Below are 144,179 nucleotides of genomic sequence, written 5' to 3' on the forward strand. Positions count from 1 at the left end.
CAAGAATGATTTGAATAGATAGCCACAATTCTGTAATATTTGCATTAATATTGTGCCAAGTGTTGTGCTTGGATTCTACAAACATATGAGTTGTAAGAGATTTATCTTCATAATTTTGAGTTTGTTGAATTAATCTATAGTTATTTTTCACCTCTACTAGGCATGCATTGTATTGTTTTATTTCTTTCTTCCATATTTGTGAGTGTTGTTGTTAACTTTTCATTTTCCTTATTTGTTAGTGGTAATTCTCCTAAAGCTTCGACTAGCTTCTTAGAAGAATCTGGAGTTGAAGCATGTGTTGCTTGTTGTGTTGATGTACCTACTGCTTCCATCTGTTCCTTTTCGTTCAATAATTCTTCCATGTCCTATTCCATCTTCTGGATATGAACATTATGTTCAACTACTATCTTGAACAATTCTTCTCTTTCCATCTCTAGATTGGTTACTTCTTTTGCTTGAGGGTGCTCTATTATTGGAAGCTTAAGCTATTTCCTAAGGGCTTGAATATCTATATTTTTGTTTTTATTAATATTCTCAGCTGCCTTGACATCACTAGGATCATATCCTAGTTTGATAATTAATATTCTAAAGTTTTAATTCTGGTGTCTTTAGCTAGAGAAGACATTCTTTCAATTTTTAACTGAGTGAATATTATTCGAAGTGGTCTGCAACTTCGAGGCAGCCATGGTTGAACTGGTCAATGCTGAGTATATCATTTCACCTACTTTCTTATGAAAATTGATTTGATTGATTGCATGGAACTTCTTGGTATCAACATAAAATATGGAAACCTTGTAGTCTTCTACACTTCTGGTAGCTGGTATGTAGGTTCCAAAAATCCATTTGGATGTCCCCTAAATGAAGATAGAAATCTGTGTTGGGTGGTGGAAATTTTCTTCCAAATATCTTAATATGTTAAAGTCTTCAAAGATTCATTCTTCAACTTGATTTCCATGTATCTTGAAAAAATACTATGTTGTGCTAGAGTTTGTGATGTAGAAGAGATACGAGACTTAGTTGTCTCCCTTATATATGGAAAAGAAGTGGTAGGAGTACCTATCAAAACCATTGTACTTTGATCCTATGAATCCTTTTCTTCTGAGGATTCTTCTTGAATATTTATTACTTGAGGATTGGTCTTAGTAGTGTTTTTTGGATCCTTCTTCCTCCTCTTAAAGATATGCAAATTTGTAGCATGATTTCCTGAATATGTAGAGAACATACTCTCCCTCTTTTGGAATAGGAGTTTACAGAGAAGATTGACCGACTATATTCTCTTCAGCCTCATGTAATGTGTTCTCTATCCGCTTCTCCTAGTTAGCAAATTTATCTATCAATGGCCTAGGTGTATGTGAATATGGAGTAGATTTCTAGTCAACTCCCAACTTTGAAATTATCCCTAACGGATCATAATACCAAGTGAAACTTTGTTTAAATTTCATATGTTTTAGTACTTTCTTCACTTCCTTTGTTGCTTCTCTACTATTTACAATATATGGCCCAACATTTGCCTTCAATTTAATTTGTGTTTTCTTTCTATTTGACATAAAGTGCAATTCATCCATATTTAACACCTATTTACCAGATTCAAGGGAATAAATTATTACTGGAACAAAAACTAGTAATCTATAGGGAGGAAGCTCACATGCATAGATTCTAATTTCTATATAATTCTAGTATAAATACCAGTCTACAACTTTTGATTGCGCTGAGATATGTAAAACCTTCTTGATCTCTATTGCAATCCTTGGTACAACATCACTGATGAGTAGACACAAGGATATATGTGGAAACGTATCCACGAAATCAGTGAATGAATAATCCTCTGATTTTCTTTTGACTAACGAAATCCATTGAATGACTGATAACGTGTTACCTTGATCATCCATCTTCTATAATTGGAACTTAAACATGTCTTCCTGGTAAAATAGCATGAGATATACTAAAAATGATTGGTGTTTGAACACACATTGAACTATAAACTTAAGAAATTGCTCATGTATGCCATCTGATAAGAACTGACTATAATTGAAAAGCATTGAAGGCTTCTAACCAACTGCAAATACTGATAGAAACCCTAATACTACCTCATCTACCCATTGGACTGAGTGAAAACATAATAAACAATTAACCATAAAAAGACTTGTCTAGACATCTCTGGGAAGATAGAAGTAGGGTATGGGGGATTTGTTCTCGCCAACTCGGAATTCTCAGGTAGAAAACATTCAAAACTGTGGGTTTGCTGGGAGAAGGTAAGCTGCTTGTATAAATTGATAAGTGCATCTGTAGAAAATGGATGTAAAGAGGCCTGAGGATTTATCTGAAGGGCTTCACAAAATTATTTTTGGGTTAATTAAAAATATGACTTCATTTTTCTAAGCAATTACTACTTTCTAGCTAGGGAGGTACCTGAGATGACATCAGGTAGCGAATTGAGGGAGAATGTGAGTTTGAGGAAAGGTAAATTGGGGGAGAAATGATTCCTAGATACTTAAATCATCACTTTAGCCTAAATATTTCTGTTTTTCCCAATTATGGATCTCATACCAATCAAATTCACATTTGGAATTTTTTCTTTCTCTCTATAAGACGACATTTTGAATCTCAAAGGATAATTGAAGAAGCCATGTTACCATATTGTTGTTTGACTAAAAATTATGAAGAGAATGGCTCGCATAGAGTGCTGGTAAAATTCAAAATAATTCAAGCTAAAACTACATAATTCAATTAGCTATCAAATGGGAAATTTGCAGGTTAATGGGAGAGTTTAAAACATGATGTTGGGGAAGGTAGGTGATATGGGCAAAAGGGAATGTGGGATAGGGGTTTTCTTGGGGGGTATGAGTGCCAGACGGTATCAGAAAGGAACCCCCTGAAAAGTATGTGAAGTGGACAGGTAGCTTTGGTGGTGTATTTGGAAACCACTGCCCCCCTTGTTAAGTCCTCAATGCTCAGGGGGAGGATTTGAACATCATCCCCCACCATTGATCTTGGTGGGGATGATCGTAACCGTCAAAAAGTGAAATTATTTTGTGAAAAATGACAACTCGTCGAGTGAGCTTTATTCTGAATATTTAAAACAAAGTTTAATAAAACATTTCATTCGGTAGCGTTAACTAGCACACCCTTCAAGGTTTTATTTATATTTTTGTATTTATTTATTATTTTTATATTTACCTTTCCCCTTTGATTATTTTTTTAATTTATTTTCTTTTTCTATTTTTCTATTTTTTTATTTTTTTTTAATTTTTCTTTTTATAGACTAAAAAATTTAAAATGAAAAATAATTTTTAAAATATCCTTGTGGGATAAATTGCTAAATAACCATACTATACTACTATATTTATGGGACCCTAATAGTAGGTGTAGCAATTTGAGTACCAGTGCAGAGCAGAGGCAATGCTTCAACTCAACAAATGCCTTGCATTGGGACTCAGACTAGGAAAAATTTTATTTCGCTCCACCCTTGGTAATCTGACTTAAAGGCCAAGTGATATGGGAGAATCCCAACATGAACCTTCAATAAAAATTTGCAAAGCCCAAAAATCTTCAAATATCTATTAGAGTGGTTAGGGCTAGCCAATCACGAATGAATTGGATCTTAGTCAAATCCACATGAATGCCTTGCTCATCCATGATGTAACCAGATATTGGACCTAGCTCATGATAAAGGTGAATTTCTCCAAGTTGGCACACAGTTTGTGCTACCGTAGGGTCTGAAGGACCTCACAAATGTGTTGCAAGCGTTATTCTCAACTCTCGCTGAAGATGTGGATGGAATCCAGATAAACAACCAAAAATGAGTTGGTGAAGGGTTGCAAGATGTCATCCATTGGCCTCATAGAAGTAGGTGGGGAATTTTTCAACCTGAAGGGCATAACCAACCATTCAAAGAGGCCTTCCTTACATTTGAAGGTGGTATTACATACATCTATGGACTCTATTTGAACATGGTAATATTAATACTCTAGATCGATCTTGTTGAAACACTTGGCCACCTTGAGTTAGGCTAGAAGGTCATCAATCCATGGGATTGGATACCTATTCATGACAGTGATTATGTTTAGTGCCTGATAATCAATGCAAAGCCCCCAAGTCCCATCCTTCTTCTATACAATTACAATCAAGCTCCCACAAGGTGAGGAATTTTGTCGAATGTGCCCTTTTTGAAAGAACTCCTAGATTTTATGCTTGATCTCTTCATTTTCCTAAATGGAGCAACGACATATTAGCCCATTTAGTAGACGTGCTCCAAGAGTCAGATTGATCAAATGATTAAACTAACAGTGCAAGGGTACTCCTGCGAGTGAGGAGAATATGTCCCTGTATTATTCCATGACCTTATCCTCATGGTTTTTCTACATCGAGGAACCCTTCTCGAGGGCCATGGATGCAACCATGAAATTCCCCTTACTTTGAGAGAAAATTAGAAAGAAAATAATTTTTCTAGTCTGGGAGATGATCTTACTGCATTTCTTGGTAGAGATCAAAGAGATGGCGGTAGGCAGTACTACCTCCAGTATCTTGTATAACTTATTACCCAAATAAATAATAACAGTGTGAGGCCTCGACTCATTTATAGCTTAATGTTTCCGCAAGTATGTGTAGTTTTTAACCCTATACAAAAAGTACATGCATACAAATTCTAAAACACTGAAAATAAACAATAGTGAGGGCGTAACACATAAAACAAATATATACATAGATTTTCCCTTGGATCCCAAAACCGTGACTGTTAGATTGAAATTTTATTATTTCCTTTCAATGTTACAATACATATATATACATGTCAAAGCATTCAATACCATGGATTGAAAACCATCACGCCCAAAACCCTGTGCAAAAACCATGCAAAAAACCATAGGTAGGTCCACCCACCTAATATTGGGTCCAAAAAAAAATTCCCTGGGGCACTACCCCGGACCCCATAGAGGTGGGAAAATGGCCCCCCTCAAACCCCTTGTGACCCTCCCATTGTGCAACGAAGGGGCGGCTCACCCCCCCTCTAACCCCCTGGTTATATAGGTTGGCTAGTCGTGGAAAGAATATAAAACAACCCAACAATATGATCAGACTAATAATACACTGCAAACTTCAAGAGGAGAAACATCACACAATATCTCATCCATGAAGGGATTGATGTTATAGGGAAGGTGACACTGTTGTCTAATGTAGAGATCTCGTCCTTGGTGAAGCCACCTCATGGTGTAGGGCTGCGGATGTGGTATGGTTGGTAGGCCTGACCGTTACACTGCTTCAGCTGAAATGAGTTTCTTTTGGCTCCCGCTATTCACAATGAATTGCAGTGGTGAACATTTTACCCACATTTGTGAGTGGAAGAGACACTTCCCTTCCTCTATATCATCGGGCTCAATCTTCTATATCTTAGTGGTGTCAACATGGACTTTGGGCTCCATATCAATAATTTTCTTTCCTTTATCATTTCCCTTGTCTAGTTTTGAGTTAGAATCAAAACATGCATATGATTTTGAAGCCTTGATCTCGTCCACCAATGACTTCTTTGATCGACACTCACTTGTGTTGTGAGTGGGGCTCTTATGGAACTCACACCACTTTCCTATGTCCTTTTTTGTCTTCGTGGTGTTGTTCTTTTCTTGTAACTTTGACAAGTTATCCTGGGTAAATCCACCTTCGATTTGTCCCTTATTTTGCGGTTTGAGGGTGCCTTACCCTTACTTCATATTTACAAATCCAAAGTCTTGCTTCTTCTATTAAACTTCTACTCGATGTTGACAGTGTATTGGTAGGTGGTGCCAAGCGAGGAGATGTCTAGGAACTCCATCTCATATTGGATGTATTTTTGTAGAAAATCATGGCACTTGAGTACGATATGCCACTCAGAATATTTGATACCCAACTTCATGTGAAATGTATGAAAAATATTTGTGAACTCCAACACATCTTAGTCCCTTCCCTGCCATAGTGTGGTCCACTTTATGTACTTTTTGTCATAGATTCTGACAGGGTAATATTGCTCCTCAATGGCATCTTGGAAAGAGTTCCAAGTGGGTGTGGCTAAAAACATGTTTCCCACTAATCCTTGATGTGGGGGGCTAAAAAAATAAAGCTTCATTTCATTAATATCAAAGAACTAAAATATGTTTACATACAAAATGGAAATAAACTAGATAGGGCGATGGTAGCTTATCTCAAAGAAGAGATGTGGTGGCTACATGCCTCTGGATTGTGTTACAATTAGGATTGAAGGTTTATTCATTGTTGAGAAATAATGGAAAACCCTAAACATCCAAAAACCTAACCCTATGAGATGAAGCTCTAGCTCGTTGGGGTAAATTGTTACATCAACCTCTCGAGATCGTAACTTTGGCATACGATCTTTATTTGACATGCATGATACCTCATTACAAATATCTATCTGAGGACTATAAATTTCCACTACAATGATTAGGAATTGTCTAATGTGTTCCATTTTTTTGAAAAACGTTGCTTAGGACCTCAAAACTACTCCAAAAGTTCAAGACCCAAAAAATGCCAAAAATAGTAAACCATGGTACAATTAAGGAAACTAAAAAACTGAAAGAAACAATGTTGGGGGTCGAAAGTGCAATAGGGGTGGCCACCAATATCCACCTAGATCAACTAGAGATTTTAATTTCAGAATATTTTGTAGTGATATTGATGGGCTTCCTTTTGTCTTCAGTTCTTGGAGTGGATACTGCAGTCAATTTTGTTCTTATTTGAACAATTGGGACATATTAAGTACATGTGTTGTTTATATTGGTTGTGTTAATGACAAGAATTTCATTTTTTTCCTCTTGCTAGTGCTTAGTTGGAGTTCTAGTAGACTTCTAATTGTAACTTTTGATGATTCTTTAGGACTGTGTCCTCTTAGAAAATTTATCTTTGGATTTAGTCTCTGAATTATTTACAACATCATTTGATTCAATCCTCACTGGTTATCCTCCGATTGGGTGTGCTACAACTAGTTTTGTTTTGACTGGTCTCCCTCGACCTATTTCAATTACTCTTTGTCCAACTTCTCTTTTTCTAACTATTCTTTTTCCTACTATTTGTCGGACTACTCTTTGTCTCACTACTCTTTATTTGAATACTCTTTATCATTGTTTTCTTTGTCAAATCGTTCTTCTCCAGATTTATCCTTTCCAGACTATTGGTGGCCTCATTGGTTTCATTCTTCTAGGACTTGTGTTGGAGAGTGGATGGGTGAATTAGTTGTTAAGTTGATCTTCATGACTATCACAAAACATCCTATTTTACTTTGCTATTGGTCTATCATATCATTCAGTAGCTGTGTTTTATAAGAAGAACCATTATCATGCTTATGATTTTGCCATACCTCATCCCTTTTGTGTTAGATCCCTTCAGAGAGAACACTTTTTCCATTCTCGAAGGCATCATGGATTTTTGTTTGGATATATGGATTGCTTGGCTTTCGAGGCTTCTTTGTTGAGTTCTCTTTAGGATGAAATTTCTTGATCGCTTCTTTTAACTACTTCCGCGGCTTAGGGTTTTTCAATTTGATGGATTTAAGCACCTTTTACCACTAGGATGACTTAGATTTTTAGCTAGTGGATTATTTGCGGTAAGACTTATGGGACAACCTAGGAAAGGGTGCAGATATATCAACTTTGAATGGTTACAGGTATAAGGTGGCTTGGACTTCTTCTTTGACTTCACAATTGTATAAATGAGTGATATTTTCATGGGAGGGTTAAAATACTATAGTTGGGATAATGAATTTTTTATTCAATTGATGTCGTAATTCATCAAATATTTGGTCGATAGTGGGCTAAGAGGGAATTTTCTATGGATCGAACTAAGATGAATGGTTGTACCAAACTTTGGTATAATCAAGACAAAGTTGAATGTGAAAATGGAGGAAGCGATTGAGAAAAGTGTTGGGGAACTCTCGACTTATTTGAAATATTTTTAGTGTTCAATAGCCATTTCCTAAAAATTTCATAGGGTCATAGGTATCATAGTTTCCCCGACTAGTTGTTGGAAAAGATTCTAAAATTGTTCATCAGAAGTGTTTCTTTCCTAGTGAGGTCTACTTCCCTGACTGGTGGGTTCGCCTTCACAGAAATGCATATAAACAGAGAGGGAAAATGAATAACGTTGCTAGAATTGTAGCAATCATGATAGTTGGATTTGATGATATTAGCTACATGGTCAACCCACTTGTATTAAATTCTAGATTTTTCAATTTCACCAATAGCTTCAAGCATGGTAATATTGACATTTGAGGCTTGACTTGTCAAAGTAAGAAATAGAGAAACAATTGTGCGTACCCACCTAGTCAATGGCTCTTGGACTTGGCCAATGACCAAACCACAAGAATTCTTTCCTAAAGCACCTAGAACGAGCTTCGTAAGCTAGTCGTTTACATATGCAGTGGTCAACACCTTGGTTCCTTTATAAGGAATCTCGATTATCGAATGGATGGTAGTGGAAGAAATAGAATGTGGTTGGTGTAGCCAAATATTTCCATTGTGGTTCCTACTGATGAGGTACTTGGTTACTTCCCCTTTCAACCCCTAAATATCTACAACTAGATGTGTGCGAAGAATGTCGTGAATTCCAACCTTCTCTACCTAGTATGTGTGAGCATTCCATTGGTGTCCGATTTTGGCCCACTTGAGGTAGTCATTGAAGTACTTCTCCCATGCAGGTTCATAAAATTTCACCTGGCTGATATTGTGCATGCATATCTTAAGCTCCATTTTACGAAAAAGATAAAAACGGACTTTGGTTTGGGGCTCTACGGTAATTTCTTCTTCATTTGTTCTAGTCTTCCTCTCTCCATGGAGAAGTTGTTTACAAATTATTCTATATCGAGGAAATCTAAGAGCTCTGAGTTTGAAATTAGGGGACAGGGGATATCTAGGATGTCCTAAGGGTCATAGGGGATATCACTATGAATTTTAGGCAAGATGGTTAACAAAATCGATCGCTTCTTGAGTTTTATAGATGTGGCATTAAATGAACCATCATTTTTTATTGATTGTTCCCTACAGAATGTCTCTTCAGCTTTTGATGGATTTTCTTAATGTCATCTCACTCTTGTATGTCATCGTTTTGCCACATTTCCCTCAGAGTGGGTAGTAAATGAGGATTAACTTCAAATGACTTTTGGTAATTATCAGACAATGATGGAATGTGTGAAGCATGCAATATATCAGGAGAGGGTGGTAGTACTTGATTACACTGGCTTGTAGTACCCTCTTTTTGTTTTTTATGCAGAGGTCTATTAGGTTCACACACATGATAAGTTTGTGCAAGTTGATATTCTGAACTGCTTGCCGTTAAATAGACGTTGGTTTTTTCTGGCTCCACTGTTATATCTAATCATACTCTATGTGAAGATTCTATCTAATGTTTTTTTTCTAAATTTACTTATCCCTAAGTATTTTGTACCTTCATCATTTATGTGTTGTCATTTCTTAGAACCTTGTGTTTCTCAAAGAAGGTTTTGTAAGTCAACTCCCCACTCTATAACAATACTTGGTTTTGGTAGTCCTGCAATTGGTTTTTATTGATGCACCAACTATTACATTGGTTATATTTATAACTATTTTTTGTTTATTTTATTAATTTTAATTTGAAATAGAAAAAGAGAAAAGTTCTTAATATATTAATAAAATTTCTTTTTATTTATTATTTTTATTATTAAGGAATTAATATTTTACATGCTAGTTAGTTAGCTTTTCTATTAAAGGACTTACAACTAACCTATAGTAATTATTTTTATGGAATGTTTTTCTTTAAATGTGCACCAATAACAAGAGACTTGAAAAGGTGACCCTGTAGTGTCTTTAGCTCGACTGCTCTTGATGATTGGATGTGTTCAACAAAAAAAGGACCAAGCTATGAGATGTCAAGTTTCTTTCATTTTCCTTTGACTTGACAATCATACAATAACAATAAGTTTCTAACTTGAAGGTGTTTAGCTTGAATATTAAGTTTCTGCCACGATTTTTGTTGGCCTTTGTTAATTTGTTGATGATACGATTTGAACATTCGATCTTCCTCTAATTCATGTAGCTATGTGATGCATTGTGCTTTTAACTTTGTGTTATACTTCAGTATAGTTGACACAACCAGTGCATTTTTTGAGTAATGGAATGGCACTATTACTTCGTGTCCATAGAGAATATTTAATGGGGCCGATCTCATTGAATATCTGTATCTTGTACATATGCCAATAGGATTGCTGGAATTTTGGTTTCCCAATCATTTTTGTCTACATTATAAATTTTTAGTAGTCCTTTATGCATAGTCTTATTGAAGGATTCAACTACACCATTTTCTTGAGGGTGGTATGTTGTATTATTTCTTTGTTCTATCATAAAATTCTTTCTTAATTCTTCAATTGTGATATTAACAAAATGTGTGACCCTATCACTGATGAGGACCAGGGGGCATCCAAAACATGTCACCATGTTTTCGTATATGAATCTAGTTGCTAATTCTTTGGTACATGATGCTACAGGTTCTACTTCTACCAATTTTGTTACATACTCTACTACAATTATGATGTATTCTGCACATGTCCTGTTACATACTCTACTACAATTATGATGTATTCTGCACATGTCCTTTTATCTCTTTTAGGGAACATATCAATGAATTCAATAACCGATATTTCAAATGTCAATAATGGAACTATGGAATGTAGTGGCATTATGTTATTTGGTATAGGTCGACCCATTCTTAGAAATATATCACATCTTTCCAACCGTTGTTGACAATCACATAATATTGTCAGCCACTAGAGACTAGCTTGCACTATTTTCTGAGCAGTCGTTTCTCTTTGATAATGGCCTCTAGCTCCCCCTTTGTGGGCTTCATCAATAATCACTTATTTTTCATGTTCCAGGATGCATATTCAAAGAACTTTGTCCATTTCTACTTTATACAGTTGGTAATTTATCAATGTATATTGTGCTACTTTGATTCCTAATATCTTTTTCTTTTCTTAATAGTCCTTCTAGTGCTTTTCCTATATGTAAAAATTCTGTTATTCCAATAAGTTTAGTTGGGACCGCTTCAATCCTAAATAAATGTGCATCGATTAGATCTACATTAATGTCAGTCGGCTCCTCTTGTGATTCAAGTTGGGATAGATGATCATGGCTGGCATTTCTTTTATCGGTTCAGAAGAAAACTTCAAATTCAAACCCCTAAAATAAGAGTTTCCATGGATAAGTTATTCCCTGTTGAACTGGTTTATTTACAAGGTATTTTAGTGCTTGATGGTCCGTGTAAAATATGAATGGGTTTGCAAAAGGGTAGTTCTAAAATTTCTGCAGGCCAAATATCATTGTTAAAGCTTCACGTTATGTCATTGAGTAGTTTTTTTCTAATGTATTAAGCTTATCACTAGCATAAGAATTTGGATGGGCTATTAATTAATTGTCAATTTAACCTAGGAATTCTCATACTACAACATTGCGTGCATCGACATGAACATGAATTTATTTAGACCATTCTGTAAATTTAAGGATTGGTGCCTCAACCAATTTCTTTTTCAATAGTTTCAATTGCTCATCACATTCATCAGAATAGAGAAGAGAAACATCTTTCTTTAAAATTTCATCAATTGGAATGTTATGTCGAAGTAATGCCTGATAAATCTTCTCTCGTATCATGTATGTAATAAGGATATTTTAATTTTCTTTTGATTTACTAGAGGTTTTAAATCTAAAATTACCTTGATTTTTTCCATATTGATTGTAATTCCGTCGAATGAAACAACATGGCCTAACAATATTCTAAATGGCATTACGAGGATACATTTTTTAATATTAGAAGATAGTCATATCCATTTGCATATTTTTAAAATTATTCTTAGCCATTGAATATAATATTTTAATAACATGTATAATGTCCAGTCATCAAAGTATACAACCATGGTTTTATAGATATACTCCTGAAATGTTTTAACAACAATTCTTGAGTATACCGCATGTGAATTTTTTATTTTGAATGGCATTACTCAGTATGTGAAGAATCCAAAATAAATAACGAAAGTCATTTTTTCTCGATCCTCTTCCCCTATGGGTACTTGGTTCTATCCTGAGAACCCATCTTTAAAGAAGTAACATCCATGTCCTATAACTTCAATGATAATACCATCGATGAAAGGGGTTGGGAATGGATCAAAAACTATTAATTTATTCAATCCTTTCTAATTGACACGATTATGTAGCCTTGTTGGATCATACCTATTTAGTTGACAAACCATACTATTCACCCATTCTAATGTTTCAATGGGGCATATAATACAAGCGGAAAGCATCCCCTCTATTTCGTTCTTTACCATGGGTTTGTATTTATGGTCTAATTTGTACAGTCTCTTCTCTATTGGTTTATCTCCAAGAATGAGGTTTATCCACATTTCTCTCATTTCCTTGACTAACACTTTTAATTATTTATAATATATAACAAATACATCTTGATACTCCCTGAGTAAGTTGGCAAATTCAATGATTTCTTTCTCCCACCAATAGTCACCAAATCGGGTGATTTTGATTCATCAAGCGGGTGTTCCCTGACTTCAACTTCTGGGTAGGCTGGCAAAAAGACTAACTTATCTAATTTTTCTATATCTTGTTTAGCGACTTTGTATATTGATTGGATTTTCTTGTGATTTTTAGGATGATGTTTATTTAAGGAAAAGATCTAACCCTGAATTGGTGTTTCTTCCATTTCTAAGCTACTAGAAAAAAAATTATTTGAAGTGTGGATTACATAGTTACAGGTTACTGAATCATTAAGTAAAGCCTGATGATACATTGGTTTATCTTTGATAGATTCTTTAATTTTTTGAAATGCGTCTTTCAAATCTACCTCCTCTGGTTTGAATTCAAAGTCTTTAATCAAGCTTTCTTTTAGTTCTTTCCATTAAAGTGATTGGCCAATTTCTTCCTCTAACTTATACCATTTATTTGGTAAATAAACTAAGGTATTTGGGAACATATGTGGCCAAACCCATTCATCTTTATATCTAATTCTTCACCATTTTGATTTACAATTCTTGATACGTTCGACAAGCTCTTGACCAACACTAAAAGTTTGTATATTTACCTATGTAGATAACATTTTTCCTCCAAACCTTTAATAGGTTGTTACAATCATCCATGTTTAGAGGCAGGATGAATGGGTGTCTCACCTGTTAGAAATTAATGGAGAATAGGATACGTAGTTATGATTTTCTCTTTATTTGACATTCAGTTCCTATTAATGAATCTGTTTTTGCTTATGTATCTATTTAATTCCTGATGATTAATAAATAATGTGAGCGAGTGTGGGAGCTCGTGGTGATCTACACCTGTGAGCTCCCTTGTGTTTGGTCCAAACTTCTGTCTTCTGCATTTCTTATCTTCTGTCTTCTGCATTTCTTATCATCACCATCTTGCTACTTGATAAGTAAAAGTTTGAACTAAGATTTGCATTTGTGCTTTTTCAACAATACATTTCATTACTTTTTCTGTGGGATTGATAGGGGAGGCTCCTTCTTTAAAAAAATTATTTTTACTAGAGTTGTTTTTTAGATCTGTCAAAAGTAAAGATGGCGTCTCTTGACAATTCATTTCATGTATAATTGGAAAAACTTTAATAGAATAACATGGTCATATATTTAATGTTAGAATGGGTTGGATTATCCAACACTCTTTTTCTTTTCATTCATAGTTTTTGATATGCCATTTGTTGAGCCGATAGGCTCATTCTATAGCCCAATATGGGGGGATGTGTACATTTTTCCGTCCATCCATTTGTTGACTTGACACTTGCCTCTTTAACATAAAATAAAAATTATCCTCTAAGTAGAAAAATAATGTCCGCTAGAGAAAAAATGAATATGCTATAAAGTAATTAGAAGTAAACAAATATTTGAGTAAAATGTTTAAATCTTATGTGGTTTAAACGTATTTCAATAGTATATTTTAATAAACTATTTCAATATCTATGTTAGTTAATGTATGTCGATATCAACTTCATATATATCTATATATAGGAAAAAATTGTTAAAATAAAATGTTTGAATGTTGTATATCAAAACAAAAAATCAATATGGGCTTCAAATAAAATATTTTAATACGAATTAATATTGACATATACGTAAAAATATATTAATAATAAAAAACTATTTTAATTTGCACTATAAAATGCCTTGATGTAAATGTCGTGTAAAATATTTTAATGTCAATTATGTATATATTGTATATCATTTAAAAAATATTATTTGTTAAAACATATATTTGGTGCTATATATACTATTTATAGCAATCAAAAATACTATTTAAACAATGAAAAATAACACATTGTATTTTACACTCTAAAGAAGTGTGTACATGGAGAAATTTGATCCCTCCCATTAAGCCGAGAGGCTCATTCTAAATCCCAATATGAGGGGGATGTGTAAGTTTGTATGTGTGTCCATCCATTGACTTGACACACACTTCTTTAAAATAAAAATAAAAACTATGCTCTAAGTAGAAAAACAATGTTGGCTAGAATAAAAAAATTGAATATGCTATAAAGTAATTAGAAATAAAAAAATATTTGAGTAAAATATTTAAATCTGATATTATTTCAAAAGTAGATTTAAATAAAATATTTGAAGATCTATATTAACTAATTTATATTGATATCAACTTCATATACATCCATATATAGAAGATAAATTGTTAAAATAAAATATTTGAATGTTGTATATAAAAAAATCAATGTGGGTTTCCAATTAAATATTTTAATACCAATTAATATTGATATATACATAAAAATATATTAATAATAAAAAAATATTTTAATTTGCACTATAAAATGGCTTGATATAAATGTATTTTAAAATATTTTAATGTCAATTATGTATATATTATATATCATTTAAAAAAAAATTATTTGCTAAAACATATATCTGGTCCTATATATATACTCTATATAGCATTAAAAAAAAAAGAAATAATGAAAATAACACATTGTATTTTACACTCTAAAGAGTTTTGTACATGGAGAAATTTGATCCCTCTCAACCCATATTAGATCCGTACTTAAGATGGATCTATCCTGGTATAATTCGACGTCAAAATTTTGTCTAATTAATAGAGGCGACCCAGTTAGAATTTCACTAGAAGAACTTGGTTCAACATTATCACATTCATAATGTAACACTCAATAGAATTTTCTTCTTTCAACTTATTCATCTGAGGCTTCTAACCATGGCTTACCTTCTTGGAGATCTAATGGAATGATGGTATTTTAATTGTTGCCATTTAATTTGGTTCTATCTTTTTTTAATGATATCATCTCCTTCATTCTTCATCCCCAAGTTCGATCGACTAACGCTATATATATAGAGGAATTCTGTTGACTAGTTCGATGACTTTGAAAACAACTGTAGTTGGAATGCCCATTATAGATGTCTAAACATGTCATTATATACAATTTGATTCGATAAATCTTTGGTCATCTAGTTTAAGGTAGTTATATATATTGTGCAAGTTTGGTCATCCCATATTAATTGAAGTTTCCCTAGGAAGAATATTTACTTACGATTAGAAATAAAAAATGACTTATTTGACCATAAACCCATGTATTTCTAGGTCCACCTACAGGTAATGATCTTCTATTTGATTCCCTTGCGATAGTTTTCTAAAGTGCCTTTCTCTTTCTCTTTTTTCGTTGTAGTTTTTCAACATAATTAACAAGTCAAAATATGTCCCTCTTTCCAACTGGTATAACAATAAAATCTTCCACGTCCTTGGCCACGATCACGACCTCTACCATTATAACTTTCTCGATGTCCTCCATAGCCTGCATGGCCTCATCCTCTTCCATTATATGAGGATGATTATGCAATTTCATTAGTATCTTGACTGTGCTAAACAACGTGGTAGTAAGGTTTAGCTTTCCCATTCAGTGGACATTTCTAGGTGGAATGTACATAGTCTTCATAGAATTCACACCATTTTGGTTTGGAAAATTGTAAATTATATTGAAATTATTTAGTTGAATGACTAGAAGCAATTTGAAAATTATCACAATATACTTTAGTTTGTATTCTTCTCACATCTTGATCAAAATAGTCTAAAAACTTAGAGGTGTCTTTTGTGTGACCTTCCATGTGACAATTGGTACACCATAGGTGATTCTTCTAAAGTCCTATATGCATCAAAGAGTTTCATAATTATTCTAATTTATCTTCATCTTACTCTAGGTTGGGCCAATAATGGATTGAACTTCTTCATCTTGCTTAATTGACTAAGCTAATTTAAGGGCTTCCTCACATGTTTTAACTTCATGCATTCATAGTGGCCCACATATTTTATATAGCAGGCCTGCCACATACCATTGTACTAGAATATTCTCATCGATAGTATACGGGATATGACTTAATAAGTCTTTGAACCATTTATCATATTCTTGAACATATTCATTTCGCCTCTACTTGATTTCCTTAGTTTCTATGTTTCTAAGTGTTTAACGTCTTTTGCTTTGAAAAATGTGACGAAGCTAGAATTGATCTCATATTTTGTTTTATTTTTTTTTCTAGTTAGGTTCATGAACAATGTTAAAGCTTGTTTCCTTAGAGTTGTAGCAAACATTTCCATTTTCTTATCTTCATCATTGATGTCGTTCATGGTAAAAAAAAATAAAAATTCAGAGACAAACGAATGCCTTTTTGGGTCTTCATCCTCCTCATAGATGGGTATATGATTCAGGCCCATGTTTCACATATAGGGTAACATCGAATGAAATTGATCAATTTGATTATTTTCATCATCATCGCGTGTGTCTTCTTATACACTATTCATGATGTTTTGGTATAGTATATCATCGGTCCAACAAGCACTATGTATAGATAGATTGTCAACCGACTTACTTGTGGTAGTGTCTCTTTGTTGGCTGATTCCAAACTTTTGGTTTCTTCAATGGATATAGGCTGCAATAGTACGATCATGATATTAGTCATTTGGAGAAGTATTTTTTATAATCCATTGTTATTATTTTATTTCTATTGGTTAACATTTTAATTTTCTTGAAGGTTTCTTTGTTGTTCTTCACTTTGGCATACTGCAGGTATTTTGGAATAATTTTGCGAATCAAGGAATTCTCGAATGATGAAACTTGACATAGATCTAATCAGAGTGTTTCTTATTTTTGGACCAGAGTCGTCAAATTCCATATCATTTACTTGTTCTCTTAGGGTTATCAGTAAACATACATTCTTCGCTGGTGCGGGCCATGCTAGCCTCTCAACTCGTCTCAGGAATTCCATGCATCTACACTCTCATGCTCTCAATTCTTCATACTTTTATTCTCGTATTCTTGTTCTCTAAATTTTTCCCTTATTTTCTGTCTTGTATCCCTTGTTATTTTTTTGTATGTAATTCAATTATTTGTATGTTTTCAGTCATTACTTGGTTTATTGTTTTCTTATTTTTTTTCCTGATAGATGACTTCCCTCCTTCCATCTTTGTCAGTTATACATACTTCACTTTATATTTTTATTTCATTATCTTTCTTCATTTATCACAATCTATTATGCCCCCCATTTCGACCATACTTATTTGCTTAAAAGTAATCCCATGCTTCTTTCTTATCTTTGGACCGATTACCGATTCTCAAGTCAGTATTGGAAAATCACCCTAATGGTGGTCATCACTCGACGATAGGGCTTGGGCATTTTTAAAGAAGAAACTTGTCTAGTAGGGTTGGAAATGTGTAGAAACAATTGTCATGCAAATCTTCGTAAAATCTAGTTTTTATATGTTCAACTGAAGTCTGGTCTTTTATGGCCTATTCTTCACAGTAGTCTTCTAGAATCGACTCAAGCCACTCATATAGGTTTTTTAGGTTTTCATTTGACAATTTAGTAATATTCATGCATCTGTTTCATTATGATTTTTTCTCATGGGTGAAGTTGTTGATAATTTTTTTTATTTCTATTAGAGCACCTTCTATAAAGTGCTCATGTGCTTCTATAAAGAAATTACTTCTAGCTTCTGTAAGTGACAAGAGATTCCTTCGTTCTTAGTTCTTCAAATAATTATTAATATTTTCTTCCCACCATATTTGTATCTTTTCTATGGTTGACATTTATCATTGCATCATATATGACTCGAGTTCTAGCTACCGACAACGGAACCAATGTTGTAATCTAGCGAATAGTGAATTTTTTTTACCAGCAAACAGATTTCAAGAAATTATACAGTAAGCATATGAATACACAAGAACAGAATAATGGAGATATAGCCATGTCAAATGCATATATATTCTTATTATATATGAAATACGGTCATTACATTGTTATATAGACACATATATATAGACTAGTAGAACAATTACGCAAGCCTAAGTTTACAACTAATTATGTTGCTTCAATTTCCATTAGTTAATCTTATATTACAATGTACACTGTTGACTTGATTGGGCTAGTTGGTAAGGATGACTAGCCCTTTTTATATCCGACTAGTCGGTTAAGTCGAATGGCTCCTCTAGCAAGAACCATAAGTTGAGATCGCTATGTGACTATGTAGACTGTGATAGCATCAGAGATTTGACTATCGAATTCCATGAGAGTAAAGTCAGCCTAGGGCACTTATCCTTAATGATACATAGACTCATCTTGGGATTAATTTCCCCTAAGAGATATGGAGTAGCGTATTCTATTGTTGGGTGAAACATTTAACATATACAACTAATTGGCAAAGTCATATGACAAAGAAAAGTGTTTTTTTATATATTTTTTTCCTATTGTGCTTATTGTATACTTGTTCATTGATTAATTATGTGAAAAAATAGTAATTCTATGCGCAATATGATGAATATTGTTTTTTTTTAATTAATACATATATTTTTAATGGTTTAAATGAGTCCTTTTCTATTTCATGTTTCCTGATTCATGTAAAACATATTGATTCTCATACAATTCTTTAAGAACATTAGATTTGGTGGTGACCTGTGTTTTGGGTAGATTTATTATGAGTGCTATACTCGAATTTTTTCATGAAATTACTTAGCTTGAATTTAGGTATCTTATGTTGTGGTATTAGAGTCAATGGTTTTAGAATTGGGTCTTTATGGGAAGATATGGCTGAAAATTCATTTGAGTTCGCTTTATAGAGTCGAATATTTGTCAGAATTTGATAATGATTATTTGAAGTGTATAAAAATCCCAAATTTATGGATAAGTGTGGAATGGTTGTAATGTTGATTGGATAAATATTGTGTTAGATTTAACAATGCAAATATTAATGTAGAGATTTCATGGTGGTCCTATGTAAATTTTCTTAGAAAATATATGTGTGCTCATTAATTGCCTATATTAGATTTAAGATTGAAGTGGACAATGTAGATTAAGCATACATATGGTTAAGATAATTCAAGGATTCCCAAGGTCATCGAAAAGCATATATTTTTCGTAAATAAGTAAAATAGTTCTCCAATATTGTTGACAAAATGAATCCCAAACCATCGAAACTATGAATATTTTGAGATCATTAAAAGAAGAAATTAATTTTGATTGTTGGTGAAGAAAATTTACTGAATTTTTGATATCTCTTTTAATTTTTGTTAGTGACAAATTCTTTTGTTAGAATGTAACTTTAGGATATGTTAATATTCACTCCAAAAAGCACTAGAATAAATTTACTTTATAAATTTAGGTTATGATCATATCCACTTATTGTGTAACTTAATATATCTATCATTCATAAATGCAAATGATTTTCTTAATAAACGATGAAATATAAGGAGGTAACTCCATTTTAAAAAATTAAATAGTTATTCATCATATTGTGTCATTTTGGCTATCTTCGTTTCAGTTTAGTCAGTTGACTTAGCCTTATTTAGGCTTTTCTTTATTTACTGATGTAGCTTTATTCTAATACTTTAATTGAGGGAAGATTCTAAGAGTTTGAAGTTATATAAACAAACATGCGCTTTTGAAAGATAAGTTTTAAACTTTTGTGACTCAAATTTCCTAAGATCCGTCGAGATTTCTATCAAGAGTCTCAGGGGTTTGAAAGATGTGGTTTCAACCTTTTTTATTTTTGTAATTTCAGTTCATTAGTGTATATTCAATAATGAATGTTTAGGGAGTATTTTTGAGATATATGGATGGAAATATTGTTGTAATGACACATGAAATATCCAAAGGAGTTTTGTTTCATTCTGAGATAGGATTAGTTTAAATGATTTTACAAAAGATTTAGTGTTATCTTCATGTCAATGTCCTTTGCAATACTCATAAATGGGTTTGCCTCAACCTTTTTCAATGTTGAAAGAGAACTTCATCAGGGATGTTCACTATCACCTTTAATATTTCTCTTAGTGGATGAAGTATTATGCATATTTTTAACAAAATCTGAAAGGCGAGGAGATCTTAAGGGAGCTACTGTAATAAATGATTTAACCATTACTCATCTTATGTTTGTAGATGCCATCCTAATTTTTTGTGATCATTCCAAAAGATATACAACTTTTATCAAGTCAATGCTAGCCCTCTTTGAAAAGGCTACTGGGATAATGATTAAGATTAAAAAATATATGCTATCTAAGGTTAGTTTATCTAGGCATAAGATAGTAAATTCTCAAAACCTATTCCTAATTAGGTGATCAAATTTTAGCTTAAAAATGAAAGTTCCCAAAAGGCCTTGAAACTGGCATCAAATCAAAGTGCTCTTCATTTTGGAATCCAACAACACTCCTTTGACCTCAATCTAAAATCATACTCTCAAGCTATTTTGTTCTCGTCATTTGGACCAAGAGCTAAAAAATGAGCGGGTCTAATAACTAGGCTCTTGACTCGGAAACCATATAATTGAGTTATTAGGGTGACTATGCAGGTAGGGACCAACTGGGTCCTAATACTTGGCATGTTTTGGCTCATTAGTTTTGGATCTTTTATTTTCATGAATGATTGAGTGGACGAATAGGAAGGTGCCACATGGAACAATAATGAGCCGACGCACGGCACACCCAAGGTGCATCAAAATTTTGGTATGGTTGGCTAGAGTCCCGGTCGGACTCGAACCCCCGACCATCAGGGTAGCATTCTAGCGATCTACTGACTTCTCTATGAGTGGTTAGTATAATACATAATACAAAACCCATATATAAAGTTTGCAATGGCACTCATTTGCGAAAAGGGGTCGGGCTGCATATGACCATAATGCAAAAGGTATGGGTCCTCGAAACCAGCCCCAACCCCTAGTCACCATACTTGCAATAAGACCTTGATGGAAGGCATAACATAGTTGGGGCTAGGGAATAGCCCAAAACATGGTCACGTTTCTCCCACAACACCACAAGCGGACACTAGAGTGGTGTTCAGCAGAGAAGTGCTTAGGCTGGCCCTAGCCCATGACCATATGAGCCAGCATAGAATTGTGGCCAAGTGCTCGACGGAGGGTGCTTATGAAGGGGACCAGCCCCTGGTTCCATCATAACCATATGATTTGACACATAAAGATGAGAGGCTTGGTGGGAAGGGTTGGCTATTGGCCCAACCCTTGGCCCTATGGGTGCTACATGACCACGAACCCGACAGTTAAGGTACTAAGCTGACAGGGGTGGATGTTAAGGTCCAACCTGTGGCCACATGGCTCATCTGGCCTAGTTTTTAGTGCATCAGGGTTACTGAGAAATTTAATTGTTGAACAAATTACACCATTAAAGGTCGAAATTATCGCCTCTCCCAAAAAAAACATGGTGAATTTGTAGGATAGTTAGACTGTTAGCCCAATTTGTAGGACAGATAACAACAAAAACTATATGGAGATCTTGGAGAGCATATATTTGGGATCTTTTGTCCTTTTTAAGCTCAATAAGAGTCTACATAGGGGTGTTTGGACATTTTGGATCCAATGGTCACCTCTTTCTGCTGATTTAAGCACATCTAAAGGAACTTTTTGTAGGTTCAAGTTCATGCATGTATGGATCAATCAGTATTTTGGAGCATTTCTTGAAGGTGTTTGAGCATTGAGAAGGATTTCTAGGATTTTTCCTACCTTCAAAGGTTTACTACAATAACTACTACTTGCAGGGTTCAACTCTTCTATACTTTTATCACTCTATCTTTTTGAGTAATTTTTTTGATTTGTCCTTCAGTGTGGAATTGAATTTTTTATATGCTCATATATTCTCATTTTCAGGTGGAGTATAGGGTCCTTGTAGGAGATGCCATATGTTGCTAATGTTTTCATGATGACTGTAGGTTTTCATGTTGTTGTATGTAAGATTTATTTGTGGGAGAACATTTCCCTGAAGGGAAAATAGCCACATGTTTATCAGCAAACTTTTATGTACACCTTTTTTCCGCTAAATATATGGAGTGGTCTATCTATGTTAGCAAGCCTGGAGATGTAGCCCAAGAGGGGTGAATTCTGTCACCAAATCCTCTGTTGTGCTCTTCATGTATGCCTGTATGGGTTATGTGATATTATGACTCTTATGCTCAAGTTTACATGTGAAAACTAACACATAACTTGAAGAGACCTTTTGGAAAACTTGTTTTGTGGTAAGACCCATTTTTTGTTTCAAGGAATCAGAGAACGGTCCTTGTTTTTTAATTAGAGGAAATTGATAACCTCCTCCATTTTAAGATCAATTGGTATTAGAGCCTCATCTGACAAAGTTTCAAGAATGGGAAAAAAGAGTCTCCAAGAGGTAGAGGAGATGAATTTGGCTCTTTTTAATGAGAACATTGAGTTGAGAAGAATGCTATAAATTGATGAAGATCAGAAGAGGCATATGCACATTCAGTTGCAACACGTGCTTGTGGAACAAGTTGTTGAAAGCTCCACTCCTATGACAAAAAAATACACCTCCAAAATGAAACCAATATGTGGGCATGGTTCACACAGTACTTATGGACCATATGAGGAAGATGATGCAGTTGCAATTTGCAAGCATGTCCAAGATTCTCACCATATGCTAGTTGGTAAATGTGGGTGGTTAGTGTCATATAAAAAGTTGTTATCATCATGAGAAGCTAAAAATATGAATGGCAAGTTTAAGAAGGTAATGAGAATTTCAAGTACAATTCCTTCTATTTACATTCATAAAACCTCCTTTAAAACATTTGAGAAACATACCAAAGGCAATGGTATGAAGTTGCTTTCTAAAATCAGTTATGAAGGAGGAGGCCTCAAAATCAATTCCCAAGGGATCAAAAATCCAATCATGGTTGAAGGGAGACCAAAGTATCAAGGATTGGGATATGGTCCAAGGGGGTTCAGAGAATTCTCTAAATGATTTGAGGCACAAAAAATATCTAAGGATGAGATTTCACACCAAGATGGTGGTGACAATGTTCATTTGTCTCCAAAGTGATATGAATTCTTCAAGGGACATTATATGTCATTTTCCACCCCACATCGTCAAATATGCAGCCCAAGAGACATGTATAAATCTCATGTGTGTTTTCCAAATGATGGTAATTTTGAGTACTTGTGGAAAATTTACCCTTGTAGTTTTTTTTATGCATTTGACCATTGTGTGGATGTTTGTGAACAATGCATGGTAATGGTTAAAAGAATGGATTATATTCTAGGTATCAAGCATGATAAATCTCCTACGCATGAGAGGATTTCTTTGTTGGCAAGTAAGAGAAAGTTCATTTGTACCTAATGCATGATGCATGGGCATGGAAATGAACGATGTTGGAAATTAAATCCAGAGCTTCGTTCCAATAATGGAAATGAGATTTTACATCCTAATGCAAGAGAGTAAATAGGTGGAAAAAAGGACTCCCAGCAATCCTAAAGAAACCTTCAAGGAAAAGTTGATGCAAAATAGAACCCATACGCTTAGGAGAGGCAAATATTGGGTAGATGATTTGTAAAGTGGTTTTGTAAATTTGTAATTACTTATTGTGGTTTTCCTATTTGGGGACTTTTGTAAAGTGAACAATAATAGTCACTATGTGCAACAAGTATGTGTTTTTCATTGATGTTAAGTATTGTCTTATCATAAGTCCATTTGTTCAAGGGCTTTTGGAATGTACAAGTTGTCATCCAAGTTTATCATGTACTCATTAATGCAAGTATTCAAGATGAAATTTGTTGTGAATAGAACCTTTCTTTAATATTGTACAAGATGACTATGTTTTTGTATGCACATCCAATTATGTCATTGAAAATTTTGCAACAATGTACTTTTGTGTAGAAGCTCAGTTTAAGGACAGTAAAGCAAGTTCTATGTTGCTTCTAATTTCCAACATGGAGTCATGTTTATTGTCAATAGTTGAACTTCAGGATGAAGTTGTTTTGAACTATGCAAAGAAGAGATTAAAGAGAATGTTCAGATTCTGCTCATCAGTGCTTTTGTGTTTGCGTCAATGATAAGAATTTTTGTCTTGATTCCTAACAGGATAGTAGGTATTCACGAAGAAGATAGGTGAAGTGCCTTGATTAAGGCTTGAAGGGAACCAATTGAAAAGTGAGCATTTTGGATTGAATTTTGGGAAATTTTGACTTTTAGCCTCATTTTTTTTATTAGGGAAGTAAAATTTTAGAGTCTAAAAGTTCCTAGTGGGGATATGTGATTAGGTGATCAAATTTTAGCTTAAAAATGAAAGCGCCTAGAAAGTATTGAGACCAACGTCAAGTTGAATTGCTCATGTTTCCGAATCCAATGACATTCGTTTCACCTCAATCCAATAATGTATGATCAAGTTATTATGTTCTGATAGTTTGGCACAACAACTAAAAAATGAGCAGGTCTGACTAATCCACAGTTAATCATATTGTTAGATATTTCTAGAATTTCACTTTATAATATGGTTTACTGGGTAGATGACTGGGTGACCATAAGTTCAATTAGTAGGGTGACTATGTAGGTAGGGACCAACTGGGTGTTAACACATGGCATGTTATGGTTTGTTAATTTTGGGTGATTTTTATTGGTTCATGAATGATTGATTGGACCAATAGGAAGGTGACACATGGCCTAATCATGGGATGTAACATGACACCCCCAGGGTGTATAATTTTTTTTTTGGTCAGTCAAAGGCCCAACGAGACATGAACCTGCAACCTTTGGGGTAGCATTGTAGCATTCTCCTGACTCCTCTATGGGTGGTTCTTATAATACATAGCACAAAACCCATATATAAATTTGACAATTACACTCATTTGGGAAAAATATTCGGGATTCCAGCCCTGACCCTTGGCCATGGTGAAAACAAATGACTATAGTATAGAAGTTATGGGGCCTTGGAACTAGCCCCAACCCCTTATAACCTACTTTCCATAAGACCTCGGTGCAAGGCATAGTGAGAGGGGGCTAGGTATAACTCATCCCATGGTCACGTTGCTCCCACAAGACCACACGCACACACCATAGTGACATTTAGCAGAGAAGGACTTAGGGTGGCCCTAGACAATGACCATATGATCTTGTATGGAACTGTGGCTGGTGCTTGGTGGAGGGTGCTTACGGAGGGGGTCATCCCTTGGTTTTGTCATAACCATATCACCCAACGTACAAAGACAAGGAGCCTAGCGGGAAAGGCGAGTTGTTGTCCTAACCCTTAGCCCTATGGGCACTTCATGATCATAACCCTAGTAGTTAAGGTGTTAAGCTGGTGGGGGCAGGATTTAATACCCATCCCATGGCCACATGGCCCGTGTGACCTGGTTACTCACGCATAGGGGTTATTGGAAAATTTAACTGTATAACTAATTGCATCGTCATAGGGAGAAATTGTCACCTCTTGAGCAAAAAGTAGGGTGAATTTGTAGGAAATTAAACTGTTAGTCTAATTTGTAGGACGATGTTGAGGCCTCAAAAATTGCTTCTTCAACATGGGGGGAAAGCCACCCGTTCGGACCTTAACACAACTCCTTTTCCGTTTAAGTAGTGGCTTCGACTAGGGATAATGGGACCAATTTCCAAATGAAAGATGATTGAATGAATGCGTAATTCTTATAGTGGAGTGAAATAGATGGATTTGCAGCAATGAATCAAATGGAAAAATAATTTCATTAATCTTTTCTATAAAATAAGATTGTTTAACTTTTATCTAGATGTATTCTATAAAACAAGATGGTTTAACTTTTATCTAGATGTGATCTATAATGATTTTTGTTATTAAATGAAAATATATATTGATCAAACACTAATGGAAATGAAACTTATTTCAATATGATTAATTTGATTAAGTAGTTAATCAAAATAATGTGTAAACTCATATCACATTTAGAATATCACAGCAAATTGCTTAACATGTAGAAAAATATGAATGACAACATGATGGATACCAAATACATGTAACATTGTTCTTTAAATATCAAGTAATAAGCATTTAAAAAGATAAATTCACTATTACCTATGAACAAAATAGAGGTACAATGATAAAAATAACATATATACTTCACTTGTCTCATAAAAGAAATAGCAGCAATTTATTCATTCTCACAAAGATGATTCCAAGAGTATAGTAGTGCAACTTCTCAAAATTCTTTATGAAAATTGAAAAAGCAATGTTCCAGTGATTCTATGAGAAAAGTATGAAAGTACAATATTGCAAGCTTTCGTAAGCCTTTCTTCATCAAATTCAAGGCCTTTATTTACTATGATAGATAAGCTTAAATAACAGAAAACAACTTTAATCTATTGTGCAAAGATTTGTAGGTATTAAAAAAATACCTTCAACAACGCTTAAAGAAAAACAATATTTTGGTATAAGTTCCTAAAAATGCTCTATTGTCATCATTAGCTTCATTCGGTCCATCAAATTCTTTGGATATCTTTCTATCTATTTGAACTGATCTGCCACTGATCAACACAACTGTCTTTCTCTATCATGAACCTGAACATGGAAAACAAGAATCGATAAGATGGAAATAAATGAGACTGATAAGTGAGTTTTATTTGAAACCAATCACTTTTGTAAGAAATCAGGGTAATGTAGAGCACAATAAATCCGACACAATGTGGTGAAGTAAAATCATAAGTGTGGACACAAACAAATTCCTCTAGCCTAATAATGGATCTACCCACAACAGATACATTCTACGGAATATTTCCTTATGTTAGAATCAATTAAGAGGGCCTACATCTTGGTTGCTTATCCTACTTGATGATTTCCTCGCTTTCTCACTCCAGCAATCTCTCGCTTCCTTCTTCAAGTTCCTAAAACAAGTAAACAACAACAACATACAAACATAATAATACACAAATTGCAATTCAACCAACTTAATAAGTCAAGAAGAATGAAGACACGAATGTGTAATATTACAAAACATGTAGGAAATCAATTGATAGTTGCGCATATTAATATTCAAAGAGAGATTACAACCATTCGTCTTAACGTCGCAGTATTCCTCTGATAAGATGAGGTTCCCACACACTTATACTAACACTTCATGATGGCTTCAAACAACAATGGTTTGAAGACTCTTTCCTTTAGGCTTCACTCCAAACCAAACACACTTCTCCCTTACACGACTAGATGGCCACAACTAGTAATAGCTTGCTTGTCTAAAATAGTATACTCACACTTAGACAAAACTCTAACTGTGACTTTCACACTATACCACTAGTTTGTGCTTGGGGAGAAGGGAGGTTTATATAGAAAAGATGGATGGGAGATGGATCCTCTTATCATGGGAGAAAGGCTTATCCCTAGAGGTAGTTCCATCATTATAGGGGAAAGGAGACCAAACTATAATCCTTGACCCCATCCGACCAAACCATTTACCAGACTTCTGTTACGAAGCTTATAGATATGGAAGCTTCGGCTCTAATTTAAAAACTTTCCATAACACGACCACCGCGACTAGAACATAGCTCAGTCACACCGATCAGTGAAAGGAATAGTTGTATTCTCTGCACATCGGCGCGGGGGAGACAAAGGTCATTAGCGTTGGTCTTGTAAATTGGAAAAAATAGAAGTTTCAGGGGAAATGGTGCAAAAGGGAAATGATCTGATCATGGAGAGGGACATAATGGGAGTTTCTCCATAAGCCAAAGCGTGTGGGGTTTATTATAGAGGTCCTCCAGGATCAAGGGATGGGGAGTACATGAACAGAGAAAAAATGTTGTGTAACAGATACCCCCTAAAGTGTGAAGGCCGAGCCGAAGTGAGGAATGAAATGCTTTATAAATCAGTGCGGGAAACTACTCTGTCGTCGGAAAACCTGTAAGCAAGTACATATACATATACATAAACTGACATATCTCTCAAATGATACATGAACTGTGGCATGGGCATAGCCATCCAGAGAATGAGGATGTAAATGGATCCAGGTATGGGTGCAACCATCTGTCAAAGAGGATCATAATGAAACCAAGGTATGGTCGTAGCCATCCGATAATGAGAAGGATCACATATGATAACTAATGGTCTGGTCAGCCAGCCATCTAAAAGAGACGTGCATATCATCATAACCATGTCATGCCACTTCGCAACATGGACTTTTTGTAATCCGAGTCCAGGGTCTTGCCCTCCAATACAACCTGATCAAAGTACAGATTCTAACATGTGAATAGATGTGTTGACGTCGAGCATTCTAGAAAGTCACTTGATTAGTAGTCAATGATGTAAATTATTAACAAGCGCGAGAGAAACCACCAATAATGACAACGGCCCTCAAGGCACTATCAACACAATTCACGAAATGTGAATACAGGAACTGAAGTCGAACACCTGTGAAATCACTCGATTGAAAGCTAATGATGTAAACTTGTCATCGAGTGTGAATAACCTGCCATTAGGGTATGCAGGCTCTAAGGTACTGGAAGGGAGTCTGTTAGTCAACTTCTTGGATAATGAGTTGAAGTCAATGGAAAGGGACAGTGTCGAAGGAGGGCAATAATGAATCCCACATCTTCAACGTGAGACGAGAGGATGTAAAATAATTTTGGATGATACAGAGAATTGGAGGTAAGTGTAACTGCATAAGGACAACTCTTGAACATGTCAGCGACACACATGGAAGTTTGGCAGCTTTTCAATCCATGGGATCGGTGGTCATGATAACGTGACAAAGATAAAATGGAAGGCAAAAATGAATGGCCTAAACCCAGGAAAGTCAACAATGCAGAGGAGGATGTCCCAACCTGACGCGAAGCAAAGAGTGTCATGTTCAAGATTGAGTTGCCTACACGACTGATAGATTTTCAAATTCCCCCCCACCATTTCTGGCGAGTACCCCAATTATTTTTTAATCGCAAGCTTGAAGGGGATAGCATATGCTTACACTGTAAGTTCATCCTTTGGATGAATCCGACCTAGTAAGTTTAACGAGTCCGAAAAAGGGTTAACTCAATATATTTTTCATGTTTAGAGAGTTTTAGACAGACATGTAAAAGAAAACTCCACATGGTCCCTTTTCATATGTTTGTGTCTCTCGAGCCTGAAAAGGTAGAAGAAAATACTTGAGAGAACTACTTCACCATTTCAATTCAGTACATTTTTCGTAAATAGTGCCTCCCAACCTGAAAAAGGGGTAAACTTGTACCCAACACACAACATTTCACATCCACTAACGAGTTCAAAATGACAAGGGCTCAACTACCTTTTCTCTTTTAAAGGGCCAGAAAAGAGCTGAAAGTGGACCCCCCATTTTTATTCACTTTAACAAGTCAAAAGGGAAAAATACTCAGCAATCTTTTCATCTTTTACCATTCAGAAAAGATCTTAAAGGTGATTCGTCGTGGAGGAACGAGTGGTATAAAGGGTAGCGACTGGTTCTGACAATGGTGGAACTACTCAAAACATGTAATGGTCAAGAGGCTAGCTAACAAAACCACTCATCATTGCAGTCCATTAGGAAAGGAAAAACAACCAAGTGAAAGAATATGATTATCCAAAGAGATGGTGGCGATGGAATGAAACAACCAAGGCTCATCTAGCAGAAATTAATTGATAAAAACAGAAATCATGAGATGTAAATCAGACATAGGTTCATTTTTAGACAAGCTTGAACCATGGAGAACTCTGCTTGGATTTGGTTTCATGTTTACACAAGCTTGAAACAAAAAACTATGCTTGCTATAGGTTTGCATGCCCCATGCATAATGGCTCAAATCGAGGTACATGCCCTCAAAGCTTCATTTAAATCAACTAGGTGGATGGAATGAAGGTTCGTTTTCGAGATCCAGGAGATACTCGACTAGGATTTTATGAGATCTTAGTTCAAGAATCAATTTGGAAAAGGGAGTTGATTCATTTTTTGAACGAGGTTGACACAACGAAAGAAATATCCTTAGACCCTTGTTTCATTTTTTAACTAGCTTGACATAAGACAAAGAACTATACTCACCCCCTTTATTTCATTTTTCAATGAGCTTGACACAAGAATATGAACTATCCTCATACATTTATTCATGGACGATACGAGAACATTGCTCCCAAGAGAGAAGAACCACACTCTGGGAGGAATACATTTCATTTGGTACCCAAGATAGATCGGGTTCCAATGCCCCTAGTACATAATGCACTATACCATTTGCATGATCATCAGTAGGTGCAGAGAGGGAATGGGTAGCCACATAATTGACCTATGGCGGGGATGGTACTGCTTGTAAACAAGATCTAATAGGGAATGATGGTTGTAAACGAGGCACCCGGTGACCAATGAATGACAATTGATCAATAGTCACAATTCTCCCTTCGTGCGGAAAACAAACCATACGAAAAAGTGAGGAAACAAGAGCTCCCAAGACATAAGTATAGTCATATCCAAGGAGAATATTGAAATCTAAAGGGCCTTGAACTACCATCATGTCTATATAGATGGTATTTCCTCCCAAATTAATAAGGAACTTCGGAAGCATCCCTAAAGGTTGACTAGTTCCTCCGTTCAAAGCCAACAGATTCAAGGTGACAGGCACAAGATGTGGGGAACCCAAACCTTGCCATGTCATAGAAGACATGATGTTATCAGATGCACCTTCATCTAATATAGTGCCAAGGAATACCATATTATAGGCTTGTACTTTGATCTAGAAAGGTGCATAAGATGGGAGTCAAAAAGCAGTCAATGGACCCCAATCGAAAGAGACGACAAAACTACTTGGTTGGGATATCATATAATTGCCCCCATGCTATATAGGAATAGGAGAAGGAATCTCTTGAAAAACTAGGACGGGAGGGTAACTCTTTGATTCATGAGAATCTGAGGAGACAATAAGAACATGAGCAACATGATCACCACTCTCTTCTAGAACAGAGTGAGCAACTAGTGGCGGAACCGAGTCAACACTCTTTCCAGGCAATGGTTTTTCGAGAACAGGCATAAGAGAGTCTCGCTCAGGAAGAGTAGGATGGGTAATATATGAATTCAATTCAATCACATGACCAACTAGGAGAGGGATAGAAGAAATCTTCTAATAACCAATAGGAAGTTGGGGTTGAGGAGCTGCAATGTTTTCCAAAACCTTGGAAGCTTTATCCATCAGAGGAAAAAGGTGAAGAAGATGCTCTCCTTCACATAACCTACAAGGGAATCTAATATTCCCTTTCATCTTACCATCATTAGCTAAAGGCATAACATTGACATTATCTCCAGAGGTCGGCAAGGATGGTTGATTTAGGTTTTTAGACCATACCTCTAAGACTTTAGGAATCTCATGATAGTCTCGAAGGAGATGTTCACCCTTACACAGCTTGTAAGGGAATTTTACCTTCTGTGAAGGATCATAAGGTTTGTCAACGGGGGGTGCATTTGGAGTAATAGTTGCACGGTTGGTATCTCACTTATTTGACTTCTTCCACTTAATCTTCTTCATCTTCTTCTTAGCCTCCTGGTTACTAGATTTGAAACTTTCACGAGGCAAAGTGGAAGAAGAGGGTGAAGAAATGGGGGAAGAAGGCGAGGGGCCAACCTTAGAATCATCATGACTTGATTTAAATGAAGGAGATGTATGGACAAGAGTCGAGACGCTCTGGACCACCGAGGTCAAAAATAACCAGAGGTAAACCAATGGTTAACTCAGTGAGGGACAACATCACCATATAAGGAGCACTAGTATCTCCAAAAGAAAGGAAAGGACTGGGATTCCCATCTTAGGGGAACCCTTGACTGGTGGACTCTAGAAATGTTTCCATTGGAATCGACCCTAAAGAATTACTAAGGAAGCTAACTTTTACCAGGAATATTTCATGGGAAGTTAATTTTAGGACACTCAAACAAAACTTTTCCTTTTCATATTTTAAGAGTTGAGAAAAGGACGAAATGTGACTCTATCAATTTCAATTGGAAATGAGCTCGAAAGGACAAGTGTTTGAATGATATTTTAAGTTTAATGAGTCAAAAAGATCAAATGATTGCTTAAGATACTCTAGGCATAAAGGATTACCAGGTAACGATGAACTATATAATACCTCTCGGCGAACCAAGAAGTACGAGTAGGCAACCTCCCCAAATGATGTGTTCAATGTATCATGTTTGCTAGGTTGATTACTTGGCTTCCTATGGATAAATTATTGTAGCCTAGAGGAGTCTCCCTTTATATACTCGATGGTACAGGGAGCACAAATCCATACTAGCACTATCTAATGCCAAAGCTAATGACAGCTACTAGGTTTAAAGACATCGGAACACATCTCTAGCCTAGACCACTAAATGTGAGAATTAAGCTTCAATGCTTCCTTAGGTTAATTCAATAAATTTTAATGGTTGATCTTTAATTAGGTTTCAATTACAAGGCCCTACCGCTATCATCTGACAAAAACTCCTACATGCAGCTATATGAGAAAAGAGATCTTTGTCTTTGATGAAAGTTATCAGTAATTGAGAGATAGAGAACACAAAATTAATGCAACAATCGAAAAATGAAATCTTTCACTAATAAATCTCCTAAATGCACTTAATCTTCCTATAACAGCATAAGAAGTTTCATTTCATTTCCAATTCTTATGATGATGCAATTCTAGCTTCTCAATAACGCTACTAATGCAATATTTTTCGCTTAAGTAAACTAGAATGATGTTCTCCTTTTCATAAAATGCAAAATGAATATTTCACATAAAGCTCTTTAAATGATAATTTTCACAATTCCGAGCAAACAAGCATCAATCAAATCCAAAGCATTATAAATGACACTAAAACAAATTCTTCCCTAAATCGAACAAACCAAACACATAAATGCTTCAATCAAGAAACCATGCAATGTAATTTATGCTTGGAAAGAGAAAAGAGACACTCAAAATGAGACAACAAATGAGAATCTTTCACTCATTCAATTGAAAACAAAGCATCCTAGTCACCTCTAGCAGAAGAAGAGAGTTTGACAGTCAAGACACACTCACAGTGGAATGGGAAAATTTCTGATTTTTTCTTAACTCAAAGACCGGTGCGACTGAACAGCACTACAACTAGCACCGATTGGCACGACCGGCATGACTAACCAGTACTACAACTAGCACAGATGGCTGATCAGCACAACTGCCTAATTGACAACTAGCGCTGATTAAGGGATTCAAAGAAAAAATAAAAAGAACTTCACACAGGGCCAGACTTAACACATCAAAGGGTGGGCTAAACCAAGCAAGCACACAAAGGAAGCTAAATGAAGCTTTCTAGTCAAGATGATATGGTCCAAAAATCTTATGGGATAAAAAACGCAAGAGCAGAACACATTGGCCAAGATTGGGGTCAAGCCTTGATCTTCACTTACAAGCATCAGCACGATTGCCTAACTGGAAACAAGCGCCAGAGGCTGGTTGGCATGACTCTTCCTCTGTAATTCGTGCTGATCAGCGTGATTGTCAGCTAATTAAATGTGCTATCTAAGGGAACTAAGGAAAAAAAAATTCAAAACAGGGACCAAATCTGCTACTATGGATTTTAGACTTAGGCCAGTAAGCAAGAGAAAAACAACAGAAGCAAAAGGAAAATTTGAAACTAGAAAAGTTCTCACAAAATCATGAAATCCAAAACAAACAAAAGGATGAGATCTCCCCAGTGGAGTTGCCAATTTGTGGTGAAGTAAAATTATAAGTGTAGACACAACGAATTCCTCTAGCCCAATAATGGGTCTAGCCACAATAGATACATTCTATGGAATATTTCATTAGGTTAGAATTAATCAAGAGGGCCTACCTCTTGGTCACTTATCCTGCTTGATGATGTCCTCGCTTTCTCACTCTAGCAATCTCTCGCTTCCTTCTCCAAGTTCCTAAAACAAGTAAAAAACAACAGCACATAAACATAATAATAGAAAAAATTCAATTCAACCTACTTAGTAACTCAATAAGCATTAATACGCGAATGTGTAATATTACAAAACATGTAGGAAATCAATCGATAGTTTCATATATTAATATTCAAAGAGAGATTACAACCATTCGTCTTGACGTCGCAATATTCCTTTGACAAGACCAGGTTCCCACACACTTCTTCTAACACTTCATGATGGCTTCAAACAACAATAGTTTAAAGACTCTTCCATTTAGGATTCACTCCATAGACAATACACTTCTCCCTGACACAACTAGTGACAACAACTAGTAATAGCTTGATTATCTAAAATAGTATACTCACACTTAGCCAAAACTTTAACTATGACTTTCACACTATAGCACTAGTTTGTGCTTGGGGAGAAGGGAGGTTTATATAGAAAATATGGATGGGAGATGGATCCTCTTCTCATGGGAGAAGGGCTTATCCCTTGAGGTAGTTCCACCATTATAGGGGAAAGAAGCCCAAACTGTCATCCTCGACCCCATCCGACGAAACCTTTTACCACAATTCCAATACGGAGCTTCTAGATATGGAAACTTCGGCTCTAATTTAAGAACTTTCCATAATAGGATCAATGTGAATGGAACATAGCTCAGTCACACCAATCGATGTGGGGAATAGTGCTAATCTCTACACATCGGTGCAGGGGAGACAAAGGCCATTAGCATTGGTCTTGTAAATTGGGAAAAGCAAAAGTTTTAGGGGAAATGGTGCAAAAGGGAAAGGATCTGCTCATGGAGAGGGACATAATGGGAGTTTCTCCATGAAGGCAAAGCATGTGGGGTTCACTGTAGAGGTCCTACAAGATCAAGGGATGGGGAGTATAGGGACAGTGAAAAAATTTTGTGTAACAGATGCCCCCTAAAGTGTGACGACCGAGCCAGAGTGAGGAATTAAATGCTTTATAAATCAGTGTGGGGAACCAGTCTTTTGTTGGAAAACCTACAAGCAAGTAAAGATACATATAGATAAATTGAGATCTCTGTCAAATGATACATGAATCGTGGCATTGGCATAGCCATATAGAGAATGACCATGTAAATGGATCTAGTTATGGGTGCAACCATTTGTCAAAGAGGATCATAATGAAGCCAAGCTATGGTCGTATCCATCTGATAATGAGAAGGATCATATATGATAACTCATGGTCTGGTCGCAGCCAACCATCTGAAAGAGACATGCATATCATTATAACCATGTAACGCCACTTCCCAACATGGACTTTTTGTAATCCAAGTCCAGGGTCTTGCCCTCCAATACGACCCAATCAAAGTACAGATTCTAACACACGAATATATGTGTTGACGTCGAGCATGCTAGAAAGTCGCTTGATTAGCAGTCAATGATGTAAACTATTAACAAGCATGAGAGAAACCACCAATAATTACAATGGCCCTCAAGGCACTATTAGCATAATTCACGAAATGTGAATACAGGAACTGAAGTCGAACATCTGTGAAATCACTCGATTGAAAGCCAATGACTTCAACTTGTCATCAAGTGCGAAGAACCTGCCATTAGGATATGAAAGCTCTAAGGTACTGGAAGGGAGTCTCTCGGTCAACTTCCTAGATAACGAGTTGAAGTCGACGCAAAACGACCATGTCGAAGGAGGGCCATAATGAATCCCACATCATTGAAGCAAGATGAGAGGATGAAAAATGATTTTGGATGATACAGAGAATCAGAGGTAAGTGTAACTGCATAAGGAAAGCTCTTGAACATGTCGACGACACAACTAGAAGTTTAACAACTTTTCGATCCATGGGATCGTTGGTCATGATGATGTGACAGAGATGAAATGGAAGGCAAAAACATATGACATAAACCCAGGAAAGTCAACAATACAGAGTAGGATGTCCCAACCTAACAAGAAGCAAAGAGTGTCATGTTCAAGAGTGAGTTGCCTACACGACTGATAGATTTTCAATTTTTCCGCTACCATTTCTGGCGAGCACCCCAATTATTTTTTAATCACAAGCCTGAAGGGGATAGCATATGCTTGCATTGTAAGTTCATCCTTCAAATGAATCTGACCTAGTAAGTTTAATGAGCCATAGGAAGGAGAATCTCGTGTTCGTCATGGTGACAAATCCGATGTCGTTTAATATTTTAGCAAGTCCTATAAAGGGGTAACTCGGTATCTTTTCCATGTTTAGAGAGTTTGAGAAAGACACGTAAAAGAAAACTTGACATGGTCCCTTTTCATACGTTTGTGTCTCTTGAGTCCAGAAAGGCAGAAAACAATACTTGAGAGAACCACTTAACCATTTCAATCGAGTAGCTTTGTTGTAAATAGTGCCTCCCACCCCGAAAAAGGGGTAAACTTATACTGGGCACACGATGTTTTGCACCTGTTAATGAGTTCGAAACAATAAGGGATCGACTATATTTTCACTTTTAAATGGTCATAAAAGAGCTAAAAGAGGACCCCCCATTTTTATTCTCTTTAACGAGTCAAAAGGGAAAAATACTCAAAAATCTTTTCATCTTTTATGAGTAAAAAAATAACTTAAAGGTGACTTGTCCTGAAGGAACGAGTGGTATAAAGGGTAACAACTAGTTCCTACAATGGTGGAACTACTCAAAACATGTAATGGTCGAGAGGCTGGCTAATAAAACCTCTCATCATTGCGGTCCTTCAACAAAGGAAAAACAACCAAGTGAAAGCATATGATCAGCCAAAGAGATGGTGACGAGGGAATGAAACAAACAAGGCTCATCTAGCATAAATTAATTGATAAAAACAGAAATCACGAGATGTAAATTAGACATGGGTTCATTTTTACACAAGCTTGAACCATGGAGAACTCTACTTGGATTTGGTTTCACTTTTACATAAGCTTGAAATGAAAAACTATGCTTGCTATAGGTTTGTATGCCCCCCGCATAATGATGCAAATCGAGGTACATTCCTCCCAAGCTTCATTTCAATCAACTAAGTGGATGAAATGAAGGTTCTCTTTCAAGATCCGGGAAATACTCGACTAGGATTTTATGAGATATTAATCAAAGACTCGATTTGGAAAAGGGAGGTGCTTCATTTTTTGAACGAGGTTGACACAACAAAATAACTATCCTCAGACCATTGTTTCATTTTTTAACTAGCTTGACACAAGACAAAGAACTATGCTCAAACCCTTTGTTTCATTTTTAATGAGGTTGACACAATAACAGGGACTATCCTCATACATCTATTCATGAACCATATACGGAAGAACCACACTCCAGGAGAGATACATGTCATTTGGTACCCAAGACAAATCGGGTTCAATTGCCCCCAGTACATAATGCACTATGCCATCTGGCTGATCATCAACAAGTGCAAAGACAGAATGGGTAGCCACATAATTGACCTGTGGCCGGGAAGGTACTGCTTGCAAACAAGAGTTGATAGGGGATAATGGTTGTAAAGGAGGTGCCTGGTGACCAATGAATGACAGTTGATTAATAGTCACAAATCTCCCTTTGTGTGAAAAGAAAACCACATGAAAGAGTGAAAAAACAAGAGCTCCCATGACATAAACATAGTCGTGTCCAAGGATAATATTGAAATCTAAAGGGCCTTGAACTACCATTGCATCTATATAGATGGTATTTCCTCCTAAAGTAATAGGGAACTTCAGAACGATCCCTAAAGGTTGACTGGTTCTCCATTTAAAGCCAACAGAGTCAGAGTGACAGGCACAAGCTATGGGGAACCCAAATCTTGCCATGTAGTAAAAGACATGATGCTAAGAGACACACCTTCATCTAATATAGTGCCGAGTACTACCATATTATAGGCTTGTACTACGATCTGGAAAGGCACATAAGATGGGAGGTAGAAAGCATTCAATGGACCCTAATCGAAAGAGATGACAAAACTACTTGGTGGGGGTATCATATGATTGTCCCATGCTATATAGGAATAGGAGAAGGAATCTCCTGAACAACCAGGAAAGGAGGGTAACTCTTCGATTCATGAGAATCTGAGGAGACAATAAGAACTTGAGTAGTACAATCACCACTCTCTTCTAGAACAGAGTGAGCAACTGGTGGCGGAACCATGTCAACACTCTTCTCGAGCAATGGTTTGTTGGGAACAGGCACAAGAGAGTCTCACTCAGGAAGAGCAGGATGGGTAAGAGATGAATCCAAGTCAATCTCATGACCAAATGGGAGAGGGTCAGAAGAAAGCCTTTAATAACCAACAGGAAGTTGGGGTTGAGTAGCTACAATGTTTTCCAAAACTTTGGAAGCTTTATCCATCAAAGGACAAAGGTGAAGAAGATTCTCTCCTTCACATAACCCACAAGGTAATCTAATCTTCCCTTTTGTCTTACCATCATTAGCTAAAGGCATAACATCGACATGATCTCTAGAGGTCAATGAGGATGGTCGATTGAGGATTTTAGACCATACCTCTAAGACTTTGGTAATGTAAGGACAGTCTTGAAGGATATAGTCGCCCTTACACAGCTTGGAAGGGAATTTTACCTTTCGTGAAGGATCATAAGGTTTGTCGACGGTGGGTACATTTTCTTATTTGACTTCTTCTTCATCATCTTCTTCGTCTTTTTCTTAGCCTCCTAGTTACTAGATTTGAAACTTTCATGAGGCAAAGTGGAAGAGGAAGGTGAGGGGCCAACCTTAGAATCATTGTGATGTGATTCAAATAAGGGAGACGCTTGGACAGGAATTAGGACACTTGGGACCACTAAGGTCGAAAATAACTAGACAGGTAAACCAATAGTTAACCCAAGGAGGGACAACGTCACCATATAAGGAGCACCAATATTTCCAAAAGAAAGATAAGGACTAGGATTCCCATTTGAGGGGAACCCTTGACTGGTGGACTTTGGAAATGTTGCCATTAGAATCGACCCTAAAGTATTATTGAGGAAGCTAACTTTTACTAGGAATATTTTGTGGGAAATTAATTTTAGGACACTAAAACAAAATTTTGCCTTTTCATATTTTAAGAGTCGAGAAAAGACAAGCACTCGAATGATCTTTTAAGATTAATGATTCAAAAATATCAAATGATTGCTCAGTGTAATCTAGGCATAAAGGATTACCAGGTAACCATGAACTGCAAAATACCTCCTAGCGAACCGATAAGTACGAGTAGGCAATCTCCCCGAATGATGTGTTCAATGTATCATGTTTGTTAGGTGGATTACTCGGCTTGCTATGGATAAATGATTGCAACCTAGAGGGGTCTTCCTTTATATACTCGATGGTAGGGGGAGGACAAATCTGTACTAGCATTGTCTAATGCCAAAGCTAACGAGAGTTGCGAGATTTAAAGACGTTGGAACACGTCTCTAGCCTAGACCACCAAATTTGAGCGTTAAGCTCCAATGCTTCCTTCGGTTAATTCAATAAATTTTAACGGTTGATCTTGAATTAGGTTTAAATTACAAGGCCCTACTGTTGTCATCTAACAAAAATTCCTACATGCAGCTATATGAGAAAAGAGATCTTTATCTTTGATGAAAGTTATCAGTAATTGAGAGATAGAGAACACAAAATTAATGCAACAATTGAAGAATGAAAAATTTTACTAATAAATCTCCTAAATGCACTTAATCTTCCTATAACAAAATAAGAAGTTTCATTTCATTTTCAATGCTTATGATGATGCAATTTTAGCTTCTCAATAATGTTACTAATGTAATATTTTCACTTAAGTAAACTAGAATTATGTTCTCCTTTTCATAAAATGCAAAATGAATCTTTCACATAAAGCTCTTTAAATGAAAATTTTCATAATTCTAAACAAACAAGCATAAATCAAATCCAAAGCATTATAAATGAAACTAAAAAAAATTCTTCCCTGAATTGAACAAACCAAACACATAAATGCTTCAATCGAGAAACCAAGCAATGTAATCTATGCTTGGAAAGAGAAAAGAGACACTCAAAATAAGAGAACAAACGAGGCTCTTTCACTCATTCAATTGAAAACAAAGCATCTTAGTCACCTCTGGCAGAAGGAGAGAGTTTCAGGGTCAAGACACACTGGCACTAGAATGGGAGAAATTCTGATTTTTTCTTAACTCAGAGACCGGCATGACTGAACAATAGTACAACTAGCATCGATTGGCATGACTGGCACGACTGACCAACACTACAACTAGCACTGATGGTTGATCAACGTAATTGCCTAACTAACAACTAGCGTTCATCGAGGAATTCAAAGAAAAAATAAAAAGAACTTCACACAGGGCTAGACTTAACACATCAGAGGGTGGGCTAAACCAAGCAAGCACACAAAGCAAGCTAAATGAGGTTTTATAGTTAGAGAGAAGACGGTCCAAGAAGTTTATGGGATAAAAAGCACAAAAGAAGACCACACTAGCCAAGATTGGGTTCAAGCCCTAATCTTAACTTACATGCATCGGTGCTACTGCGTAATTGACAACAAGCACTGGAGGTTGGTTGGCGCGATTGTTCCTCCATAATTCACATTGGTCAGTGTGATTGTCCGCCGATTAAACATGTTTTCTAAGGAAACTAGGGAAAAAAAAAATCAAAATAGGAACCAGATCTGCGATTATGAATTTTAGACTTAGGCCAGTAAGCACGAGAAAAGCAATAGAAGCAAAAGGAAAACATGAAACTAGCAAAGTTCTCATGAAATCATGAAATCCAAAACAAACAAAAGGACGAGATCACCCCAGTGGAGTCACCAATTTGTGGTGAAGTAAAATTATAAGTGCGAACACGAACGAATTCCTCTAGCCCAATAATGGGTCTAGCCACAATAGATACATTCTATGGAATATTTACTTAGGTTAGAATCAATCAAGAGGACCTACCTCTTGGTCACTTATCCTGATTGATGATGTCCTCACTTGCTCGCTCCAGCAATCTATCGCTTCCTTCTTCATTTTCTTGAAACAAGTAAAAAAAAAAAGCACACAAATGTAATAATAGAAAAATTTAAATTCAACCTACTTAATAAGTCAATAAGAATTAAGAAACGAATGTGTAATATTACAAAACATGTAGGAAATCAATCGATAGTTGCATATATCACTATTCAAAGAGAGATTAAAACCATTCATCTTGATGCTGCAATATTCCTCTGACAAGACCAGGTTCCCACACACTTCTACTAACACTTCGTGATGGCTTCAAACGACAATAATTTAAAGACTCTTCCCTTTAGGATTCACTCCAAACCAAACACACTTCTCCCTGACATGACTAGATGGCCACAACTAGTAATATCTTGCATATCTAAAATAGTATACTCACTCTCAGCCAAAACTCTAACTGTGACTTTCACACTATAACACTAGTTTTTGCTTGCGGAGAAGTGAGGTTTATATAGAAAATATGGATAGGGGATGGATCCTCTTCTCATGGAAGAAGGGCTTATCGCTTGAGGTAGTTCCATTATTATAGGGCAAATGAGCCCAAACTGTCATCCTTGACCGCATCTAGCAAAACTATTTACCATACTTCCATTACCGAGCTTCTAGATATGGAAACTTCAGCTCTAATTTAAAAAATTTCCATAACAAGACTAACGTGACTGGAACACAACTCAGTCGCATTGATTGATGTGAGGAATAGTGCTAATCTCTGCACATCGACATTGGGGAGACAAAGGTCATTAGCGTCAGTCTTATAAATTGCACAAAAAAGAAGTTTCACGGGAAAGGGTGCAAAAGGGAAATGGTTTTCTCATGGAGAGAGACATAATGGGAGTTTCTCCATGAAGGCAAAGCATGCAAGGTTAACTGTAGATGCCCTCCAGGATCATGAGATGTGGAGTATAGGGATAGTGGAAAATTTTTGTGTAACAGACATACATCATGGACATGAATGTTTAGTGAGGAGGTGGTGCTTTATGACTTATCGGAAATCAAATTTTTAGCACAAGACTTCAGAAAAATCGCAATCGGTATAGCCCAGGAGTATTTCATATAAAATCCAAAAAGGGTCCTTCTGAAATAAAATCACAATCACAATCAGAATGGGCAGGAGACAGAGAAACCATGTTCTTTTGTTATTCATTATAGCCATGGACATGGGGTATGTATGAATTGGAGTGAATAATCATGTCGGGTTCAGTCTAATCACAAATCACAAATCGGTTGGGGTGAAAGGTTTATCATAAGTCATGTCTCCTTAAATTTTGCGATTGTGGGATCTCGGGGTGATGTCAGGGATGATGTCATAGTGACATCACTATGATGTGGCAGATGATGTGGAATGGTGACGTGGAAAATGATGTGGCAACTAACAAGTGACATGTTGATTATGTGGATCTGACGTCATTGCTAAAAAAATATTGCAATCGATGTTAGGATGAGGAATGACTTTTTTAGAATTTTGCGATTTCAGTATAGGCACCCGATGCAATATAAATATAAATTGCAATGTATAATCCCGACAAGTGTAGGCCTTATTGCATATCACAATAGGAAAAGAAAATGGTTCTTGCGATAGCTCTGGAAACAATATTTAAATGAAATGAAGTTGATAATCCCTCGGGTTCCAGTTATATCTCATATGGAAATCGGCAGTGTGTAACAAGTATAACCTTTAGACTCTTGGATACTCTGATAGCTTCAGACATGGGATTTAAATGAAATTAATTTTATAATCCTGCGGGTCCGAGATTAATCGCATATCACAATCGACAAGGTGTAGCAGACTTAAGATTTTTTAAAACCTACGGTAATCACAGATGTGGGGTTTTATGGTTTGTATTGGATAATCTCCACGGGTCCAATTTATATCGCAATCACAATGGAGTTTGGTGGAGTGGTCTTGTGCCTTATGAAACTTGAGATGTGGGGTATGGATGTTATATTTTAACTTGGTGGATTTAAATCTGTGTCCAGATCTAGAGTGATATCGCATATTGCAATCGATTAAGGCTTAGACTTAAGTTCTTTGGAACCTTTTGCGATTGTTATGGATGGGGGCACTTATGATTTGGGATGTACCAATCGAGTCTGGTTTAATCGCAATCATAATGGAGTTTGGTGGATGGGTCTGAAGCCTTTGTAACTTTGTTTATTTGTGATGTGGGGAAGCGAGATGAGTTGGAGGTTGTTAAAATTTCAACCTTAGGGGATTAAAACTACGATTTATTTTGTTTAAATAGCCCATATTTTTTAATACTAAAGGTTTTTAAGCCTAACTATAGTTTTGATCTTGGGGGCTATTAAAATTTGGTTTTTTACGATAATCAAGGTTTAATAATTGGGTTTTAATTAAAAATCCTAAGTATTAAACTTTGATTATAAGATTTTTTCTAAAATAAAGGGTCCCTATTTTAATATAATATTTTTCATAGGAAATTTATAATATATTAAAATGGGGGTTGTTGGACAGTACAACAATTGGCAATTCATTGGAAGAACTAGTTATCTCTGATAAATGAAATTTTCCCAAAATTCAGTAAAAGTAATATAAGAAGTGAAAGCTACTTTTCAAAACATTTAGATAAATCAAATTACTCTGATTATAAAAGTCATTAACCTGCAATCCATTTTAAAAAGATTTCATGAATGAAAAAGACCTATTTACCTGTATCAATCATTAATCAATTTATAAAAAATAAATTAAGGGGCCTTCTATGACTTACCTCTAAAATGTACTTGTTCATCATAGGTAGAGCCACTGCCTCAACAAGGTTACCTTTTAACCAACAACAATCTAGTGTCCCATCCATTTAATAGTGCAATAGCTAGAGGTAAATTTTATTTTTTCTTATATTATTATATATATATATATATATATATATATATATATATATATATATATATATATATATATATATATATATATATATATATATATATATATGCTAAAAATCCATTGTCCTGGTTTGGTGGTGAGCTAATGACAATGAAATTCACTGGTAACAATTAAACTGAACAAGATGGCTCGTGATGAGGCCCCTTGTCTTACAATTAAAAATCATAAGTCATTACCCTAATTTGGTGTTCAGAGTGGTAATGCCATTTTAATTGGTTCCCTACGAACATGGTAAGAAGTCTCGTGATGAGACCTCTTATCTTTTTAGATTTATTATATTTTAGAATTACACTCTAAAAATTCCCTTTGTAATGGATAGGGAGGTTCGTTGACTCCTTAAGAGTTTTGGATGGTAAATTTGAGTTGAAAGTTTTAAGTCATCATATGGTCTTTACTTTTTAAGGATAACCTTTTTGGCTGAAACTAGAGTAAAAGGATATAATTTTTCTAGGTTTTTTAAATATTTTACAACTTAAAGGGAAAGATTTTCAGAGTTATATAATTTTATCTCATTTTTAAAATTGGTAACCACTTTTTAGAAATTCCTACCTTCAAAATGAAAAATAAAAGTAACTTCAACAGATGTTTGAAAAGTCAATAGAGTACTATTTAACATTTATCTAACAACATCTGTAAAAGGAAAATAAATTGCAGTAAGATGTACAATGGGAGTGTTTTTCTACAGATTTTATTCTTTATTCTATTTATTTTTTTAAGAAATTGAGAAAATAATTTCTTTAAGATGAGCCCATTGACAGGAACATAATCTCTCTTTCCTGATGAATCTTGAATTATAAATGTAGATGGGCTTATTTTTTCAACAATTTGAAATGGACAAAGCCATAATTTCTGAAATTTGGTATGTTTCCATTTTTCTTCGTGTGATTTTTCTCGCTTGAGAACTAGATCTCCAACCTGGAAGGATATTGGTGTGACTGAACTTGCATCAAAAGAATTTTTCACCATCTGTTGATGTTTGGTGTGTGTGAGTTTGGGTTTTTCCCTTTCCTCTTTTAGTTTTAAGATTTGTGAATTTCTTCATTGCAATAAAGAAGGTGGTGCTTCTTTAATAAATTGAACTAGGACTAATGAAGGAAGAGCTAAATGTGATGGAATAATGGCTTCCTTCCCATACACTAGATTAAATGGAGAAGTGCCTATAGAGGCATTTTGAGTTATCCTATCAGCCCATAGGGAAAATACCAAAGCTTTATGCTAGTTTATTTGATTTTGATATACATTTCTTTTGATTATTCTAAGGAGATTTTTATTAGTGGATTCCACCAAATCGTTTCCCTGGGGATAGTAATTAGCAGCATATTTGGGTTTAAAACCTCTCCTAATTGAAAATTCAATCATAGTTGTACCCGAAAAATAATATGAATTATCAAATATAAGTGCAGAAGGAAAACCAAATCTTGTAATGATAAATTGATCAATAAATTCAATAATAGATTCAAAATTAACTACCTTTAGCGGAATTATTCTACCCACTTAGTGAAGTAATCTATAGTAGTCAAGTTATACCTATGTTGTTTAGAAGAATGAGGATGACATCCCCTATGATATCAAATCTCGATTGTTCAAATGGTTGTTCGATGTTGACTGGCTGTAGAGGCAAAGTTGGTTTCCTTTGTCTTCGAGTAGAACTTTGTCATGTTTTTCACTTCCTCACATATGTCTTGGCATCTTTGAAGAGAGTGGTCCAGTAGTATCCAACATGTAAGATTTTGTATGTTGTAGTATCTCCATCAAAGTGTCCACTTGCTGGTCCATCGTGAAGTTCTTGCAAAATTGTTTGCGCTTCAGATTTTTCTAAGAATATTAACAATATGGAATCATAGTTTCTCCTAAATAACACGTTATCAATGATCTGATAACTTTTTTTTTATTTTAATTGCAATGCTCTTTTTCTTTTATAATTGAGCTCAAGAGGAGCATATCTATTTTTCAAGTAAAAACTCAAATCATCATATTGGGAATCAACATCAATTACATTCACCTCATAAATGTGTTCATTGTTAGCTATGTCCCCATCAGCTGGTATGTTGGATTCTCCTCTAAGAATCTTGTAAAAACCTTTCCCTCTAATAATTTTGGCTAGTTTTATTTCAATATCATATTCTTGCAGATTTGTTACCCAATTTTCTCTCTTTTCCCCTAATTTTTTCAGCAATAGTAATTACCTCACTACAAGGAATGAGACTATTACTTTTTTGTGTGTTTTTAAGAGAAAAGGTATAAAATGATTTACATATTTATATACAGAAAATGCATGTTTTTCTTCTTCTAAATAATTCAATTCAGCACCCTTAAAATTTGACCTGAAAAATGAGATGGTTGCTTCAATTTTTTAATTATTAATTTGTGTCAAAACAACATTATAAGACATTGAAGAAGCAATGTGTAGAATATGAAATGATCAGAGACATTCAAAGTATTTAAAGAATGAGCATCGATAATTTCGTATTTAATTAAATCAAATGATTGCTTTTAATGCTGGCCCCATTTAAAAACTGTGTTTTTCTTAATCATTTGCTATAACGGTAAAATGATTTGTGAGAAATATGTGACAAAACTTTCAACAAAATTGATTTGTTCGAAGAATCATTGCATGATTTTTTTATTGTATGGTGAGAAATCTATGAAATTTCTCTTATTCTATCAGGGTTAATGTAAATTCCATTTTTTAACACAATAAATCCTAAGATTTTCCCTTCACTAAGGGTGAGAAAAGACCTTTTTGGATTTAATGAAATACCATATTTTCTACAGCGTTCAAAAATCTATTTTAAGTCCTAAAAATGACTGTTTTTTTAATAAACAATAATATCATCTAGAAAAACAACATCTATTTTATTTAACAAACTTTTGAATGCTATATCCATGGCTCGTTTGAGAGTGGCCCCTGCGTTTATTAAACCCAATGGCATTTTTTGGTAGGCATAATCTCCTCGTTTGGTTATGAAAGTAGTCTTTAACCTATCATCTAGGTAGGCCATCATTTGGTTATATCCAGAGAAACCATCAAGGAAAGACATAAGTTCAAAACCGAAAAATGATCGTAAAATTTGTTCCATAGCGGATAGAGGCAAATTATCCTTTTGAATGCCTTATTAAGATTCCTAAAATCTATACAAATTCGGATATCACCATTTTTTTCCTAACATGTACCAATTTGGAAACCCATCTTGAATGCCGAACAAAAAAATTATTTATTTCCTCAAGGAGTTTATTCAATTCTATTTTGATTTGATTTTCTAAGTTCGGTTGAATTTTCTTTAGTTTTTGTTGGACGGGTTTATCATTTGATATCATTGGGATTGTATGTTGAATGATAGAAGTTTCAAATGTTTTTTTATCTTTGTAACTCCAAGCAAGGACATCCTTATATTGATTTAAAAAATTGATGAAGGATAATATTTCTTTAGTCGAAATACCAAGTCCTAAATTGAAGTTTTGAGGATTAAGATCTATCCCAATATTTATTAATTCAATTCTCAGAGTTCAACTCTATAGTTTTGAATTAGTAACTCTTTTAAATCCATATTTTAAATCATATAGATCCTCAAGTTTAACTACAAATTTTGTTATGGAATTATCCTCAAATTTTTGTTTTAATTGATCATCATGTTCATCTTCATCAATTGTTTGGTCATCGTATGATTTTTCAGAAGTTAAGAAGTTTAAAATGTCTTCATCATCATTGAATACCTGCCAGTTGGTCATATTATTGGGAGTAGATGGCCTAAAGATTAATTCTACAGAAAATCTATCGGGACTGTAATCTTCAGATGGGATCAGTTTTGATGCAACGTTAAAAAGAAGGTCAGCATTGGCATTCTGAATTCTATGAATAATAGAAATATTAAATGTTAAAAAATGTGAATTGAGAGATTGAACCAATGACTGATAATGCTTGAAGTGTGTAAAAATACAATGCATCATGTTTCTCACTTGTTTAATTACAATTTATGAATCTCCATAAAATTTCAAGTATTTAATGTCAACGCTAGTTTCTTTATACATACCTTAGACCAATGCTTCAATTTCTGTCGTATTATTTGTGCATTCAAATTCCAATCTGCAAGTCAGCATTATCTTCACACCTTTAGGATTAATCAATATGCAACCTGCTCTTGCACCATCACTTGATTTCAACCCATCAAAACACAATTTCCAGAATAAAGAGTTTCTCTAGCATATTTACCCATCTGGAAAAGCCTATATGTGGAAAATCTTCAATTTGAGAAGTTACAGAATTACTCAAATGATGACTTTTGTGCTTTAAAATTCTTAAAAAATGATTAAGTAGGGTAGTTTCCAAGAATGTTGTTATTAAATGCTGTTGGCTCATAATCGCCTTCGAAATCCATTACCGAATGTTTCATGTGTTTTTCTGAGTCGATTCTAATTGATTTGGATTTCCATTAAATGGGAGCCATAAGTGAGACCAATTAGTGGAAAAATAATCATGTAGTTTTTTTTTACCAATCTCTACTAAGTATTAAACTGTATATAAATTTGGGATATCAGTAGCAAGTATGTCAATTATTTGACAAACTTCAGGATTTGAAGATAATCTAATAAGAACTAAATTCATTTCACCTATGACTTTGACTTTTGTCATATCGAGTTGCACAATGTGAAATGGGATTTCTGGGGTGACATGTTTAATTTTAGACAAACCGAATACAACATGATATTCGAAGAAGCCCCTGAATCTACCAAGCAGTTATGTACATTTTTATTAAATATTTCAAAAGTCAAGAGAAAAGGAGGAGCATGTGAGTTAGACTTGTCACCCATCACAATAGCATAAGAGGAATTGAATACTGGATGAATAGGAGGTTTACCCATTCTATTAGCAACTTTGGATACCACTACAGTAGGAAGAGGAGAAGCATGTACTACATTCAATTATTTGAGTAAAAAATTATGTTGTTGTTTCAGTTTAGTGAATTCATGGAGGGAAATGTTTTCTTTTATTTTATTCATATCCTCAACTATATTATACTCAATAGTATCTGAAACTACTAATGTTCTGGGTGAAGATGGAGAATTGGATGAAGATGGAATTACTTGGGGAGAAGTGGAAGTGGATTTTTAACAACAACTTTATCTTTAGCACTGGAACTTGAAGGTTTATGTTTCTGAATTGATTTTATAAGATCAACTAGACCTTTAATTATTGTGCTAAAAGGTAATGCTTCATATTTGTTTTCACTATTGGAAATAGGGAGCATAAATTCCCACATTCCATTTGACTAAGTTATTTGTTCATCCTTGGATTCATCGGCAGAAAATGTTGCTTCTTCCTCATATTCAACATCTATTTTTTCATTAGAGATCATGTTTGGAGGTTGTGGACTACATGGTTGATTTCTTCTGAATGGTCTAAAAGGTTTTTTGGAAGAGGATTCAGCTACTTGTTTTTTGATCTCTACCATCTCGTTAGACAAAGTTTTAAGAACTTGTTGTAAGCCTTCAAGATCAAAGAACACATATTTCATTAAATTTGGAATTAAATAATGGATCTGGAATTTTGAAATAACCAAAAAATTAAATTCTAGTGATGTCCTTGTAATAAAAATATTCCAAATTTAATGAAATATGTGCTAAAGGGATCTCCAGGTGCTTTCTTTTTAGCTTCATCCTTAAATGTAACATTTTTTAATTTTTTGTCTTCCATATCCTTTTTCTTTTCTAGTTCATTTATCCCCTTCTATACAGACACAAATTATTTCATGTTATCTACCAATGTATTTTTATTAGCTCTATCTACAAAAATTCCTATGTTAGAAGGAAGAGATGAAATATACCATTCAATTTGTACATCGACACCAGGTCTAAAAGTAGCTCAGATTTTATTTAACAATTTCTAAATCTGGAATTGAAATCATTTTGCTTTTCCCCTAATTTTTTTTTTAAATTGGAAAGGTCATTAATAAGAGATGTTGTGATGCAAGAAAGTGTTGCCTCTATGGACAGAGGCAATCTCTCTAGCCCTAGAGTGGGTCTAGTCACAGAAAGAACAGATCAACAATAGATTTCCTTAAATACTCATAATTGGAGGCCTACCTCAACCGGTGGTCGATAGAGATCCGTTGCGCTACTCCAGCTTTCACTTCCTTTTCCTCAATGAGTGATCAACCTGAAGCAATGCAAAGGAAATACAACAAAGCACGTAACCGAAAAACAACAATGATCTATTTACTCACAAAGTCAACAAGTCATGAGCTATCAAGTAAATTACATACAAGGCATAGGAAAACATCATTGATTTTATTAAAAATGAAATAAGAGCAAGATTACAACCAAAGTCTTGACATCACAAGCCTTATCAGAGGGTCCGACCAGTGTATTTCTCAAGAATTAACTCTTTGAAGATGGATCTCCCAACATACAAAGTTTCTCTCTCACTCATAAGTTTTAGCACAAAGTTAAGGGCACTTCACAACCTTCCACAAGCTATCAACAATCCCACACTTGTCATACCCACACCAGCTATTTATCAAACTCAAAAGCACTAACAACACTACTCAATCCAAGAATCTACCAACTAGCTGATCATAGCAATGGTGAGTGTTTAAATAGGAGGAGGAGTCTCCATGAAAGGTAGAAGAGAGAGCTTATCCCCAAGGAAGGTAGCACAAATAACGGAACTGCCATACCAGAGGAGGAAGGGCGACACAAACTATGCCAACAACCAGGTCTAGAAACATCTAGAAGGCCAACTATTGGAACGAATTCGCCCAAATGGATCATCGCGAGTTTATAACTAAGCTTTAGCGCTGACATCACTAGTAGGAAATGTAGCGAGTCAGACCATCGCTAAAGATAGCAAGTGGCCTCGTGCTAGAGCATAAAATCAGACCGTCGTGGGAAACAGATGTACTTCCATGCTAGAAGCATAGTTGGACTATTTACAATTGCTGTTCATCGTGTATATTAAGTCCATTCTTGCGATGAGGCAGAAAACTTAGGAAAAGTGGGTCATTTGGCAATATAAGAGAGCATTTGTTTAGTATGAGAATGTTTCACTGGGACACATGACACAGTAGAAGGACTGGGGTGAAGGCAATGAAAAATTACTGTGTAATAGATGCAGTTGACCCATCATCACTAAATTTAATAAAAAACAGTTCTTCAAAAATATCCCAACTAGTAATAGAATTGGCTGGTAATGAAAAGTACCAATTCTCTATTGATCCTGTAAGAGTGTACAGGAATTATCTAACAACACCATCTTCTTCATATACCCCATTAAGTTTGATGGCTAACATATAGTTGTGAAGGTGTTCTTCAGTAGGTAACCCATCATCAGGATTGAATTTGGGAAGCCATATTTCAGGATGTTTTGGTAGAGGATGAAGTGGTGTTAGAATTTGAAGAGATCCCGGATTGAACCATGGTCTGGCTTCCATTGTAATAGCTGGAGAGGTGGATGTGATGAAAGAAGAACTAGCAGCTATGATAGTACTACTTGAGGTAGCACTAGTTGTTTGTGTAGAGAAAATATAAATAGATGAAGTGAATGGTAGAGAGAAAGGAAATGAAAAAGGAAGAAATAGAGATATTGGTGACTGAGAGAATGAGGTAATCTCACTATTAGATGTTCGGAAATCTGATGCAGTAGTTTTCGTTTAGTGGGATTGAATTGGAAATTAAAATGGCAAGATGCCATGTTTTTCACTTTTGGACCGAGATAAAACACCAATTCCTTGAAAAATAGAAGTTATTCTTCCTTCAAAATCTTTGGATGGTCCAGGCTTCTCTGCTGAAATGAAGACATCTTCCAATTTCTTTATAAAAGCTTTAATTTTTAGTGATTCTGCAGTATAATCCATAGGGAAAATCTTAGGAAGTATTCTAGAAGACTTGAGAGGTGATTGTGCAACTCTTGATCTAAAAGTAGGAGATTCTGGAGAGAATCTGGAAGTTGTAAGATTTTTGGAGAGATAATTACTCTCAGAATGGCCTTTCCTTTTTGGACTAGACTTACTTTCCATTCATAGTCTACATGCCCTCCTCCTAGCACCTAAAAGGCATTGAGGCCTAAAAAATCTCGACTTCAACATAGGAGAAAACCACCTAGTCCAGACCTTAAGACAACTCCTTTTCCGTTTAAGTAGTGGCTCTAGCTGGGGAGAATGGGGCCAGTTTCCCAATGAAAGATGATTTAATGAATGTGTAATGTTTATAGTGGAGTGAAATAGATGGATTTACAACAATGAATCAAATGGAAAAATAATTGCATTAATCTATTCTATAACCCGACATTGGTTAACTTTTATCTAGATGTGATCTATAATGATTTTCCTTAGTCAATGACAATATATATTGATAAAACACTAATGGAAATGAAACTTATTTCAAGATGATTAGCTCGATTAACTAGTTAATCAAAATAATGTGTAAACTCATATCACATTTAGAATATCATAAAAAATTGCTTAACATGTATAAAATATCAATGGAAGCATGATCAATAATGAATACATGTAAAATTGTTCTTTAAGTATGAAGTAATGAGCACCTTGTAAAGATAAATTTCCTATTTACTTATGAACAAAATAGAGGTACAATGGTAGAAATACCAGATATACTTCGCTCAGCTCATAAAATAAATAGCAGTGGTTTATTCCTTCTCACAAAGATTATTCGATAAGTACAGTAGTGCAACTTCTCAAATTTTTTTATGAAAATTCAAAAACAATGTTCCATTCATTCTATTGAGAAAAGTATGAAAGTGCAATATTGAGAGCTTTCGTAAGCCTTTCTTCATAAAATTTAGGACCTTTATTTACTACAACAGCTAATCTTAAATAATAGATAACAACTCTAATCTATTGTGTAGAGCATTGAGGGCATTAAATAGATCCGTTCAACAATTCTTGAAGGAAAACAATATTTTGGTAGAAGATTCTGAAAATGGTTTGATGTCATCATTAGCTTCATTTGTTCCATTGAATTATTTGGATGTCTATCTGTCTGTTTGAACTGATCTGCCACTGATCAACACATGTCTCTTTCTCTGTAATGAACCTAAACACGAAAAACAATAATCAATAAGATATAAATAAATGAAGACTAATTAGTGAGTTTTATTTGAAACAAATCACTTTTGTAAGAAATTAGGAAAATGTGGAGCACAATAAGTCTAACACGAACATCATGGGGAGAAATGTCGAGTGAGTAGGTGGAGCTTTATGTCTTATAAGAAATCAGAGTTTTGTGGAAGGACTTCATAACAATCACAATTGGTATAGCTTAGGAGTATTTCATATAAAATCAAAAAAGGGACCTTCTCAAATAAAATCACAATCGCAATCAGAATGGGTAGGAGACAGAGAAATAATGTTCTTTGTTATTTGTGATATTCATGGATGTAGGGGTATGTATGAGTTGAAGTGAATAATCCTATTTGGTCCGGTCTAATCACAAATCACAAATCGGCTGGGGTGAAAGGTTTATTATAAGTCATGTCCCTTTAAATTTTGCGTTTGTGGGATCCTAGGGTGACGTCAGGGATGAGGTCATAGTGATGCCACTATGACATGGCAAATGATGTGGAATTGTCATTTGGAAAAATTATGTTGTGACTCACAAGTGGCATGGAAGGTGACATGGTGATGATGTGGATCTGACATCATTGTTGACATAATATAGCAATTGGTGTTAGGATGAGGAATGACTTTTTTAGAATTTTGTGATTACGGTATAGGAACCGGACGCGATATAAATATAGATCACAATGTAGAATCACAGAGGGTCCAAGCCTTATTGTGTATCGCAATCGACAAAGGAAATGGTTCTTTCCATAGCTCCAAATGTAGGATTTAAATGAAATGGAGTTGATAATCCCCATGGGTCTGATTAGATTGCATATTACAATTGAGAGTGTGTAGTAGGAAGAACCTTTAGACTCTTAGATACTCCGGTAACTCTGACTTGGGATTTAAATGAAATTGATTTTATAATCTCATGCGTCTAGGCTTAATCACATATTTCAATTGATAATGTGTGGCGGGCTTAATATTTTTTAAAACCTGTGGTAGTCAGGGACGCAGGATTTTATGGTTTGTATTGGACAATCCTTGTAGGTATAGTTTATATTGCAATCATAATGGAGTTTGGTGGATGGGTCTTGACCCTTTGTAAATTTCTTTATTTGCGATGCAGGGAATCGTGATGAGTTAGAGTTTGTTACCATTTCAACCTTAGGGGATTAAAACTCTAATTTATTTTGTTTAAATAACCCATAGTTTTTAATACTTAAGGTTTTTTACGCCTAAGAATAGTTTTGATCTTGGGGGCTATTAAAATCTGGTTTTTTGGGAAAATCAAGGTTTAATACTTAGGTTTTAATTAAAAAGCCTAAGTATTAAACTTTGATTATAAGATTTTTCTAAAATGAAGGGTCCCTATTTTAATATAGTAAATTTCATAGGAAATTTATAAGATATTAAAATGGGGGTTGTTGGATAGTACAACAAACAGATAATAACAAAAACTATATGGAGAGATTGGAGAGCATATCTTTGTAAGTTTTTGTCCTTTTGGAGCTGAAGAAGAGTCTACCTAGGGGTTTTTGGACATTATGGATCCAATGGTGAATTATTTTTTCTAATTTGAGCACATATAAAGGAACTTTTTGAAGGTTCAATTTCATTTGTGTATGGAACAATCAATGTTTTGGAGTAGTTCTTGAAGGTGTTTGAGCATCGAGAAGGATTTCTAGGAGTTTTCCTACCTTCAAAAGTTTATTGTAGCAATTTTTACTTGTAAGGTTCAGCTTTTATATAGTTTTATCACTATGTGTTGTTGAGGAAAGTTTTATATTTGTCCTTCAGTGTAGAATTGAAGTGTTGCTATGCTCATATATGCTCATTTTCAGTTGCATTATAGGATCTTTGTAGGATATGGCTTGTGTTGTTTATTTTTTCATGATGACTATAGGTTTCCATGTGATTTTATGTGAGATTTATTTGCACGAGAACATTTTCTTGAATGGAAATAATTGCATGTTTATCCAAAAAAAATTATGTACTCCTTTTTTTCCATTGAATATATGGAGCGGTCTATCTATGTTGGCAGGCATGGAGATGTAGCCTAGGAGGGGTGAACTTTGTCAAAAAATTCTTTGTTGTGCTCTTCATGTATGTCTGTATGAGTAATGTAAGGGTGTGTTTCTTATTCCCAAGTTTACATGTGAAAACTAACTCATATATTGAAGAGACAGTTTAGAAAACTTTTTTTGTATTTAGACTCACTTTTCCTTCCAAAGAATTGGAGAATGGTCCTTGCTTTTGAAGAACAGGAAATTGATCACCTCTTCCATTTTTAGAACAATTCCCCTTTCACTCAATAAATTTTGAGGCAAGCATCAAGTATTTGGGTTTCAATTTGAAACCCAATGACTACAAGAAGGGAGATTGGCATTCATTGATTTCAAAAATTGAAAAATGGCTTATCATCGTCAAATAAACTCTTGAAGACTTTCTAGTTTTTTGGACGTATTTATCATGGATATAAAAAGGGGGTTCTCAATATAATTTGTTAGTCGTATTTCATATTATTTTGGAAAGGTTCAAAGAAGTAGTAAAAGTATCATACATCACCTACAAGTTCAAAATGGCAATGTTAAGTGCTAAGCTCAATAGCTACTCCTAGCTAAATCAAAACTTTGAATCCTTTTGATATTTTCATCTTGTTTACTTATACAAAATGGTAGCTAATAGCAGCTCCATTGAAAATATGAGTGATTTAGCCCCTTATAGGAGCTCCATTGAAAATAGGAGCTCCATTGATCTTGGAAATGGTGGATATGGCCCCTCTTGAGCTTCACTTAGACTAGGCATTACCTGGCTTCTAATGAATTCAAAATGGAGAGAGAGTATGTTATGATCCTAAGCTAAGTTAGGGAGTTAAGGAGGTGGAAAATCCCCTTATATTCTCTCTTGGTTTTCTCCATCAACCCCCTGCATAGTAATTTCCTCAAAAATGACTATCTTTCCTACAATTAAACCACATTAGATTACATACTATGAAAATCACATTTTACTCTTCTTACTAAGCATAATATAACAAAAAAAAGTGAATTAATGTGAGAGAAGGATAGTTTTAAGGCTGGAGGATGGCATGATGATATTCAAAATATACCTATTTATGGGACTTATCGTCCCCCCTTGTTGAAGGTGTTCCTCATATTCTAAGAAACTTTGTAATCCATGTGAATCTCTTTCATGGCCTTAGTGGCCTCTCTAACATCCCAAGGCTCCTCAGATGGTGTTCCCTCTTGTGGGTAAAAACCTTCATTTGTTTCCATCTCAATCCACTCCCTTTTCTCTTTTTTTCATCTCCTCCTTCTTGTAAGCATAACAACAAGGTTGGATTGAGTTTGAGTACTAACCAACTTATTTTCATCCTTTGCATGATTCTCTTGTACAATGGTGTTCTTTCTAAGGGATTCCATAGCATTTTAGCAGAGTGATATTCTCTCACTTGTAGAATGTGGGGTAAGGCATGCCATCTTATCTGACAAGATTATAGATTCTCTGTTCCAACAATTTAAACTTTGAAATGGGAATTGATACGATTAACTATGCTGTTGAGGTAGCAAAAACGTCAACTGATTATGAAAAGTGGTGATGCGATATATATATATATATATATATATATATATATATATATATATATATATATATATATATATATATATATATATAGATATATATTAGCATAGTTTTTAACACATACATTAGTTTTCAGAATGTTAGTTATTTGGATGCCAATTTTAAAAAGTGTTGATTATGTATCAGGCCCTTTTTTTAAAAGACTTATTTTTTCACGTTAAATTTTCTAATGTATTAAATGCGAATAATTATTTTCTAAATTTAAAAAAACTTGAAGTGGTTTTATTCTTCCTATTTTCTTGTTTTTCTTTTAATTTTTTTTTGTAGTGAGGTATTTATTTTTTGTAGTGAAGTATTTTTTTTTGCATAGTTAAAGAAGAAGGTCGATATTTTAAAGTTTTGATATTCTACATATTTATATATCGTTAATTAATATTTCAATGCACATCAAATAATTGTCTCTAAAAAATAATAATTTTTAACAATTGACATAAAAATAACCATTTTGAACATAAATATAACTAAAAAAATACACATTTTGATAACTTTTTGCCATAAATGACATGTCAAAATCACAAATACTATAGGAAAAATTTAACAAAAATGGTTAAATAATAATTTTTTTTTATGAATTTCATGTCAAAAAATAATAATAATCACATTTTTTTTCAAAAAAAATGATTCGTATAAAAATTAAAGAAAAAATCACATAATAAAAGTATTGAACATATGAGAACATTAATTGAATTCTTCCTCTTCTCATAAAATGTCAAAGTCAAAACATTACAAGTATAACTAATTAATAGTTACAAAAAATGAGCTTCATTTCCAAGTATAACTTAAATTTAATCAACAATATCATGTAATCCAATATCTTCATCCTCTAGAGTTTCATCATTGTCTTCTTCCACAATATTTTATACTTCATTTTTCTCATTTTCCTCTTCTAATGGATCATTGAAGTTTTTGAACCACCATTATGAGATTCACAAACATCAAAAGAGACATGCTAGCATTGTACCTAATTATGAAGCACAAAAGAAATAATGAAATAAATTATTATACTGACATATAAATTAAGAAAGAAGATATTGAAATTCAATTCTATATAATAAAACTTACCTGAGCTAGAAAATAAATCCAGAACCCAATCTCCATTTCAACATAAGTCTACAAGATAGTTAATCAATTATCGTGGTTTTTGATAAATTTTAACTATCTCTCATTTCGCTTCTTTATCTTCATATTTTAGTTTTTTCACAACATCATAAACCAGTACTTGGCTATGACTCTTTCCATCTACCATATTAAAAAGCATAAACATATAGCTTCATATTTTGTCCAACTATCAAGATGGATGAACTCACAATCATTTATAATTGGTTGATCTTCACAGTTAAGAAGATTTGACTTTTGCATGTAACATGAAATCGTAAAAGTTCAATTAACTTTTACATAAACGAATTTGTTAACATTAATCAAACAAACATTTTCAGTGTATTACCATGTAAGTTGCATCCTTGAGTTTTTTTCCCCTTGGATATTGTCAATAAAATTACCAATTGTGTCTAAATGAAATGTCACAAATCTCCAAAACAGTGATGATGTGACTTCTACAAATCCAACAACCACTTTACTAATATCTTAATAAGTATAAGGGTCGCTATCATAGTCAATGTTTGGTATATTGAAATCATGGGGAATATCCGCAATAACTAGGGAATAATCACTTTTAGGTATGAGTTTAGAAATGTCTTCACAGTCACCTTGTATTACTTGATATTGAATAGTGTCAAGGCCATTCCAAATGAAATGAGTAAGAGTTAGATCAAGTTCAACATCCCTAAGACACTTCTTTCTGAGTCTTTCAATCTTAATTTTTTCAATAAAGCTTCTGAAACTATATGGTGCTCCATTTGCATCCTTCCTCTCCTTTAATAAAATAAACAAATATATGTATAAGTTATAAAATAAAAATAGTATATAGATGAATAAAAATGAATGTATAAATTAACATAACTTTTCAAATGCAAGACAAAAATATTTTAGTGTTAATGTAGAACTTGAATCTAGATAGTTGCGTACAACATGATCCCAACTATCTTGATTCAACAATTTAACCATTTGTTCTTGTATTTTCATGTAAATTTTGTGACTGAATAGATAAAGTAAAAAAAATTAATATAATGATATGTATAACAAATACTACCAAGAACAATATGTTATATTCAAAGGAAAATTATAATCTAGAAATAAGTAAAAATGATTCAACAAACTTACATTTGAAATTCCTCACACATTTCCTTCAATGATAATTCCCCTAACTTCACACGATATAATATTGCTTTGATAAGTTTTTTATCCTTCACTCCTTGAAATTCTCTCGAAGCTGTGATAGTCATATATTTTGTAAGCTACATCATTTTGGGACCTGAGTTACTCTTGCTACATATCAATGGTTTAGACTTTTTGACCTTCTAGTTTTTAATGCCAATGCTCTCCCACCTACTAAAAATCTCATTAATAAATTCTCATATCTCTCCAGTTCTAAATGGAAACTGGAAAATGCTATCAATATTTATGAATATATAAAAATTTACTCTATCTCCTTTTCAATTGATTTTTTCGTCAATTTGATAGCCTATTTATGTACAACATTCCTTTCAAAATTCTAGAGTAACATTTATCTTATCCCCACCACATTTTTTTTCAAATTCATTATGAATAAATCTGACCTTTTGGATGAAAGTCATAGACATCCTATATTCATTATCTGTATTATGATCCCATGCCAATAGCTTTTCTTCTGTATCTGATAAACCAGCATAAATGATGCATTTCATTGTTTGAAAACATGGGTTATTGGGATATTCCTCCATCAATTGTCTTTGAGATTCTATAGAATGGTTCCCCCAAGCACATATTAATTGTATTCAAAACATTTTTAATTATCAAATGCTTCTTTGTTGGGAACTTAAACTTGATAAAAAAGAATCATATAAACCACATGAGCATATGGATTGTAACTCATCAATGTATTCAAGTTGTGAACATGCAGGTAGTGTGGCTTTATGATTTGATATTTAAATTGTCCTTCGCTTGTCTTATAGATTTTCCTCACATTAAGTTGAAATGTACGACCACCCTCAAATAATTTTGTCTTCGTCAAGTTATGTCGAATGGCATTTTGTTTTGTTTTAATAATGCCATCCTCTAAATCAGCTCCTGGTGTAATGATTTCCCTGCTTTCTTTTGAATTTTCACTAGGATCTTCACTGTTGGCATTGACTACTTAAAAATGTTCATCTTTCATTTTCATCATCCTAATATTCTCATCATTAACTAGAATAGAGACATTCTTGGGCATTGTTACTTTTGGTCATTTATGGCTCTTCTCCTTTCTAATATCAATTCTAATGTAATCCTTAGTAATGGAAACATATTCTTTAGCATTAGTTTAAACTTCCTCATCTTCAAAAGTAACATGTCTACCGTTCTTAGATTTATCAGCTATAGAGATTATTTGTTGATCCCTTGGATGTAGTTTTGTAGCATCATGAATTACTATTTTTTTCTTCTTGATCATATCTTCTTTTGACCCTGAGTAGAAATTGTTCACAACATTCATAATATCTTTCTCTATGAAATGGATGCCTTGCAACATAATTGAAAGATTTCTAATAAAAATTTTCCAAACAAAATATCATATATCAATAAAAACTAAGTTATAAAAACATAATGATACAGTTACAATAACGCAAAACACAAATATAAATAACTGTACTTACCATATCTTGTGAAATGTCGTTTATACTTTCTTTATGCAACTTTGTAGATTCCTTTGTCGTGTCATACAGTGACAACGATAACTGATATTTAGTGTTGGAAATAATATTGAGAGAGGGGGGGTGAATCAGTATTAGCAAATCAATAAATTTTCATTTCCATAATCAGATTCATATACACTACTTCAGTTAAGGGAACTCACGTGTACACACAACTATGTTCAATGAAAATAGTGTATATCTAGCAAACTTTTGATTCAGTTATTTCATCATATGTTGATCTTTAACCAGTGAATCAGAACATCATTAACCATATAAACAGTAACCAGGTGCAGTAAAAATATAACATATCATCACACATAAGAGACACACATGAACAACATGATATAAGGTGGAAACCCAATGCTGGACAAAAACCACCTGCTGCTATTTTCTTTAATGTAAGAAAAACCTATTTACAATCTTGTATTAGCACAAACTCATACCACTACGCAGGTACCCGCCTGCAAAAGGCTACAACCTTCTCTAATTCTCCAGCTTATACTAGAAGGGAGCTACAACCCCTTAGTTCGTGTACTAGCAAATATATTTACTAGTACGTAGGCATCGGCCTACAGAAGGCTACGACCTTATATTTTCTTCTAGGGACCACGTTTCATAAATTTTCACACTATATCAATCAATAACATCATTCAATCATCAAATATATCTGCATCAACCAATCTCCTTTGCACTAACCACCACTGAATCAATCAATCACTCTGACAACCTCCAAATCTGATCTTTCAGAATACAGTAACCAGGACCCAAGCCAAAACCTAGAACACTGCAACAACAAACAAAAGTAGCTAAAACATGTTTTATAAGGTATACACTACTTCCCTGTGTCGAACCTGCGTGCATACGCTTTTTCTCAAGGCGAACCTGAGTAAAAATCTGCAGATCAAATTTAAGATGTATACGTTGTTTTGATATGTAGAACCAGCATGTATACGCAGCTTGTCTAAATTGAACCTCCGTACAGATTTGTAAATGATGATTTAAACTTTACAACAATTTCAGACTTCAATTATAACCAAATCATCATATTTACAGACTACAACATGCGCCAATTATTCAGAAAAATGATCAAACCACATAAATATACTTCACTTCAAGCCTTAAGATCTTGACCCATCATTAGATCTTATCCTTCATCAAGTGCTAAGGTTCAACCTTTGTTCAGATCTAGCTATGCACCATAACCCAATAACTAGATCTTACTTTTCCTCAGATATTCAATTCTTTAGTACTTTGCCTAATGATCTTCTCCTCCTTTTATAGTCTTAGGCCTTACTCAATACCATGGAAAAAAAACACTTAGGACCAATACCTTGGAAAAAATAAATGGGGTCAACACTTTGGACTAGATACCTTGGACCAATACCATGGACCAAATACCACAGACCAAAACTTAGTTTTCAAAGATGTACGCACCTTTCCTTCTGTGAAATTGCATGTGTATGTTATACTCTCCTTTTGGTCTGCTAACCCGCGTGTACACGCAGATTGGCCAATGGGGAACTTGTGTATAGCTCTCTTTCTTCATTATGTGAGTCTGAATTGTGATTTGTCATCTAAGTGAGTTTCCATCAAGGACAACACCTATGTCATAGTGCCAAATCTGTGTCATAATGCCAACAATCTCTCCCTTTGGACTTGATGGCAACCCCAATTCACTCTCCCCCTTTGTCATCAAGGGCAAAAGGGTTATGCTCCCCCTGAGTACATGTTGAATTCTCTAATATGCTGAAGTGTCGATTGAGCTCCATGCTCCCCTTGCATTTAAGCAAGGTATACAAAAAGATGTTCTAAAAGAAGAACTTGACTCTACACATACATCATAAATGACCATCCTATCACCAATAAATCATACATACATTCATCTCCCAACCAAGTGGGGATATACCAAGTTTGTCTCATCCACCCAACCAAGTGGGGATATACCAATTATTTATACAAGAAAATTACATCATCCATCCCATTCATAGTGGGGTAACAAAATAGGTTGTTTCATGACCTTTACATTAAAATATATACATGACATATATGTAATAGAGACCAAATATCTGAAACAAGACCATGATAGTCATCAACAACTATCATCAGCAACATCTATCAATCAGCATCAAGACCAGCAACCATGTTCTCCCCCTGAACCTATTCCACCTGAATAAATAAAAAATGTGTGAGTTTGTACAAAGATCTTCTAAGATAATGCAAATAGTGAATTATCGGAATCATGTGCTCCCCCTGAACCTGTACCGGATGATCACTGTAAGATATGATCATTTAATACAATAGAAGGGTCATCAAGGCATCATACACATCAACTTATGAAAGCCAACAATTTATTTCCACATGTCATCCACAAACTGTAACCATCATCAGGTAGAGTAGATAACTCACTAAACCATATCAGACCCCTTTCTTCCTTAGTCTAGCCATATGCAACTCGTTTATGCAAATTGGAATACTGAAGTTTTACACTTTCAGCTTCCCCTGGGTTTGTTATGTCTGCTAACTGAGTTATGCCACATCTATCTGACAATAATTCTGTCTTCTTCAATACCTGGTATTGGGATGATATATGCTCCTTTTCCTTTGGTGTCTGAATTTTTCTCTTGCATTCCTTTACTTTATGCCCAAACTTGTTACATGCATAACATTTACATGTTTCATATTCCTTTTATTGCAATCAGTATCTTTGTGACCAAACATATTGCAAGAAAAACAATATCACTTAAAGTACCTAGAACATGATGATCTTTCCGTGTGACGGTCTTGAACCATTCCACTTCTGCATCTGGCTACAACATGTCCAAGATTATGACATTCATAACATTCAACATTATTCATCATAGGAAATAATCATCTATCACTTCCACAGTTAGGAGCAAAAGAATTTCTTTGAAGAATTTCTTTCCTTGGTTGTTACTGGGGTTGACCTCTTATCTCCTTGTTGAGCATTTTAGGTTTTGCATTAGAGTTCCTTTCCTCACCCTGTGAGGTAGATTCCCTTCAACAGATTCATAAAAACCAAGACCAATTTTGATAGCAGGGGATCTTTTACTACTAAGAATATCATCCAAAATCTTAGTACCATCTTGAAATTGTAATAGTTTATCCTTTTCTTCTAATTTACCTTTTAAGATATTTACCCCAACCTAATGTTGTTCTTCCTTCTCTAGATATTTCTTCTTTATGTTTTCTTCAGCTTTTCTTCCTTTTTCCACTTGTTGCCTTCATTCGAGCACTTCATGTTCTTATTCTTCAATAGCTTCTTCATTCTACTTCTTTGATTCTTCAGGATCTTTTAGAGAGAGGATCTTAGATTCAAGTCTCTGGATTTTATGCTCCGATCTTTTACTACATCATGCAGCTGCTCCCTTACTCTCGTTACTCTCTCCAACTAAACTTTTAATCTGGTAATTTCTTTTTTTTCTATGTCATTATTTTCATATGCCATGAGAAGATTAATTTCTTGATTATTTTCATCACTATTGGATAAGTCATCACTATTATCATGAGTATAATAACTTCTATTACATTCTTCATACATCTTTCCTTTGTTATGAGGGCATCTAGCGGTGTAATGACCAACTCTACCACATGAAAAACATTTGAAAGGTAGCTTACCTTTGAACCTTCTAGATCCCCATTAAAGCTTCTTGACAAAATTTACCTCATATTCTTCTTCTGAAAAGTATCCTGATTTATTGAGTTTTTCTTTTCCATTTGTTGATATTTTAAATGCGGCTTCTCTCATATCTGATGGTCCTCCTTTTCTCATCTCAAAGGCAATTAAGATTTCGTGAAGTTGTGTCATAGTAATATTCTGCAAATCCTATTTTTCTTCTATGGCAAACACTTTGGGTTCAAGTTTAACAGACAATTATCTCAACACTTTCTCAACTAAGACAACTTCCTTAATTTTTTCACCCAAATTATTCATACAATTGACAATCTCGTCTATACGTAGGTAGTAATTAGCTATGCTTTCATCATTCTGCATTTTGAGAGTTTCATATTGAATTCTAAGAGATTGTAGTTTCTCAAGGTTGACATGATTATCTACTTCATAGCTTAAAACGATTTTTTTCCATATTTCTTTGCCTGATTTGAGCTCCATGACCTTGACAGACTCTGATTTTGACAAAATTCCCAATAAAATAGTGACAACTTTGGCAATGGTTTCATATTGCTTTCTACCTGTTGTATATGTACGAATTCCTGATGGAAATGTATATCCTCCTTCCACGATTTCCCAAATATCTATTCCAAGCAATTGTAGATAGGTTGTGGTTCTTATCTTCCGGTAAACAAAATTTCTCCCATCAAAGATTGGTGGTCTGATGGATCCCTCTCTTTCTTGATTACTCAAGCTGATGGATCTTCCTTCAAGTGATCAAGCTTCTTGTGAAGGACTTGCTCTGATACCAATTTTTGGAAATAATACTGAGAGGGCGGTGAATCAGTGTTAGAAAATCAATAACTTTTCATTTCCATAATCAGATTCATATACGCTACTTCAGTTAAGGTAACCTGTGTGTACACGCAATTGTGTTTAATGAAACTACCGTATATCCAACGAACTTATGATTTATTTAACTCATCATATGTTGATCTTTAATTAGTGCATCAGAACATCATTAACCATATAAACAATAACGAGGTGTAGTAAAAATAGAACAAATCATCACATATAAGAGACACACATGAACACCATGATATAAGGTGGAAACCCAATGCGGGACAAAAACCACCTGCTATTGTTTTCTTTAATATAAGAAAAACCTATTTACAATATTGTACTCGCACAGACTCATACCACTATGTAGGAACCCACCTGCAGAAGGCTACAACCCTCTCTAGTTCTCTAGCTTCTACTAGAAGGGAGCTACAACCCCCTAGCTCTTGTACTAGCAAATATATTTACTAGTACGTAGGTGTCGACCTAAAGAAGGATACGACCTCCTATTTTCTTCCAGGGACCACATTTCATAAATTATCAAACTAGATCCATCAATAACATCATTCAATCATCAAATATATCTGCATCAACCAATCTCCTTTGCACTAGCCACAACTGAATCAATAAATCACTTTGAAAACCTTTCAATTTGATCTTTTATAATGTTGTAACCAGAATACAATAATGAGAACCCAAGCCAAAACCCAGAACACTACAATAGCAAAAAAAATCAGCTAAAACATGTTTTATAAGGTATACTCTACTTCCATGTGTCGAACCTGCATGCATACACTCTTTTCTCAAGTGCAAATCAAATTTTAGATGTATATGTTCTTTTGATATGAATAACTATCATGTATATGCACCTTGTCTAAAGTGAACCTACATATAGATCTATAAATGATTATTTAAACTTTACAACAATTTTATACTTCAGTTATACCCAGATCATCATATTTATAGACTACAACATGCACCAATTATTCAGAAAAATGATAAAACCACATAAATATACTACACTTCAAGCCTTAAGATCTTGACCCATCATTATATCTTATCCTTCATCAAGCAATAAGGTTCATCCTTTGTTAAGATCCAGCTATGCACCATTACCCAATAACTAGATCTTGATTTTCCTCAAATATTCAATTCTTGAGTACTTTGCCTAATGATCTTCTCCTCCTTTTATAGTCTTAGGCATTACTCAATACCATGGACTAAAACCACTTAGGACCAATACCTTGGACCAAATACCTGGGGTCAACACTTCGGACCAGATACCTTGGACCAATACCATGGACCAAAACATAGTTTTCCAATATGTACGCGCCTTTCCTTCTATGAAAGTGCGTGTGTACGTTATACGCTCCTTTTGGTTTGCTAACCCGCGTGTACACATGGCTTGGTCACTCGGGAACCTACGTATAGCTCTCTTTCTTCATTCTGTGAGTCTGAATTGCGCTCTATCATCTGAGTGAGTTGCCATCAAGGACAACACCTGTGTCATAGTGCCAAATCTGTGTCATAATACCAACATTTAGTCTTGTCATTTGACTTGGGTAGCTTTGTAAGTACATAAACAACTTCAGTGTCTGGTATCAAACAAATGTCTATGAATTTTCCCAGCACCTCATAAATTCCATTATATAAATTAGTAAATTACAAAAAAAAATAGCTTATTATTAAGTAAGTAAGTAAAGAGTAACATTTTCCATGTAGTCCTAATCCTATGGACTATGAGAGTAGCACTGCCAATGCACATGAAGAATAATATCCAATAAACATAGAGTCAAAATTTCCATTTAGTCCTAATTTTAAAGACTATGAGGGTAGCACTTAACAAGGAAAAATGAAGAATATCCTCCAAATCAGTATTTCAAAAGCAGAGTTGATCATAGTGAGGATAATATTCCTCATAATGATTATGAAAATTCTTATACAGATGATGATCCAATGATGGAGATGTTGCCAGCAAATATTGTATCAAGGAGTAGGAGCATACCTTTTCGTATCAATCCAAGATGTTCTAGTTATAGAAGGGGTAGAGCAGAATATATGACAGGAAGAATTTCTATCAGTGCTCTCATTTCAAGTGAATGTTGTCAAAAATATTGTTTGAAACATATGTATTTCAAGTTTGCATTGGAGGAAAGGAAGAGATATTTGTCAATGAATAAAAGCATGAAAAAAACATATTTAGTGGGGTAGATGCCATCTACATTGTTAGGTTATTATTATCATATTGGGTCTTTATTTATATGTAGAAAAGCTTTCAAAATGTTTCTTTCAATGGGTAATTTTCTTCTCTCAAGAATCCAAGAAAATTTGGAAAAGGGTCCCACATTTTATTCATAAGTACGTCATAAATGACAGTTTGGGCCATTATCAAATACTACAATGTCATGGATGAAAGAATTCTTTTCAAAGCATGGAGAGTGTATTCCAAATAGAGAGACAATACATATTCCATATAGTTTTTCAAGATGTGAAATATACAACTTCTACAAAGAATATGCAGGAGGTGTTTTAGGACATGGTCGATTTATTACATATCAATATTTTGTGAGGATATGGAAGAAAGAATTCAACAATGTTCATATTCCTAAGAAGATAAGGATTGGGATTTGTAGTACATGTGATTCTCTTAATCAAAAAGGGATAAATGTGAAGGGGAAGAACAAGTAAGCATTCATAGCATTAATTTTTAAAATTGTATAGTCATCAACTATGAAAACGTATTTATTAATGACTTTCTTTTATGTTGTGTAGAATCCATTGTCAAATCCCTTCAAGAGCATCACGAACAACCAACAAGTGAAAGGAAAAAGTTGTACAAGAATTGAAATAACTGTTATGATAATCCAAATAAATATTTGGATTTGATAATTGATGGTATGAACCAGAAGAAAACACTTCTACCACATTTTGTTCAGACACCCAAAAAATTACAAGAGGAAAATTTTATTCAGTATTATTTGGTTGGTTGTATGGTATTCAATGGGAAAATGTTTCCAAGGGTATACTTCACAGCTCCAAATATTCATAATGATGAAAATATTGAAATAACCGTAATTCATGATGTGCTTTCTCATTGGTCTGGTAATCTTCCTGAAGTTTTGTATCTACAATTGGACAACACTTGTCGTGAAAAAACAATCAATTTGTTTTTGGATATGTAATAATGCTTTTCGAATTGAGAATTTTCAGAAGGTAAAGGCTCATTTCCATCTTGTTGGGTACAGTCATGACCATGTTGATCAGATCTTCTGTCATTTTTCAGTCACATTGAGGAGGAAGGAAGTTGGGAGCTTGCCATCATTAATTGAATGTATTAATAAATCATACATGCTAGAGCCAATTTTTGATGTCTTGGAAGAAATTGTTGACATGCAAAGGTCTATTCTGGGATCGCGTTATGAGGAGAAATGCATTGAACAACTTAATGGCATTAACTTCCAACATTAATTTCGTATCAAAATAATTTATTGGAAAACACTAATATGGGGCAAGAACTATTCAAGTACTATAGAATATGCATCATCATCAAGTTTGGCATTTTTGAAGTTCATTCTAGATCTTCCAATATTTGCATCTAATTTATTGTTATTATAATCAGTTGTTGAAGTTCTTAATGCACGCAGGCATAATAGAGATATAAATTATTCTGATTACCTAGAAAAAATTCAAAAATGTATTAGGTATACATATGAGTACTTTGGTATTGTTAATTCAGTTTGGTGGGAGTATTTTTTTAATAATCAATGTGATATCATTTATAGAACAAGAAATGAAGATATACATTTGAAAACTCCATTTATTCGGCCACAAAATGTCTCAAATGAACATGAGGAAAGAAAAATTGTTGAACAACAACAATCTCAAGGTATTAATTCTTCACAGGTAGAGGAAAGAGAAATGTATATTGGTTCTAGAAGATCTCATTCACAACGTGAAGCCATGTGAAACCTTTATAGGGGTTCAGTACATGATATTAAGGAGGGTTGCATGATTGTAGTGCTATCAGATGGATATCCCAATGGATATCCATTCTAGGTTGCTAAGGTTATAAAGGTCGTTACATAAAATGAAGATGTTGCAGGTGTTGAAGTACATTGGTATGCCACAAAGACACACCCATTCAATGGTGTGTACAAGCTAGAGATGGTAGTTGATAAAAAAATTGTTGGAAAGGGAAAACAAAAGGGAATAAATATAAATCGTCACTACACAGACCTCTTAAAATTGGAGGATGTTGAAATACTTGTTTATGATTTCAATTTAACAAAGAGAGTTACTCTTCGCTTTAAGATAATAGAGATTCTAAAGAGGTTGTTACCAGAAGGAACAATGTTGAGATGGTATTCTGCTAAACCCAGTCGTAGATCAAGAATAATTTTGAAACCTGAAATGGTGGGCATGCATGTGGACTCTGATGCAGCACTAGTTGATGAAAGAAAATAATATGGAACATCTTCATCTGCATCCATTCGTTCATCTAAAGATGTGACTTTTGATGTTGTGTAAGAAAATATGAGTGATTTTGAATAATTGTCTAAAATTGTTTATATAACTTATGTTTGCATCATATCTTGAAATAAAAATTTTAATTTCCATATTGTGTTGAATTAAGTTATGAATCATTTTTTTGTTTGCTTGATTATATGTTTTATTATGATGAATTTTATTGTTTAGAATATCTACAATGCAACAATAACTTAAAGATATAATTTATGTTTCATTCAATCTACAAGTATTAACATTTTGATTAATTTAGTCATGTAATGTGTTCACAATGTCATGGTTTAAATATGTTGAAAACTTAGAGTTTTTAATTCTATGGTTGAAAATTTTCCAAATTTTTTTTGTATCTTTAATGTTATGGTTGAAAACAATTATAATTTTAGCAATCTTTACTTTCATGCTATTCTATGTTTAACAACATGGATGAAAACTAATGGAAATTTACTGTGCTTAGGATCCCATATTTTATTTAATCGTCATTACCAAAAAATTATGAAATTATACACGGAAAAGAAAAAAGTCATTCTACCAAAAACATTAGTGTATTTTTTTCCTCAAAAACAATTGTCTTCTACATAAAAAAATCGGTTTTACTGCCATTTTTTAAGTATGTTGAAAATTAACCCTAAAAAGCACATCATTCTAGTATACACACTTTTCATTTTTAGCATTGCTCTTCATGTCTTTTAGCAGTTTTTTTTTGCTAGAGTTGGTGCCAAAGTAACATCATTGGAGATGAGGTTATGATTTTTGATGATAACCTTAGGGTTGACTAGCTTTTCTCTGATATAAAAGGGTACCTTCTCCTCCTTTTCCATTACCATTTGCACCTCCTCAACCCTTGTCTCGTCATGATTCAACCAAGATGCTGAAGCAACTAGCTACATGTCTCCCAATCTTGAATTGGGATCCCTATAATTCAGATCTGTCAAAGTGAAATTATGCATCTAGAATTCAACTAATGCTTCCCTATCTTCCATACTAGTTTGGTTGCAAAACTTAATCAACTACTTGTAGTCCTAAAAAGGCAGAGACCCATATTGTGATAGCGTTTTTTTTTGGAGCTGCAACAACTATTCTTTGAGGAAGAGAGCATCATATTTTGATGTTTTCCTGCATTGGAGGGCTTCCATAGAGAGACTATCCATGGTGGTAAGTTTTGTTTCTTTCTCCTGCAACCTCTCTCTAAACCTTGTGTTTTCTTCCTATAGCTACTCCTTCATAATATACTCCCTTAATCTCAAATCACTTAATTCCTTACGCATTTGACTTTCTCCTCCATGAAACCAAAATCTTCCATGTTCTTATATTTGGTAATTTTAATCCACCTGTGGGTTCTTCCTCTCTCTATCTCCAGCACATAGAGGAGTGGGACTGCATATTTTTCAGGGATAATCCTTCCTCCTTCAAAAAATTTGTAGTAAGACCCCAAGCTAGGTTGTGGAACAGACTCTTAAAGCTCTTGCGAGTCCTATCCAACTGATTTTTAGGTGGTTTCTTCCTTTTTTAGCTCTTTTTTGTGCTCTTGTAGCTTCCCATATTCCACATGTAGTAGAATTTTCCCATCCTGTAGCAAACCATGTCTCTCTTGTAGATTATATTCTTCTCTTTTCTCAAAGACAATTTTGTCCTTCACTTCTTGAAGGTTATTGACCTAGTAGTGGGACTACCCATAGATGCTACATGTGAATTAGTTTTGATTCTAGGACGAGTGACCTCCTCAGTCTTTCCTTCAATAGGTCCTACAGTCCTATAAAGTTTTCTATCTAGCTACCAACAAAGTCTATGATGATGTCACACCATATGTTTCGAGGGTCTTAACTCTAAATATATACCAAGTAATTGGGAACATTTGAAAGTTGAACCTAAACTAATGGAAAATATTTTAGAGATGATATATTTAATGTCCTATGTTTGTTACTAATTTATGGTTAAACAAAGTTGACATTTAGGTGGGAAGTGCTTCATATGTCTTTTCTAAAAGTTAGTAGTGCATCAATCTCTTATAGATGGGACCAACTTGATACTGATTGGGGTATCTAAGTCACTTCACTTGAAAGTGACCATGAAAACCTTCAATTTGGAGTTGCACATGATAGGCATGGAGAGTGTCGATATAAGTTATATGGATGGAATTGATGAACCAAGGGAGGAGAAAGTAACGACCTTGGATACTTAAGAAAAAAATAATAGTAATATAGAGAGAAATATAGAAGGTTGAAACTCTTTTCCTTCGAGAGCTATGGATGCGGATAACGATATCAAGTTCTTCCTTTGTGTGATATACCTAGAGTTGGTGTATAAGCCTATTGTTCAATATCAATATCATGCCTTTTGCTTTTGGTGTTTTCAACGAGACATGAACTCTTAGAAAGTGACATATTGTTAATTATTAGGTGTCCATACAATAATTTTCCAAGAGTTTGTGAATTATTCACTTTCTTCTATTGAAATCATTTCCAATGGATTTGATACTAAGAGCAAAATAAATACAAGAGCATCATGATCCATATTTGTTGAGAAATCATGCAAATGATTTAATCTTAGGTTCTTTAGTAATGGGATTGCAAAGAATGTGAACAGTCCACTATAATTCATGTTATTTGGATCTAGTCCAAAAATATTTTTAGGTAAAAAAATTTCCCTGTTGGAAGAAGAAGTGGTGTTAGTCATGTACCTTTAATGATTTTCCTTTTTCATTTCACCATCATACATTCATGCACCTACCATATTATTGAACTTGCAACCCCAACATGGAGCCTGGATGATCCTATGCTCAAGCTAATGTCAAAACGAATATTCTCCAAATAATCCACACACATAATAGAATAATGTTCTATCTCACTAAATCATGTACAAGCATTCCATTTGGCCTTATATGAAATATTAAAGTGCTCCCTAGCCATCTGGAGAAAATCTCCTTATTAAACTCAAACATTGTGTTGAATTAGGAGATAATTCATGATATCTAATGGGAAGTGTTTTAATCATGCTATATATAAAAGGGATGACATTATTATTGCAATACTTGGAGGCAAAGTACATAGGAAAGTAGTTTTGAAGGAAGCTAAGAGAATATGTGATAACACAATAAATTTGGCAAGAATTGTGACTCTATCATAGGAAAAGCAAGGCTAAGTGTGATTAATTGCAAAGAATGTTTTGAAATTAATCACAGAAATGGAAGACAAGTTGTGTCTAAATATCATACCACAAATCAGATATCTCAGTTATGAGATTAAGATGCAGTGCAGTGAAAATAGATAGATAAAGATGAAAAGATGTAACAGTCTAAAATTAAATATCTAATTATCTTTACTAATTAACATTAAATTTAAATTAGAGTGGCACTTACCTAGCCAAATAAACATGTAATTAATAAACTAAATTCAATAATGAATAGTGCTTACTTATGGTAGACGTAGGCATACCACAATAAGGTTTTCGGGGACGACTCTCCACCCAACCGTAGGCTTAATTATGTAAGGATTTGCTACAACTGGCCACCCCCAAGCCCTCGATCATTGTACTACTGCCAGTGACTCCTATGTCTTAAAACACCATTCTCCCAAGAGAATGAAAGATAGAATCTCGGAAAGATGGAATGCAGGAATGCCTCTCATCTTCCTCACCATCTATTAAATAGAACAAACATTAGAAGGGGAACCACATGCACACACTCCATGTGTCTACATGCAACTTTCTTTTGATTTTTTTAGCTTTCCTATTTTATTTCTTACTTTCCATTTGATTTTTAGCTTTTCTTGTTTTATTTCCTTCTTTTTGATAGTTTTCTTATTTTATTTCTATTTATTCTTATCTAGAGCTTTAGTATGGTTATTACTATTTTTATTTTTATTTATTTTCTTTGTATATATTTTTAATCTTATTTATTATTTAACATTTATGATTTATTATTTTTATTATTTATTATTAAGTGATTTATTTATTATTTATATTATTAAATATTATTTTTGTATTATTTATTATTTGCATTATTTATTATTTATTATTATATTATTATTTATTATTATATTATTATTTATTATTATTATTATTAAGGGGAGGGATATTACAAAATATGCAGCGCAATTCATGGTAATATTGCACATGAAAATGTTATAGATCCTATCGACACTCTTGTCCCCTACATTACACTATAGTGGCAGTAAAGTAATAATAGTAGCTACATTTCAAACTACTATGAAGCCCTCCAATCTACTCACTCCTATGCACCAAAATGCTACCTCGGTGATCAATACATAAGCTTCAAATGCACAACCCCAGCTAGCGAATACTACAAATATTAGAAGTTGAAGAAACAAAATTGGTGTTAGAGTCAATGGGAAAGTTATACCTTTTAGAAATGACTTTCTCATCAATAAGTAGAGTTACAAATCCTTTTTGAGGAAATTGTAGCCAAGCTTCTTAGAGATGTTAATTCAAGGGTAAAATTCCCAGGGCCTTTTTCCAAGAGGAGTATGAGGATATTCTTGCATATTGTTTAATAAACCTAATAAATTTGTTTTCAACTTGTTGGACTTATTAGGGACATAATAAAGACACCATAGAGCGATTTCTGATTTGTTCCATCCATTTCTACAGTCACTTGAATCTTTGGAAGTTGGAGAATATCAAACATAACATCACTTTTTTTTTTTCTTTCCTTCTATATCAAGTTTTTCATGTAAGAAATTATATTATTATAATGAAAAAATGGATTTTTAGATCAATATGTTTATACAAAACTATTCCACCTTTCCCACCTTTCGTTTATGCACACATGTGGGGCCTATTTCTGATTTTGTGAGGAATCCATCGCTTTACACTTATCTTAGTGAGCCTAAGTTAGATATTATTCAAACAATTATTGTTGCCAATGCAACAATATTTACATCCCTATGGTCTAGGCAATGCAATCACCATATATCATTTGAAAAATTACCCATGTGATTGATGAGGACAATGATGAATCAAAACCTATGAAAGAAATTGAATAGGTAGAGACAAACTCTCATCATGTTGAAAAATTGACATCTAAAGATAAGTTAGAATGGTTTTTCATTCCACTTCTATGGGTTGAAGTTGTAAAAAAATGTGTACCTTCATCTCTACCTATGTTTATGAAATAGACATTCACAAGGCTTTTAACAATTGAACCTGATATGAGAAACTTGGGTGAAATGGTAGGGTTAGAATGAACATAAATAGATTTTAAAAAATATAATGTTTCTTTTGCATAGGACCATCAATTATTTCTTTCTCACATATGGTGCTACTTCATTAGGATATTGACATTATTGAATTAAAGATTATCCCCAGAAAGGAACATGAGTATGACAATAATCAAAGACAGTGCATTTTGGGTATATTATTATCCCAGTAAGATTTGTGTGATAAATTTGGTGCTTGGTTATAGTTTGAATGGACTAAAATACAATTGAGGCCACACATGACTCAATCCTACTACTTGGTCATCTATTCAGAGTTAAAGGGAAGATGTGGATAGAAACTACAAATGTCTTGGTTAGATAGATTATTGTTAGTGTTTCTTCATGCTTATGTAGAAATTCCACTAGAAAAGGATTTGAACTCCAATTTTATTACTACATATGTGATTATTTCTCACAATATAAAACATCCATTGAGAAAAATAGTTGGTAATTACTTGTCACCACCTTCGCTACAAATGACATCAGCTATGACACATTTTCTAGAAACCATGTTGCTCTGTTAAACTCATTGATAGATAAGGAATTTTCAAGGAAAAAAAGTTTAATATTTTCATGAAAGGGCCAAACATCTAAACTAAGCCATTCACAGTAATTGAGGAAATTGAAGGGATTGTTAAAATCGGAAAATGTGTGCATATGTTATTTCATGATAGAGTTTGGTCATGTTTGTTAAGATATAAAAGTGGAGAAAGCACCTAGGACTCATTCAAATTCAAGGAGAACCAAGAAAAACCAAGGTTTTTTAACCTTCATGAGTGAATTAAGAAAACACTCATATGTTGAAGGAGAGATAATGCAGTGAATGACCCCACACATAACTTTCATTTTATTATTTTCTTATAATTGTAAAAAGGCTAAATAATGTAAAAATAAATAATATTTATAATGGTCATAGTGTGGATATGAAAATTCATCTACGCACTTGTATGAATGTCTCCTAATGCCTCTAAAGGAGGGAATTTTAGCACATCATTTCATTTAGAATTTAAATAGTTGTGAGCACTTAGATAGCTTTGAGCACTCTTTCTATTGGTAGATTTGGTGAGGAAAAGTTCTTATGTTGAAGATGATATGAGCAACCAACCTTCCACTATTGGATTTTGATGGACTTGTTGTACATGTAATTGGATTTTGAATGTTATCAATGATAATATCTTCACTTTTGGCATCAATTCCCATGCCCTTTCATGGTGGTTTTAATGGCTATTAGACAATACTATCGTTTTTGAATTTTTTCTTACACATTGGGTATATGTTGATGAACTAATTTCTGCCTTATGGGTCCTATGTTTTCTTTGAATATTTTCTCTTTCATTCCACACTAACGTTGCTAACCAACTATGAACTAATTTTAAATTAACCTCTAGTAATTTCTTATTTCTGTGTGTCTTAGATGGTTTTAGCTCACTCATTCTTTCTTGAGATATACACATTACTTTGTTGTGATATTCTTGTACCTTGTTCTACAAGTTATCTTTTTTGGGTTGGTTTGGTTCTCATTCTTCAAGTATCATATTCTTTTACTCATATTTAGCATTTCTTCATTTGATAGCCAAGAGGAAAAAATGATGTTGTTATTCGAGCCAACATAATGGATAGGATTCTTATTCTGAACGATGATAGGAATTCTAAATAATTACATAAGTCTATTGGTGTATTCATCAACAGTGAGCTTCCCCAATTAATGCTCGTGGAATTATTTGGCCTTGCTATCATAGTACATGTTATAAATGTACTTCATTCAAAAGTATTTATCGAACCTTCTCCATGACAAATATTTATCCCTGATGTATTTAACATTCTTGAAATCTTCGCGCCATATACCATCTTTCCCTTTCAAACTAAAAACAACTATTGCGGCCTTCATGTTCTCAGAATATTCATACACTCTAAATTGTTTCCTCATCCACAACATCCAATCCTTTGCCTCTTCAACATTATTTATCTCTCCACTGAAGTTGGGGAGGATTTTCATTCTTGAAATCCTCTAGCATTGAAGTCCTATTGATTCTCCTCTAAAATGGTGTTTCTTAACTATAGTATCAGATGATCAGTAAAGGTTGCTTAAATGTCTTTATGAAGTGTTGAATAGAAATGTCCCTTCATCTACATGCCTATTTATTTTCCTTGAATTGCAACCCCCTTCCCTATTGATATCCAACCTTTGTGTTTGGACCTTTTACATCCTAGGTTTGGACTTGTGTTTGCCGATATCACTGGCACTGAGCTCTTGTTGTTTATGCTCTCAAAGGTTCGATAAGCTCTATAATGCTACTACATTTACCTCTAATTTACTTTCATGTGATCTAACGATATTTTCCTTATCTTTTCTTTAACTTATTTTTCGTTTTTTATGCTTCTAAGGGTGGCCATCCAGATAAGAGAGTCTTCTTCTTTTCTTTTCCCAACTAAATCTTCTCTTTGATATTGCTAGGATCTATTTGTAGCATATTTATCCATCCTACTACTCATCCTTTTCACTCTCTTGTTTTTCTTTGATGTTTTCTTATGTGTTGGTACACACACATAGTTGTTCACCATCAAAAACTATAAATAAACACAATTACCCATTACCTTGACTTATTAAAAAATAAGCATGTTGATGAAAACCCATTTGAAACATAAAATCTTAGTTAGTATGTTTATTTAAAGATAAAATAACCAGCAAAATAATTATGTCAAATAAAACATTATATCAATTTTACTTTAAAATCAACACACATCATTGTACAAAAAAGAATTAGGAGATTAAATAATAATCCTAGGTGGGTGCATGTGGGCCTCTTCAGGTCTAGTGTTGAATCTTCTCTCTCATACCACTTTGTAATAGTCCCTCCCACCACTTGGGTTATTCTTAGGAAATGGAAGGTGCTACCTTGAAATTAACCATATTTCTAAGGTCTATTATGAAGATAGGGTAAAAATACTCCTCTTTTCCAAACCTCCCCAAAACTATAAAACAATGCCCCCATTGTGTTTAGCTCATCAAGATATTATACTGAATTAATTTTTATATCAATCCAACATTGGGATTGAAATTATAACATGGGACAGTTAAAATTGAAACAAGTTCGGTAATGATTGTACCTTCAATTTGGATTACTACAACTTGTTGGTCCTCATTGTCTATTATCCAGTCCAACATAAATATGTGGTATGTTTTGGGCCACATCATCTACTATTTTTTCTTCTTTTACATTGTATCATGTCGAGTTGTTATATTTTCACCGAGGATAGTTCCTCCATAGATGGTTTTCTCCAACATTCGAACACTATACAAGCCCTTTCCTCAAACCTTCATACTCTTCTTTTGTTAATTTGAGGGTCCATTTCTATCGATTATTATGAAATATAGCTAATATTTATTCCTAGAAGAAGTGGTGAACTTCCCATTTTTCCCTCCTTTCTTATAGCTTTAGGATAAAATGACTAAGACACGAAATAATATTGTATTCTATTAATGGATGTTACTAGAAAAAAAATATTAGTTAAATTAAGGTATCTTTATTTACTAGTATTCTTTCACATATACTTGCAAGGTTGTCAATCACTGTATTAAATAGACTGTATCTTTATAATACTAGTAATTACCCCTAAAGGTGCAAAGATACACTCAAGGAATTGAGCATGCCTATGATGTTAGCGCAAAAATGTTGTAGCAAAGGAAATAGAACAACCTAAATGGTGGCGGATATAGGGGAAAAATTGTGTTCATGCTTGCAATAGTCTCACACTTGTGTCGATGCCTGTCTCACAAAGGTTTCTCAAAGGACCTCACTAAATCATTTTTTTTCCAATCATATCACTATGTCAAAATCTTATATACATATTATATCCAAGCTATAACATGCAAGGTAATGAGGAGAAGCATTACCATAGGTCCTTGTGGGCACTCACACATCAAAAATGTAATTGCACATAGGAAATGACTAAAGTCAGTGTGTGTTGATAATGAGATTAAATAGATAGCATCTTTCATTGGAGTGACCTTTAGATTTCATGATATTTTGAGATCGGCATAAAGAAATGGGTTTATTTTAGAATTTGGAGCCATTAATTCCAATTTTAAATTTAAATTTAAATTTCGTCTAGCAAAGATTTGTTGGAATTGCAAATTTATGTGGTGTAGTTTACACAATCTAGTTGTACAGGTAAAATTTCAAGGCATTGTATCCATTTATGCATTCAAAAATAAAGTTTTAAAAATAAAATGTTACACATTCTATATGCATATATAGAACCAATATAGATCCATTTCAAAGAGGATTAAATCTCTTGAGGCGCATACTTTTTTTAAGTTTTGCACTCTAAAATAGGTCCCATAGGCTATATTTAGCATTGTGGATGTTAAAATTTTATTTCTTTCTTGTTGAGATATCAATTTAATATCTAATTTAGCCATAATATTAAAATTAAATTATTAGGTGGAACTCTCCTAGCATGAATAGGTGATTGGAGGATGGCGGCTAGGGTTTTATAGGATCCGTGGTAGGGCTTACTTGAGGGGAGGTCTTAGGTGCTTGCATGGACCCCATGGTATCTTCGCTGACAAAAAATAATGGTACGTGGTAGTAAAATGGAGGGGGGGTAAACTACATCAAATTATTTGTTGGATGACCCATGTTCTGGATAGGAATAAGAAGTTGTATGGAAGCTTAGGTGATCTGGTAAGTTGGTAACATGTGCCTTGTGTATGAGGTAACAACTGTCGGGGTTTTTACACATACCAGTCTACATTTCTTCTACGAGCTAGCGATTATGGTTAGCCCAAGGGACTATGTGGACTTGGAGCTAGAACTAGAGGATATTTTATCTATATGGGGGATAGAGCGAACTCAACAAAACCTAGATAAGGTCAGGCCTCCACACCAGTTTCTAGGTGGAAAGAAAGGTGTTACGAGGTTTGAATGGAGTTTGGAGGATGGTTTTGGCTTTACAGTTTTAGGGAAGCCGAACATTGCCTCAAAGGGGTTTAGAAGCCTTGATAATGGTTTGCGGGAGGTTTTCAAGTCTTCGACAATTCTGGGGGTTTAGGTTATAGAGGTGTTGGTAGGGAATCAAGTTGCTTAAATGGTGTCTGGACACTCTTCACCCGTATACCTCCTGGGAGGCTTGGAATACATAGATTGAGGTAGTGGTCTATGGTGTAATGAAGGACTAAGATCAAGCTTTGTATTGGTAAATTACACTAAGGAAGGGGTTTTAGCTCAATGGATTGAGAGAGTGGTGACATGGAATTTAGTCCCTCAGCTAAGGGAGGAGGAGACCCAAATCGTGTCAAAATATCCAACTCCATCAGGGGGTCTACATCAAGCCATTGGTGGTGAGGGGAAGTTGGTGGAGAGCCATGAATCTCTATGGAAATCAAGGGATGGAAGTGGCGGTGACTGCACACTATAAAGGTAGGGAAATGGATTTGGGGAAGAATGAGAGTTTAGCCTCTTGGTAACAAGAGGGAGGGGCACATTTTGCACGTCTGAAGCAGAAGGGGCATCAACTGATTTATGGAAATTCTTTTTATAGTCAGTACCAGTAGAGGAGAGATTAGATATGGTTTTTGAAGATCTAGAATATGTGGGTGAAGAGAAGGAAAACTCAGCATCAAGGGAGGGAGGAAATGGCCAAACAATAGGAGCAAAGTGGAAAAAGGGGAAAGTAATAAAGAAAAAGTTGGAATGTCCCAAATTGGTTCTTGGAGTTGATATTGAGCTAGACAAGACCATGGAAGCCTCAGAGTTGATGTTAGTTGGGACAGCCAAAGGAAGAAGCTATTCACCTCAATATATACTTGAATGGACTAACAAGGAATGGGAAGGAGCACTAAATGCCTAGGTATAAGTGACCATATTAGCTATGGCTTAGTTCATGCTTCGCTTCAGTAAGGATGACATGCTTGAATAGGTTCTCAAGTGAAATTGGTGTTCGAGAGTTCTCCTATACTTTTCAAAACATGGATGCGATTATTTGTTGTGTAAATGGACAAACTGGAGAAGGTTCCAGTCTAAGTATGACTTCCTGCGCTGCTCCTCACTTATGGATAGAGGATGTATTCAATGCCATTGTGAATGAGCTAAGAACATTCTTGGAAGAAAAAATGACATTTCTGGAAACAAAGAATATTTTGTGGCTCTCTTACTGGTACAATTGAACCCAAGGGAGGGTTTAGCGGAAAAATCAACTTTGAGCTCCACGGGTATACACATTCTCATATAATTGATTATGATGAATTTCCTTTCTGATTCCACATTTGTCACAAACATGGTCATGTGGCGAGCGATTGTCCATTGCGGTTTCTTTGAGAAGGCACGGGAAGGGAAATTTGAGGATTGATGAGCAGGGGGTAGCGGAGTTAGAGGAAGCAGGACAAGTAGTGATTGATGGCATTTAGAGGGATCCTGATTCGACTGAAATGGAGATTGAGAAAGCACAACCTAGTCTTCAGGGAAATAAATATAGCCAAGGAAGTGAGTGCCATTAAGAGGCATAGAATGAAGTGATATATACCGAACCAACATCTCAGCTAGCCCATATTCTTCTACCCTCCATTACCTTTGAATATGTATCACCTTCCTTTAATGATGTTGTATCATGGCCTAGTCCCTCCAGGTCTTGATTATCCTCTACGAATTCCATGTGTGAAATCTCCAATTCTCGAGATATTATCATTACGTCAATCCTTGTCCTTAGCATAGAGATGACCTCCTCCTACGCGTTGCTTAGCCGACTACCTGTGCCCTTTTTTTTAGAGGAAACTCACTATATCATTCAGCCTAGGGAAAAAAAATAACTCATGCCTACCTCCATGTGTGAGCTAGGGAGTCCATGGACTCCCTTTGTGCCCCAAAAAGCTAGAGGTAGAAAATAAAATGTCTCAAAAGCCAATTTGAAATACAAGTTGGAAATAGCGGATGGGAAAGAACTTTATTTGAAAGGGGTGCTAAGAGAAACATAGTCCCTTGAGGTGGTTTCTAAATGATCATCCTCTCCCTCAATTGCAGAGATTTTTCTAACATTCATAAAAAGCTAGCCCTTAAGGAATTATTCAAATCTCTTTGTCTAGATGTTATTTTGTTAAAAGGAACCCTAGGTGATGGGGATGTGGTGAAGGCATATGTGTAAAATGATGCCTGGAAGGTCATTTGTGACGTTGGATGCCAAATCAAGATCGGAGGGGCTTATGGTGCGACTAAATGACAAAAACATAAAACTCCTAAATTCTAGGTGATTGGATCACATATTGGGCGTCAATATTTACTCTTATAAACTTGGATCAGGGCTAAATATCCTAAATTTCTATGGTCCATGTCAGGATAGGGTCACATTTTGGAATTATTTGCTTATTAAATCCCTCATGAAGGCCCCAAATTTGGTGATGGAAGGGGATATGAACTTCTCTCTAGGCATGTTAGAGATTGGGGATTCTCATGCTCAAGCAAACCCTCTCGCTAACTACTTTACAAATAAACTCATGATGGGGAATCTCATTCATGTAAACTTTATAAAATCTCAAACCAATTGGAGGAATCAGTGAGTGGGAGAGGCCTGGGTTCCTAAGAGACTGGATTGGTTTCTGCTGACAGAGGAACTGGTCAACAATTTAACCTTTTTCAGACAATGGATTGGATCTGCTAGTCATTCTGATCATTTTTGTATTATCCTCGAACTAAAAGGGTCTTGCAGAAATCCAAGCTACCCTTTCAAATTCAATTTTTAATGTCTAAAAGACCTTGAAAATAATACCTTAGTTTATGAAACATGGAGGTGTGCGACTGCTGATCAAGGCCTGTCATTAACTAATATTTTCATGGGAAAACTCACACAGTTGAAACATGCATCAATAGAATTAGGAAAGGAGAAATGGATCAGTGAATAAGTTGATCTTATTCTTATAAAGGAAACACTAGAGACCCTCTAAAGTCTGGAGGTGGATGTCTATGAGACAAAACAGAAAAATTAAAGAATCAAACAACTGGAAATTTCAAAAAGGAAGATGTAGAGTAGAATGGAGGAGAAGTGAAGACTGAAAATTAGATAATTATGGATCTTGGCTCGGGATGAAAACACAAAATTCTTTCAAAATTACGCAAAAGGTAGGAATAATTGCAATGGTATCTAGGAAATGTAACGACCTGAGCGAGGAATAGAAAAATCCTTTGACGACATAACAAGCTTGGGCGAGACCGCTTTAAAGGCATGTTTAGAGCCCAAAAGAAGCCATTATAGTAGAGGTTATTCAAGTGGTTCAATTGTTTCCCATATATGTGGAAGATGAACAAGACGATATGATAATGGCATCAGTTACAAAGCGAGAAGTAGAATGAATTCTCAAAAAAATGCAGAAGGATAAGTGTCTGAGGCCTGATCAATGGATGGTAGAACTCTTCAAACACTTTTTTGAGCTTATGGGGAATGAATTAACTGGGGTGGTGGAGGAATCGAGAGTTAAAGGATCGATACATGAACCATTTAGCTCAACTTTAATAGCCCTCATCCCCAAAACTGACGATCCAAAACATTTTGCGGAATTCGGGCCTATTTTGCTTTGTAATTTTATCTATAAAATTATAGAAAATGTTATAGTTGTACAGCTAAAATCCATCCTCTCCACGAACATCTCAAGAGAATAATTTAGATTCTTGGATAGAAGATAGATGAATGAAGCCATCATAGTTTCTTAGGAAGCCATCCACAGTATGAAGAGGAGCAAGAAAAAGGGGTTCATTGTGAAGATAGATCTATTGAAGCTTGGATCGAAGCTAAATATCCTAAATTTTTATGGTCCATGTCAGCATAGGGTCACATTTTGGAACTCTTTGCTTATTAAATCCTTCATGATGGCCCCAAATTTGGTGATGGAAGGGGATATGAACTTCTCTCTACGCATGTCAGAAACTAGGGATTCTCTTGCTCAAGCGAACCCTCTCGCTAACTACTTTACAAATAAAATCATGATGGGGAATCTCATTCATGTAAACTTGATAAAATTTCAAACCAATTGGACGAATTAGTGAGCAAGAGAGGCCTGGCTTGCTAAGAGATTGGATCGGTTTATGCTAATAGAGGATCTGGTCAACAATTTAACTTTTTTCAAATAATGGATTGGATCTGGTGGTGATTTTGATCATTTTTGTATTATCCTCAAACTAAAAGGGTCTTGTAGAAATCCAAGCTACCCTTTTAAATTCATTTTTTAATGTCTAAAAGACCCTGAAAATAATACCTTAGTTTATGAAACATGGAGGTGTGTGACTGCTGATCAGGGCCTGTAATTAACTGATATTTTCATGGGAAAACTCACACAGTTGAAACATACATCAATAGAATTGGATAAGGAGAGAAGGATCGGGGAATAAGTTTACAAACAACTGGAAATTTCAAAAAGGAAGATGTAGAACAAAATGGTGAAGTGAAGACTCAAAATTAGATAATTATGGATCTTGGTTGGGGATGAAAACACAAAATTCTTTCAAAATAACGAAAAAGGTAGGAAGAATTGCAAAACTATCTAAGAAACACAATGACCTAAGTGAGGAAAAGAAAAATCCTTTGATGAGATAACAGGCTTGGGCGGGACCAATTTAGAGGCATGTTCAGAGCTCCAAAAGAAGCCACTATAGAATAGGTTATTCAAGTGGTTCAATTTTTTTCCCATATATGTGGAAGATAAAGAGGATGATATGATAATGGGATCTGTTACAAAGGGAGAAGTAGAAGGAATTCTCAAAAAAAATGCAGAAGGATAAGAGTCTGAGGCCTGATCGATGGATGATATAACTCTTCCAACACATTTTTAAGCTTATGGGGAATGGATTAACTGGGGTGGTGGAGGAATCGAGAGTTAGAGGATCGATACATGAACCATTCAACTCAATGTAGAAATTCCCACCTGTAGATCACCTGACAATGCAATATACTAAAGCAAAATACTTGATCTACTTCTACAAACAATTATGCGGATGCTTAATTGAATTGAGAAACATCAATAAGAACACATATAACTGATAAGAAGAAATCAATCACACGTAACACAAAAGATATAACCAAGGGAAAGCACCAGCCTAAAACCCCAACTCTGTATTATCATACGAATGGAAATCTTGTCCGAGTTACAAAAAGAATCAGCTGAAAAGCTTTCCTTCTCTCTTTGTAATCAAACAATGAAGCTCATAGACTGAATAGACAAGTACCTATATCTTCCTCAAGTCCTCTAAGCCCCTATTTCTTTGCGAAATTTTTCTTGGGGTCCAACAAAGTCGCATGTGTGAATTGGCCTCATCACACTCATTGAACAAGAAGAAGTAATAACACAACTCTCTTGGGAAGAAATCCTTCTGCATGCAAGGAATTTTCACCAAGGAATATCCTAGAAAATTATAGTACACTGTCCCCCCATCTTATCTCAACTAGGTCTCTATCTAAATTGACATGCATGAGTTATGTATGAGATAGTATTTAGTTATCTTAAAAGCAGCAGTTATATGTAAGCATGCATTAACTAACTGAACTTACATTAATTTTAAACTAGACTTAACTTAGTTAACTGGGCCAACTAATTACTACTCAAATTAGAACTCATCCTTATCTCTTTAATTGATGGATAAATTCATCAATTAATGGAGAAACTGTTGCATGTCCTCACATAGACTTCATGTTTGATTTTTCACAATTAATTAATGAATGGTGAATTAATTAATTTATTTTCAAATAGATGTTAAGTTCAAATTTGAATTTTACTTCCTATTATAGTTTAGGGACTAACTAAAATAGGAAGGTATCCTGAAATGCTATTTATAGAAAAGCTATTTTTATCACTTTCACTTTTCATCCATTGTAGATAAGTTCAACACTGGATGAAACTATTATTTATAGAAGTGTTATTTATAGCAGTGCTATTTTTAGCATTTTCTATTTTTAGCATTTCTTGTTGCTATCTTCAACACTCCCTCTCAACAAGAAATGGATTGTCAGTAACCCCAATCCTATCTCTGTGGAACTCGAACTTGCATTTTGACAATGCCTTTGTCAAAATATCTGCATCGTGTTCCTCAGTCAAAACATACAACAACAACATTATCGTCTTGACCACACAATCTTGAAGATGGTGATACCAGATATCAATGTGGTTGGACCTGTCACTAAAAACTGGATTCTTAAAGAGTTTGATGCAACTCTAATTATCACAGTAAATCACTGTAGGATCCATCCTCTGACCAAACAATCCCACTAGATTCTTCCATATCCAAATGGCCTCACATGCAGCCTGACTAGCAGCCACATATTAAGCCTCTGCTTAGCTAAGTGCAACTGATATCTTTTTCCTATTGTACCATGAAACTGCAGCTAAACCAAGGTTTAAGGTTCCTCCAAATGTTCTCTTCCTAACTGATGGACTCCCTTCCAAATCTGCATCTGTGAAGCCTTGAAGCTTCACTCCCTCTATCCATTTGTACCACAATCCAAACTGAAATGTGCCTCTAAGGTATCTCAGCACATGCTTCGCTGCCTTCCAAAACAAATTGGTAGGTTGAACCATAGCTTGACTTAGTTAGTTCACTGCAAAACATAAGTCAGGTCATGTGTTCACGAGATACATAAGTGAACCCACCAGTTGTTGATAAATAGTAGCAACTACTACTCACCTAAAGTAGCATCCTCCTTCCTCCAATTCTCAGCTAGAGGAGTCTACATGGGCTTGCACTTCTCCATGTGAAAGCGCCAGAGTATCTCATTGGCATACTTGCCTTGAGACACAAATACTTCCCCATCTCTCTGCCACACCTCCATGCCTAGAAAGTAGTGCATAAGGCCCATGTCCTTCATCTCGAAATCTCTTGCAAGGTCCTCCTTGCAAGACTGTATCAGCTAATCATCACCTGTCAAAATCAGATCATCGACATAAAGTACAACGATCAATGGCTTACCTTCTACCATGATGTGGTAAGGGTTCACAACTACTTCACTCTTGGTGAAGCCCAACCCGATGAAATAGTTGACAATCCTAGTGTACCAAGCATGGGGTGCTTGCTTCAGCCCATAGAGAGACCTCTTGGGTCTGCACACATGTGACTCACTATCGAAGGTTTCAAAATCTTTTGGATGCTTAACGTACACCTCCTCCTTAATCATCCCATTGAGGAATGTTGTCTTCACATCCATCTGGTGGATCTTCCACCCCATCTGAGTTGATAGTGCCAATATTAATCTAATCGATGAGTACCTTGCTACAGGAGCAAAATTCTCATCATAGTTGATCCCCTCGACCTTTGAGAAACCTCGAGCAATAAACCTTGCCTTGTGTTTCTCAACACTGCCATCAGCTGCTTGCTTTACCTTGTAAAGCCATCTGGAACTCACCACTGACTTGTCCTGAGGTCTTGGGACAACATCCCATACATGGTTCGACATGATGGAGTCATACTCCTCCACCATTGCATCCACCCATACTGGTTACTGCACTGCCTCCTCGAATGGAGAGGGCTCGGAATCTACACACTCCCCAACTAGGGCCATGTAACCAGTGTACTGCTCTAGCGACCTCTTCTATCTGCGATGAGAATATGGCTATGCCACATTCTCCTGCACATCCAGCATCAACATGTCAGCTTCCCTTGAGTGTTTCCGACCATCTCTAGAAGTCTTAGCAAGAATGGATGTCTCCACTCATGGATCCTCTGCATGCAGCTGCTTCGCATCAATCTGAGGCTCCTCCTCCTTAGGAACAGAAGATTCCTCATCTCCATGCAACTTGAGCTCCCTCTCAAGTGACACTTGCATCGCTTTCTGCTCATCAAACTTCAGATCCCTGTGTACCATAGTCCTCTAATTGGAAGGTAGGTACACCTAGTAGTTGTGAGGTGTATTGGTGTATGTCACAAGTACTCTCAACTTAGTTGTTGGGTCTACCTTCTTCCTAGCATCTTTGGTCACATGACAGTAAATTGATGATCCAAAGATTCAGAAGTGACTTACATCAGGTCGCTTCCCAGAATAGGCCTCCATAGGTTTCTTCATCCCCAGTATACGGTGCAGGCTTCTATTCTGCAAGTATACTACTGTATTTCATGCCTCAGCCCACAAATGCAGTGGTAGACTTTGTTCATGCAACATCGCTCGAGCTACTCCCACAATCGATCTATTCTTCCTTTTGGCCACCTCATTCTGTTGTGGGTTATGGGGTGCCGTCAATTCCTGTTTAACTCCTTCTATAGCGCAGAAGTCCTTAAACTGCTAGGAGACATACTCTCCACCATTATCGCTACACAAGGCTTTTATTTTTTTCCTGATTCTTTCTCTACCAAGGCTTTAAACTCACAAAACCTCAAGAAGGTTTGATCCTTCTTTTCAATAAAGTAGATCCAGCATCTACAAGAAAAATCATCAATAAAAATAACATAGTACCTTTGTTTAGCGGTGGGAGTTGTAGACAAATGTCGACAAACATCTAAGTGAACTCACTCCAAGATTTCTCCAACTCTACTGTCTCGATCCGGAAAGGAATATTTCGCATAATTACCCAAGGTACAACCTTGGCATGTACTCATCTGCTCAGGTTTTCCCTTGGGTAATCTGGTAGAAATCTGTTGCATGATCTTCAGGGCTCCATGGTGTAAGTGGCCTAGTCTTCTATGTCATGGCTCGCCAACATCTTGGCTCTGCATCTCTGCTTTGGAACTCAAAGTAGCACGGTCATCTACCTACAGCTTGTAGAGATTCTTGACTCGAATCCCTATTTGCTTTTTCTTTCCAGTGCCGATATGCCTTAGGAATACCTTTCCTTTGCTAAAGACTACATCATAGCCTTTATCTCCTAGCACAGCAATGAACACAAGATTCTTCTTCAGACCTGGTACATACTTTACATCATTCAGTGTGAGGGGAGCTCTATGCTCCCTCTAAAACACAACCATACCTTCACCTAGGACACAGTACTTTCCATCATCACCCATCTCAATCTGCGTTTGGAGATCCTTCTCCTCCAGGGTATTGAAGAGATCCTTGTCACATCACATGTGGAAAGAGGCTCCATTTTCCAGGTACCAAACACATCCCACCATGGATCAAACCATGCATATGATAAGAGAGAAATCTAGCTCAAACTGTGAGGCTAGTGCCTCACCATCAAATCCCTTTGAGGAACCCTTCTTGGATTTCTTTTGTGGACAATTTGTAGCATAATCGCCCACTTCATGATAATGAAAGTATCGCACTTTCGATTTGTCAATATTCTTCCCACCGTGGGAAGAACCAGATTTGGGATGGGATGCCTTCCCTTTCCCTTTCCTCACCTTACTTGCTAAGGCTAGATTTTCCTCATCATCTTGCTTTGATGAGGATCCATCTCGGTTTCTTCTTCTTATCTCCTCCTGCATCAGATCTGACCAATGTCATTCCAAATCTTGTAGTTTCTCTCTTCCATTAACCGATTCTTGGTAGCCATGCCAGCTCTTAGGAAGATTAAGGAGTGCAAGACTCACCATGTCATCATATGTTGTCATGATCCCTACACTTCCAAGCTCATCCCTATAGGTGGTGAGCCTGTTGAGATACATATAGATCGTATTGCCCTTTTCACACTTGATCTTACAAAGCTTGTCCTTCAATGCCAACTTCCTCTGATCATTATTATTTTGATATAGATATTTCAATGTTTTCCACATTGAAAACGATGTCTCCTTCCCATGGAGACTTGAGACTATGTGGTCTCGAACTCCCTCTAGAAGGATTCTCCTTGCTCTAGCCACACACTTTTTCCATTCCACCAATTGAGTAGCATCAGTCGGCTTGGGGACTTCTTGATCAATGGAGTCCTTTAGACTATTATCCTCTAATACTGCTTCCATACGATTGTTCCAAGCTATCTAATTCGAGCTACCATCAAGGGCATACTCGAGTCTTAAACCATTGAACACCATAAGTGAAATAGATATTTCATAAGAACTTGATTTATATATTCAAGAATCAAAAACTTCAAACTTTTCCCTTCCTGTATATTGTTCTTCCTTGATCACCTTTGCTCTGATACCATGTAGAAATTTCCACCTATAGATCACCTAATAATGAAATATACTAAAGCAAATTACTTGATCTACTTCTACAAACAATTACGCAAAAGCTTAATCGAATTGAGCAACATCAATAAGAAAACATATAACTGATAAGAAGAAATAAATCACACATAATACAGAAGATATAACCAGGGGAAAGAACCAGCCTAAAACCCCAACTTTGTATTATCATACAAGTGGAAATCTTGTCCAAGTTACAAAAAGAATTAGCTCAAAATCTTTCTTGCTCTCTCTATAATCAAACAATGAAGCTCATAGATTGAATAGAAAAGTATATATATCCTCCTCAAGTCCTCTAAGCCCCTATTTCTTTGCACAATTTTTCTTGGGGTCTAGTGAAGCCACATGTGTGAATTGTCCTCATCACACTCACTGAACAAGAAGAAGTAACAAGGCAATTCTCTTGGAAATGAATCCTTCTCCATGCGATGAATTTTCACAAAGGAATATCCTAGCAACTCATAGTACATTGTCCCTCCATTTGATCTCAACTAGGTCTCTGTCTAAACTGACATGCATGAGTTATGTATGAGAGAATATTTAGTTATCTGAAGAGCAGTAGTTATATGCAAGCATGCATTAACTAACTGAACTTCCTTTAATTTAAACAAACTGTTTAAATCAATCTAACTGGACTTGACTCAGCTAACTGAGCCAACTTATTACTACTCAAATTAAAACTCATCCTCATCTCTTTAACTAATGGATAAATTCCTTAATTAATGGAGAAAATGTTGCATGTCCTCACATAGACTTCATGTTTGATTTTTCACAACTAATTAACTCATGGTGAATTAATTAATTTATTTTCAAACAGCTCTTAAGTTCAAATTCGAATTTTACTTCCTATTATAGTTTAGGGACTAACTAAAATAGGAAGGTATCTTGAAATGTTATTTATAGAAAAGCTATTTTTGGCACTTTCACTTTTCATCCATTGTAGCTAAGTTCAACACTAGATGAAACTGCTATTTATAGCAATGTTATTTTTAGCATTTTCTATTTTTAGCATTTCTTGTTACTATCTTCAACACTCAACTTTCAGAGCCCTCATCCCAAAAATTGACGATCCAAAACATTTTGAGGAATTCAGGCAGTATATATAAAATCATATAAAACGTTATAGTTGTACACCTAAAATCCATCCTCTCCATGAACATCTAATATGGCAGTCCTTCATCATAGACCCTGAATATATGGAGAAGTGGATTTGTTGAGTAAATAAAAAACCAACCAGTGCAACATCAATATGGAAGGCTACTCTGCAATCAATAGTCATAATTGAAGAAGGGCTAGCTTGGATGGTTGGGAAAGGGGAAAAAGTGAGAATAGGGGACGATCCATGGGTGGGATGCAACGAAAATTTTTCTTTCCTAGAGGAGATCAAGGAATAACCTCCCTTAACCAGATTACGACCCCTGAAGAGTCCTCTCTTTGGCAACAAGGTTGGAAAATTGTCGAAGCACTTCAAATTAATTCATGGTGGAGATGTATATGGCAGTCCTTCATCATAGACATGATTCAATCAAATATTAGGTTAAGGGACTGTCCAAATGAGCTTCGGTGGGTAAATGCCCAAAATGGCTTTTACTCCCCAAAATATGGCTATGATTACCAGATTGATAGAAGATCCCATGGAAGTGATCAATGGCGGTGGATATCCCTCTAGCAATTGAAGTGCCCAACAAAAGAACGGTTATTCTTTTGGTGTCTCCTTAGAAATAAAGTCCGTACTTGAGATAATGTACAAAAAAGGAATAAGAACGTGGATGGTGTACACTTGAATGTAGAAGAAACTACAAACCATGTTTTCCTAGCACCTCAAAAAGCTCGCATTAAATCTCATGAGAATCGAGTGATGGTGAGGAAGTCTGTCATGGAGGCTTAGCAAGTCCTGTGGCAAGAAAATCAAGAGGAAAAGCCAAAACATAGGGAAGAATGCACATCAAGTTTTTCTCTTCTCTCGTTGACTAGGATGAATAGATAAACCCTCTTATATCCTTGGCCTGTTTTGGCAGAGCATCGAGTGTTCAAAATAGATGTGGGGCAAGACTAGTTCTTTTCTCCAAAGTTGAGTAGGTTGTTCAATGTTATTTCTCTTATGGGGAGGTTGTGTTTTATATGTCTTCATAGAGGTTCTGGTATTTTGCAACAATGTGAACAAGACTTCAAGAATGCTTATAGCATCTACAGATGTAACTTTTTATTTTTTCAATAAAAAGTTTGATTTTTCCTTTGGAAATAAGTTAAATTAAATTATCATTATTATTGTTATTCTTTTACAAAAACATTAAAAATAAATAAATAACAAACTTAATTTTAATTTAGATATTAGAAGTTAATTCAATTAGCAAAATCTTCCATTACTTTTAATAAATTTAAAAGATCACATTCATATCACATGGCTCCCACCCAACAATTTCCTAGGGTATTGAGTATTCCAATTCTAATATGTTCCTCCATTATAAGTTCCTCATTATTATATATAACATTTCATTTATATATATACGAAAAAAATATTTTACAATAAGATGTGTAATTCATTTTTTTCTTAAGCTAAAGTTGAACCATGTCAAAAAAAAGTATATATACAAAGGAGAGTGTGTGTGTGTATGAATGATTAAGAGTATGTATTTCTTTGGTAAATTATTATAATTTCAAATTAAGAGTATTTATTTTTCTTTAGTTAAAGTTGATCCATGTCAAAACATCAGAAGGACAAATGTCAAATGGAGATGAAAATGTAGACAATGTAGAGCCTAAAAGACTACCAACTAAGTCTATGATATACATTTTTAGTTTTAAAATTGTTCACATTATTGAATTGTTTATTTTACATATATTTATTTTGTATGTAGAATGCAGAAATTATAAACCTCAATTTCATATTAACAAAGTATATATATGAAGGAGAGAAATTTAATAAATATATATAAAACAATGACTAAAACTATGTATTTCTTTAGTAGAATATTATAGGTTCAAATTTAAGCAGGATTAAAATATATATACCTTTATAAACTTTAAATGAAAAAATTCATATATCAATTTAATATCTAATTTTGCCATAATCTTAAAATTACATTATCATTATTTTTATTATTCTTTTACAAAAACATTAAAAATAAATAAATAACAAATTTAATTTTAGTTAAATTAACAAAATAATACATTAGTTTTAATAAATGTTAAAATTTTGATCAGTGCTATGTGGCTCCCCACTCACCAATTTTCAATTTCCTATTTCCATCCCAAAAATATAAAAATATTACAAAACCTAAATCTATTGGTCGTTAAATATTGATCGTTTACACGAGTTTTCATCCGTTAAAGTTTTCTCCATTTGCAAGCGAAAATGCTTCTTCATCCTATAGGGTAATGCTGTATGTTCATTTAGCAAATGCACACTTCGTCGTCGCCAATTCAAGTTCCACAGTGAAAATCAAACCTGTTTATGAAATTAGGTTTAGGCAAATTTTGTATTCATGCTATCCAGATTAAGGATGAGCTTGAACTAACAACGTGGCCCTCTAATCCTAGCAAAACATTTTACTTTACAACAATGCTAACCTCAAAAATATTTTTATTTCCACATATTACTAAACTCAAAAATGGTTATGAATTGAGAGAATGAAGATATTTATCATAAAAAGGGAAGAGACATTTATTTATTCAACTAAAACACTCATATTGTTTGAGGTATTTCGATTGTATGCTAAACCTGACTTCAACGTACATTTCAAATGACAAAATTTGTGAACGGATTGGACGGGATTTATGATCATGGAAATGAATAAAATAGAGGGAAACTTTGAGCATGCAATTCGTTTGTATCTAAGGCACAAACTTTAATGACAAGAATGCACCACCACCCAACCTCAGGTTGTTGGTTTGTTGTTCACCGTTCAAACTACTGTTGCACTTGGACCTGAGGTTACCATCCGGGTGCAAAGGAAACAGCTCCAGCAATTCCTCTCTTTTCTCATGTTCCTGGGCAGCTGCACAATTCGTCATGACGTTACTTCTGCGAGGGTCTGGAAAATGGTGCAGCCATCCATCTTTTCTATGAGCTTCTTTGTTCCACATATTGTATGTGAAATGATCGGGTTGTGAGAAAGTTTCGACCCCAACAGATTGCAAATGTTGTTTCGATGACAAATCAATAGGTATGAGCCTTTGTGTTGACGTACCGAAGGCTGATACTGGTGAATTTGTGGTTTCCTGGACAATAATCTAAAATACGTGGATAATGAATCAGAGAGCGAAACAAATACGTGAAACCTAGATTTAACAATTAAAAAGGGAAGAGAATAACAAGCTGCCCACTAGATTTTCGCTACCTGAGGTGAAAACTGGGCCATATCCTTTGTATAATCCACGATCTTGCCATCAGCTGAACATAGACAGACATGGCTACGGGATAAGTAGGCAACGAAAAATGGAAACGCTTGAGACTGTTAAAAAAACAAAGTAACTATACTTTACCCTTAGTTGGAGGATAAGAGGTTTGGCCCTCCAAGCTTTTCACAGTAGCTTCTTCATTCAGAACCTGACGCGTTGATTCAAATCGAGATCGCTGCATCTGACGGGTCTTCGTTTTCTGTTTACTCTTGCTGCGTGCCTGAGTATTCTGAAACCAATAAAACACATTTTTTGCTTCTACTTTGCCGTGTTGTTTGAGCAGAGTGGTAATCTCATTTATTCGAGAGCGACTAGGGTTACGATGGCCTTGTCTGAAGAGGTCTTCCAAAATCTCTTTCTGTCTTTTCGTGGGCGTCCAACGGGACCATGTAATCTCTAATTCCTTCCTTTCCATGGAACCTACTGATTCTGGAGAGGTGGCGTGGCGTGGCGAATAATACAGATCTTTCTTGCTGCGGTGAAATTTAGGTGTTATTCTTTCTGTCTGTGGCGAAAGCCGCGTTCAGCTATGGCGCAATACCTGCAACTTTAACTGGGCAACCAGGAAACCCTACTTCACAGAAAATGAATACCAAACGAAAAAATACAACAAATTTCAAGTGTCATAGATAACTCTCGGGCGGGAAGGAAAAAGAACGCGTTATGTCTATTGGGAAAAAGGATCGCATGATGTTGATTGGGAACAAGGATGACGTTGACTTTGCCTAAATAGTGTTTGCACGCATGGGAGAGGGCGATGGAAGACTAAGCTTCCATAATTACCGGCATTCAATGGCATCCGCGTTATCCATCACAATTTCATATCATAAGGAAAAGCCATTAAATGATATTGCGTAAAGCCACACGTGTTGGAATATGTAAAACCGTGGATCGGAAACTAAAATTTATTGTAAATTCAAGGCGACATTCGGATTTAAATACATTATTTAAGTCGATTATTTTACGGAAGGGAAGCGAGGCAAATAAGAATTACGTTTTGTCGGTTTAGGAAAGGAAATAAGACTCAGGTTTATTTTTTTTTACCTACCTAATATGGAATAATCATATGATATGTAATTTATTTTAAGTTTATATGTAATATTTAAAACAAGAATATATTAATAATAGCAATATATTTTATTGTTAAATATAAATAAAATATTTTAGTGTCCATATTAAATTTTGTAATTTTATATTAAAATTATTTAAAAAATTAAGTAATTTAAATTAAAAAATTTCTTAATGTCTTGAAATTTGGTTTTAATATAAAAGTGATATACAATATTAGGAAATATTAATTAAAAAATATTTAATATGGATTACAAAAATATCCTAGTCATAAATTAATATGTAATATTTATTTCATTTAACATGTAATATTTTAAGAAATTTTAATAGTTAACCCGTAATATTAAAATATATTAATATGAAAGTGATATCTAATATTAATAACAATAAAAAAATAAGTTTAAAGTAGGTTATAAATATGTCCATTAAAAGGTTTTGAGTTTAATCATATATAGAGAGAAAAATGTGGATTTGTTCTTTTTAAAATGAAAGTGACATATAATATTAAGAAAATATTAATAATTAAAAAAACCATGTTGATTAAAATATTTTAACATTAATCGTATATATAGAGATCTTATTCCATTAATAGATTTTTCTTTTAATATTTAATATCAAATGGTTTATACTATTATATATATATATATATATATATATATGACCGCTATTTACTCTCTTTTCGCTTATTTAATGGTGAGCTACTAGTATTTTTAAATTTTACATGTTATTGATGATACAGGAAAAAGAATTCCTTAACGTAGCAAATTGTTTTGGCTTTCATATAAGATAAGAGGTTGTTTTATAAGGTAACAAGTGAATTTAGTAATGATTCTCTATAGAGATTTTATTTTCCATAATTAATTAAGCATTCAAATTTATTGATGTAAAATTGTTTATCTCAATGCTTATCACCTGGTTCATCATTACTCTGTAAAGTTAATTCATATTGGACTATATGACTATTCAATTGAAAATATACTCCATTTTTAGATATTAGTCTAGTAAATCCGAACACATTAACTTGACGCTAAATATTTTGTTCGCGTTGTAGTGTTGTCATTGATGTCAACCAATGCTTAGTGGTGTTCATCTTTGTAACAATCATTTCTATGATTGTACAAGTCTAATGTATGGTCTCCTATGTTTGGAACAATGTTTCAAAGTTGCATGTCCATGCCCTAAAGCTGAGTGGCAAATTGATCAGAGAAGACTTCAAAAATGAAGTTAAATCAAGGTAACAAAAGTTACCTGAAGAATCCATGCATTATAACTCATATAAGTAGTGTACTAGAATGCGTTATAATGCACTTCCCGAAGGTAGGACCTGTGTTAGTCCCTGTGGGTGGCTTTTCCTAGATTTCATGTGCTTTATGGTTAATTCTTTGGGTGTCTACTATGGTATTTGCTCATGGTAAATGATCTAATTGTCTGAGAAGGTTTTCTATTCATCTTGAAGGTGCCTAAGTTGAAAGTTTGAGAAGAAAAATTATATATATGAGAATACCTTGAGGAGTTGTGGTTGGATCCATTAAGAGGGAGGCCCATTGAGAGGGCATTGGGAGAGATGTAGTATGGTTGTAGGAGCATATTGAATATCTAAAGCAAATCAAAGCTTGTTGTGCAGGTCCTAGGAAGTATTGTATACAAGTATCAGTGATCGTAGTTGAGCAGAAGCTGCAGCGGATTGTGTGATCGAGGGAGAGGACTTGCTATGGAGATTTGTTGCTACTAACTTGTTGAGGTTGTGCTACAAAGAGATTTTCTTTAATCATTGGGTTCTAGTTTGAAATATTTTGAAAAGTGGCCTAAGAGAGTTACAAGGCTAGTGGCTCATTGTTGGTGGTGGCCAACTAAATTGTTACAGGGGTAGTGGCTCTTTGTTGATGGTGGCCAACTAAATTGTGAAAGGGGTGATGGCTTCTTGTTGATGGTGGCTAGCTAAATTATTATCGGGGTGGTGGCTCCTTGCTGTTGGAGGCCAACTAAAAGATAAAATATTTATTTCAATAATAAAATATTCAAAGTAGTGCAACAATAGCAGGGTGGTTTTCTCCCCTTGAAAATTTCCACCATAAATACTTGGGTCTCTCTGTGCACACTCGTATTGATGTTTATCATGGGTTTTATGTGTTGAGTTTGTGTTTCTTTTATATTTAGAACTATTAATGTTATTGATGTGTGTTTTTATTCAGTAAACCAGAAAAAATAAGTTAAAATTATATAAGGATTATCACTACTGATTCACCCCCACACTTAGTAGTGATATACATTTATAACAAGTGGTATCACATCAAGTTCCTTTGTGGTTGATTAATCCTTGTAAGGCGGACTTGGGAAAATCATACATTATCAGGATGTTCCATGGCTCAATGGTAAATTTTTTATCATGTAGAGAAAAGGTGAAGTCAGAAATATCTTCTCGAGGATATCATGTTTTGAAAATGGTGATAAATGGATATGATGATAAACGCCATTGAAACCAAAATCAATTATCAGATCCATCCATATGTGTATTGTGTGATAATCTTCACAATTGGGGTGCTGAGAAAATAATCGATCAAAATACTGCAAGAAATATCTGACATTGGTTGCATGCACTGCATGGAATAGAAATCTAGAGAATTGATGAAGAAAAGGAGAAATTGATTGAAGATCAAGCCCAAATTAGAGCATCATTGGTAGAAATAGAATATCTATTAACAAAATATAGAGACCTGGAAAAGTGTTTTCAATTTTTTTATGAGAAGGAATGTGTCTTCAAAGAAGAAATCATTATATTAAGAACCTAGCTAGAAGAAGGAAGGAGATTTGAAGAGGGAATGAGGAAGAAATACAGAGAAAAGTGTTGAAAATGCAGTAAGAAAATATCAGTTTGAATTTTCCTTGGTCAAACTAGAGAAAATTAGAATTTCTACATCAACATAAATATTGGAGGTAGTTAACTAAGGTGACATGGCACTTGTCACTCAATTAACATAGTTAATTAAATTTGGGGAAGCTTCAGTTCAGTTTAATATTGTTGATTGCTAATTTGTAGCAACTCGATTCAGTTAATTTGAGTTATTGTCAGTTAAACTAGTTCTAACCGCCAAATGAACTAGTGGAGGTCAAGCTGTGGAAGTGGAACTTCAACCACACTCAATGATCAACCAACTAACTAATAAATCAACCCAAACTATTTTTTTCATGCAGAGAATTCGAGTTACCTATTTGAGATGAAGATTCCAAGGTAGTGTACTATCAGTTGTAGCATATTCCAATGTGTACAAGTGGTGCATGCAGTCAGAGGAAGGACCTACAGGAATTCTGTAATTCAATAGTGGGAAATTCCTTAATAATACGGACCAATCTCCTCGAGAAAAATTGAAAAGAAATAGGAGCTTGTAGGGCTTGAAAATTGGCTAAGTGGTGGCTAGAGTCGGACAATCAGGAAGAGGGATAGACTATACACTTGTAGGGTGTGCTCAAGGTTGAGCAAGCATATGTATTTAATCTCTATTCTCTAATTAATGGAATACATATATGAAGGGTTTTTGAGCAATTTCTTTCCCCTAGATAAATCTTTGTGGATGTGTAATGTTTCCTTTTGCATGTCTATGATTTTTGTTCTATATGGTGAATAAACTTCCACACATCAGTAGAGTAGCTTCAAATCTTGTGATTTAGTAAATTTCATCAACACTTTTAGATCTACACATTAATTTCTACATGGCATCAGAGTTGGATTGACTATAAACTAGATATTTCAAAGTTGTTATTGTAGGATGATTGGATTTTCAGGATCAATTAATCAAAACTAGAAGGATAGATTTCTATGGACTAACGCTCGAGTGTGTCTATGAGGGAAGCCCGAATTATGTTCCTTGGAAGGACCACATGGAGGCAGTGCTGGAAGATAATGGGTTGAAGGAATTCATTGATAGTGATTGGTGAGCCCTAGTATTGCACCAAGAATGTTACAACTCCCAAGGGCTCCTCAACTCAAATTATCAACACGGGGTTCGTACAAACTTAGAGGTGACAATGTTATATGAACATTAGTTTGGATTCTAATGATGCACTCTCATTCATGACATTAGATCAAAGTTCTTAGAGACCATTCCTCCTATTAAACTATAATGAAAGCTTGCTGATGAAAGTACATTTGAAAACTAATTGTAGCTATGAAATTGGAAATACCATTTGCTCAACTTGAAGATGCTAATTAATCATTTCATGAAAGGACAAGGGATAATATACTTACAGAAAGAAAGCTACTCTATCTTGCATAATTCATCAAACTAGCAACGTAATTCCATGTATCATCTACCTATTTCAAATTTGCTTGAAAATCAAAAACCTAAATTGCATCATACTTGTGATTGAAAATAACTAATTCTACTATGTTTTGCAGTGAGGAAAAGGAATGGTTGGAGTGGTATAGGACCATCCCTTGATCATCAAATCACAACTTGGGGTTATTTTTCATCTTGAATGAGCTAACATTGAAGTGGGGGTCTTGTGTTGCTATAAGAGGGCTTTTAATGCTATAGGAGGAGTTCCAAGAGGATTTTTATAGTGAAAATGATGCCTTGATGGAATGAAGAGGTGGATGGATGTTAGGGAGAGTAAAGGAAGTTTGGGTTGAGCCCCCTAGCCAATCCCAATACCTCTCAAAGGTTTTCCTTGCACCGAGATGAATGCTCACGATGTCCTAAGTTTACTAGACAAAGTGACTATGGAAATGGAGTTTTCGAACGTAATTGAGGGGTGGAGAGAGAAGATTGAGGAGTCCATGATGGAGGTGGAATAGGCACCCCCCTTGCTAATCAACGCAGCCCTGCAACCAGCCACATGCATACATCCATTGATCATTAACAATGTGATATAAACTATGATGGAAAAGATGAGTTGAATTTAAATAACATCTATTTTATGCCATAGCACTACTCTAATCAATGAACTGACTTCTAAGATACATAAACAAAATGTGAAGAAGAACAACTAACATTCATCTATTTCTAAGAAATCATAAACACAATATCTTTTTACTGAGATTACGAATCCTTCCAACCATTCTACCAGAAGAGAGGTGATGTAGAAGATAGCAATCACAGGCTTTTATAACTTAACCTCTATTGAAATGAAAGAAACTATGAAATGCTTGGAATCAAGAACAAAACACAAGTACAAAAGAGGGACCAAAGCCTCTAGTTTGGTCTCAAACCTAAGGGTCTCAGCCCTCTGAAACTAACTCAAGGGCAACTTAATAACCAACTTCTCATTCTAAGAGAAATAACTACACCTATATGAACTAAAACTTTGAATCCTAATGATCTTTTCATCTTGTTTATTTATACAAAATGGTAGTTGATAGAAACTCCCTTAAAAATGAGAGTGATTCCCTCCTTGATCTAGGAAATGGTGGAACTATTCCCTCTTGAGCTTCACTTGTACTAGGATTTACTTAATTTCCAATGAATTTGAACTAGTGAGAGAGGACGGTGTGATCCCAAGCTGAGTTAGGGAGCTAAGGAGGTGGACAAACCCCCTAGATTCTCTCTCGGTTGTCCATCAAGCCCCTACATATAAATTTCCTTAAAAATTCTTCTTTTTCCTATAATTAGACCACATTATGCCACATACTATGACAAACACCTTTTACTCTTCCTCGTAAGCATAATATAAAAAAAAAATTGAATTAATGTGAGAAAAGGATAGTTTTAAGGCTGGAGGATGGCATGATGATCTTCAAAATATACCTATTGATGGGACTCATCATGAACCCCCTGTTCAAGGTGTTTCTCATCCTTAAATAGAGTGTAGCCTTATAATATTAGCAATTTCCCCTAAAGGTGGAAAGATACACCCAAGGAATTGAGCATTCCTATGATGTTACTGCAAAAATGTTGCAACAAAGGAAAGATAACAACCTAAAGGGTGGAGGATGGAGGGGAAAAAATGTGCTCATGCTTGCAATAGTCTCACACTTGTGTCGATAGTTGTCCAACAAATGTTGCTCAAACGACCTCACTAAATCATTTTTTTCCAATCATACCACTATGTCAAAATATTATATGCATATTATATCCAAGCTATAACATGCAAGGTAATGAGAAGAAACATTACTATAGGCCCTCGTGGGCACTGATGCACCAAAAATGTATTTGCACACAGGAAATGACTAAAGTCAGTGTGTATTGATAATGAGATTAAATAAATAACATCTTTCACTAGAGTGACCTTCAGATTCCATGATATTCTGCAATGACCATAAAGAAGGGGGTTTGTTTTAAAATTTGGAGTCATTTTCCTCGAGCCATTAATTCCATTTTTAAATTTAAATTTAAATTTCATCTAGCAAAGATTTGTTGGAATTGAAAATTTATGTGGTGTAGTTTACACAATCCATTTGTCCAAGTAAACTTTCAAGGCATTGAATCCATTTATGCATTCAAAAATATAGTTTTAAAAATAAAAAGTTACACATGTTATATGCATATATATAACTAATATAGATCCATTTTGAAGTGGATTAAATCTCTTGAGGTGCATACGTTTTTTAAGTTTTGCACTCTAAAAGAGGTCCCATAGGCTATCTTTAGCATTGTGGACGTTAAAATTTTATTTCTTTCTTTCTCATACATCAATTTAATATCTAATTTAGCAATAATATTGAAATTAAATTATTGGGTGGAACTCTCCTAGCATCAATAGGTTATTGGAGTATGGTAGCTAGGGTTATAAGGGATTCATGACAAGGCTACCTCAAGAGGAGGTCCTAGGTGCCTACATGGACTGCGTGGTATCTCCCCTAGAAAAAAAGGATGGTACGCGATAGGAAAATGGTGGGGGGGTAAAATTCATCGAAGTATCTGCATTCTCTCTAGGAAGAAGGAGTCGGCTAGAAGCTTAGGTGATCTTGGAAGTTGGTAGCACGTGCCTAGTGTAGTAGGTAACAACTGCAGTGTTTTTCTCGCATATCGGTCTACATTCTTCTACAAGCTAGCAGAGATGGTCAACCCAAGGGATTGTGTGGACTTGAAATCGGAACTGAAGGATATTCTATCTGTATGGAGGCTAGAGCCAACTCAATGAAACCTAGATAAGTTCAGGCCTCCACATCAGTCGTCAGTTGGAAATAAGGGTGTTACAGGGTTTGAATGGAGTTCAGGGGATGGTTTTGGCTTTACAATTTTAGGGAAGCCAAATAGTGCATTAGAGGGGTTCAGAAGCCCTGACAATTCTTTACAGGACGTTTTCAAGTCTTTGGTAGTTTCGGGGGTCTAGGTAACAGAGGTGTCAGCAGGGAATCAAGTCACTTAAACAGTATTTAGAGACTTTGAACCCATTTACCTCTTGGGAGGCCTCGAAGACATAGTTCGAAGTAGTGGTCTATGGGGGAATGAAGGACTAAGATCATGCTTGGTATCAGGAAATTAGGCTAAGGAAGGGGATTCATCTCAAAGGATTGAAAGAGTGGTGACATGGAATTTAGTCCCTCGGACAAGGGAGGAGGAGACCCAAATAGCGTGAAAAACATTGGCTCCATTGGAGGGTGTACATGAGGCCATTAATGATGAGTGGAAGTCACTAGAGAGATATGAATATCCATGGAAATCAAGGGAGTGAAGTGATGGTGAGTGCATACAAGAAAAGAAGGGAAATGGGCCTCAAGAAGAATGAGAGTCGACCTCTTGGTGACGAGAACGAGGGGCACAACTTGCGGATCCAAAGTGGAAGGGGTATCAGCCGATTTAAGGTAATTATTCATGCAGTCGGTATAGGTAGAGGAGATATTAGATAGGATTTTTGAAGATCTAGAATATGTGGGTGAAGAGCAAGAAAACTCGACATCAGGGGAGGGAAGAAATGGCCAAACCAGAGGAGAAAAACGAAAAAGGGGAAAGTAATAAGGAAAGATTTAGAATGTCCCAAACTGGTTCTTGGAGTTGATATTTAGTTGGATAAGGCCATGGAAGCCTCAGAGTTGATATTAGTTGGGAGAGCCAAAGGAAGATGTTATTTGGCTCCATATATACTTGAATGCATTAACAAGGAATGGAAAGGAGCACTGGAGGCCCAAGTAGAAGTGACTATATTAGCTAGAGGTTGGTGCATCGTTCGCTTCAGCAAAGGTGAGATGCTTGAATGGGTGCTCGAGCGAAATTAGTGTTTCATGATTTCTCCCATATTTTTTAAAAAATGGACACCATTATTTGATGTGTAAAGGGAAAAACTGGAGCAGATTTTGGTCTGGTTCTGCCTTCTTAGTTATGGACAAAGGATGTATTGAGGGCCATCGAGAATGACTTAGGAACATTCTTGGAAGAAAAAATAACATTTTTGGAAACAAATAATATAATTATGGCTCTCTTAAGGGTAAAATTGAAGCCAAGGGAGGGTTTAGCAGAAAAAATCAACTTCCAGATCCAGGGGTATACCCATTGTCATACAATTGATTATGAAGAATTTTCTTTCTGATGCCACTGTTGTCAAAAACATGGTCATCTGGCAAGGTATTCTCCATTGGGGTTTTGTAGGAGAAGGCGTCAGAGGGGAAATTCAAGGATTGATGAGTAGGGGGCAATGGAGGGGGAGGAAGCAGTACAAGTAGTGATTAAGGGTGTTTAGAGGAATCTCAATCCATATGAAATGGAGATTGAGGAAATGATGCCTAGTCTTCAAGGGAATCAAGATAGGTCAGGAAGCAAGCAACATTAAGAGGCTCAAAACAAAGTAATACAAACTGAACCAACATCTCAGCCAGTTGGTATTCCTTTACCCTCCATTATCTCTGAATCTGAATCACTGATTTCTTTTTATTATGTTGTATCATGGCTTGGTCCCTCCAGGCATTTATTATCCTATATGAATTCCAAGTGTGAAATATCCAATTCGTTGGATAGAATCATCACTTCAATCCTTGTCCTTATCCTCGAGGTTCCCTCCTCCTTCATGTTTCCCAACCAACTACCTATGCCCTCACTTTCGGCGAGACCTCACTATAACCTTCCACCTAGGGACAAAAAATAACTCATTCCTGACTCCATGGGTGGGTTGGGGAGTCCTCAGGAGCCCTCTATGCCCCAAAAATCTAGAGGTAGAAAATAAAATCTCTCAAAAGCCCAGTTGAAATCCAAGTTGGAAATAGCATATGGGAAACAACTTTCTTTACAAGGGGAACTTAGAGAAGTGCAGCCCCCTGAGGTGGTTTATAAATTATCATCCCTTCCTTCAATTGTAAAGGTTTTTATAGCACCCATAAAAAGCTAGCCCTTATGGAATTATTCAAATATCTTTATCAGAATATTATTTTTTCATAAGAAGCCCTAGGGTATGGAGATGTGATGAAGGAATCTATATGTAAAAGGATGCCTAGATGGTCATTTGTGACCTTGGGTGCGAAAGGAAGATCGAGGGGGCTTGTGGTGGGACAGAATGACAGAAACATAATATTGGGCGCAGGATCCCCCAAGGGAATTTTTGGGGCTTAGAGCCCAGATTTTGGTCAGAAATTCTAACTTCGATGTAAAGACTCCACATTTTGTGGGCGTGAAGTGCATAGCTTGTAAATGAGTCATAGTGTTGTCCAACCTTAATTTTGTAATGCAATGTCAGCTATATAGATCTACCCATGGTCTGCAGACCATGGGATTGTATAAATAGAGCGAGGCTCTAACTCTAAATCAATAATGGAAAAAATAAGAAAAACCTAAGGATGAATAGTTGCGTTGTATCTAGAGCATAAAGCCTAGTTTGAGTCGTAGAGTAGGAGAAGGCTTTGCAGTTGAGTGCACAGAGGCCTAGTAGTCTGTAGCTGAGTGCGCAGACCCCTGCAGCTGAATGCGCAGGGCAAGTCGAGTTTGTAATAGTTGAAAGCATTAATAAAGAGAAGTTTTATACCATTCCTATGTATTTATTTTCTATTTTCTGCATTGAATGCATTGGGTATGAATTGCATTTCTACTATTTATATGATGCACAAACGTATGTGACTGTGTTAATTCAATGAATGTGGGATAAAGTATCTATTTACGTGAAGTTAACTAAGATCTTTAAGAAGATAAGTAAGATCCGCGGTATAGTTTGGGGAAATAGCGCAGATTGCTGCCATAGTAGCGTGAAAGCACCTCAGCCCCTAGTTACGGCTGAGAGAAGGTGATTATAATAGATCACAAAGGTCTCACAGGTCAGCACAATGCGCGAAGTGACCTACACATAGGTAGGCACAGTTGGACTAAATCAACACCTCAGACATCTCGAGGGTGTGGAAACCTGGTTCCAACATCCCCCCATACTACTTCGGGCGAGACTTCAGTCCACACCCCATGGGCTGATGGCGAAAGGGCTAGTAGTGTAGGGATTTTTTTGGCTAAATAACTTTGAACCTGGGTCAGGCCCCATCAAGCCAACAAATGGTTCCATTTCCGAGACTGACTTTGCGTGAGATATGTCTAATGTCGTATCATTGGAATCCAACTAAGAAGGAAATTTGAGGTTGGTTGGACAAAAGAATTCACGAGTTCGCAGCGCAGGAAAATAGGAACCCACGACTACCAAAAGAAGAGTGGTTAGACTACTACCTGTACACATAGATCCACAAAATTTTCTTCACGTCTTTCCCTACTAAGCTGTACGAGTGGATCGCAAAGCTAGCAGATAGCCAAGGAAGGTGGAAACTCAACAATCCTATTGTGTGGACCCTAGAATTAGTAAGAAGGTTGGAAGCATCAGAGGATAAGATCACGTGCTCCGTTGGTCATTGGCTCGATCGGATTATAGGAGGATTCATTACGGAGTTCGTGGTCGACACCTCAATCAACTATAGCGAGGCATAGCAACACTTTCTCAAAGGACCATGAGGTAAGTATGTAAAGTCTCTGAATACTTGGATTAAAATGCTATTATGCGAAAAGAGGGTTATGCAGTTACCTTGATGTTTGGGGCTATGTGAAGTGGAAAAACTTATAAGAACGAAGGGAATAAGGGTCACGAAACTAGCCCCCTGATTTCACCTCCATGAGGGGATGAGGAAGAGCTCGTGAAGGTCTCGCCACGAAGTGCGATCCATTTGATAAGAAAAAGAATTTTGCGAATAAAACCCCCACCCACACGTCCACCAGCTTTGCCACCATCACCTCCATCTTCACCCGTACCACCTCCGCCACCACTGCAATTCAATATGGCAAGCATAGTGAAGTTGCATGTGTTCAAGAGATTGGGAAATGAGGATCCAGACCAATTTTGGCTCATTGTAAGAGCCTTATGGGAAGCACAAGGAGTTACAGATGACAATATAAATAAAGTGACACTGGTTAGTGTTATAGACATTTTTGGGCACTACAACCCCAAGCATGAAATTTCCATAAACCAAGGGCTCCTAAGTCCCTAAAATTGTTTTTCTAACCCCTAAAGGAACAAGGTCAACTGATTACAGCTTCTCCCAAAAGTTCTCCATGAAAAACTACTCAGAACTGGTCAAAACAGGATCATTTCAACTGCTCCATAAGCTAAGTCCGTTGCATCTCACCTAAATACATTGTGTGGGTGCATTGCATTTCAAAAATCCCTTCTATGGGGTCCGATGGGCGAGAAGTGACAAATGGCAGTGTCATTCCGTGAGGTGGAGAGGCATGGAATCTTCCAGAAACTTCTCCTGTGACACTTGCCTCTCTGAATTCGACCAAGGATGAGTAAGAGATCATCAATCTCCAAGTGGAAGCAAGAACTATCAGAGGGAAGACACTAATCAAATCACAAGCTGACTCATCTCCCTTACAGATATCTATATATGGATCCCTCATCCCAGAGATCCAGAGGCTGGAATTTTGCATATTATAAGGAATTGTTGTTGGTTTCTTGAGACAACATCAGAGTGTTGGGTGATCTAAGCTTTGTATGAGGTGAAGAGGGGCTTACTTGCTGAGAGGATGATGTTGGGTCAGAACAACTGGTTGTAACTCCCTTGGCTCTTTCTTGTTTATAAATAAAAGCTATTCAAGTTTTCCTCCATACTCTTGTGTCATTTATATTTTATGCATTTGTATGGTCAATTTACATCTGATCCTAGATTTTTTATGATTATAGATCCATGTTCTTGTATAGTGCTATGCTACTGTGATCTTACAGGTACTCTGTGAAGCTGGGCGTACAAAGGAACAAGTAGCAAAAGACTATCAAGAGAGAGAGGAATCAAACTAGGAGATTAGCGCAAGACAGAGGTTGGTCTTCTTTGTTCTTCTCTCCTCTATATTTCATAAAGGAAAAATGAAAGTAGCTTTAATTTGTTTGTTTCTAAGGTAGCTATCACACCTTAGTGGGATAAGCAGTTCTGTGTAGACACTTTTCCCTGTAACAAAATGGCGACTCCGCTGGGGACGAATTAGTTTGTTTGTTTATCTTCCTTGTTGTCTATTTTATAAACTTACAGATGGAGCCTGAAGTCGAGCCAGGTAGCTTTCGAACTACATTTGCTATGCAAATGCAAAGTAGATAAATGTCGCTTCAGTCAATCTCCGAGATTTGTTTATAAATTAAACAACTGATTTACAAACTCTCTCATTGCCCCTTGTGGTAGCTCTTAGAACCTCCTTAGATCTACCCTTGATTACTGCATTACTGATTACCATTTGCTCGGCCAAAACCCATGAATTGAACTGCAAACTGTGACCCGGAACCCAAGCAAAGTCTCGTCTCTGGCCCAGCGCAGGTATTGTTCTGTGAATCTAAAATTCAGCGCACTTCCCGAGTGTAGTAGGTGCGCTACATTTCAAATTCCCTGTGTTATAGGTGCGCTGATCAGACTAGGCATTGTTCAGTTTTGGTTTCTGTGATTCATTCTTTCCAGTTCTATTCATGAATTTTGCTGCCTGTAATCAGTATATCTCTGTTTGAAACCCCTTTTCCTTGTTGTTATTCCGCCTCCGTTGTACAAAAGAACTGTAAATGTTTTTGTGTATTTGTTGAGTCATTTTCGGTTCTCCTTTGCAAAAAGTAACATAATCGTACTGTCGTCCTTTGATTTGAAAGTGTCGCAAGTGTCGTTTTCAGTCATAGGAAAGAGTTTGGTTGCTATAGATAGTCGATTATCCTGTTACTATTGTATTTGGTCTGAATTTGTAATTTTTCTAGTGTCGAAAGCAAGTATTCATTTCCAAATCGTAAAGTGTTGTGATTGTCTCCATTTTTTATTTCGAAAAGAAACTTGTTAATAATTGTCGCTTGAAAAGTAATTCAGATTTGTGCATTAGCTTTCTTTTTACCATTCATATAGTAAGAAAGCAAAAAACAAATACATGCATGTGCATTTGCATTTAGACTGTTTGATTGGTTTGATTTAGGACAGTGCGTTTAGTGTGTGCTCTTTGCTCTTTGTGAAATAATAATGTCTCTCTTTCCTTAGTAGCTAGGATTTTCATTGCACAAAGAAGATAAAAGACGATTTATCATCTTAGATTGCATTTTAGGAATTATACATCTACATCTCGCGCTGAACCTGAAAGGAAAATTTCTTAAGCAAGATCAACTATAAAATAAACTTAATGAATCTAACAACGCTTTGGAACCTAATGCACAACATCTAGAAGTCTAGGCTAGAGACGTATTCCGGCGTCGTAAAGCCTGGTAATTGTTGCTCTCACTGATGGTTGGGTGATTCCTCCACTTTGAGATGATAAGTTCCAGTACGGACTTGTGCTCCCACGTACCGTCAAGTATATTTTGGGAGACCACAATAGGCTTAATCCTTTATCCATAGGAAGTCGTGTCTGCCGCCCTATCGATCGCAATGCACTGAACACAGCATTCGGGAAGATTGACTTCCGTACCGTAAAAAATATTTTGCAGTTTTGCGATTGGTTTGGTAATCCCTTTACCTAGATTTCCAGAGCATTCCCTTTCATTCCTTTTCAGACTCATTAACAGAAAAGGTCCAGCTGAACAGTTGTCACTTCAGGCTCATTAAAAATCGAAGGCGACTAGAGTCATCTTTTGTTTTTTCTTGACTCTTAAAAATTGAAAAAACAAGTTGTGTCAAAGTGTCTAAAATTTATTTTAATCGGAATAACATCACTTTTCCCTCGTTGGTCTTAGAAGTTAGTCTCCCTTCATCACAAGTTCTTGTAGAATCGCTAGGAAATCTTTTGGATAGACTAGATATGTCTAAACAACCGTTGACATCCAGAACAGTGTCATATAATGTAGTAGCGGTAGAGCCTCCTGTTGCTACTCCAACAATGTTCACCGGTATACCATCTGTCCCGGAAAGTTATCAACAACAAGCCGGAGTCCAATCAGGGACTGTTTCGACGACATGGTCAGTTCCTATTTCTTCATCCGGATTATCATCTGGTATGTCTTATGTTGAAACTCAACAAATTGATGCAATGTGTCTTCAAAGGCCAATCTACCCTTTATGTACTGGATTTCCACCATATGGAGGGCAATATGCCTTTCCATTGTTCCCTCCGTGAGAACAACCATATGGGAGTTTACAACAAAGTTCAGGTCAAACTGGAATTACATCCAGCGGTTGGGTACCAATACTGCCTCAACAACCAAGGGTTGTATATTCAATGCAACCAGTCCACCCTGTGTCAAATATTCCCACTATACCTGCTATGGTGACTGCGTCGCAAGTACAAGCGCTACCTGTTGTATGTCAACCCCAGGTTTCCCAGGTTGCAATACAACAGCCTCTTGTCTCAACGACTCAATCACAACCTCAGTTAGTGCCTCCTTATCTAGAGCGACTCAGATTCAAACATGTACTATGACTCCTCATCTTGGTCAATCATCCAATATTGGGCAACAGCAAATGGTCCAACAACCATGGCTGGTTCAATCTCAACAACCGCAATTCCAGTAATCATATCAAGGACCTGAGCAACAAGTCTTTGTAAGTAATGGGCAAGCGCATTTCCAAAGCGGTTATCAACAACCATGCTATAATGGTTATGCCCATCAACCTTGTCAAAGTTGCCAGCATCAAATACATTATGCTGGTATGCAAAGACCCACTGCTCAGGCGATTCCATCTTATCCTGGGTATGCTTCGCCTAACCTGAATCAACAGTTGCCCTTTGCAGACACTCTAGAATTACCGGATCTAAACCGGCTGACGAATGATCCAATTGCTTATGCCCCTTGGTGGCCAGCAATTCCGCATAAACTTCCGTCAGATATTCCTAAATTTAATGGAAATCCGGGTGAAGACCCGTCGAATCATGTGATGACATTTCATCTGTGGTGTTCATCAAACACCCTAAACGATTATTTGATTAGGCTTCGCCTTTTCCAGAGGACGTTAACTGGTCCAACAGCAAAATGGTATATCGAGTTACCTAGAGCTTCGTTTGAAAACTTTAGTACCCTAGCCACAACCTTTTTAACCCATTTTCAATTACCAATAAGGTACGAAACAGGAACAGAGCTGCTTACCAATTTCAAACAGACAACGGCCACTCACATATCTGATCATATTCATGAGTGGCGACGTCGTCGCAGAATGATAAAAACATATGTTCCTGATCAGCTGCTAGCTGAATGGTTTATTAAGTCGTTATTACCTTCTATCACAGAAGATGTGGCAAAGGGAGGAGTCGTCACTGAAGAGCAAGTTATTGCTCGTGCACAATATCTAGACTTGATCTATACTCAGTCTAGCACGCTCTACGATAAAATACCTGATGCTCCTAGACTGGAATTTTCCGTTCCTCCCCCTCCTAAATCAAACAAAGACTCTCATGCCAGCGATGGCGTGATAGGTACGACGAACACGAAATCGACAAAGCCTACATCTAAGAAAGCCCGTAAGATTTCTGATCAAAATGCAAATGAAGAACTTCTTGCCTCAGAAGTAAATGCCGTGTCGACCGACAAGGGCATACAACTGAAGCAACCAGGAGGCAAGAAGAAAAATAAAGGGAGAAAAAAGAAGCAGGATGAGTCATCTCCTGAAAAAGCTTCTGCAAACCCTTCTGGGCAAAGGAAACCCCCTGCGGGGTGTCATATATGCGATGAGGATCATCGGACGAGAGATTGTCCACATAAAGCTGAAGTTAAGAAACTCTTTAAGAGTTCAAAAAACTCAACAATATTGACTGATCCATTTCCAAACCCAGGAACCAAATTGGTTGCTAATCAAAATGCTTCCCGATCCCAAGTGCTTATGTTGTCTATCTCAAAGCAACAAAATGATGCTTTGACAAGGAATAAAGATTACGAGAATCCACAGCTGTCGAATAACAAGGCTAATGAACAACCTAGTAGTTCGACAACAACTTTGACCAAAGTTGTGCCACCCATCATTCCTGAAATAATAGTAAAATCACTAAAGGGAGTAGTACACAAATCGACATTTAATCCTCGTGCAAAAGTAGCAAAGAATTATAATATAATAGAGGACCTCGCCCAATCGCCGTCCGTTATGTCGACACTTGAGGTACCGCAAAATTGCCCCTCCCAAAAGCAAGCTTTATTATCAGCAATAGGTGGGATTGACCCAATGGATTCCAATCTTGTGGCCTTTGATCATAAAGGATATGACCCTCAGATACCAGCTCAACTAGCATTCCTTATTCAAGTGAAAGCCCTCAACAAAATTGTTCAACGAACAATTATTGATGAGGGGGCATCTACATGTATTATGTCGATGAGTTGCTGGAAAAATTTAGGCTCACCACCCTTTTCGAGATCGTCAACGATGTTAAAGGCATTTGATGGACGATCATACACTCCATACGGGATTTTAAGTAACTTGCAAGTTGAACTGGGGGGCAAAACAGTAGAAATAGATGTTGAAGTAATCGACGGAAACCTCGATTACAACATCCTACTCGGAAGGCCCTGGATATATGCCATGGCCGCAGTTGTGTCGACCTACTTCAGGAAGATTGCATTTCCCTTCCAAGGAGGAATTACAATCGTCGACCAACAAACATTTCTCCCCAACAGTTCACAAGTTACGGGAAGCATTCCAATGATCCATGGAAGCAATCATTCGCTTCAAAATATTGGAGTAGGCCTCCTAAAATACCCTGCCTTAATGGGTACTTTTTCCCTACTGCCTCCGAGTAATCTGGCGGAAGTGGCCACAGTGGAAACCTACAATATGAATTCTTCTATATCTAATGGATTCGAAAGATTCCTAAACATTTTGTCAGCATGGATCATCGCCATTTTAGAAATATTGTAGCAATCAATTTTCTTGGCCTGGGAGGAAAACCCAAATCAACACTCATCGAGTGTTTGGATAGATAGGTCTAAGGAATATGGCACCTCTTCAAATCCTTCGTCGCATGTACATTCAACAGACGAAGGAATCATTCATTCAATGATAGGAGAGGCACCATGGGAAGATTACCACCATCGCTCCCATCTTCCAAATTACCACGAAGATTATTCCAACAACCTTAATCATCCTTCATTTTTTAATTCTCTATCAAATACTGTAAATATGGTGGATTCTGAGGACGGTTCTTATCTCGTGTCGACCTCGTTAAAAAATGAAACAAGGATTCATGAGGATAGTTCTTTTACTGTGCCAATCTCATTAAAAAATGAAACAACTCCCTTTCCAAGTCGAGACTTTCAAAGATCTCGAAGGCAAACCTTCATTCCAACCACCGAGTTGAATGTAATGAAGCTTGGGGGGCATGCACCTCGATTTGCGTTACTATGTTGGGGGCATGCAAACTTATCACGCGCAGTGTTACTGCAGGGTTCAAGCTCATTAAAAAATAAACCCGCCACAAGAAATGTTATTACAGGGTTCAAGCTCGTTAAAAAAAAAAATCCTGCATCGAGCAGTTTTAGCACATAGTTCAAGCTCGTTGAAAAATAAACATAAGTCATGAGCAAATGTTTCTCCCCGCGTTTAAGCTCATTAAAAAATGAACTATTTCGCGGTAAATAACCATCGTGAATGTAGTACTTCAGCCTTTAAAGCCATGGTCGTGTTCTCATCATCAGCTCCACTCTGTATTGGCAGATCATTCACCTCCATTTGATTGTTTACCTCTTTTTTAGGAACAGCTGCGAAGAGTGATCCCACTAGCCATCCTTGTAACACTGCCGTGATTGGAAAATTCCAAACCTTACTTGGAATCAGCTGCTACCCAATTTTATCACTCGTTCCTCAAAAGACGAGTCTCATTTAATCTCTTTTCAACTGACTCATAAAATATGAAAAGATTGCCGAGCCATTGGCCTCCTCAGCTCGTTAAAGGGACCGGAAATTCTATCCCTCCTTTAGATTTTAATCTTTTTGGACTTGAGGGATTATTACACAAAAAGATCAAGCGCTTGTTTTGTTCGGCTCGTTAAAAGTATCGAAAATTCATCCCTTCTATATTGTTTTATACTTTTTCAGACTTAAGGGATTAGATGACGAAAAGGGAATTTTGGAGTTTCCTTTACGTCCCTTTTCAGACTCTCTAAAATTGAAAAGGACCGAGTTATCTTTGTCGTTAAACTCGTTAAAACCTAATAGCGACAAACTTGTCCATAGCAGACAAGAACGAGTTTCACTATCGCTAGGCTCGTTAAAACATAGCGATGGGTTTGCCCGAAGGGAAAATTATAGAACAAGCATATGTTATCCTCCTCAAGCTTGACAAAAATAAAGAGGTACTGGTCAGCAATGACTGGGGAAAAATTGGGAAGAAAACTTGAAGAAACTTTGTTGGTAGCAAGTCACTCTTGAACATGACACTTTCACTCTACATCCAAGTCGGGTTGGGTTGTTTCATTCACCGGTCACATCACCATGGTCCCATCACACCATCCACATTTGGGGTTAATGCTACCAATCCATCACGTCAGTGTCGCCGATATGTTCAAGAGAAGTCATTCAAAGAATTCACCTGTGTCTCACTCGCTGCAATACATTTACACTCCATTCTTTCATGACCGCCACCCTGAACCTTATATCACCAGATCATTTTCACCTCCATTAAAATCATTTGCTCCGTTCCGTGTCATTGATGTGGGATTCATTAAGGCCCTCCTATGACGGATCACTTCTTGTCGACTTCAGCTCATTATCCAAGAAGTTGATCTAGGAACACCCCTTCCAGTACTTTGAAGCTTGCATGCCTCAATGTCAAGTTTCTCACTTCCGGTGACAGGTTTACATCAATGGCCTTCAACCGAAAGATTTTGCGTGGTGTTCAATGCCAAGTCCTTTATTCACACCACCTGAATTGTACTGCAATACCTTGAGGGTCATTATCATTATCGGTGATCCATCTTGCGCCTGTTAATAGCTTACATCATTAGCTGGTAATCAGGCGATGTCTTTCCATGTTCAACTCCAGAACATCTCTCACATGGATAGACTTGTACTTCGAGTGATGATCGAATGAGATTGAAGACCCTGGATCTAGTTTCATCCATCTGGGTTGTGATATATATTCAGGGAAATAAAGACATCAAGTGTACATCGTTGCTGCACAGATAATCATCCAATCAAAGGGATGATGGCTCTACCAGAATCATCAGTCTACACTTAGACGATTGTCTGTCCTATGTACATGAAAATGAATTTATAAATCTGAGCATGGGAATGCCCGACTCAGCTAGATCATGAAAATATTATGAAGATAATGTATTGTATTGTATCTTATTACAGGTCTCCTTCCAGCTTGAAAGAACTTCGGATCCTCATGATAAAGCATTTCACCCGACATCAAAAAAAAAAGGATTAACGACCTCATGCTTTAGGGGGCAACTGTTATAGACATTTTTGGGAACTACAACCCCAAGCATGAAATGTCCATAAACCAAGGGCTCCTAAGTCCCTAAAAGTGTTATTCTAACCCCTAAAGGAACAAGGTCAACTGATTACAGCTTCTCCCAGAAGTTCTCCATGAAAAACTACTCAGAACTGGTCAAAACAGGATCATTTCAGTTGCTCCATAGGCTAAGTGCATTGTATCTCACCTAAATACACTGTGTGGGTGCATTGCATTTCAAAAATCCCTTCTATGGGGTGCGATGGGCGAGAAGTGACAAATGGCAGTGTCATTCCGCGAGGTGGAGAGGCATGGAATCTTCCAGAAACTTCTCCTATGACACTTGCCTCTTTGAATTCGACCAAGGATGAGTAAGAGATCATCAATCTCCAAGTGGAAGCAAGAACTATCAGAGGGAAGACACTAATCAAATCACAGGCTGACTCATCTCCCTTACAGATATCTATATATGGATCCCTCATCCCAGAGATCCAGAGGCTGGAATTTTGCATATTGTAAGGAATTGATGTTGGTTTCTTGAGACAACATCAGAGTGTTGGGTGATCTAAGCTTTGTATGAGGTGAAGAGGGGCTTACTTGCTAAGAGGATGATGCTGGGTTAGAAAAACGGGTTGTAACTTCCTTGGCTCTTTCTTGTTTATCAATAAAAGTTATTCAAGTTTTCCTCCATACTCTTGTGTCATTTATATTTTATGCATTTGTATGGTCAATTTACATCTGATCCTAGATTGTTTGTAATTATAGATCCATGTTCTTGTATAGTGCTATGCTACTGTGATATTACATGTACTCTATGAAGCTGGGCATACAAAGGAACAAGTAGCAAAAGACTATCAAGAGAGAGGAATCAAACAAGGAGATTAGCGCAAGACAGAGGTTGGTCTTCTTTGTTCTTCTCTCTTCTATATTTCATAAAGGAAAAATGAAAGTAGCTTTACTTTGTTTGTTTCTTAGGTAGCTATCACACCTTAGTGGGATAAACAGTTCTGTGTAGACACTTTTCCCTGTAACAGTTAGTGCCCTACAGGACCATGCATTGACCTAGTATATTAAGCACTCCAATGATAATCCAAATGCAGGAATCGCAGATATCCAAGCAGCACTAAACAGAGAATTTGGCATGCTGAAGTCTGAAGCACAACCGATCATTGGATTCAAAGAGATTATGATGCTACCAGGCGAGACTCCTTGGGAGTTGGAACAAAGGCTGAAATGTATGATTTACAAAGCTAATATGAATCTGACAGGTGGACAACATCGTGAATGGTTTGTAGCATCACTAAAACCACATCTGAGGAGTGCGCTATCACAATAGAAGTGAACGAATCAAGAAGAGGCCTTATAGTTCACGACGAGGCTGCATGAGACCCCGAAGCAGGATCCTAACTTAAGAGTTCAGTGATCCATGCCGAGCTGAAGAATCTATGCCTGGAGATGTAGAGTCTAAAACAGGACAGGATGGCTCGACTAGAAGTGTGCGAAGAGGTGTGGCACGTAAAATGCAAAGCTCAAGGTCATGACAAGGAGAATTTCCCGATTTTCATGAATTACCTGGTAGGAGGAGGACCCATGCCATTAAGGTTGGAAGCGTAAGCAGGGCCTAGCATGGTGCCTGCTTTGTGGTGCCTGATTTGTCAAATAGGTGGAAAACATGCTACGGACAATTTCCATTTGTTATAGAAGTATACACAAAAATTGCAGCAATTGTTCTGCAAATTTTGTAGGTCGATGGGACACGATGAGCACACTTGTAGAAGCTATGAGTTGATGATGGATAAAACTCCCACCTACGGAGTTCAGGTAAAATCGCGATCCCTAGACTAGAATGAAGGAGTGGCGCAAACATGATTTCAGGGGCGCGGACAAGGCCGAGGTAGAGGGGGACATAGAAGAGGAAATGGACAGTTGATATGCTACAATTGCAGAGGGTCAAGACATTATAACCGTGATTGTACAAACCCAATGTACTCGTTATGTTTGTATTGCAACTTGTTTGATCATGAGACCGAAGATTTTCCTACGCTGATAGCTAGGATACGCGACAAAGGAGCACTACCGCCTCCCCCGACTTAGAACCTACAGATGATGAGGTCTAAGCTGTGCAAGGAAGACCCAAATGTAAACATTGTGCTCCGAAGTGGAATCGTGACGGGAGATGACAAATGAAAACAACTAGAGGATAGTACTTGGGTTTGCAAAGCTCCGGCGAAGGAAGCAGAGTTTGATTTGTAGCGCGCTTGGGAAACCTTCATGGAAGCTAAGAAGAGCTTCGCTGATGCCTCCACTTCAGGAAGAAAATATTGACCAGAGTCGGAGATGGACCCATCCATGCTCACAACATTCCTGGAAACATTTATGAAGCTACTACGCGACAGTAAGGCGGTAAAAGGGTTACAAGAACTCATTAACAGATGCGCTGGGACCGCGCTAGGAGAACTACGTGTAGTCCAGAAGATCGGAAAACATAAGACAAGAATGGGAAGAGAAAATGAGACTAACCGTGAAAATTGGAGAATATGAAATGGACCAAGTAATTCTGGATTTAGGGTCGGATGCAAAAGTTCTGTTGAATCAGACATGGGAGCGAATGGGGAGACCTACGTTGTAATGGTCTCCTATTCAAGTATGAATGGTGAACCAATAGAAAATAATACCCATGGGGCGATTATAGGGCATAACCGTGGACATTGAGGGAGCGAGTGCGCTAGTAGACTTTGAAGTGATAGAGATTGTTGATGACACCAATCCCTACCCCACGCTACTAGGAATTGATTGGGCCACAGGCATGAACAGGGTGATTAATCTGAAGAAGCACAAAATGATTTTTGAGAAGAAGTCACTACACATAATTATACCCCTGGGCCCTGCGGAAGGATCACGCTATACAAAGCGAGTGCACGACTATGAAATTGATGATGATTTGGACTGCATCTATAAGTTAACAATGCAAAACCAGGACTGGGTGAATCCCACTACGGATGGGCGGATTGCATGGGAGCACGAAATCTCCTATATGTCAGATTCAAATGAGGAGACAGAGCGATGGCAAAATTGGTTACATGAGGTAACTACACTGAATTGTAATATGATGACAAGGTCGATGCGCTATGTATCAACAGAAGTAAGAGACGTGCCTACTTATGACGGCCTAAGTGAGATAGACAACTTGTTGAATAAATTCAAAAAGGAGGTGCTGGAAAAGCAATGCTTCCAGGCCTTAGATTGGCTATTGCGCGCTACGCCCACGAGGTGGTGGGGTATGCACAAAGGGAGCTTTGACGAATAGTGCGAGTGTAGGGGAATGATGTGCTTATGATTTGGGAAGCCTAGGGTGCGAGTGACAGATATGTACAATGGGCAGGATGATCCGTGCACACATTTGGCCAAATGGGTGCAGGTTTATGGGGAGAAGCCACAACCTGAGTGGGTACACCTGTTCTATCATACTTTGGATGTTTTACTAATGAACTGGAATATAGAAACAGAGCTCCAGCACGGGACAGGTGAATGGGATGTTCTACGTGAAGGGTTCGTGATGACCTTCAGTTTTGAGGATGAGTGGGACAGTATTGATGAAGCGTTACAAGAGGTAAAAGAAGCCATCTTTAGGATACCACAAGAGCCAGTAGAATCGATTCAGCCTGAATGGGCTACTCAGTTGAAGTGCGTGCTGGAATATTATAATGTAATGGTTGAAGAAGAAGACAGATATCCGTGGAAAACTAACATTCCCGAAACTGAAGGCCACCGCGAGGTTCAAGGACCACAAATTGAGAACCCTGACATAACCACGCTGGTGAAGACTAAGCAGGTGAATATTGGTATGGAGGTGGAACCTAAAATTGCAAAGATTAGAGACTATTGGGATGGCCCGATGGTGGATAAGGTCGTTGAATTACTCTGCAAATATCATGACCTATTCTTGACCAAGTTTATGGATTTGAAGGGAATAATCAAAGATTTATGGGTAATGAAGATCACATTAAAACTCGATGCGAAGCCAGTTAAGTAGAGGTTGTATCGCTTAAATTCGAAATACAAGGAGAAGGTTCATGTAGAACTAGACAAGATGCTCATGGCAGGCATCATCAAGCCCATGGAGGAATCTAATTGGGTAAGCCCGATGGTGGTACAAGAGAAGAAGCAGCTGGAAGAAATAAGAATATATGTGGATCTTAGAAAGTTGAACAACGCGTATGTACATGATCCATTCCCAACTCCGTTCATAGATGAGGTGTTGGACAATGTAGGCGGTTAGGAAGCATATTCTTTCACTGATGGGTTCTCAAGGTACCACCAAATCAAAATCGTGTCAGAAGATAGGAGCAAGACAACCTTCATGACTGAGTGGGGTTGCTTTCAATATATTGTCATGCCATTTGGATTAAAGAATGCCCTTGCTATCATTTTACGCATAATTGTTGTGACATTCAGGGAATATATTCATAAGTTCTTGGAGGTCTATTTTGATGATTAGACTGTATTTGGGCTGGTTAGGTGCCATGTAGCAAACTTGTGCTTGATGGTGGATACATGTTGAAGATACCAAATCATGCTCAACCTCAAAAAGTGTATGTTCCTCATTCCTTTTGGGAACTTGTTGGGGCATGTGGTTTGTAGACAAGGATTGATGGTAGACCCCGTGAAAATCGCAGTGATTCTGAATTTGCAAGCTCCATAGAGTGTGAAACAGCTGCACTCTACTCTAGGGCATACAGGGTACTACAAGAATTTCATCAAATGCTAAGCCTAGATCACCATGCCGATGGAAAATCTATTGAAAAAGGATATCACGTTCTACTGGAACAATGACTGTAAGGAAAGCCTGGATGTATTGAAAGAAAAGATGGTCACTGCATCGATTCTGGTCTTCCCAAACTGGAAGAAAGGTTCATGTCCATATTGACGCATCGAGCATAGCGTTGGGGGAAGTACTAACATAGGAGGGTGGAGAAGGCTTGGATCACCTTATCACATTCACCAGTCGCAGATTATCTAAAGCAAAAAATAATTATTCCACCATTAAATGCGAGGGACTAGCTATGGTGTATGCGCTCCAGGAGTATTGACACTACTTTCTAGGGGGACACTTCAATATGTATACAGATCATTCTGCATTGAAATACTTGGTCAATAAGCCTGTGTTGGGAGGCGCATATGCAGATGGCTTTTATTATTCCAAGAATATTATTTTGAAGTTGTTGTGAATCGTGGATGATTAAGCGCGGGACCAGATCACCTGTTGCGCATTGAGACAAGAGAGGAACCTACTAATCTGGAGGAAGGATTACCTGACGCACAGCTCTTTGGTGTGCGTAGCGGATGGACATTTTGAAGATATAATTCACTTTCTCACGAATGGAATTGAGCTGAAAGGGTACTCTATCCAGCAAAAGAAGGAACTAGTGGTGCGCACGACAAATTTCTCTGTCATTGCGGGGCACATATATAAGATGGGGAATGATGAGATACTATGAAGGTATGTACCTGAATTTTAACGAAGCAATATCCTCACAGATGCTCATGTGGGCGCTACAAGAGGAAATTTTGTAGGGAAAGCGACCGCGCAGAAGATTCTCCATGCAGGGTTGTGGTGGCTAACCCTTCATCAATATTCAAAAGCACATTGCAAGGCCTGTGATTTATGTCAAAGAACGGGTAAACCATCGCAGAGGGATGAGATGCCTTTGAATCCGCAAACGACATTCCAGCCTTTTGAAATGTGGGTGATCGACTTTGTAGGACCTATTAAACCTCAGGGAAAGACAAGCGCAAGATATATTATCACTATGACAGAGTACCTGACTTGTTGGGAAAAAGAGTAGCCGGTAAAAGATTGCATGGCCGCAATGGCCGTGAATTTTATGTTTGAACACATATGAAAATGATTTGGATGTACAAAGATCTTGATGAGCGATTGTGGTACACATTTCCTGAACGAGACAATCAGCGCGCTGATAGAAAAGTTTCAGGTGTATCATCATAAAAGCACACCGTATCACCTACAAGCTAATGGGACAGTAGAAGTGTTTAACAAAGCACTGGAGACTACACTAACCAAGGTATGAAATGCACAGCAAATTGATTGGGACCTGTACATACCCGCAGTATTATGGGCTCATAGGATGACATACAAGAAACTGACAGGACAGACACCTTTCTGGCTTGTTTATGGAGTGGAAGCCGTAATGCCTATGGAGTACATCATACCTAGTCTGCGCATAGTGGCACTCACAGGTATGACGGACCGTGGAACCCTAGAGGAGAGGCTCACGTAGTTGGAGGAGCTCAAAGAAGAACGGCCTTTGGTTGGATTTCACCAGCAGGTACAAAAGTAGCACGAAAAGGTCTGGCATGATCAACATATTAAGTTACGCACCTTCAAGGCAAATGATTTGGTGTTTCTATATGATAGTAATTTTTTCAATTATTAGGGAAACTCAGAATGCAATTGCTAGGACCATATGTTATTAAGGAAATCATAGATGTTGGCGCAGCGCAGTTGGTAAAGTTAAATGGAGAACCCTTCCCAAGAAAAGTCAATGGCAGTCGTTTGAAGTTATACACATGTGGCTCAGCCATCTGACTAGCCGTAGGGCTGCGTGATGACAGGAATGCGCACAGTAGAGAAGTGTCACAGGATCTCCGATAGCGTGAGGTAGTTGCGCTACCCCGCGGGTTGGCTGGAAAGTGGTCGTTATAGTCACTATTCATGATGTGATGCTTGGTTTGAGACAAAATGGGGTGGGCGGAAAGCATTTAAGGTGAACTTTATGGGCTAGATTTGGGAAAATCTACCACCAAGGGAGCATTAATGGACCGAAAATGGGGGGAGCAGTCAAATTCGAATTCAAAAGGTGCTATAAATTGCAAAGGTATTCCCAACAAACAACACTTGGCCATTTGAGAATTGAGTTGTTGCACACCCAGAGATTCATGAACCTAGATTTGTTTGATCTTTTGAAGTCGAAGGCATTGTTTAAGCACTTACCTGAGCCGTTGAGAGAAGTGTGGAATAGTAGTATGGCAGTGCCTAAGCAAGCCATGGATACCAGAGCAATGACCGCTAAGGAGACCGCACAGGCCCTGATGGTAGGTGAAGCCCCAGAAACTGTCGGGATAGTTGCAAAAATCCCTAAATCACCACGCACATTGAGACCTAGAAAGGCAAGCAGCCTATGGTACCGGTGTGCGTGTCCCCCAGGAATCCATTAAGAACGAGGCTCACCATGGAAGAAAAGGGGAAGGCGATCAATTTGGAAGCCGGTGAGGAGGAGGAATACTTTGAAGAAATCCTGATAGAGGAGGAAGATGACGTAGAGATGGAGGTGAAAACCCATGGTGCGGACCCTCTGACCAGGTTTCCCGTGTATGTTCCTCCACAAAAGGGGAAAGCAAGGGTGTCCCAGGACCTAGACGAGAGCAAGAGCTCTCTGCAGACCTCGCTACTCCCTAACGACACCATTTTTGATGGAGAACACTTGGGGCGAGTATCGTTATTGAAATTTGAGGACTGGGATATTACGGACCACGAGAAATTCCCACATTTGGCAACCATGCAACTCATGCACCAGAACAAAAACACAGCACCGAGAATTATAGATTTGGATCTGTGCCAGTGGTTGCGAGGTGTAGAGAAAGCAGGATTGTTAAACATGCTCTGGGTGTCGCATTACCATCGCGCCCCAGTGACTATTTTGTTCATCAGGCAGCTGCCCTGCCTGGTGCATGATTGGTGTTTGTGGCTGGAGGAGCCCATCCCCATCACAGATCATCTGATTCACAGAATTACCTAGATCCCTTACAAAGGGGAGGATCCAATGAATATCTCAGAGGGTAAAAGTGATGATTTGGTCATCACAGAGGCCATGAAGAAAAAGTTGAAGCTGGAGAAGAAGAAAAGAGGGTACATGATCTTCAGCATCAACATTGCGGTGGTCAGAGTCACGACACAGATACTGGCTGGCAATGTTATGCAGAAGTGCCACGCGGATGAGGTGCCCACACCACTGGTTGCGCTTATCATGCAATGCACAGAAGGGGTCAAGTTTAACTGGGTAGACTACCTGTGCAGAGAGTTCCTGGAGCACTGTCGCGAGGTACACGAGTAGGGGAAAACTTTCCACTATGCATGGCTTCTACTATCCATAGTGCTGGTGGCTTGGGAATTTCATGAGGACAGCCAGTTCACAGCGATTGCGTAGGATCTTCCAAAGGCAGTGAAGTACGCTTCGCTGTGGGAAACCAGAGATGCATAGAGGATCAGAGACAGCAAGATATTATGGGTGTTCATGGAGATGAACATCAGAATAGGGATTAACCACAAGCCACGGTTATCACCCACAGTTTATAACAGTCTGCAGAGCTTCGCGGAGTTCAAGGTATACTTTCACCACATGTAAATTAGGGCGAGGAAAGACCCCACGAAGCCATGGAAGGAGCTACCTTATCTGGTGACATACAATGTCATATTCACTATCCTTGATTCGTGGCCGCAAGAGTGGTGCTCTCCAGCCAGCTCTATGGTGGAAGCAGAGAAGTCCGTTGCACAGAGGAAAAAGGAGGAGGAAAAACTACAGATGGCGCAGTTGGCAGAGAAGAGAAGCAACGAAGTAGCAGCAACCAAGGTGCAGGAGGTGCGCAATGCTGCGAAGGCGGCGAAAGAGCAGCAGAAGGTAGTAGAGAAGGAGTGCAAAGGCTAGAAGTCGCCTTCTCCCAAACAGGAAATGGATCTAGAGGAAGGTGGCACGGACCCACAGACGGTGTCCACACAGTTCAAACAGCATTGCCTAAGAGAGCAAGTAGGGCTACAGAAGAAGTCGAAGGCCTCAAAGACTTCTTTCGACCCAATCACCCTCACTGAGGGCGATCTACATGACACTAGGGAGACGGTGCGGGACGTCACGTTGGAGGCCCTCCAGCAGTTTGCGGAGGAACACCAGATGGTGTTCGAGGTCCTCCAAGTGTAGATACAGGAGTTGCAGGTGCACACTCCACAGGCTCGTACTATGTCAACCAACCTAGCACTAGGAATGGCAACGACTAAGGAAATGTTGCGCGTCTGCATGACCAACACCATAGTACTACCAAAGGGAGCACTTGTGACAGAAAATGAGGCTGACAGGCCTATGGTCAGCCAATTAAAGGGGATCAGGATAAACATGGTTGCACTCCGAGAGATGCTCTATGTTTTGCAGGAGGGAGTTACTGCAGAACTGTGATCCAGGAAGGGTCACACGCTCGAGGTCATGAGCGAGCATCGCATCAACATTGAACAGTTGAGCCTACAGCGTGGCAAGGTAGTGGCACAGAACCGACAGATTATGCAGGTGGTCGACGAAGCTTGGCAGATGGTCCCAGAGCTGGCCATCCAAGCAGAGGAACCAGCAGAAACGCACATCCGAAAACTAGCAACAGGGGTGCTCAAGGCTAAGGAAGAGATGGCCAAGGTTTGGCTGGAGCTAAACCTTTAGATAACTAAGCTACAATTGAAGGCATAGCCTTCAACGCTACCAGAGGTTAAGGAACATCCCGCCAGCGCAATTACAACGGCCATAGTAGAGGTCAACAACATAGTGAAAGACTACACCAGACTATTTCAAGAGTCATTTGAGGTTCTCACCATTCTACAGGAGGACCTGAACATACAACACTTAGAAAAAAAGGCATGTGAGCTGCAGTAGAAATATGATGAGATAAAAGGGATTGCGCAGATAGTTGCCCTTACACAAAGGCTCGCGTGGATGCAGAAGGAAAAAGCGCTCAAGGAGCGGGTGGATTTTTCTCGACACAAGGAAGTCGTTCTGAAGGCACGCGTACATCCATGGATTGATGAGGCATTCATCATTACAGCCGCTATTGAAGAAAATCTCACGCAGATGCAGGGCACATAGGAACAGGTTCAGCGAAGCAGTTCAGTTACAGCGGTTTCTGAACAATGCATCCAGGAAGTGCAACAGGAAGCCACTGAGTGCACTGTCGATCTTGCAGTGGTCCGAGAAGAAGTGGGAGGTCTTCACACAAAGATATCCGCACCAATAGAGTGACTTGAGGGCGAGTCACGATGTTTGTGTTGGTGGCTTGTTGGGCCGAGATCCCCCAAGGGAGGTTTTAGGGCTTAGAGCCTAGATTTTGGTCACAAATTGTAACTTCGATGTAAAGACTCTGGATTTTGTGGGTGTGGAGCGTGTAGCTTGTAAATGAGTCATAGGGTTGTCCACCCTTAGTTTTGTAATGTAATGTCAACTATAGAAAAATAATGGAAAAAATAAGAAAAATCTAAGGATGAAGAGTTGAGTTTTATCTAGAGCGTAAAGTCTAGTTTGGGTCATAGAGTAGGAGAAGGCTTTGTAGCTAAGTGCACAGAGGCCTAGTAGTCCACAGCTGACTTCGTGGACCCCTACAGATGAGTGCGCAGAGCGAGTCAAGTCTGTAACAGTTGGAAGCATTAATAAAGAGAAGTTTTATACCATTCTTGTGTATTTATTTCTTATTTTCTGCATTGAATGTATTGGGTATGAATTGCATTTCTAGTGTTTATATGATGCGCAAACATATGTGACTGTGTTAATTAAGTGAATTTGAGATAAAGTATTTATTTACGTGAAGTTAACTAAGATCTTTAAGAAGATAAGTAAGATCTGTGGTATAGTTTGGGGAAATAGCACAGATCACTGCCATAGTAGCCTGAAAGCACCTTAACCCTGGTTAGGGATACGCGAAGGTGATTATAACAAATCACGAGGTCTTGCAGGTTAGCACAGTGCGCGAAGTCACCTGCGCGAAGGTAGGCACTGTTGGACTAAATCGACACCTCAAACATCTCGAGGGTGCAGAAACTTGGTTCCAACATCCCCCCATACTACTTCGGGTGAGACTTCAGTCCACACCCCGTGGGCTAATGCCGAAAGGGCCAGTAGTGTAGGAATTTGTTTGGCTAAATAACTCCGAACCTGGGTCAGGCCCCATCAAGCCAACGCATAAAACACCTAAATTCTTGGGGATTGGATCAAATATTGTGGGTTGAGATTTACTCTTCTGAAATTGGATTAGAGCTAAATATCTTGAATGTATATGGTTTGTGTTAGTATAGTGTCACATTTTGTAACTCTTTATTTATTAAATCCTTCGTGAAGGCCTAAAATTTGGTGATGGGAGGGGATATGAACTTCTCTCTAGGCATGTCAGAGACTTGGGGGCCTCATGTTCAAGCACACACTCTAGTTGGCTACTTTAAAAATAAACTCATGATGGGGAAGCTCATTGATGTAAACTTTATAAAATCCCAACCCACTTGGAGGAATCAGTGAATGGGAGAGGCTCGGGTTGCTAAGAGATTGGACCAGTTTCTGATGATGGAGGATTTGGTCAACAATTTAACTTTATTCAGACAATGGATTGGATCTAGTGGTGATTCTGATCATTTTCCTACTATCCTCGAAGTGAAATGACCTTGTAGAAATCCAACCTCCCCTTTTAAATTCAATCCTAAATGGCTAAAATACCTTGCATATAATACCTTAGTTAATGAAACATGGAGGTTTGTAACTGATGATTAGGTCCTGTCATCAGCCGATATTTTCATGGGAAAACTCAAACGGTTGAAACAGGAAACAATAGCATGGGAAAAGGGAAAAAGGAGAAAATGAATAGGGAAGAAGTCACACTTTAACATATAAAGGAAACAATTGAGACCCTCGAAAGTCCAGAGGTGGATGGCTATGAGACACAAGTGAAAAAGGAAAGAATCAAACAACTGGAAATTTCAAAAAGTAATATATTGAGAGGAATAAAGGAGCAGTAGAGACTCGAAAGTATAGCAATATGGCTCTCAGTTAGTGATGAAAACACATAATTATTTCAAAATTATGCGAAATATAGGAAGAATTGCAATACTATCTAGGAAATGCAATGATCTAAGGGAGGAATAGAAAAATCCTTTGATGAGATAGTAGGCCTGGGTAGGGACCACTTTAAAGGCATGTTCAGAGCTCCAGAAGAAGCCACCAGAGGCTATTCAAGTGGCTCAATTGTTTCTACCAAAAACATTAGTGTATTTTTTTCCTCAAAAACAATTGTTTTCTACATAAAAAATCGGTTTTACTACCATTTTTTAAATATGTTGAAAATTAACCCTAAAAAAACACATCATTCTAGTATACACACTTTTCATTTTTAGCACTATTTTTCATGTCTCTTAGGGGTTTTTTTGGCTAGAGTTGGTGCCAAAGTAACATCATTGGAGATGAGGTTATGATTTTTGATGATAGCCTTAGGGTTGACTAGCTTTGCTCTGATATAAAAGGGTACCTTCTCCTCCTTTTCCATTACCATTTTCACCTCCCCAGCCCTTGTCTCGTCATGATTCAACCAAGATGTTGAAGCAATTAGCTGCATGTCTCCCAATCTTGAATTGGGATCCCTATAATTCAGATCTGTCAAAATGAAAGTATGCATCTAGAATTCAACTAATGCTTCCCTATCTTCCATACTAGTTTGGTTGCAAAACTCAATCAACTACTTGTAGTCCTAAAAAGGCAGAGACTCATATTATGATAGCGTTTTTGTTTGGAGCTGCAGCAACTATTCTTTCAGGAAGAGAGCATAAAATTTTGATGTTTTCCTGCATTGGAGGGCTTCCATAGAGATACTATCCATGGTGGTAAGTTTTGTTTCTTTCTCCTGCAGCCTCTCTCTAAACCTTGTGTTTTCTTCCTATAGCTACTCCTTCCTAATATACTCCCTTAATCTCAAATCACTTAATTCCTTACCCATTTGACTTTCTCCTCCATGAATCCAAAATCTTCCATGTTCTTATATTTGGTAATTTTAATCCACCTGTGGGTTCTTCCTCTCTCTATCTCCAGCACATAGAGGAGTGGGACTGCATATTTTTTCGGGATAATCCTTCCTCCTTCAAAAAATTTGTAGTAAGACCCCAAGCTAGGTTGTGGAACAGACTCTCAAAGCTCTTGCAAGTCCTTTCCAACTGATTTTTAGGTGGTTTCTTCCTTTTGTAGCTCTTTTTTGTGCTCTTGTAGCTTCCCATATTCCACATGTAGTAGAATTTGCCCATCCTGTAGCAAACCATGTCTCTCTTGTAGATTATATTCTTCTCTTTTCTCAAAGAAAACTTTTGTCCTTCACTTCTTGAAGGTTATTGACCTAGTAGTGGGACTACCCATAGATGCTACATGTGAATTAGTTTTGGTTCTAGGACGAATGACCTCCTCAATCTTTCCTTCACTAGGTCCTACAGTCCTATAAAGTTTTTTATCTAGCTACCAACAAAGTCTATGATGATGTCACACCATATGTTTCGAGGGTCTTAACTCTACATATATACCAAGTAATCGAGAACATTTGAAATTTGAACCTAAACTAATGGAAAATATTCTAGATATTATATATTTAATGTCCTATGTTTGCTACTAATTTATGGTTAAACAAAGTTGAAATTTAGGTGAGAAGTGCTTCATATATCTTTTCTAAACATTAGTAGTGCATCAATCTCTTATAGATGGGACCAACTTAATACTGATTGGGGTATCTAAGTCACTTCACTTGAAAGTGACCATGAAAACCTTCAATTTGGAGTTGCACATGATAGGCATGGAGAGTGTCGATATAAGTTATATGGATGGAATTGATGAACCAAGGGAGGAGAAAGTAACGACCTTGGATACTTAAGAAAAAAATAATAGTAATATAGAGAGAAATATAGAAGGTCGAAACTCTTTTACTTCGAGAGCTATGGATGTGAATAACGATATCAAGTTCTTCCTTTGTGTGATATACCTAGAGTTGGTGTATAAGCCTATTGTTCAATATCGATATCATGCCTTTTGCTTTTGGTGTTTTCAACGAGACATGAACTCTTAGAAAGTGACATATTGTTAATTATTAGGTGTCCATACAATAATTTTCCAAGAGTGTGTGAGTTATTCACTTTCTTCTATTGAAATCATTTCCAATGGATTTGATACTAAGAGTAGAATAAATACAAGAGCATCATGATCCATATTTGTTGAGAAATCATGCAAATGATTCTAATCTTAGGTTCTTTAGTGATGGGATTGCAAAGAATGTGAAGGGTCCACTATAATTCATGTTATTTGGATCTAGTCCAAAAATGTTTTTAGGTCAAAAAATTTCCCTATTGGAAGAAAAAGTGGTGTTAGTCATGTACCTTTAATGATTTTCCCTTGTCATTTCACCATCATACATTCATGCACCTACCATATTATTGAACATGCGACCCCAACATGGAGCGTGGATGATCCTATGCTCAAGCTAATGTCAAAATGGGTATTCTCCAAATAATGCACGCACATAATATAATAATGTTCTATCTCACTAAATCATGTACAAGCATTCCATTTGGCCTTATATGAAATATTAAAGTGCTCCCTAGCCATCTAGAGAAAATCTCCTTATTGAACTCAAACATTGTGTTGCATTAGGAGATAATTCATGATATCTAATGGGAAGTGTTTTAATCATGCTAAATATAAAAGGGATGACATTATTATTGCAATACTTGGAGGCAGAGTACATAGGAAAGTAGTTTTGAAGGAAGGTAAGAGAATATGTGATAACACAATAAATTTGGCAAGAATTGTGACTCAATCATAGGAAAAGCAAGGCCAAGTGTGATTAATTGCAAAGAAAGTTTTGAAATTAATCCCAGAAATGGAAGACAAGTTGTGTCTAAATATCATAACACAAATCATATATCTGAGTTATGAGATCAAGATGCAATGCAGTGAAAATAGATAGATAAAGATGCAAAGATGTAACAGTCCAAAATTAACTATCTAATTATCTTTACTAATTAACATTAAATTTAAATTAGAGTGGCACTTACCTAGCCAAATAAACATGTAATTAATAAACTAAATTCAACTATGAATAGTGCTTACCTATGGTAGACGTAGGATTACTGCAATAAGGTTTTCGGGGACGACTCTCCACCCAACCGTAGGCTTAATTGTGCAAGGATTTGCTACAACTAGCCACCCCCAAGCCCTCAATCATTGTACTACTGCCAATGACTCCTATGTCTTAAAACACCATTCTCCCAAGAGAATAAAAGATAGAATCTCAAAAAGATGGAATGCAGGAATGCCTCTCATCTTCCTCACCATCTATTAAATAGAACAAACATTGGAAGGGGAACCACATGCACACACTCCATGTGTCTACATGCAACTTTCTATTGATTTTTTTTGCTTTCCTATTTTATTTCTTACTTTCCTTTTGATTTTTAGCTTTTCTTCTTTTATTTCCTTCTTTTTGATAGTTTCCTTATTTTATTTCTATTTATTCTTATCTAGAGCTTTATTATGGTTATTACTATTTTTATTTTTATTATTTTTATTTATTTTCTTTGTATATATTTTTAATCTTATTTATTATTTAACATTTATGATTTATTATTTCTATTATTTATTATTAAGTGAATTATTTATTATTATTTATTATTTATATTATTATTTATTATTTTTTTATTATTTATTATTTGTATTATTTATTATTTATTATTATACTATTATTTATTGTTTTTATTATTTATTATTATTATTAAGGGGAGGGATATTACAAAAGATGCAGTGCAATTCATGGTAATATTGCACATGAAAATGTTATAGATCCTATCAACACTCTTGTCCCCTACATTACACTATAGTGGCAGCAAAGTAATAATAGTAGCTCCATTTCAAACTACTATGAAGCCCTCCAATCTACTCACCCCTATGCACCAAAATGCTACCTCGGTGATCAATACATAAGCTTCAAATGCACAACCCTAGCTAGAGAATACTACAAATATTAGAAGTTGAATAAACAAAATTGGTGTTCGAGTCAATGGGAAAGTTATACCTTTTCCAAATGACTTTCTCATCAATAAGTAGAGTTACAAATCCTTTTTGAGGAAAGTGTAGCCAAGCTTCTTAGAGATGTTAATTCAAGGGTAAAATTTCCAGGGCCTTTTTCCAAGAGGAGTATGAAGATATTCTTGCATATTGTTTAATAAACCTAATAAATTCATTTTCAACTTGTTGGACTTATTAGGGACATAATGAAGACACCCTAGAGTGATTTCTGATTTGTTCCATCCATTTCTACAATCACTTCAATCTTTGGAAGTTAGAGAATATCAAACATAACATCACTTCTTTTCTTTTTTCTTTCCTTCTATATCAAGTTTTTCATGTAAGAAATTATATTATTATAATGAAAAAAGGGATTTTTAGATCAATATGTTTATAGTTGAGTGTGGTTACAAAATTATTCCACCTTTCCCACCTTTCGTTTATGCACACATGTGGGGCCTATTTCTAATTTTGTGAGGAATCCGTCGCTTTACACATATCTTAGTGAGCCTAAGTTAGATATTATTCAAACAATTATTGTTGCCAATGTAGCAATATTTACATCCCTATGGTCTAGTCAATGCAATCACCATATATCGTTTGAAAAATTACCGATGTGATTGACGAGGACAATGATGAATCAAAACCTATGAATGAAATTGAATAGGTAGAGACAAACTCTCATCATGTTGAAAAAATTGACATCTAAAGATAAGTTAGAATGGTTTGTCATTCCACTTCTATGGGTTGAAGTTATAAAAAAATGTGTACCTTCATCTCTACCTATGTTTATGATATAGGCTTTCACAAGGCTTTTAACAATTGAACCTGATATGAGAAACTTGGGTGAAATGGTAGGGTTAGAATGAACATAAATAGATTTTAAAAAATATAAGGTTTCCTTTGCATAGGACCATCAATTTTTTCTTTCTCACATATGATGCTACTTCATTAGGATATTGACATTATTGAATTAAAGATTATCCCCAGAAAGGAACATGAGTATGACAATAATCAAAGACAATGCATTTTGGGTATATTATTATCCCAGTAAGATTTGTGTGATAAATTTGGTGGTTGGTTATAGTTTGAATGGACTAAAATACAATTGAGGCCACACATGACTCAATCCTACTACTTGGTCATCTATTCAGAGTTAAAGGGAAGATGTGCATAGAAACTACAAATGTCTTGATTAGATAGATTATTGTTAGTGTTTCTTCAAGCTTATGTAGAAATTCCACTAGCAAAGGATTTGAACTCCAATTTTATTACTACATATGTGATTGTTTCTCACAATATAAAACATCCATTGAGAAAAATAGTTGGTGATTACTTGTCACCACCTTCGCTACAAATGACATCAGCTATGACACGTTTTCTAGAAACCATGTTGCTCTGTTAAACTCATTGATAGATAAGGAATTTTCAAGGAAAATAAGTTTAATATTTTCATGAAAGGGCCAAACATCTAAAATAATCCATTCACAGTAATTGAGGAAATTGAAGGGGTTGTTAAAATCAGAAAATGTGTGCATATGTTATTTCATGATAGATTTTGGTCAAGTTTGTTAAGATATAAAAGTGGAGAAAGCACCCGGGACTCATTCAAATTTAAGGAGAACCAAGAAAAACCAAGGTGTTTTAACCTTCATGAGTGAATTAAGAAAACACTCATATGTTGAAGGAGAGATAATGTAGTGAATGACCCCACACATAACTTTCATTTTATTATTTTCTTATAATTGTAAAAAAGCTAAATAATGTAAAAATAAATAAGATTTATAATGGTCATGGTGTGGAGTTGAAAAGTCATCTACGCACTTGTATGAATGTCTCCTCATGCCTCTAAAGGAGGGAATTTTAGCACATCATTTCATTTAGCATTTAAATAGTTGTGAGCACTTAGATAGCTTTGAGCACTCTTTCTCTTGGTAGATTTGGTGAGGAAAAGTTCTTATGTTGAAGATGATATGAGCAACCAACCTTCCACTATTGGATTTTGATGGACTTGTTGTACATGTGATTGGATTTTGAATGTTATCAATGATAATATCTTCACTTTTGGCATCAATTCCCATTCCCTTTCATGGTGGTTTTAATGGCTATTAGACACTACTACCGTTTTTGAATTTTTTCTTACACATTGGGTATATGTTGATGAACTAATTTCTTCCTTATGGGTCCTATGTTTTCTTTGAATATTTTCTCTTTCATTCCACACTAATGTTGGTAACCAATTGTGAACTAATTTTCAATTAACCTCTAGTAATTTCTTATTTCTGTGTGTCTTATATGGTTTTATCTCACTCATTCCTTATTGAGATATACACATTACTTTGTTGTGATATTCTTGTACCTTGTTCTACAAGTTATCAATTATGGGTTGGTTTGGTCCTCATTCTTCAAGTATCTTATTCTTGTACTCATATTAGCATTTCTTCATTTGATAGCCAAGAGGAAAAAATGATGGTGTTATTCGAGCCAACATAATGGATAGGATTCCTATTCTGAATGATGATAGGAATCCTAAATAATTCCATAAGTCTATTGGTGTATTCATCAACAGTGAGCTTCCCCAACTAATGCTCGTGGAATTATTTGGCCTTGCTATCATAGTACATGTTATAAATGTACTTCATTCGGAAGTATTTATCGAACCTTCTACATGACAAATATTTCTCCCTAATGTATTTAACATTCTTCAAATCTTCGCGCCATATACCATCCTTCCCTTTCAAACTGAAAAAAACTACTGCGGCCTTCATGTTCTCAGAATATTCATACACCCTAAATTGTTTCCTCATCCACAAAATCCAAGCCTTTTCCTCTTCAACATTATTTATCTCTACACTGAAGTTGGTGAGGATTTTCTTTGTTGAAATCCTCTAGCATTGAAGTCCTATTCCTTCTCCTCTAAAATGGAGTTTCTTAACTATAGTATTAGATGATCAGTAAAGGTTGCTTAACTCTCTTTATGAAGTGTTGAATAGAAATGTCCCTTCATCTACATGCCTATTTATTTTCCTTGAATTGCAACCCCCTTCCCTATTGATATCCAACCTTTGTGTTTGGACCTTTTACATCCTAGGTTTAGACTTGTGTTTGTCGATATCACTGGCACTGAGATCATGTTTTTTATGCTCTCAAAGGTTTGATAAGCTCTGTAATGCTACTACATTTACCTCTAATTTACTTTCATGTGATCTAACGATATTTTCCTTATCTTTTCTTTAACTTATTTTTCTTTTGTTATGCTTCTAAGGGTGGCCATCCAGATAAGAGAGTCTTCTTCTTTTCTTTTCCCAACTAAATCTTCTCTTTGATATTGCTAGGATCTATTTATAGCATATTTATCCATCCTACTACTCATCCTTTTCACTCTCTTGTTTTTCTTTGATGTTTTCTTATGTGTTGTTACACACACATAGTTGTTCACCATCAAAAACTACAAATAAACACAATTACCCATTACCTTGGCTTATTAAAAAATAAGCATGTTGATGAAAACCAATTTGAAACATAAAATCTTAGTTAGTATGTTTATTTAAAGATAAAATAACCAACAAAATAATTATGTCAAATAAAACATTATATCAGTTTTACTTTAAAATCAACACACATCATTGTACAAAAAAGAACTAGGAGATTAAATAATATTCCTAGGTGGGTGCATGTGGGCCTCTTCAAGTCTAGTGTTGAATCTTCTATCTCATACCACTTCGTAATAGTCCCTCCCACCACTTGGGTTATTCTTAGGAAATGGAAGGTGCTACCTTGAAATTAACCATATGTCTAAGGTCTATTATGAAGATAGGGTAAAAAAAACTCCTCTTTTCCAAACCTCCCCAAAACTGTAAAACAATGCCACCATTGTGTTTAGCTCATCAAGATATTATACTAAAATAATTTTTATATCAATCCAACATTGGGATTGAAATTATAACGTGGGACAGTTAAATCTGAAACAAGTTCGGTAATGATTGTACCTTCAATTTGGATTACTACAACTTGTTGGTCTTCATTGTATATTATCCAGTGCAACATAAATATGTGGTATGTTTTGGGCCACATCATTTACTATTTTTTCTTCTTTTACATTGTATCATTTCGAGTTGTTATATTTTCACCGAGGATACTTCCTCCATAGATGTTTTTCGCCAAAAGTCGAACACTATACAAGCCCTTTCCTCGAACCTTCATACTCTTCTTTTGTTAATTTGAGGGTCCATTTCTATCGATTGTTATGAAATATAGCTAATATTTATTCCTAGAAGAAGTGGTGAACTTCCCATTTTTCCCTCCTTCCTTATAGCTTTAGGATTTCAACCATTTTCCTTTGAATTTTACCTTATCTTTCTTCTTCCAATCTATTTTAACTTTAGTTTTGTGTTTCGATTGCTCATAGTAATATATGGAGTTCCTAATTGTGTCCTCAAGTGTTCTTGGTTCACAAAATCTTGATAATATTACAATAACCCACTAAGGTACCTTTGAATCTTCACCTTCGCATCTCTAATATATGGTACATACCTCAATAATTCCATAATTCTATTGGTGTATTCGTCAGTAGTGAGTTACCCTAGCTTATGCTCATGGAATTACTTGATCTTTCTATCATAGTACCTCTGCAACAAGTACTTCTACTGTAAGTATTTGCAGAAAATTCTCCAGAGAACTCTTTATCCCTTATTTATTTAACATTATTCAAATCGCCTCACCATATATCAGCTTTTCCTTTCAAGCTAAAAGTAATTACTTTATCCTTCATGTTCTTAGAGTAGTCATGCATCCTAAGTATTTCCTCATCCCCAATAACTAAGCCTTTACCTCTTCATCCTTATTTTTCTCTCCACTGAAGGTGGGAGGATTTGATTCATTGAATTCTTCTAGCATTGAACACTTACTGCTTCTCCTATGATGATGGTGTTTCTTAACTGCAATATTTGATGATCGTTTAGGGTTGCCTGAATCAATTTCGAAAGTGTTGAGAATAACTATTCCTTCATCTGCATGTTGACGTATTTTCCTTGACTAACGACTTCATGACCTATTTTTATCCAACCATTTCCTTTGAATATCTCACACTCTAGGTTTGGACTTGTGCTTGTCTAGATGAATGGCATCAAAATCCTTTTGCTTCTTCTTTTGTAGGCTTGATAAGCTCTACAATATTACTATATTTACCACTTATTCCATTTATTGTGCCCTAACAATATTTTCATTATCTACTTTGCATCTTCTTAGTTTATCTCTTATGGTTCTAAGGGTGTCCATCCAATCAGGACAACCTTCTTCTATCCTTTGCCCAACCGAATTTTATTCTTCATCATATTGGGATCTATTTGTGCCTTACAAGCCAATATTGTTACTCATCCTTTTTACACACTTGTCATTTGTTTAGGTTTTCTTATGTGATGTTACAGGAAAAGTTGTTAGAAAATAAAAAATGAAAATAAACACAATTACCCATCACCTTGGATTATTTGCAACGATCATGTTGATGTGAAACCATCTAAAACATCAATTATGAAGTAGTATGATGATTTAAATATAAGATAACCAATTATAATTTTGTAAAATCAAACATGATATCAATTTTATTTTAAAATAAACACACATCATTGCATAAAAACTAACTAGTAGTTTAAACACTCATCCTTGGTATGTGCATGTGAGCCTCATTAGATGCAGTGTTGATCCTTCTCTTTTATACCAATTTTTAATATACGTTCCCACCCCTTTGGATTATTCTTGGCCGATTGTAGGTGTTACTCTGAAATTACTCCAACATCATACCAAATGTACATTTTAACCTTGTACATTTATTTTTTGTAAATATATTTTTAATAAAAATAGAAAGGATACAACGGCATAATCATAAATTTACATAGATATTTTATCCCGGAAACCCAAAATCGAGAAAACCAAAAAAAAAATCATTATATTTTATATGTAATATTACAATATAATATACATCTCATGGAATATGAATTTATAGTTGAACCATAGTTACAAAACTAAAACTACAAAACAATGGTCAAAACCACCATGTGCCACAAAATTGTTTTTAGCAAAACCATGGGTTGAAAAATGCAAAAAACGAATGAATGAAGATGAAGAAATTCTATTAAAAAAAAATCGTCATGAAATTTACTAGATTTTTATAAAATATTTTATAATGTTTTTAATATTAATCATAAATCAAAGGTTGATATTTATTTTAAAAGTATTTTTTTTTTAACTTTCAATTAAATTAAAAAATTAAAAGAATGTTATTTGACCATCTATGGTATGAGCATAGATTATGTTTTTTTGGAGATATCATATTAGTAAACCATGATGTTGTCTTATAGTATTGTAATAGAGCCTATTTATAAATTAAGAATCTCCATGATAACACGGGTGGAAGCTCCATAGTTAAAAATAGTGTTACATGTTTTTTAAAAAGTATCTATATTTCGCTCATATATGAATTCTTTTTATAATAATATTAATAATATTGTTGTTACAATTTAATTATTTTTTATGATTTTTTTTATTTTTCCAATACTAAATATATAAAGAGATAAGTGTTTTAATCTTTATCGATATTTATGATCCATTTAATTTATATCACTATACTTATAAGAATCTCTATGAAATATTAACGTGAAATTGTAACTTTGATATAAATTTTCATTTTTTAATATTTTAATATATATCTCACTAAAATGTTTTTATACTGAGAAGGAAATTCACTAAGGTTTGTGGTTAAAGGCTTAATATACATTTTCCTATTATAGAAAAATCAAGTAAATAAACTATACAAAAAAATGGCAAATGCTTTTGTTATTTCTCATTTTAATTTAGAATTGATTTTTCACTTAAAGGGATCAAATAATTTAGAACCATTTTAGGAGTGAAATTTAAGGAAAAGCTTGCATGTGAAGAGACATTTCCAAAAGATATTTGGTGTTGGTATTTTAAATGGTTGATGTATTTGGATTTGAGATAAAATATGGTTAGTCTCAGATTTAATTTATTTAACTTAATAAAATGATTAAGACACAAAATAATCTTGTAATCTATTAATGGATGTCATTAGAAAAAAAATATTAGTTAAATTAAGGTATCTTTATTTACTACTATTTTTTCACATATACTTTCAAGGTTGTCAATCACTGTATTAAATAGACTGTATCTTTATAATACTAGTAATTGCTCCTAAAGGTGCAAAGATACACCCAAGGAATTGAGCATGCCTATGATTTTAGTGAAAAAATGTTGTAGCAAAGGAAAGAGAACAACCTAAATGGTGGCGGATAGAGGGGACAAAATGTGTTCACACTTGCAATAGTCTCACACTCGTGCCGATGCCTGTCTCACAAAGGTTTCTAAAAGGACCTCACTAAATCATTTTTTTTCCAATCATACCAATATGTCAAAATCTTATATACATATTATATCTAAGCTATAACATGCAAGGTAATGAGGAGAAGCATTACCATAGGTCCTTGTGGGCACTCACACATCAAAAATGTAATTGGACATAAGAAATGACTAAAGTCAGTGTGTGTTGATAATGAGATTAAATAGATAGCATCTTTCATTGGAGTGACCTTCAGATTTCATGATATTTTGAAATCAACATAAAGAAATGGGTTTATTTTAGAATTTGGAGCCATTAATTCCAATTTTAAATTTAAATTTAAATTTCGTCTAGCAAAGATTTGTTGGAATTGCAAATTTATGTGGTGTAGTTTACACAATCCAGTTGTACAGGTAAAATTTCAAGGCATTGTATCCATTTATACATTCAAAAATAAAGTTTTAAAAATAAAATGTTACACATTCTATATGCATATATAGAACCAATATAGATCCATTTCGAAGAGGATTAAATCTCTTGAGCTGCATACTTTTTTTAAGTTTTGCACTCTAAAATAGGTCCCATAGGCTATATTTAGCATTGTGGATGTTCAAATTTTATTTCTTTCTTGCTGAGATATCAATTTAATATCTAATTTAGCCATAATATTAAAATTAAATTATTAGGTGGAACTCTCCTAGCATGAATAGGTGATTGGAGGATGGCGGCTAGGGTTTTAGAGGATCCGTGGAAGGGCTTCCTTGAGGGGAGGTCTTAGGCACTTGCATGGACCCTGTGGTATCTCCCCTAACAAAAAATAATGGTACGTGGCAGGAAAATGGAGGGGGGGTAAACTACATCAAATTATTTGTTGGATGACCCATGTTCTGGATAGGAATAAGAAGTTGTATGGAAGCTTAGGTGATCTGGAAAGTTGGTAACATGTGCCTTGTGTATGAGGTAACAACTGTGGGGTTTTTTTCACATACCAGTCTACATTTTTCTATGAGCTAACGATGATGGTCAGCCCAAGGGACTATGTGGACTTGGAGCCAGAACTAGAGGATATTTTATCTATATGGGGGATAGAGCGAACTCAACAAAACCTAGATAAGTTCAGGCCTCCACATCAGTTTCCAGGTGGAAAGAAAGGTGTTACGAAGTTTGAATGGAGTTTGGAGGATGGTTTCAGCTTTACGGTTTCAGGGAAGCTGAACATTGCCTCAAAGGGGTTTAGAAGCCTTGATAATGGTTTGCGGGAGGTTTTCAATTCTTCGACAATTCTGGGGTTTTAGGTAACAGAGGTGTTGGTTGGGAATCAGGTTGCTTAAATGGTCTCTGGACAATCTTCACCCATGTACCTCTTGGGAGGCTTGGAATACATAGATTGAGGTAGTGGTCTATGGTGCAATGAAGGACTAAGATCAAGCTTTGTATCGGGAAATTACACTAAGGAAGGGGGTTTAGCTCAATGGATTGAGAGAGTGGTGACATGGACTTTAGTCCCTCGGATAAGGGAGGAGGAGACCCAAATCGTGTAAAAATATCCAACTCCATCAGGGGGTCTACATCAAGCCATTGGTGGTGAGTGGAAGTTGGTGGAGAGCCATGAATCTCTATGGAAATCAAGGGATGAAAGTGGTGGTGACTGCACACTAGACTAGTACGGAAATGGATTTGGGGAAGAATGAGAGTTTAACCTCTTGGCAACATGAGGGAGGGGCACATCTCGCACATTCGAAGCGAAAGGGGTATCAACTGATTTAGGGGAATTCTTTGTATATTCAGTACCAGTAGAGGAGAGATTAGATATGGTTTTTGAAGATCTAGAATATGTGGGTGAAGAGAAGGAAAACTCAGCATCAAGGGAGGGAGGAAATGGCCAAGCAACAGGAGCAAAGTGAAAAAAGGGGAAAGCAATAAAGAAAAGGTTGGAATGTCCCAAATTGGTTCTTGGAGTTGATATTGAGTTGGACAAGGCCATGGAAGCTTCAGAGTTGATCTTAGTTGGGAGAGCCAAAGGAAGACGTTATTCGCCTCAATATATACTTGAATGGACTAACAAGGAATGGGAAGGAGCACTAAATGCTAGGTATAAGTGACCATATTAGCTATGGCTCGGTTTATGTTTCGCTTCAGTAAGGATGAGATGCTTGAATAGGTTCTCAAGTGAAATTGGTGTTTCGAGAGTTCTCCTATACTTTTCAAAACATGGATGCAATTATTTGATGTGTAAATGGACAAACTGGAGAAGGTTCTAGTCTAGGTATGACTTCCTACGCTGCTCCTCACTTATGGATAGAGGATGTATTCAATGCCATTGTGAATGAGCTAAGAACATTCTTAGAAGAAAAAATGACATTTCTGGAAACAAAGAATATAATGGTGGCTCTCTTAGCGGAAAAAATCAACCTTGAGCTCCAGGGGTATATACATTCTCATATAATTGATTATGATGAATTGCCTTTCTAATTCCACATTTGTCACAAACGTGGTCATGTGGCGAGCGATTGTCCATTGGGGTTTCTTTGAGAAGGCGCGGGAAGGGAAATTTGAGGACTGATGAGAAGGGGGTAGCAGAGTTAGAGGAAGTAGGACAAGTAGTGATTGATGGCGTTTAGAGGGATCCTGATTCGGCTGAAATGGAGATTGAGAAAGCACAACCTACTCTTTAGGGGAATAAATATAGCCAAGGAAGTGAGTGCCATTAAGAGGCATAGAACGAAGTGATACATACCGAACCAGCATCTCATTTAGCCCATATTCTTGTATCCTCCATTACCTTTGAATATGAATCACATTTTTTTATGATGTTGTATCATGGCCTAGTCCCTTGAGGCCTTGATTATCCTCTATGAATTCCAAGTGTGAAATATCCAATTCTCGAGATATTATCATTACGTCAATCCCTATCCTTAGCATAGAGATGACCTCCTCCTACGCGCTGCTTAGACGACTACCTGTGGCCTTCTTTTCAGAGGAACCCCACTATATCCTTTGGCCTAGGGACAAAAAATAACTCATGCCTCCCTCCATGTGTGGGCTAGGGAGTCCATGGACTCCCTTTGTGCCCCGAAAAGCTAGAGGTAGAAAATCAAATGTCTCAAAAGCCAAGTTGAAATACAAGTTGGAAATAGTGGATGGGAAAGAACTTTATTTGCAAGGTGTGCTAAGAGGAACATAGTCTCTTGAGATGGTTTATAAATGATCATCCTTTCCCTCAATTGCAAAGGTTTTTCTAACATTCGTAAAAAGCTAACCCTTAAGGAATTATTCAAATCTCTTTGTCTGGATGTTATTTTGTTAAAAGGAACCCTAGGTGATGGGGATGTGGTGAAGGCATATATGTGTAAAATGATGCTTGGAAGGTCATTTGTGAAGTTGGATGCTAAATCAAGATCGGAGGGGCTTATGGTGCGAATAAATGACAAAAACATAAAACTCCTAAATTCTAGGTGATTGGATCACATATCGGGGGTCAAGATTTACTCTTCTAAACTTGGATCAGGGCTAAATATCCTAAATTTCTATGGTCCATGTCAGGATAGGGTCACATTTTGGAATTATTTGCTTATTAAATCCTTCATGAAGGCCCCAAATTTGGTGATGGAAGGGGATATGAACTTCTCTCTAGGCATGTCAGAGACTGGGGATTCTCATGCTCAAGCAGACCCTCTCGCTAACTACTTTACAAATAAACTCATGATGGGGAATCTCATTCATGTAAACTTTATAAAATCTCAAACCAATTGGAGGAATCAGTGAGCGGAAGAGGCCTGGGTTGCTAAGAGACTCGATTGGTTTCTGCTGACAGAGGATCTGGTCAACAATTTAACTTTTTTCAGAAAATGGATTGGATCTGCTAGTCATTCTGATCATTTTTGTATTATCCGCGAAATAAAAGGGTCTTGCAGAAATCCAAGCTACCCTTTCAAATTCAATTTTTAATGTCAAAAAGACCTTGAAAATAATACCTTAGTTTATGAAACATTGAGGTGTGCGACTGCTAATCAGGGCCTGTCATTAAATAATATTTTCATGGGAAAACTCACACAGTTGAAACATGCATCAATAGAATTAGGAAAGGAGAAATGGATCAGTGAATAAGTTGATCTTATTCTTATAAAGGAAACACTAGAGACCCTCTAAAGTGTGGAGGTGGATGTCTATGAGACAAAACAGAAAAATGAAAGAATCAAACAACTACAAATTTCAAAAAGGAAGATGTAGAGCAGAATGGAGGAGAAGTGAAGACTGAAAATTAGATAATTATGGATCTTGGCTCGGGATGAAAACACAAAATTCTTTCAAAATTACGCAAAAGGTAGGAATAATTGCAATAACAGGTTTGGGCGCGACCACTTTAAAGGCATGTTTAGAGCCCAAAAGAAGCCACTATAGTAGAGGTTATTCAAGTGGTTCAATTGTTTCCCATATATGTGGAAGATGAACAAGACGATATGATAATGGCATTTGTTACAAAGGGAGAAGTGAAGGAATTCTCAAAAAAATGCAGAAGGATAAGTGTCTGAGGCCTAATTGATGGATGGTAGAACTCTTCAAACACTTTTTTGAGCTAATGGGGAATGAATTAACTGGGGTTGTGGAGGAATCGAGAGTTATAGGATCGATACATGAACCATTTAGCTCAACTTTCATATCCCTCATCCCCAAAACCAATGATCCAAAACATTTTAAGCAATTCAGGCCTATTTTTCTTTGTAATTGTATCTATATAATCATAGAAAACGTTATAGTTGTACAGCTAAAATCCATCCTCTCCATGAACATCTCAAGATAATAATTTAGATTCTTGGATAGAAGATAGATGAATGAAGCTATCAGAGTTTCTCAGGAAGCCATCCATAGTATGAAGAGGAGCAAGAAAAAAGGGTTCATTGTGAAGATAGATCTATTGAAGCTTGGATCAAAGCTAAATATCCTGAATTTCTATGGTCCATGTCAACATAGGGTCACATTTTGGAACTCTTTGCTTATTAAATCCTTCATGAAGGCCCCAAATTTTGTGATGGAAGGGGATATGAACTTCTGTCTAGGCATGTCAGAAACTGGGGATTCTCTTGCTCAAGTGGACTCTCTCACTAACTACTTTACAAATAAAATCATGATGGGGAATCTCATTCATGTAAACTTGATAAAATCTCAAACCAATTGGAGGAATCAGTGAGCGAGAGAGGCCTGGGTTGCTAAGAGATTGGATCTGGTCAACAATTTAACTTTTTTCAAATAATGGATTGGATCTGGTGGTGATTCTAATCATTTTTGTATTATCCTCGAACTAAAAGGGTCTTGTAGAAATCCAAGCTACCCTTTTAAATTCAATTTTTAATGTCTAAAAGACCCTAAAAATAATACCTTAGTTTATGAAACATGGAGGTGTGTGACTGCTGATCAGGGCCTGTCATTAACCGATATTTTCATGGGAAAACTCACATAGTTGAAACATACATCAATAGAATTGGATAAGGAGAGAAGGATCGAGGAATAAGTTTACAAACAACTAGAAATTTCAAAAAGGAAGATGTAGTGCAGAATGGTGGAGAAGTGAAGACTCAAAAGTAGATAATTATGGATCTTGGCTAGGGATGAAAACACAAAACTCTTTCAAAATAACGCAAAAGGTAGGAAGAATTGCAACACTATCTAGGAAACACAACAACCTGAGTGAGGAATAGAAAAATCCTTTGATGAGATAACAGGCTTGGGCGGGACCACTTTAGAGGCATGTTTAGAGCTCCAAAAGAAGCCACTATAGCATAGGTTATTCAAGTGGTTCAATTGTTTCCCATATATGTGGAAGATGAAGAAGATGATATGATAATGGGATCTGTTACAAAGGGAGAAGTAGAGGGAATTCTCAAAAAAATGCAGAAGGATAAGAGTCTGAGGCCTCATGGATGGATGGTATAACTCTTCCAACACTTTTTTGAGCTTATGGGGAATGAATTAACTAGGGTGGTGGAGGAATCGAGAGTTAGAGGATCGATACATGAAC

This window comes from Pinus tabuliformis, chromosome J (assembly GCF_031772625.1).
Source record: "Pinus tabuliformis cultivar Carrire ecotype Pingquan chromosome J, CPIR1, whole genome shotgun sequence".
Lineage (NCBI taxonomy): Eukaryota > Viridiplantae > Streptophyta > Pinopsida > Pinales > Pinaceae > Pinus > Pinus tabuliformis.